The 117,375-nt window shown below is 38.5% G+C and overlaps 4 protein-coding genes across 6 annotated transcripts; 2 read left to right on the top strand and 2 right to left on the bottom strand.

Annotated features, from left to right (window-relative positions):
- Nucleotides 1-1,561: 1,561 nt before the first annotated feature.
- On the bottom strand, nucleotides 1,562-52,660 carry ppip5k1a (diphosphoinositol pentakisphosphate kinase 1a). 3 transcript variants are annotated; one of them, XM_088334125.1, is made up of 31 exons: nucleotides 52,503-52,660; nucleotides 49,133-49,623; nucleotides 46,752-46,947; nucleotides 44,991-45,081; nucleotides 44,766-44,851; nucleotides 43,000-43,154; nucleotides 41,047-41,148; nucleotides 40,552-40,713; nucleotides 40,343-40,464; nucleotides 40,149-40,250; nucleotides 38,916-39,002; nucleotides 38,760-38,835; nucleotides 38,553-38,662; nucleotides 37,511-37,596; nucleotides 37,297-37,422; nucleotides 35,819-35,940; nucleotides 33,107-33,289; nucleotides 32,181-32,322; nucleotides 31,630-31,853; nucleotides 29,998-30,125; nucleotides 29,780-29,894; nucleotides 29,594-29,701; nucleotides 29,203-29,331; nucleotides 28,981-29,121; nucleotides 26,419-26,512; nucleotides 25,002-25,127; nucleotides 17,197-17,259; nucleotides 10,451-10,630; nucleotides 6,531-6,668; nucleotides 6,328-6,444; nucleotides 1,562-3,805 (listed from the first exon to the last, which is right to left on the bottom strand). In XM_088334125.1, exons 2-31 carry the CDS (start codon nucleotides 49,274-49,276, stop codon nucleotides 3,174-3,176), a joined length of 4,287 nt encoding a protein of 1,428 aa, XP_088190251.1. In that variant the 5' UTR covers nucleotides 49,277-49,623; nucleotides 52,503-52,660; the 3' UTR covers nucleotides 1,562-3,173. The 3 variants fall into 3 exon arrangements, with proteins under 3 accessions (XP_088190251.1, XP_088190252.1, XP_088190253.1); XM_088334126.1 differs by lacking the exon at nucleotides 10,451-10,630; XM_088334127.1 differs by lacking the exons at nucleotides 10,451-10,630; nucleotides 17,197-17,259.
- Nucleotides 52,661-57,671: 5,011 nt separating this feature from the next.
- LOC148367268 (alpha-2Db adrenergic receptor-like) lies at nucleotides 57,672-62,366 on the top strand. Its single transcript, XM_088333227.1, has 2 exons — nucleotides 57,672-57,983; nucleotides 61,055-62,366. The coding sequence occupies exons 1-2, from the start codon at nucleotides 57,672-57,674 to the stop codon at nucleotides 62,219-62,221; spliced, it is 1,479 nt and encodes a 492-aa protein (XP_088189353.1). The 3' UTR covers nucleotides 62,222-62,366.
- Nucleotides 62,367-71,045: 8,679 nt separating this feature from the next.
- ctsd (cathepsin D) lies at nucleotides 71,046-90,758 on the top strand. Its single transcript, XM_088334129.1, has 9 exons — nucleotides 71,046-71,213; nucleotides 73,159-73,315; nucleotides 76,477-76,600; nucleotides 80,207-80,325; nucleotides 80,403-80,602; nucleotides 82,517-82,639; nucleotides 85,248-85,392; nucleotides 87,297-87,395; nucleotides 90,297-90,758. The coding sequence occupies exons 1-9, from the start codon at nucleotides 71,053-71,055 to the stop codon at nucleotides 90,456-90,458; spliced, it is 1,290 nt and encodes a 429-aa protein (XP_088190255.1). The 5' UTR covers nucleotides 71,046-71,052; the 3' UTR covers nucleotides 90,459-90,758.
- Nucleotides 90,759-91,033: 275 nt separating this feature from the next.
- Nucleotides 91,034-113,591, bottom strand: cdhr5a (cadherin-related family member 5a). The gene is made up of 14 exons (XM_088334128.1): nucleotides 113,435-113,591; nucleotides 108,824-108,996; nucleotides 107,119-107,181; nucleotides 106,957-107,046; nucleotides 106,780-106,866; nucleotides 105,659-105,763; nucleotides 105,399-105,584; nucleotides 103,115-103,205; nucleotides 102,700-102,797; nucleotides 102,421-102,627; nucleotides 100,732-100,845; nucleotides 100,560-100,626; nucleotides 96,278-96,432; nucleotides 91,034-93,859 (listed from the first exon to the last, which is right to left on the bottom strand). The coding sequence occupies exons 1-14, from the start codon at nucleotides 113,550-113,552 to the stop codon at nucleotides 93,278-93,280; spliced, it is 2,136 nt and encodes a 711-aa protein (XP_088190254.1). The 5' UTR covers nucleotides 113,553-113,591; the 3' UTR covers nucleotides 91,034-93,277.
- Between the last annotated feature and the right edge of the window lie 3,784 nt (nucleotides 113,592-117,375).

Genomic DNA, 117,375 nt, shown 5'->3' on the forward strand with positions numbered 1-117,375 from the left:
ATGCAAATTATCAAGTGATATTGGGGCCCCAAATCTAACTTTGCTTAGGGCCCCATGAAGGCTTGGGCCGGTCCTGATAATACTTATAATATTTGATATTATTATTTTAATGATTATATTAACTTAATATGTAGGTACTTAAGATGTATGTGTTTATAAACAAAACGTAAAAAAGAGCTTTGTTGGTAAAACGTTTGTTAGTAAATGGCAGGGTAGTAAACATTCAGAGACACTGTTTAAGAACAAGCTAAAATTATAATTGTATCTGTCCCTGAGCTTGACCACTATGTATTTCTTAGTGTTAAACATATTATCCATCCATCCATTATCTGCACCGCTTATCCTCAGTAGGGTCTTGGGGGTGCTGGAGCCCATCCCAGTTATATTCGGGCAGTGGGCAGGGGACACCCCGAACTGGTTGCCAGCCAGTCGCAGGGCACATAGGAAAGCATTCACCCGCTGACTCATACCTAGGGACAATTTAGACCGGCCAATTAACCTGACATGCATGTTTTTGGAATGTGGGGGGAAACCGGAGTGCTTGTAGAAAACCCATGCAAGCACAGGGAGATCATGCAAATTCCACACAGGAGGTTCGATCTCATGACCTCAGAACTGTGCCGCACACGTGCTAACCACTGCCCCGCCGTGCTGCCCTTGTCAAACATATTAGTGCTGTATTAAAACATAGGATGTTTTTTCCAAAATCATGACACCAAAATGTTCCCGCAAACAAAGAATCACACATACAATTAGGAACGTTTTTTCTTTTGTTGTCAGCGTTTACTTTCTAAGAACAACACATTTATTCACAAACAGTGGAAAAAAATAATTTTCATGTTTGGCATTGAATGCCTTACAATTTATTTTAACAGTTGAGTAAATGCAGATTTACATCTGAACCAACTCACCACAAACAAACTCAAGTGGTAGCTATGAAGGAAAATATGCTTGCCTCAATCAAAAATTAAAAAATAATCTACGTTTTAGCAGTGAACAGAGAATACAATATCATATCAAACTACTAGGCTGGGCACACTGTTACTGAAAAAAAAAAACTTTAGCGTCCTCTAGCGGCGGGAAAGAGCATTTTATCTGAATTATCTATTCTAAAACAATTATAACTTTTGATCGAAATAAGCTAGTCTTGCTCTTTTTTGACATACCCCAAATTTTACGGCGGGTCAGATTAAACCTTCCAACAGGTCAGATCAGGCCCACGGGCTATATGTTTGACATGCCCGCTCTAAATCTTCCTGGCCTCTATTCCTCGAGGACTTGATTCCGATATCAAACTGTGAACAGTGCACTGGTATTTAATTTATGTGAAGTTGTGTACATCATTTCTACAACATTACTGGAGGAGCTGATTGTAGGTAGATAATTTTGAATGTTTTTAACTAGGTCTGGGGTCTGCAGCCTGGTGTCCCCCAAAGACTGCTGAGGTGCCTGCAGACCTGTTCTAAAAATAGCTCACCAGTGTTGGGTCAGTGATGTCCTAGAAATATATATATATATATATATTTGGTGGTTGACTGAGTTTATGTACCCCTACTTCCAGTAACATGTTAAGATATTTTAGAAATGGATATCAAACTGGGTACTCCTTGCGCTGATTAGGTCCAAAGAGTAGTTATAAGATTAAAAAATGTTGAAGACCGCTGCACTAGGGTCATCAAGGGGGTAGGAGATCATTACAGGATAAGAGTTGTCTTAAGCTGTATGCCACAATTAGCAATATGAAACAAATACAAAGCTTGCAAATATTTCAGTTCATTTTTAATTAATCTAAACGTTTTGATGTTTTCTTTTTGATTGAATTACAGAAGATAAAGAACTTTATAGCAATATTTCCATTTTCCGAGACAGTCCTGAATACATATTACTTCATAGGATAAACTCTCCTTATGACACAAAAGATTCGGGCCAGTCATGGACCTGATGAGGAGCCATTGATAGTACTCTTGGGAAGTACAAGCACATTAGACGAAATAATCATAATGAACAGTAACAGTTTAAAACCTATTTTATCAATACTCAAGATAAACCAAACAGTCTTGGAGGAATATCAAAGACAGTAACTCAAAGACAGTGGTACTTTGACCTAATAAATTGTTTTCATGAAGTCAAACCAAAGTGCCTTGTTTAGAAAAAAACATACCTTCAATTGATTCACAATGGAACACAAAAATGCAACATTGATTGTTGCTTCACTCTAAAATAGTGTTTCTAAACTGGTGGGTCAGGACCCAAAAGTGGGCTGTGGGCCATTTCCTTTTTCCAATATTGCAAAGAAGAAAAAAAACACTCCTCAACAGTAGGTGGCAATAACACCCTACTCTATCTCTTTGACCAATTCAGTCAATCAGCGCGTTTGAAAGAGGCCACATCTTATTTTCTTGTGATTTTGTTAGATTAATTTCATTTTTCTGCCCATAATACCGGGTCCCAAGAAAGTTAGTGGTAAGGGAAAGGAAAACTGGGTAACAGTGACAACAACAATGGAGTCGGAAAAGGAAACAATTGCAAAATTTGAAAATGGTGTGCGAGTGTCTTCTAATGGTTCTAAACAGTTTTAGTTTTTTTTACCAGTAGATTATTCTTTATCAATAGTTGTCAATGTTTAAGTACACACTTTGATATTTCAAATTTCGAATTAGAGGGTTGCTTATATGCGATGTAGGTTATACTTGAAGTTATTTTGGTTATGCTAGTCATTTTGTTTTTTTAAAAAGGTGAGTATAATTTTCTATCTCTGCCTCAAATTGCACAATCCTTTTCATGGATACATATGAGAAGTGGAATTTTTTCTTGATTTGGGTCGCGGCTCATCATTACGGTCCTCAAGTACGACAAGTTGAGAAACACTGCTTTAAAGGCAGGGTAACAAAGCATGATGGAAAATGTATGATATTGCCAGTGCTGGTACACTACAATGTTTTAACCACATAGTTGACATTGAAAAGCACATTGAAACAGAGATACTAGTTCACATGTAACAGTGTTAATTAAAGACATTTTATCAGTTCATCTCTGATGGACTGAACCTGTAGTTAGACCCACTGAACTCATGTCAACATCTCTTTTATGAATGAACAGCATACACAAAAGGCCAATAATTCTGCACTTGAGCAAGAAGTACATGATGAGAGATTAAAAGCATCATAGCGGGATTACGCTTCTTCAGGGAGATCATCCTTGATCTCAACTGATGTCTCCGAGTCCGGGGCATTCTCAGGACTGTCCATCCACAGGTCCACTGACTCCTGTGTGTCAAAGAATTCGTCATGTCCTTCAGGGGACATTGGTGTCTGTGTGCTGGAACCTGCCTCGCTGCTGCTCTCTCGGAGTTCTAGCAGCACAGGCAGAGAGCTCGGGAGGCAGAAGCCTTCCATCCGACCTAGAGTCAGCTCACCCAGCGGGGAGCAAGGTGGCCTCAAACCAGTGTCAAGAGGTCCACTACTGGAGAGATCTGTGGCTGAACACGTCTCTTGGTTTTCCTGTGTGACTTCAGAATTATGTGATAGGTGATCTGTAATGTTGCATTGCTCAATATTGTCATCAGGTGAGTTCTTAGGAGTCTGAGGTACTTCAGAAGGGTTTGAAACAGAGAAATTAGTGTCGAAAACTTGGGATGGCGTTGGAGGGGTTGGTTGGGAAGGATAATTTTGAGAGGAGTGAGTTTCCTCACTACTCTGTGGAGTAAGCGAGATCTTGTCACTGAAACTAAAACGTGGGGAGGTGTCAGCTGTCGTGGGAGAAGATGGCCCGGCACTGGATACAGTACTCGATGGACCGCTGCTGTCTGTAGACAAAGATATAAAACAAGACAAAACATTGACAGTTAAAATCAAGGGTCAGGAACCTAAGGCTTGCAAGTCAGTTATGGCTCTTATCACCTGGCTCAGAAATGAAATTTGACCCAAATTAATCTTCTGTGTTGTTCAATGATTATTATATGCAAAGCCAAATCAAGGCTAAAGGACAATAGATTCGGTCCAGGATATACTGTATATGGCAGTCTCAACTAGTTTACAGTCACGGTGTAAACTAACATACTCCATTTTTATTGTGCGTCTTTAAGGAATCCTTTATACGGACGTTAACTAAACAACAGATGTTCACTGTTGACACACTTTATAATGAAACCCACAGAACATACTGTAAACACCCGAAAATGCCAGCCAAGCACCCTTAGCAATTTGATTGGGTGAGTGGTAGGGATTGGCGGATCTCTGCACACATAACACGCTGCCCTCTCTCTCGCACACGCTCACTGCGCTGAAGGGAAATACATTTGTAAACTTTTCATTTGCAGTTTCTTTGTGACATTTTTACAAAAAAAAAATTTGTTTGCACTGTTTTGAAATTATTATTCATGAAAAAAAGGTGAAGATAATCAAAATAATTTGCTTGTATGGCTTTCTGGGTTGAAAAGGTTCTCGACCCCTGGTTTAGAAACAAGCGAAACCAACTGTGTAAACAAATGTTATGGGGTTGCGTTGGGTCAAACGGTGATAAAAGCTCGGCACACATTGCGCCAACCGGGGAGGGAATCTGGCGTCGAGGCCTTTGGCTGCAGAACGCCAACGGCACCATACCTTGAAACATGACACCTGTTTCAGCTGCCTCATTTTCAGCTCTGCGCCAAGTTGTTTACGTCACGTCTTTTTGGATCAATCTTACCATTCAAGATGGCAATTACTAAGACGAGCACATATTTACTTCAGAGCCGAAAGAAAACTTGAATGAGGGGAGTGTGCCGTAAAATCTAAGCTCTACATATTGATGCCAATGATTTGGAATGAGCACTACACTTGTGTTTTTGACAGATAACTTCTATTGCTGTTCAATTCGGCTGTGAGAATTGAGGACTTGATTTTTGGATAAAAACGTTGACTTATCGTGAATATGTTGAAAAATATTGAATAAAGTACCGTCAAACGTCTCGTTTAGCTCCTGTTATGCATATATATTATTAATGCTGGCAAAAACACAGACTAATTTCTCTTCCAAAGGGTCCGTACGTCACCGTGGTGTTTTGTATTTAGAGCACTTATGTTGTAGAAAAGAGCAGCTCGCCGTTTTCTTCTGACCCCGCACACTAAGTATTTGTCGACCGAGTGCCAAAATGCAAATTTAGATGTCAAAGTCTGAGCTGCATGTTTATCAAAAGTAGGGCTTATTGGGGTACACAGCAAGTTACTGATTCTGTTTATAATTTGAATACACATCCTTTCAAGGCACAACGAGGGCATTGAGGAAGTTCAGCTCGTTGTAGTTAAAAAGCTCCTTTGACTCGGCTCACTGAACAGCTCTTCAGATTTTTGTTGTTGCTTAAAATACTATTTATCACGATACACAAAATTACTTAATAATTCAACAATAGATCCATCCATTATCTCTACCGCTTATCCTCAGTAGGGTCGCGGGGGTGCTGGGGCCTAACCCAGCTATCTTCGGCCAGTGGGCAGGGGACACCCTGGTTGCCAGCCAGTCACAGGGCACACAGAGACAGACAATTAATTCGCTCATTCGCACCTAGGGACATTTTGGACCGGCCTATTAACCCGACATGCATGTTTTTGGAATGTGGGAGGAAACCAGAGTGCCCAGAGGAAACCCACACAAGCAAGGGGATAACATGCAAACCCCGCAAAAGAAGGCAGGTAGCTGGATTTGGACCCATGACCTCCGAACTGTGCCACGGACGCGCTAACCACTCAGCTGCCGTGCCACCCTTTAATAATTAAAAATGTATTATACTAATAGATCATAATAGCATTTATTTTTTAATAGTTAACTCTTCTATGAAATACAAAAATAAACTTTGACATATGTGCCAAACTATTGACAGTTGCAAATGTTATCGCACACTGTGCGAAACAATGAATGTCCACGATATTAAAAACAAACACGAGCTTATTTAAAACAAGAAGAGGCAAACTTTTATCGTATAGGCGGTTTATTCATGCACGAAGACTGATAGTAGTCTTGCTTTAAAGTAAAGAAGCCGAAGACTAAAATACTAGTCTTGAGTCAGGATTTTCTTTGTTTTTACTATACTCAACAATTTTAAGGTCAACATTACAAAGTCCCTGAAAAAAAATGCATATTGACCAATCACGTGCACCTTTAAGAGAAAAAAAAGCGTTTGATTGCTGGAGAGCCGGCTCCTTCATATAGCGGTTACATTCTCGAAAGACACATCAATAGTTTGCTGGCCAAAGCTTTACAACTCTTAAAAGTACTTGTGGCAGGGGATTTTTTTTAAAATCATAAACTAACGCCTAAGTATGATGATATCAAGTTTTGTACAATACTCACACCACGGCGGTTTGTCAGAACGAGACCTGAGAGACATGGACGATGAGAGGACTCTGTGGGGGATGTATGAACCATCGCCTGATGGGTGGTTGTGTGCACCAAACATTGCAGACAGTGCTGTGGTGATTAAAAAAAAGCAACAATAATGAAGAGTGATTATTTGAGATATTTGACCATGATCATATTTTTGTTAAGTGCCTGACCTCTGGTGGTCCTTGTATGTGGATCTCCAGCACTCTCACACACATTTGTGAGGAACTCATTGACTTGTTTGAGTGACAATGAGTTGTGAAGTGTTTCCAGAGGATAAATTGAGGGGACCATGGAGCATCCCTCAAAGCCTGTGGTACAGAAGAGAGATAATACATACATCATTAGGTCATAGTTGGGCTGGACGGAAAATACAAGGCTAGATGAAACCACACGCAGCTGACGCATGACACACCAGTTTGAAATTTCTCCCAAAGCTAAATCAATATTTAGCTTTCTTTTCATCATACCTTAGTATACAGTGCACTACAACCAGATTTGACTGTTCATAACCAACGAATTTCTAATCCCATGCTGGATGTCAACATACTATTGCACTGAACTAAAACAACACAACTTTGAATCAGAGGCTGAACCTGACAGCTTATCATTAGTCAGCCAACCCACACCCATGCTTGCCTCGTGCAACACACAGCAGCTGCTAAATAAGGTCCATTCCGTGTTATCAAAGTTTAACTGCTGTTAGAGAAAAAGACACAACGCGTAATTGCTCAGTTACTAAACACCGATCTCTTTTGATTTATTGTCTTCAATGACGTTAAAAATGCAGAGTGACCAAGAAAACATTTTAAAATGAACTGTCATAGTAAGAAACTGCATTTATAATGTAATGATTCTTCGTAAGTCAAACAAAAAAGATATAACGTGATTTCACCATTTTTAATGGTCTCAACAGAAAAATCAAACAATAAAACATTGTTTGTCAGGGGCAAACCATTGGCACCTTGCAATCTGCTTTCATCAAAAGCAACAATGCACATAGCTGATATTGACAAAAGAAAGTAAGAATAGCTCTACAGTAACACAAACCCAAAAGTGTAATGACACAAATAACAAAAGTTATAATCAGCTTTTTCAAGAAATACCCAAAGTAATCTCAGGCATAACTTCAGCTTGATAAATCATGTCAATTTGATAAACGTTTAATGCAAATTAGAAATTTACATTTGAATAATGGGTCAACAAAATAATAGAAAAAGAGTGTAATACACTCATGGAGATGTTCACATGATTGGAGTTGTACAACATTTTCAGGCAAACTCTGTTACGGAACGATACTGGTCATTTTCACTGAGACTTCTAAAACTCTCACCAGCTACAAAAGAAAAAATAAAATCGATTTATTCAAGTAAGGTTTTCTTGTGAAATAAACAGCGCTGGTAATTAACATTAGCCACGCCGTACTAAATTAAAGAGTCCAAGAATTACGGCAAGTAAACCGTATGGAAAAAGGAGCATGTGGTAGAGGCAAATGAATGCCTCAGGTCTATGGAGGTATTCTGAATTCCTTTAGATGAACATGAATTCTGGTTTTGAAATGGGTAACCGAGGAGGCTTATTTGTGTTTCTCAGTGTATTTCCAAAATAAAATCCTAAAATATACCTTATGCATCCAGGTTTTAAGCCGCAAGGCCTGCAGTCCTAAGTATTTTAGTATTTTATTAACCCAGAGTGACACTCATTTGTCAAACACATTTGTTATGGCCGGTTACATGATACGTCTGCAACGCAGAGGCGCAAAGGAGCCACCAGGCTTTTTCTTGTGGTAATCAACACAAAAATGCAGTCTTCACGCCATGCCATTTGTACACTTGTCTTTGAAGTGCTCACTTCACGTATAATAAAGCTCTTTAAAATTTGCTTTAATAAATTAAGACTTATAGTCTGCAGCGATAAGTGTACGGCCATTTTGTCAGGAACAGTCTACTGTTTATACGGATGCTTTGCCCTACTGGTAGAACCCCATGACGTCCCGATTGTTTGCAAAAATGAAACTGGTTTATTGTCAAATCGTTTCGTTTTTTTTTTTTGTAGCACAATAGGTCATTAATCTTCCCCTAAGATTCTCGGGTTGGTTTTGATAGTAAGTATCTGCATAATAGACTCCGATTTAAAAGTGAAAGTTTGATTAACATGTGATACTTTTCATTTCCTAATATTATGGCAAACACTGTTTTACAGTGATTAGGGGTGTTAGCAGGAAACGGACAAGTTGGGCCAGCCACACAACACTTGTTAATTGGCAATTGTACCACTACATAAAGGTTCAACCCAAAGAATCGGAAGCAAGTGATAGAAGTAATAATGTCAATGCCTCCCCACGCATATAATTCAAAGTTTGACTCTCTGAGGGAAGCATTGTGGAAGCTTATTTGACTCTAAATTTAAGGAGAGCATGACCTCATTGATCTGGTTTTATTGTGCTAATGCATCGTGACGATACTTCCTAATTGTACCAGCAGACAACTAACGTGCACTCCTGACTAGAAGACTCACTGACGAAGCTGTTGTTGATTCTTGAAATAACCAACAATGGGATTAACAGTGATATTTTAACAGACCACTTTGAAGTCCAAAAAAACAAGTCGAAATCAATTATTTGCATCGTTGCAAAGCTTTAAACTGTATGTTCTCAGAGGAAAGTTCCCATTGAACTTAAAAGTAACACAGTATAGTGCAGGTTGCCGATTCAAAAACTGAGATTATACGTGGATGTCCTTAGTAACCATTGCCATACAAAAATGTAAAGGTCAAATAGAGTTTGCCTGTAAATATTGCTCTCCATTTGAGTTTTATACCTAAATTTAACTTGAAAACCATAGAGTAGTGGAACAGACAAATACGTTTGGGACCGTATTTGCATGCGGACTTACTCATTAAATAAGAATAGGTCAAGGTAAATACACATTAAGTTTGGACAAAAGTAAAGGGTGGTTTCAAAGGTCAGTTATAAATTGGAAAAAAAAGACAATAGCCATCACTAATGTGTTACAAAGAAGTTACAAGTTAGATGTTTATTTACAATCAATAGGAAGACCGCATGCTACCAACTATAGTACTATTACTGTTAAAACCTTTCCTGTCTTTCAACAATTACATTTTACGTTAGGTAGAACATGGGTGTTACAAAAGTCTTGGGAACATTTTGACATTGAATACCCCAGAAACTATTTAGAATATAAAAACACAATTGGTAAATTCTAAAAGCTAGTATATTCAATTTTTGAATGGAAAGTTCAAAGGTGTTTAATGTGAACACCATTATTTGCGAGACACACATCAAGCCAATAGTCAAATTCTTGCTAAATGCATCCTAGGATTGCATTGTCAATGGTTGCAACAGCTTTTGTTCTTCGAGCCTTCAGCTCATCCACGTCTCTTGGAATACGGGACACGTAAACCAATAGTTTACAAATCGCCACAAAAAGAAGATCTTACGGTGTGAGATATGGGTGGCCAGGCCATGAGATCATGATTATACACCAATAACAATGGTGAGTGGACAGCACAAAAAAGTAAAGCAAAGCTCAAACAGAAGCAGTTGCAAAGCAATGCTGGTACGCGTTAGGCAAGAATGTAACGATTGGTTTGAGTGTCCTGTGACCAAGGGTGCTCAGACTTAAGATATTTGAAAAGTCCATGTAAAATTGAGATTACAAGCTTTCTGAATTTACCAGAAATATTTTAAACTCTTAAAATTTCCCGAGATATTCAATGTAAGAATACCATGTATTTAAATGTAAAAATATGGGAACATTTAAATGGATATTTTACAATTCATAGTAAGTTACAAGGGCAAAAATCCCTAGAATAACAGCCTTTGTATGTACTCAATTAGTAAAGATACATGATTTTCTGCTTACTATGGGCAAGGTAGGGGAGAGGTAGTTTTCTGTGCACCAAGCCAGCTTGCAGTCTGCATAGCGACAGAAACAGGCAAGCATGCGTATTCAATGCAAAATTCAAGTAGCAAAACATGTGTCCACCACAGGCCAAGCACAGTCCATGACTACGCTGAGTGTAGTAATTGGGCAAGGCACGTGATTGGTTTAGGGCGGGCCAGAGGGCTAACCATGGAAGTACTCTATGGGGTCCTGGCCAGAGATAAGCCAGTTTCGGAACAGGCGGAGGTGGTAGGAGCACTGGTGGAGATGGTGGGTAAGTGCACCATCCAGACAGAGGTGCCAGCCCAGACTGAGTTCTGAGGAGAATTGACTCAACAACTGGGCCACATGGTGATCCTCCAATGGTTCTGGATAAGAATAGGGAGAGCAAGGATGGACACAGCAGAAAAGGAGAGACAGTACAAAAGACATAGAATGATAGAGGGTACGCTACAAAAATAAAATAGAGAAGGAACTGAAGTTTAGGGATGGAAAATAAGCTTGCTAAATTCACGAGGTGGGAGCCGAAAGTTTATTCAGTCACAGAACCAGAAACTGTGCAGTTGGTATCAAAAAATACATTTTCAGACACATTAGCTTTTCATGTCAGGGCAGTGCCTTATCAAAGTATTATTTCGTGAAATGGGTAAAATATGACTTCAACATGAACAGTATAGCGTGTGAAACTGCAGCATACTGAGCATTATCAAAAGATGTAGATTGTCAGATTTTTATATTTACAGCCGGATTCTGCATGGGACCATTTTTATACTGCATATATGAAACAACTACTGTGTAGTAACCTTACATCTTCACAATTTAATAATGATTAAAAAAAAACTTTAAAAAAAGTATGGACTTATAAGCAACATTTTAAGAATGCACATTGAAGTAAACTTTTTTTTAAGTGAAGGCAGCACATGAAACAATTAAACATCACTAGCTATTTAGGTGTGATTCTGAAGACTACACGCAAATAATTAAAAATATCAGACCATTACTTTATCTTCAATATGCAGTGTTGGTTGGAACTTCATAATTTATTCCAGAATGACACCTAAATATGGCTTCAAATATTGAAATTGAAGTGTCAAGTACTGTAATTTAAAAGAACTATGTAGGAAGTAAAAATTTACATTAATAAATAAAAACTACATCCAAACACTTCTTAGCAGAAAATCTTTTCAGTTTATAACATGTATTTAAAGTAAAGTCAAACCAAAGGTTTAGATTGTATGAGCTCCTATTGTTTGAAATACTACATTTTGAAAAATATGAAATGAATTGTCTTTATTGTCATTGATGTCAATGATGTAAAACATCGGATGCAACAAGATTAGACATTGTACTCCAGGGTCAAAGGGTGAGAATGCCTTTAAAGAGAAAAATAAGATAAAAAAAACAGTCAGGATGAGTAGGCAAAACAAATTCCAAATAGTGGTTAATTACTGGCCTAAGTTCTAATAAAAGTGCAATGAAAGAATAGTGATATAAAACATTTTTGCAATGAAAAGTGTTGCAATTGCATTTGGCAGCAACAACAACAAATCCCAAGTAAGTCGCAAAATACATATTTTCACTGTTTTGTGCGCTTGTTCAGGTCGGTGACCGTCTCTGAGCCAGTAAGGTCTTGTTTTAAGGGACTTGTAGCGCCTGCCAGAGGGTTATTATATTTATTAAGGATTGACCAATATGGGTTTTTCATGGCAGGTACTGCTTTTTTTGTATTGAGAGGAGGCCAATAACCAATATTTGGAGCAGATATTAATTTGCTGTAAAAGCTTAACAATTGACATAAGACATTTTAATGACGCAAAAAGAATCAAAGAATGCTGTTATAAATTCCAATAAAAATTGAATAGCTGTCTGAAACCTTTTAGAGTAAAAAAAGTTGAATTTGAAGACAACTAACATGACTAATATTTCACTGAAACCAAAAACTAACAGTGCAGGAAATAAAATGAGGCTTAGCAGCAACTCGTATAAAGGTATATCAAAATTTAAAGGGCTCCATGAAAATTATAACAGGAATTCAAAATTTAAACATAACTATATATATATTCAGTGGGCCTGTCGTATAAATAAAAATGCCAATACAGATATCTGTCAAACTCCGAAAAATCGGCGCCAATTATCGGACTACCTGGTAATCGTTTAAACTCCAATATTCAAAACATATTATAGAACTTATAGAATATTAAGACACAATATCCATTATAATAAATCCTGTACAGTATAATATTAACGACCTCAGGGGGTGACCATTGTGAGACTTACAGTAGAGGGAAGATCATAGTCCCTCAGACTTCAGCTAGTGACCGATCAAAGTGAAATGATATTGGTCAATAGCCAGGGCCTTGTCAAGTTTGACATCATCTAGAGTCAAACAGAAAGTCTTAAAATGGCTGCCCTCAGAGATGGACTAAAAGAGGTGAATTCTGTCTCAACTCATTTTACTAAATCATGATACTCAGTATATACTAATGAGATCCCATTAACCATATTACTGTTAGGAAATCCTTTGTGGTGACTTCCACTTTGAGGACTTAGAAAAATAGGGATAGGAAATATACCGTCTAGTTTCCATGACGAGAATACATTTCGTTAAATTTTCTTGAAAAAAATGCAGGTTGCATTTAATTCATTTAAAAATTCAGAGGAAACACCAGAGATAACTCAAATCAATCCATTAAATACAATGTTGCATAGCTAGCATTACATACAGTAGTAAAAACATTGAACTGTCATAAGCCACAGAAAGTGTCTTCTTTTTTGCCTAACACGGGCGATAAAATGTTTCTATTCATTTTCAATTTTTTTGAATTATGTGATTAATGAATATATAAATTCCTTAAATATCTGAAAAGAAAATGATATAGCCATATCAAGGTTTATTTCTGACGTTTGCAACAAAATACAGAAATTTCAGCTCCTACTACATAAATTGTATTTAAATTGTACCAGTAGATGTAACTTGAAATGTGTGACTTATTTTCATCAAATAGTGTTAAGTCTGTATGGCAGCGGTCTGTCTACAATATAAACAGTACATCAGTTACATTCTGATCATGACTCAACCAGAAAGCACAAGTATTTATTTTATTTGACTTTAAATTTAAACTTTTCCTTTTACTCTTGATATAGGAATGAATACATCCATATATTTGCCCTCAATACTTGTACTGAATAGGGTCATAGGTCAACAGGGTCAACAATAGCTTAATATGGGTGTGAGGAATACGATATTTTGCACCGGTAACCAGGGTAAAGAATATGTCTCAAGTTGGCTTTGTCATGTATGCTGTACATATGGGAAACATCAACACAAGCTTAGGAAAACCATGCAAAATTTTGTTATACGCAGTGTAAAGGGACTTGATTTCTCTCAGAATGCTGGTAATTATCTTCAGACTAGCATTAAAGTTAAGTTCACGAGGCAAGATTTTTGTCATCCAACTCCCAAACTCACACATAAGTAGGAGAATCATGGGAATAACAGTTATGAACATGCATTGAGTGGTGTGTGACCACAAGGAACCATGAATACATTACACACAAACGGATCAATTCCTAAATACTGTTAATACAGTTAGAAGGATATCTCTGTAAACTTCCAGACGTAGTTTGGGACTTATGATTAAAAATGACTTTTCTGCATAATTGTTATTAGAAGGAAGCACAACAAAAATAAAATACATTGTTCCATAACGGCTTCTAGCCCACCGGCTCCTACTCATTTTATTTCATGCAATATGCCCAGGTTGGGATAGGATAATCCAGCATGTTGAATATCCCTCATTTATGATTGGGGCATCCTGAACAACATCCATAGAGACCAACTTTGGTATGAGCACAAAACACACGAGAATAATCAGTAACTATTTTCGAGTCCAGCACATTCTGCTTCCTTTACATTCTTGGGAGGGGCCCAGTTTCACTCAGACAAGAAGGTATAACATCTCATACAACATGGCAGCTTATCAAGTCCAGAGAGAAAGAAATGCACCTGATTTACAAATACTATTGAGTTTGTTCCTTATAATCTGGATGATATAATTCTGTATTGAATGATGAAAATGTTATCTAATCTTGAGCAAAACTTAACAATTTATTGTCACCTATTGAATCATGGACAATACAGTTTTCAGACACACAGAAGGAATACATATGACAATCTATACTGGGTTTCTCGAGACAGATACACTAATGAGACAAAAGAGAAGAGATGAGGAATATTCCTGGTTAATTATGCAGCGCTTATCTGAACAAAAGTCAGAATTATTAGAGAAGTTATTTTAAACTCAAAAACGTAAACTCAAACTCGTTTACTATTAGCCTAGTCAAATGGAAAATGGAGGTTTGATGTCTCCATTTATTAATGGCGCAGAATTTGTTATACTGCAGGGAATAGAGACAATCGAGTTAAAATCTTTGAATTTAAATGAATGCAACCTAAGCAGAAAAATAATGATGTTAGTATGGTTTCAAACATTGAACATCATTAAAACCCCTCAATCATTGCAAAAGCCTCTTTTTAAGTTGTTACCACAGAAACATGCACATGCATAAAAACACAAACACATTCAAACGCACAGGTCAAGAGAATGAAATGAATGCAATATTAAACCGGGTTCCCACACTTCGGAGCCAAGCTAAATTTCATCATGGGTCGCTAACACCCGGCAAAAACAAAAAGGGATGTAATATAACTACCATAAATATTTATTACAGTGAACTATATACTGTTATACAATGTCCATCAATTAGCCAAGGCGCTTTTCCTTACTACAGAGTGAAACTAGAGCATATCCTGGGGGTCTTCGAACAAGTGGCCGAGAACACTCTGAGCTGGGTGCCAGCATAGTGCATGGCAGTAATACAGTACAAGCTTATGAAAATGTAGATACCACTGGGATAATAGAGGCAATAACGAAGGAGTTGTGGATCGGGTTAGAACTGTGTGTAGCATCATTTGCTAGTTGTACACATCGACAATTTTTTTTAAAATTTTAGACGACATTACAGGACGTTAAAATCAATACCACCATTTTGAAGAGTTAGCCCAACGCTACATTAAAACAGCTCTGCCTCTCAGTGGAAAACTAAGAGTCAAATGCTCATTGAATGTCCTCAAGTTTGCTTTCATTGTGCTGTTCTATGTATACATTGAAAAAAACATAACAAGTAGTCTGTCTCTCCTTGTGTTCCATAAACAATATTTGAGAGGACTTTCTACCGGCTAGTTCTAAAGTGCAGCTGGGGCTGATGGAAATGTGAGGAATCTGCATAGCAACAGTTCAAACCCTCCTGAATTTTTTCTTTCGTAAAATATGTTTTACCAAATATTTTCTTAATCTTGCCTTGAATTGATAAAAGACGGATAAAATAACCTCCCCTAAGCCTTAGGAGAGAAAGTCATAACGAGAGAACAGCCCATGTCAATCAAAGCAGTAACCCGAAAATAATTTTACAAAAAGCATTTTCTTAAACTGAAAAATCAAAATATAAGAATGAGCCATTTTAACGATTTGCATCTTATCTCAAATGATTTGTTAATTTTTGCAAATTGCACACAAGACAAAATTTTAGTGAAAAACAAAAAAAAACAAATACAAAAGCAAATGCAGCCTCGCAATGAAATGCTTCTGATAAATGATGGCAAGTTGATTATGGATATTATATTGCTTATTTGGTGAAGAAACTCCTAATTGGCAGAAAACATATCAGATTTAGTCTAAATGTGTCTCATCAAACTAATAAGAAAATATTTTTTCAATATAAAGTTAAGTGAACTTACAGTTTTAGTACAGATTCATTTGACTTAAATACATTCGGCAGTCTACAGCAAAGTGACATTTCAAACAATATTCTACGGTGAAATAGTTAGTCAATGAAGGCAAAATAAGCTAGCTATTGTAAATGCGATGAACCATAAAAGTATTTTCATTGCTGAGTAAGAAATATATAATTGTGCAGTACCTGAGAATAAAACATTCACACCTGAAATCTCTCACCTTATAGTTGTAAGTTCAAAAACATCCATACATGAAAAAAGTTGTAATTTATTTAGACAAGCATTAAAATACTAGGCAAAGACAACATCATGGAGAGTGTGTGTAAGTCAAACACAAACTAACATTCGATAACTGCATAAAAAATATTTAACTTATTCATGTAAGAAAAATTACAATTTAAAACACCCCCCACGCACAAATAAACACAAACATTGCTTTAATAATAATTATAAATCAGTTATATTTTCAGAAAAGCGTATTAAACAGAACTGAGCAGGATTGGGCAGAATTTCTATTAAAAATAAACATTTTGACATATTTGAAGCGGTGCCAATAGAAAGCAAGAAGTTTGCTGAACTGTTCATGTACTTTTTGTAATCCTATCATATTTGGAGGGTCATCAATTATTGAAAACCGAACGAGGAACTTGTAGCGACACCATAAAAGAAATAAAGAACTGAACTTCAAGACAACTTCAGCTCAAACTTCCCAAAAATAAATGTCCCTCACTCCATGCCAATATGCTAAAAAAAAAAAAAACCTTGCCAAACAGACATCTCTGAATTGTGTGTATTTATTTAGTCACTCTTTCAACTGGATTTTTTAGCAGGGAATGTTTTCTGCAGATATAATGTAGCCAGTTCAAAAATTACAAAAAACACACGATCAGAGACACTTTTCAAAACTGCAATTCATTATCATAACATAATCAATGAAATAGTGGGAACCCTGGTTAGAAAGTGGATGTCAACGTTAGAAATGTGAGAACGATATGAGTAGATATTTTAATGATTAAAATAAAAAAATGAAATTCTGGATAGTGGATACCTATGTAGAAAAAAAATGTAAAAAATAAGTCTGAAAACATGCAAAACTAAAGGAAGGTGAGGTGATAATATACTTGAAAAAAGAAGACGTACCATTAGTCGGATGCTTTGCAAACGACACAGAAAATCGTTTTACAGCCGGCATAGACAACAACTCTGAGGAAACAAAAATTAACTAATGTTACTAAGATCCACAGTACGTTGCTGATCATATATTACCAAACTCTGTTTGTAAAAATACTCATAAATAAATTTTAAAAAGTATTTAAAAAGTAATGTCTACAGTCCTTCCTTCAAATTTGCATGCTGCTTTATTACTCAATAAAACCTAAGCTGTTGTAACCATGAACAATGACGGTACATGGATTGGAAAATGAAATTTACTGAGTACATTTAGGGGCCATGCTCTGAATTCAGTAGGTTTAAACACCAAAACATGACAACAACGATGGGTCAAGACCAAAATGTGTCCAGTTATACTCAAAATGAGATGTGACAAGGTGGATGACAAACACCAACAAGTGCTACACGTGTGTCAGCATGGAAGAGGAAAAACAACGACCATGACTCCTTCTGAAACGAACGACGAACAAACTATGCAACTGTCGGTGCACAGCAGCCGGATGGATCTCCGAGCACTTACGCACAATGATCATTACAACATAGCACTTATTTAAAAACAAAATGTCAAGTTTGACCTGTGAGACCAAGTATAGAAAGTCAAATGTAAAATACAGTGCCTTGCAAAATATTTGGCCTCCTTAACTTTTCAACCTTTTGCCAAATTTCATACAAAGATGTACTTTTTTGTCCAATATCAACAGTTGGAACAAAATCTATTGGATATTTACTACTATTTTCCAATAATAAAATGAAAACTGTGTTGTGCAAAATTACTTGTACGCAATGCTCTTAGTGCAACACACCCATTTTCAGAGGATCTCTGAAGGATCCAAAGTTGTCCTTAATGACTGATGACAAATAGAACCTGTGTGTAAGCAGGTCTCTATAAACGCACATGCTCTGTGATAGTTTCAGGGATCTGTATAAAAGGCAGGGAGCATGATTATGACAAAAAAACACACCAAGCAGGTCTGAGATGTTGTGCAGAAGTTTGGATTCAAAGAGATTTTCAGAGATATAAAGATGTGAGAGAACACTGTGTCAGAGCTTCAAATGGAAGGAGTATCAGACCACTACAAATCTGCCAATATATTATATATATACAGGGTTGGGTAGGGTTACTTTAACTTGATTACTTTCAATTACTTTTGGATTACTCCAATACCAAATATGCTAATAAAAGACAAAAGAAACTAAATATGAATACAATTATGACTCACAACACGTGGTAAGCTCTTTCTCCTGGCTTTGATCTCTTTGATCTCCGGCAAAACGAACATAAAATGCGACAGAAACAAAAGGAAAATAAATCCAAACAGCTTGCCAACATCATTTTTGCCATTCCATGTGCTCCGTTACTCCCCAAGCCTGCACAAAATTTTGTAATTTTATTCTTATTTAGTTTCTTTTGTCTTGTATAGCATATTTGGTATTGGAGTAATCCAAAAGTAATTGAAAATAATCAAGTTAAAGTAACCCTACCCAACCCTGTATGTAGATATATATATTATATATATATATATATATATATATATATATATATATATAGTGGATTCAATTCAAAACAAAGTGCAAGCAGTTATTTTTGTAAAAATGTCCCCAAAAAATGCAAATGAAAAGTTAACTGTGTATTTCCATTCAGCGCAGAGGGCTCATGCATGAGAGACGAGAGCATGCTGTATGTAAAGAGACCCGCCCACCCCTACCACTACCCCAATTAAATTGCTTTATGTGCTTGGTTGGCGTTTTTACCATTTGTTTGGTGTTTTTTATCATAAAGTGTCTCAAATACATTATTTAAAGAGCTTCAATAGAAAGGATTTCTTAGGGACGAACAGCCAAAACGGGGTCTGTTGTTGCAAATTTTAGTTGAAACTGTGCCCTTTATATACTGGACCAAACCTACCGTAAAAACAGCGTTGCTTTGGCTATGCACGCACCAAACTCGGCTCTGTGCCTAGTAGAATAAGAGCGTAACAAAGCACATTTTTATCTCTGAGCCATATGTACTCATGAAAAGAGCCAAAGATTCCCAACCCATGCTCTAAATAGTGCTGACCTAGGGAAACCCGGACCAGAATCTGACAAGTGTTCTATTTTTTTTCCTCTAACAGGCAGAAGACTGATCCAAGATGCAGCCAAGAGAACTATGATCATCCTGGATGAACTCCAGAGATCTATAGCTGAAGAGGCAGGGTCTGTTTATAGGACAACCAACAGTCATACACTGCATAGATCTGGCAAGAATAAAGCCAGAGATGTACCAAACATGTGGAAGAAAGAGCTTGGATCAGATTCAACCAAAATCAACCTTTTTAGCAAAATGAAAAACTGAAAATGAAACACTGAAGAAAAAACAAAAAGAATAACTTATCAATTTAAAACGATAACTGACAGGCTTATGACAAAATGCAAATTTTAAACATTTTACTCATTTAATTCTCTTAAAACCGCCAAAGCAACCATTTAAGCGGTTAAAAACACAGAAGTAATACTGTTGAGAAATTTTAAATCCAAAGAACACAAGCAAGTTCATTACAACTTAGCTTGTAGCTGCTGCACTGAAAAGCTTTTTTCCAAGTACATATTGTTGAAATATTTTGGCTTTTTATGGACAGGATAGTGAATAGTGACAATAAAACTGGAGTTGGAAAGAATTAATGACTAGGTCGACGCACTCTAATGCAGCGTGTAAATACCACTTGCATAGTCTCATCTCATCTCATCTCATTAGCCGTACCGCTTATCCTCATTAGGGTCGCGGGGGGGCTGGAGCCCATCCCAGCCATCTTCGGGCAGTGGGCAGGGGACACCCTGAACTGGTTGCCAGCCAATCGCAGGGCACACAGGGACAGACAACTCATTCGCTCATTCACACCTAGGGACAATTTGGACCGGCCAATTCACCTGAAATGCATGTTTTTGGAATGTGGGAGGAAACCGGAGTGCCCGGAGGAAACCCACGCAAGCACGGGGAGAACATACAAACTCCGCACAGAAAGTCTGGAGCTGGATTTGAACCCACGACAGGTTCCCATGACATGAACTGTGCCCACTGCCCGGAGATGGCTGGGATGGGCTCCACCCCCCCCCCGCGACCCTAATGAGGATAAGCGGTACGGCTGATGAGATGAGATGAGACTCGCATAGTCACCATAGTAAAATAATAATAAATATCAAACTCTTGGCGCATTAAGTACTAACATACCGTCATTGGGATGAACAGACTGAATGTCACAATGCGTGCTACGAAATAAAACTTTCTCCTTTGCTGCAAGCTAGCTCTGCATTGTTAGCATGTAAACATGAACCAAATTTTCGCAAGCGGTTAACAAAAACTTGAAGGCAGATGGACAAAAAATGGCTTGCTGATAAAACTTGGTAGGGCTCTCAGTTGGAACAAATCTTAAATTAAAAAATCTGCTAGCGGTTGTTCTCAGCCAATCAGAAAGTGAGGATGACGACAGCCGGTGGCTGCCGATTTATGTCGTCCATATTTGAGCTCAACGTTAAGATGATTGATGGAAAACCGAACAAAGTTATTTGTTCTACAGTAAGTTTTTTTTTTTAATTAAACTGAAGTATACGCTGCTGTTGGTTCGGTTATAACACGACTCTCAGCCTCACAGCATGACGTGTACCTTCTCCCACCCCACGTTAATTTGGTTTATTACCATGAAATACAAACCCGGACAGACCTTAAATAATTCCGCAATTGGTTCGTTCTGTCATGGGGTTATGAACTTATGAAGTTATCTGCAAAGACAGGCTAAAGAGTATAGCATAAGACGCGCCAAGAAATAAGAGAGAGGTGAAATATTTAAAACTCATTAGGTCTTTTGGAAGGAAAACTAATAAAGCGTGCATACCCTGCTTTACATTTTCAGAAAAGTACGCCAGAGTTGACACATCTCAATACATTTCTATGCCAAGTTGGTACATAGATGGCCAACATTTGTAGCTCAGGAGGTAAAGTGCTTGTCTAGGGATCAAGAGGTCGCAGGGCCAATTCCCGGCTCCTGCGAGTTATATGTCAAAGTGTCCTTGGGCCAAGACACTGAATCCCTAATGCCCCCGATGAGCAGGTCGTTGACTTGCATGGCTGACGCTGCTATCTGTTAGTTAGTCTGTGTAAAGCGCTTTGGGAGGGCTTCATTGACTTGAAAAATGCTTTATAAAATGCAGAAAATTTACATTGTTGTCTCGGAAGCCTTATTTCAGTTATACCTGTTTTGCTCCAAACCAAAAGTAAAATTTTGTTCATTTTCTCTGCCGAAATTTTGGTACATCCCTAGTGGCCAAATGTTGAAAAGTTCAAGGGGCCAAAATACGAACCATTGTATATCTATGATTTTTCAAACAGAGAAAATAAGGTATTGATGATTGCGACACATCTTTGATTGCAATGACCTGATTTTCAACTGATCCTGAAGTTAAGTGCCAGTAATAACTGAACAGACAAGAAAGAGTGGCGTCAAGACCAAGAGAAAAAGTAAAAAAAATACGTATATGATTTCTTGTGTTCAGCCATAAAAAAAAAGATGGTCAAAATATTTTGCCCATGCAGGCCCAATTTGTTCTACCAATTGTGATGCAAATACAAATCCTAATGACAGATCACCAAAAACAGCAATTATAGAGCACTACAAAAAAACACTATTCATTCGATTTATATATAAAATGATTGCAGGATACTAAAGTCACTGCAAAAGTTGTTTTACAGTCAAACCCGAAATCTCCAGTATAGCAGGAAACTATTGTTTCACAATTCTGAATGGGGGCGGAAGTAGAGTGTATACAAACTTTTTAAATTAAAAATCCCAAATAAAGTGGTATGTAAAAAAAATGATGGGGAAACATGTTGGGGAATGGATATGGGGTCTCGAATGAATTGACTAGAACAGGACTGTAAAATTTGTTACAAGACATATGGGCATGACTAATACTCATTCACTTACTTAAAATGTACTTTATTAGGGATGCACAATAATTATTGAGTGTATAGATTTTGGAACGATAACGGAAAAATATGATGTCAAGTTACTGTCCCGATAGCAAAAACCAAAATAGGCCCTGAAAATTGGTCACCAGAAGCCACGCTAAGACATTCAATCAGCTGACACTGCTTGTTAGAAAGATTTCAAGTACTTATTTTCCTCGTTATATTATTTTGATTTTCTTTATGAGTACAGAGTAGTAGTACAACTCGGTAGTGTCTCCTCTCTATAGCCCCTAATGTGGTCAAAGTATCGGTAAGCTCAGCCAAGCTCAGGGTGTGTACAGGGAGTGCAGAATTATTAGGCAAGTTGTATTTTTGAGGATTAATTTTATTATTGAACAACAACCATGTTCTTAATGAACCCAAAAGTCTCATTAATATCAAAGCTGAATATTTTGGAAGTTGGAGTGGGGCTTTTTTAGTTTTAGCTATTTTAGGAGGATATCTGTGTGTCCAGGTGACTATTACTGTGCATAATTATTAGGCAACTTAACAAAAAACAAATGTATACCCATTTCAATTATTTATTTTCATCAGGGAAACCAATATAACAGCTCAACATTCACAAATATACATTTCTGACATTCAAAAACAAAACAAAAACAAATCAGTGACCAATATAGCCACCTTTCTTTGCAAGGACACTCAAAAGCCTGCCATCCATGGATTCTGTCAGTGCTTTGATCTGTTCACGATCAACATTGCGTGCAGCAGCAACCACAGCCTCTCAGACACTGTTCAGAGAGGTGTACTGTTTTCCCTCCTTGTAAATCTCACATTTGATGAGGGACCACAGGTTCTCTATGGGTTTCAGATCAGGTGAACAAGGAGGCCATGTCATTAGTTTTTCTTCTTTTAGACCCTTTCTTGCCAGCCACGCTGTGGAGTACTTGGATGCGTGTGATGGAGCGTTGTCCTGCATGAAAATCATGTTTTTCTTGAAGGATGCGGACTTCTTCCTGTACCACTGCTTGAAGAAGGTGTCTTCCAGAAACTGGCAGTAGGACTGGGAGTTGAGCTTGAGTCCATCCTAAACCCGAAAAGGCCCCACAAGCTCATCTTTGATGATACCAGCCCATACCAGTACCCCACCTCCACCTTGCTGGCGTCTGAGGCGGACTGGAGCTCTCTGCCCTTTACCGATCCAGCCACGGGCCCATCCATCTGGCCCATCAAGACTCACTCTCATTTCATCAGTCCATAAAACCTTAGAAAAATCCGTCTTGAGATTTATCTTGGCCCAGTCTTGACGTTTCAGCTTGTGTGTCTTGTTCAGTGGTGGTCGTTTTTCAGCCTTTCTTACCTTGGCCATGTCTTTGAGTATTGCACACCTTGTGCTTTTGGGCACTCCAGTGATGTTGCAGCTCTGAAATATGGCAAAACTGGTGGAAAGTGGCATCTTGGCAGCTGTACGCTTGACTTTTCTCAGTTCACGGGCAGTTATTTTGCGCCTTGGTTTTTCTACACGCTTTTTGCGACCCTGTTGACTATTTTGAATGTAACGCTTGATTGTTCGATGATCACGCTTCAGAAGCTTGGCAATTTTAAGAGTGCTGCATCCCTCTGCAAGATATCTCACTATTTTTGACTTTTCAGAGCCTGTCAAGTCCCTCTTCTGACCCATTTTGCCAAAGGAAAGGAAGTTGCCTAATAATTATGCACACCTGATATAGGGTGTTGATGTCATTAGACCACACCACTTCTCATTACAGAGATGCACATCACCTGATATGCTTAATTGGTAGTAGGCTTTCGAGCCTATACAGCTTGGAGTAAGACAACATGCATAAAGAGGATGATGTGGTCAAAATACTCATTTGCCTAATAATTCTGCACTCCCTGTATAGCACTTTTGTGATAGGATGGGATCCGAATTTCAGTGTATACACTGAGTTTTGTAATTCTTTGTAGTATTTGTATTTATTGTGTCGCACTCCTGAGTGTCTTTGTGCCTCAAAATCTTGAATTTAAGATTGACTGCTCTGGCATTAAGATTGACAGCTACATGCACAGTCTGTAAATAAGTAAATCTTGACAAAATGTGTTACCTTTCTGTCCTAGACATACAAAAAGTGTGGTCCATATATCTTAATGTTTAGTACTACTTTAGCCTCTATTACATAAACGTACTTTCTGTGCATCGCAATGAGAGAACTCCACAGTCGTAATCGGCCAAACATTTTGTTTGCTTGAAGTTTCCCCTCAAAGCATCAGCATTTGTATGTATGTATTTTGATACATTTGAGCAACTAATATGTACATCCAATATAATGCCACATGGTAAGAATGAGTGACTCATTTTTTAGCCAGGGTACGTCTGTCATTAAATTTTGGAGAACTTGTACAATGTTTAGAAGATATCTCTTGTAGTAGCTTTAACTGACAAAGTATTGATAGATGACTGACACTTATGTTCAGGTCTCTCCAACACTACTCTTTGCAGACATTTTAACAGGTGATATATATAATATTTTAGTAATTTTAAATACATATAAAGACAAACATACAAATATTTTAAATAGTGTTTTCTTTTTTTTTCTGAATGGAGCATACAGTACAATAAAAGTCCTCAGTTATTGGTATTTGTCTCGATAAACAAGTTTTATTGGTTATCAGGATCTGTAGGAAAGAACAAAGCAGTTATTGTGCATCCCTTTTAATATCCTTACAGCTTTAGAGTTTTAAGATTGTAAGGACTGTTTTTTTTATAACTTGTATAGTGAATGTTTATATGCCCACATTTATTTTCCTGCTGTGCCGTGTCTCAAACACATACCGTCTTTGTAGGATAGACTGCTGGAGGAGAATTTTTTGCGGTGTGTGCGTGCGTAGTCCTGCAGGTTAGGGGCACTAGAGGACCCACCTAGGACAGTGGTGCTGAACAGCCCGGCACATTGAGAGCCTGCGAGGGGGGGTCGGGGGGGTTAGTCACCACTACACATAACATGCGGTTACTCCATTATAATCCAAAAGGCCATGGAGAGAAAAGACACGAAAGTACTACAGAAAAAAAACATGCTTACAGAACCAGAGTAACCCATGCAAACTTGAGTAATTTCCTCCCCTCATATTTCTGCAGTATTTGCCCAAGACAATCACCAGAGCAAGAACGGACTATTTGAAAGAAGGAATCTGATTAAATAGAAAATACAGGTTTGTCCTAAATATCAGTGGGTACTGACGATTCACGAAGAGTAACTAGAGTTTATCAAAATGTTTTTTTTCTTGAATCACCACAAGCTCCGCCCCAACAACATCATGACATTACATTTGATTGCATGAGTGAATTTAAGAGTTTAAAGACACAGTGTCCTTCCACTGAAAATAGAAAATCTAGAGATTTGCAAAGTATGGTGCGTCAGAAGAAATTTATGGTGAACTCACACTAGGACCATTTCTTCTGTACTTTGTTAACGCCTGATTAACCCCAAATCACCTGTGCCCCTGCCCTGGCCTGTACGTACATTAGTCTACCAAACCGTGTAAGGACACAGTCGCCTACAAAATATACAGAGTGTTGATTAATTCAAGAATAAGAAGACGTCAGTATTAGAGAGCAGTTGTTTGGTTTTTTTTCTCCCCCAGTTCTGGTCAAATCACACGAACGTACGTAGTGTCATACTCCCGTCGGTGTGCACATGAGCCAGCAATATTATGGCCCACCTTCCACAAGTGTGATCAGCTGGGGATCCATGCTGTGTTCGGAACGTTTGCGTTCACACTTAATGTTTGCGCTCACACTTCCTGTAAAATCAGAAACTTAGCAGCAAGCATAGTATTATGGCCCTGGTGTAAGTGGGCCCTTAGAAGATTGGAAAATAATAGAAACCTTTTTAAATCCTTAGATTGAGGGATTTACAGAGACTGCAATATAAAAAAGAACACTGCGCATAGGTGCAAGACTTTAATGCACAACCTGATGTAATAGGAACATAAAATGGCCTTGCAAGAATGGTGTGTACATTTAATAATTTTAGTATGGCCATTATCTCAGTTTGTTTGGGAAGCAGGGCAGGTGTTATTTCAGGCAATTAGAATTAGTGTGGGCCATTTCATATGTTGATTCACAACTAATATTTTTAATTAGTCACTGAAGGACAATAAACATCAGATGAGTTCAACTCTCCTGCAGCCCAATGGCACATCATAGATATCTAAGTTTATGCACCTTTAAAGAATGCTGTAATACTTACCTAACCCACTTTGTTTGATGTCAGGAGACTGACGAGAGCAGAATGAGAAAAGGCGGTAGCTGCCGACTTTGGAGGATGAAGTCTCTGACAGAACCTGGAGGGATATTCATTTGCAGCCTTAGAGAATTCTAGTATGACAACAGCGGGTACTTGCTTCAAAATTGAGCAGAAGTGGCCGTCAACACATTTTGAGGTTAAATATACACCCAATTATGCACCACATGTGGATATGTACGGATATAAAAACATTGAAAAAAAAATACATGAATTGAATAGTATGTTTCTCCATTTATTCATTCATCTCAGCCGTACCGCTTATCCTCATTAGGGTCGCGAGGGGGCTGGAGCCCATCCCAGCCATCTCCGGGCAGTGGGCAGGGGACACCCTGAACTGGTTGCCAGCCAATCGCAGGGCACACAGGGACAGACAACTCATTCGCTCATTCACACCTAGGGACAATTTGGACAGGCCAATTCACCTGAGATGCATGTTTTTGGAACGTGGGAGGAAACCGGAGTGCCCGGAGGAAACCCACGCAAGCACGGGGAGAACATACAAACTCTGCACAGGAAGTCCGGAGCTGGATTTGAACCCACGACAGGTTCCCATGACATGAACAGTGCCGCACAAGCGCTAACCACTGCGCCGCCGTGCTGCCCCATTTATTCATTTTTTTTAAGATAAATCAAAAAAAATGTTAAAACATTGTTCAAGATAAAACACAAACAAGAAGTTGCAAAATCAATAACATTCAAAACATCAAAAACTTCAAATACAATTTCGAAAAAACACGTTAAGAAGAAATCATAGAATTAAATGTTTCAAAGTTAAAAAAAAGAAAGAGCATGACATGTGAGTGATGTTTTGTGTGTGTGTGTGCATTTTCTTTAAAGTTTTAATTGCGTTCAAAGCTGCTCAAATCCATGTGCGTGAGCCCCATCGCAGACACATAAAGACTCAGCAACAGATTAAACAAATAGTTTTTTGAGAGTGTTGTTGCGATGCTTCAATTCGATCATAATCATTTGTAGTTTTTAAAAGGCTATCAAGAAATAGCATGTTTGTCTGGAAATTGACTTTTAAAAACTGATAAGCATAATGGCCTTGGATTGCCGGGCATTCTACTTGAGCAAGGTTGTTGCGGTAGTGGTTTGTTAAAGTGCCAGGGACCCACACTTGCGGAAGCCTAAAGAACAACTGTGTAAGTTTTCACAAAAATTGGTTGCACCGGCGCGTGCAAATGCACACACACAGACACGCATCGGTATTTATATGGTACTTTAGATAGATCTAGACTAGATAAGATGAATTGCTCATTTAAATTTCTTCCTTTTAATACAGGTGATTTATTTCTCCTATTTTGGTCAGCATACAGGTAGCATCTATTCCTCACTGGAACAAATGGTCATAGTAGAGTGTAATGTAAATGAACAAAAAGACTAAAAAAAAGTCCAAAACTGAGTATTAAGAACTTCAGAGTGAATGTAGCTTATACTCGTTTTAATGGGAAAGAAAATACAATAATTTCAACACTTTTCTATTCGTACCTAACATAGTTCTCACGTCTCAATGGAATAACTAATTCAATGTGACTTGAGCACAGTTTATCAGCACAAATAGGGTAGATCTCTTACACAAGGAATACAGTACACCCCTTGTATGCAACAAGAAATGTTATGAGGTGCGGATCACAAACTGAAATTGCTGTATAATGGGGGATTAAAACCTATGGTAATAAGTTAATGTCTTCCAAACCCCTGGTAGCCCAGATAAAAACCTTAGATTAATAGTATATTGTAAGTACTTAGTTATGTTTGATATATGTGCACATGATTATGTAACAAAAACGATATAGTTTCCACCTCTGGTGTGACGTGACATATTCAAGATGAAACCGATTCCTAACCTTCCAGTTGTGAAAAATGTCATGCCGCTAAAACATTTCCTTGCTTTGTCGCTTTCTTATTTTTAATAATTGTCCCGATGCTTGATTGCTTATGGCCATGCAACTTAGTGAGGGTAGGGCTTGTTGTGACCTCTTCATATTTTTGATATTTCTAAGTTTGTTGGCAAGGTTATCCTGTTTTTGCTTCTCCCTTTAGCATCACAGTAACCCTTGAACACATAAATAATACAAACAGCAGAAACAATACTCTGTTTTATCACCAAGTCTTTACAAAACACAAGTGATTCCGAAATTAAGAAAGAGAGGTATTATGGGAGACAGTTCAGCCAGTACTAGATCTATAGTTTCATTAAGCTGTGACGCAAATCAATGGCAGATCTGTATTTTATATGACATCAACCATCAGCAGAAAGGCATCTTATGACAAATCGTCATATGCAGGAAAAACGCCAAGTTTGAATCTTTGGGAGTACAAAATATTTTTTGTCGATGTTGAAAATTCCATAAAGAAGGGCTAAAAACATCTTATTCCACATTGTAAACTAAAAATGTCGTAAAGCGGGACAACATTTCCCAAGGATGCAGTTTTATCGAGTTTTAACCGAATATGAGTGGGCAATATGGTGATCATATATAAACTGTGAGAACAACAAACCTCCATAGATCCCGTTTTATGATTACGTATAAGTGGCGATCTCCTTTGTATGGTGATTGGTTCAGACAAGGGTACAGCTCTGTCCGCCTCATCCCGTGAGAGATCCTCCAAGCTTCCTTGGTCTGTCTGTTTTCGCCCATGCTAAAGGAGATGCAGAAATGTTACATGCCATTTCCTTCAAATGACCAAATCTGTTGTCATTGAACGCTTGATGCGCTATACCTGTCGTGCTACCTCTGCAGAGGCTGGCCTGAAACCAAAGCCTGTGGGTGCATTCTCTTCTTCTTCAACACCTTTTACTCCAGGGCTAAAGTGAAGCTCCACATGGAAGCGTTCCTCTGAGGATAGATCCTTTGACAAAAGAATCAGCAGTGTAATCAGACTATTGTAACATGGATTATATTTCCGCTAATGTTTTAATGCAAAATACAAATTCTAGGTATAATATATTTTATCGGTATGAAAAATTCATGCAGAAATCTCCAGAGTTAAAACAAATTCACACACTTGTTATTGGATCTCCTGCATAGAGCGTCTCCTTCTTGATTTTAAATTATGATTGGAATTAATTCCTAAATTAAATGAATCAAAGACTATCAACACATAATATCACCTTGTTGTTATCTTCATAAAGCATAATGACAATCTGAGTCATGTAGTTTAGCTCGGAAACGGCACTAAGGTAATCCATTGCACGATTCCACTGCTGGTCTTTCTCCTCCTTTTACAGAAAAAAAAACAGTTTTAGCCATTACCTTCTAGAACATTGCTTCAACTATGAAGTACAACCAAACCTTACGTCAAGTAAGCCTCCATAGCGGAAAAGACTCAGCAAGGAATGGACATGACTTTCACTGGTGAAATATAGACGTGTCCTCACATGGCGTCCAGGTGACATTACTCCACGTGAATATCTGCAAATATGATCTTCCATTTACTCAAAAACATTTTCAGCTGTTAACCAAAGCTTTCTGCTCATCATTTTGTCCATCAAAGGACACTTTTGTCTATACTTACAGAGGGTGTAGTTTGTTGACGGACTCATCCTCATGAGTCCTCTGGAGGTCAAGCTGGATTTTTCTGACCAGTGGAAGGCAATATGCATAAGCAATGTCCAACTTCTCCACTTTATTTATGCCGTATTCCTAAAATACCAAACAAAATGGAAAGAGCCAGCTTCTGTATTACAAATAGAGGAATGTTTTAGAAAATTAAAGTATTGTGGTAATCACTTATTTTCGTTAACGCAATTACAAACATGTAATATATCCTGGATTTATGGGGTTTATTTTTTAATGATTTTTTTATTATTTGAGATGGGATATTTGAGTTTTCACCATAATCGGCAATATTAAAACAATACAACACTAGCACTTTTTATTTCAATTATAATGAATGCAGAATGTTTGATTTCTTGTTTTAATTGAATTACAGAGGATAAAAAACTATCACACTAGTCTAGTTTTCTCAGACAGTCCTGAATGTGGTACCTTATAAAGTATCTTGAGGCAAAAATCGCAAATCATTAAATCTTGTTCTATGACTAAAATTTTGATGGGGGGGAAAAAGATCCTGAATTGTTTTCGTACTTCTCTGGCAAAAATTCAAGGTAAGAGTGGGAAATATGACAATATATTAGATTGATCAGAAAACAAGATCATACACAATTGTTAGATCATTTATAACTTATTGATTTGTTTTTATTCTGCTGAGTTTCTGTCTGAGAAATTCATGTATTTGGGTTTTATTGTATACTTTATTTTATTTAATCTCTGAACTGAAAATAGCTTTGACAGCGGTTTTGTATGACATACACAGCGCATGCTCATGCGTTACACTTTTACACTCATTCTGTAATTTTCACAACAATCAAGTCAACAGAGAAGACACCAAATCAAAAAGTCCATATGAGGCAAAGCCTACAGATCGCTAAATGCCTCTTTGCAAAAGTAAGGTACCTGCAACTTAGGTGTTTTGTAAAAAGCATGGCTTTTAAAATTATTAATAGAAAATGTAAACCATATGGTGAGAAAATAGTATTGTATTATGAAAAAGCTTTGTTAAATACACATCATACAGGAGCCTATAAACATTATGCATTATCATTATACTATTATTGTCATCATTAATTGTGACTTGATGTTTTAGGGAGGGAGTTAAGCATATAAAACGAGCATTCTTGACAGATTTAAAGCGGTGTGCACTACAGTGCAGTGAGCAGAAATAGTCTGCTTTCATTTAATTTAGAGATTGTTGTTGAAGTCCATGCACCATTCAGATTAAAACCTGTTTATAGGGGCATAGTTGGCTTAATATGTAATTTTATTTTAGTTCATCGTGATAGAAATGGTCAGAAATGAACAAACCAGTAAAAAAAAAACGACCTTAAAATAAAAATTGTGATGAAATTAAAAAATCCGATTTTATATTTGAAAAAAAGGATATTTTATATATATATATATATATAAATATTTCCATATTGCAAACCCAATTCAAAGCTCTAATAATAAATGTACTCTACATTTGTCTTATTTGAAATGTTTGTGGTTTTACTTCATGGTGCAGATTTTTAGAATTCTTTAAAAAAAAAACAAAAAAACATTTCATTCTACTATTTCTTTGAGAGCCATTGCATATCCTCAGAGTTACCTGTGGGATCACGATGTCAGCTAAAGCCCGAGAAAGTCTAAACAACTCCAGTGTGTCCTCCAATCCCAAAGTAGCATTATGAATTACATCATATTTGACACAGTCATATATGTCAGGTATTTTACTGATGTCGTAGCGGCCATTTTTCATGCGAAAGTCTCTCTCAAGTTTGGACCAGCGCTGCAACATCAGCTCCAGTGTTTCACTGTGATACAATTGCAGATCTGAAGAAGGTAAGCAAAAAAAAAACAAACAAAAAAACAATACTTGTTGTTAGTTTGGAGAGTGACACTATACATGATGCAGTGGTGCCATCTTGGCTGCAAATCAAACAAACAGGTGTTATATTTTCAAAATGTCACCCCAAAAAAGGTGAACTATTTAAAGTTCAAATTTCCATTAATCGGATGATGGCTTGTCAAGTTCCGTAGCTCAAGTCAATGTTAAACCCAGTCTTTTTGGATAACAATTCACAAACCAAAAAATCGATTTTGTACCTAATTAATATCAGGTTCAACTGAAATTTTTAAATAAATAAGTGAGTGACTCACCAGCTGACTTAGGATCTTCCATTCTTTTACGGATCTGTGTGGTCAGGCTTTGTATGAGGGCATACACCTGGTCACATGTGGCCACTGGATTCTGGACAATTTTCATAGAATTCACCAATGATGCGCTACATGTTGGAGCCAGCTGTGACAAACAGGTCCAGACACGTTAGACTATGTTTAAGGGAGGGGGGCTGTATCTGGCTATCTGATAATCTAATGCCTATTTTCCACAATACCAGTTCTTTTGGAATATCTAGGTCGGTGACTTTGACAGGCAAACCTTTTCCAGAACACAACAGGCTACCTACAAAAATTGGACTATTGTTTGGGTTGTACAACTTTCATCAAAATAATGTAAACACAAGCCATGTGTAACACGTTTCTGTTTACAGTGTAAATGTTTGCTTGTTCACATTGGATGAGATAAAAATATTTTAATGACTATTTTCCATGTTTTAGCACAATAAAAAAACCTGAGCACTGCTCGTCAGGTAAAGGAGTCTCGTCCTGCCTTGTCAGTTATTTTGATTTAGCCTCTCTTTCAACAGTTTGGGATTGAACTGTTGTAAGAGAGAACAAAGAACTAGCATGATGCTGAATTACACGCAGTTATGAAGATGTGCGCAGAAGAGTAGTGGGGCGACCCCCACAGTTAGCAAGGAGGCAGTTTTTGTGTTTGGATTAAAAAACACAACTAAATGCAATAGCTTAGTCAATTACAGAGAAAAAAATAAACCTTACAATCAAACGGCAGGGATGCTACAGAGCAGAACAAATCAAGCACTTTTTCTGACAGGTCACAAGACCCCAGACAGCAGAAGAAAGTGCGCTGGACTCTTCAGCCCTGAAAAAGCTAACATCTGGGTCGTACAATGTGCGCCAAGCAATTGAACCAGTATGGTGGAAAAAAATAGCAAACAACTCACTCTGTCATAGTCCTCCTCAATGAAGTCCCTGTCCTTTTGCAAAATTTCATGGAGTCTAGCTTTGACTCTGTGCTGACAGCCACTTAACGAATCACTGTCACTATCCAGCAATCCATTCATATTCGCACTCTTCACCATTTGTACCAGAATGGGAGTCAGCTCACCTTCCAAAGCCAACAAACCCTGATCACAGAAACAGAGTATTGTACAGGTGATCAATACTAGTCAAAATAAAATATTGTAAGAATGTCCAATGAAAAAATAAAATAACAAAACAATGTTGATCTGTGGGGGTACAGTGCACAGGTTACAGTGTATAATTTAAGATATGTGCTCCAATTAGAAGCAAGTATGACTGAATCCATCAAGTACTCACCTGCTGACAACTAAATAAAAAGCAAAGATACAGTGGGGAAAAAAAAACATTTAATCCACCACCAAGTGTGGTACCAGCTCCGTAGCCTAGATGGTAGAGGTTAAAATAAGTATTTGATCAGCTACAAACAAGCTGTCCGAGACTGGGAGGTCGCTGGTTCAAGCCTCGGCCGAGTCATACCCAAAATACAACATTGGTACTCATTGCCTCCCTGATTGGCGCTCGGCATTAAGGGTTGGAATTGGGGGGTTTGGTCACCTAAAGACTCCCAACACAGCAGTTGGGTCTAAAATGGCGGCGTCCTGTTTGGCTGCGGCAGCATCGGCTCGCTACAGTTTACCTGTATGGGTCAGGTGTATCGACATTTCCTTCTGTGTGCATGGTTACAAAGAATGACAATAAAAAAATTCTATTCTATTCTCTATTCTATTCTAAGTTGTCGTACTTGAAAAGATTAACGAGGCCTGTAATTGACAACATGTGTAAACCTCAACCAAGAGAGACAGAATGTGGAAAAAAATAGAAAATCACATTGTTTGATGTTTAAAATTTTATTTCCAAATTAAAGTGGAAAATGAGTATTTGATCAGCTACAAACAAGCTGTCAAAGGAGTCTAACTTCTTCTAACGAGGTCTAACTAGGATCCACTCGTTACCTGTATTAATGGCACCCGTTTTAACGCATTATCGGTATAAAAGACCCCTGTCAACAAACTCAGTCAGTCACACTCCAAACTCCACTATGGCCGAGACCAGAGTGACTAATCGGGAAGAACGGGAGATTTCCTCAAGGGCCGGCTCATATCAAGGTCGAGCTTGGACTGGCTGGATGAAAAAAATAATTTGAACATGTACATATCATGTGTCACTTGCACTATCTAACCTTACTCGTGCATTAATTCTCTAATCAGTTATTTGGCTAAATACAGCGCAACCCCAACATCATAGCGGAGGAGCTGAGTTTTATAGTCTGGGGGAATTCTCTAGTACCAAATTTTAAGCTGGTGTTGTCCACCACCATTCTTCCTTTCTTTAGCAGTAAAAGTACACAGAACGGCGCAAATAATATGAGTCAGGTATAATGGAGGGCAAAAAAGTGTGAATAAGGAAAAGAAAAAGAAACGTGTTTCAAGAAGGACTTATCATTCATTTCTTTCAACTTGCCTTTTTTGCTTGTCATCTGTAAATCCCTGGTTGCATGATGTGCTACTTGTTTGCAGAATTTAGCGGTTCACTGCATATACCAGGTAGCTCCTCTCACTCAAATAATCACGTAGTGATGGAAATTACGTCTCCTTTTGAGAAGCGGCTCTTTCGGCTCGGCTCATTAAAAGAGCTCTTTCGGTTCCTAAAGGCATCTTTACATTATTTTTGTTGCTTTTATCTTTGTATTAAAAATGACAATGTAACATTATGCCCAACATTACTTTTTGGGGACATATAAAGCTAAACAAAAAAATAGACAACATAAAAAAGTAAACAAATGGGGAAAAAAGAAAAAAAAAAGGAAAAAAAGGAGGAGAGTTTCCAAATAACAGCCCAAAAACATCATAGCAGGAGATCTGCATAGAAGAATGGGCCAAAATACAAGCAACAGCGTGTGACAGCCGGGGCAAAAAAGGAGTGGCGCTGTAAGAAGCATTTTGAAGGCGCGGGAGTGGCCCAACCAGCCTCCAGATCTCAACCCAAAACATTACAGCAGGAGATTTGCATAGAGGAATGGTCCATAATACAAGTAACAGAGTGTGAAAATGTTGTGAAGTGTTACAAAAACATTTGGCATCCGTTATTGTCAACAAAGGCTATATAAAAAAATATTAAGATGAACGTTCGGTATTAACCAAATATTTATTTTCCACCATTATTTGCAAATAAATTATTTAAAAATCAAACAATGTGATTTTCTGTTCCTCCCCCACACACATTTTGTTTCGAATGGTTGAAATTGACCCACGTTGACAGTTACAGACCTCTCTAATATTTTAACTACTGGTTGACTAAATACTTATTTGCCCCACAATATATGCATGGTATGCCATGTGTTGGCCATATAAGAGCCAGAATCCAGTGTGACTTACAATAACACTGCAATGTGGAAAAAAACTACATGGGCAAAGGAGTTAAAGTACATGATGGGCTACATCCAACCCTCATCCTTTAAAATTACAGGGTTCAACATGTCATCCCTTTTCATTCAAATGATTTGTTCATTTTGTGTTATGATGTTTGTTGCAAAATTATTCAAAAAATTAGAAATACAAACACATAGCATGTTCGTCATTACTATCAATCCTTAAAGGATTAGTTTAAAACACAAATAGTACAGATCCAGGTACCTTTGCAAAAGCCGCAGCAGTCATCTGCACTCTGCCTTCATCTGATGCATATATCTTTAGGTCATGTCTGTAGGTGCTATGCAACCGTAGTAACCCGCAGCCTGGAAAGCCAGCGTAGTCTCCTAAAAGAAGTTGGGATTTAAATAATCTGTGGCATTAGGATTGATTTGCTTTGTGATTGCTACTGCCAAACATTTGCACATGACACAGTACAGATCTAATTCAAATATTTATTATGTGTTGTATGAGTAAAGTTTTATGAGTAGAAAAATGTAACTACATTTATTTCTAAGAAGTACCTGCTTTTTCAAGAGCATAATCAAATTCAGAAATGAAAATGAGCCGGGGGTTAAAAGGTGAGAAGGGTATTGAGGTAACATATTCCGATACACTCTACAACTCAACAAAATATTGAGGTCTGTCGACCCACACTTTTCAGTAATCTGCAGGAGGCACCACACACACATACTCCTTGGGCATATAGCACAAAACCAAGATAAGGGATCAAGCCTTAATATGTTTCTTATTTTGGCTGAATTTAGCTTCAGGTTGGTTGCATGAAAGATGAAAGCAGGTGAAATTTAGCTAGGCTCCGTTACTACGGTGAAATATTCACTGCAGATAGCCTTCTTCAGAACAGGCCATCAACCAGGCGCAGATTATCTACAGAGATACATCTGGCAATTCTGTGAAGCGTGAGGAGAATGAATTTTCATGGGCTTACTTAACATACTTCATTATTTTACTATCCTGCATTAAAATCTTTATATACAGTGATACCTCTTCTTACGAGCTTGAATTGATCCAGGATCACGCTTGCTGCTCGAATTGAGCGTGAAATTAGCAAATTTTACCGATTTGAAACTGTTCAAAACCAATTGGTCCTCTCCGGTCTTCCTCAAAGCATCCAAGCGAAAAGCTATAAAACACATCTTGCTTATCACTAAAAACACATTTAAATAGTAAATAGACATAAAATATAATAAAATAAATAAGATTATATCATTTCCACCTTGGATCTATACAACTCACAGAGGTCACCCGTTTTGACATCACAACAGTGAATTTCTCCTAAAAGGTAAGAGCTTTTCATGCCTGATATTTGCAACTGTCATTTTATTGTCATTAATGCGGAAAATGTATTTCTATAAGATCACGTTTTATTACTATGTCACTTAACCATGCTTGGCAAACTGCGCTCATAGCTTCAATGAATATGTATAGTGTTGCTATTTTGATACACTAAAACTGATGCTTAACCTTCAAAGGTTCCATGAATCAATTATTTGAAAAGGGTATACTGTAAGTCCATTTCCCATTCATGTGTTCCCTCGTGAAAGAAAGAATGGTTATTTTTTTAATTAAGGAGCATGAAATAAATACATTTTGAAAAATCACTAAATGAAAGGTGAGAGATTTTCATGCCTGCCATTTCCAGTTATCAAATGAAAGTGTGAAATGACAATTTTGTATTTTACCTTGTCCTCCGGGGTACATACAACGGAAAGCCCTTCCAAGCTCTTCGGCCTGCACTCTACCAGCAGGTGTAAGCTCTCCTCCCCACTTGAGCACGAGCAGTAAAGAAGGACCTTCCTTTCTCGTGTCTGTCACAAGACAAGAACCAAAAATAAAATATGCAACCCTTTTTCTATCAATTTTGTTTCTTTAAAAAAAAAGTGTTTTAGTACATACCTTCTTCTTCACTTGAGGTTTTGGGCTGCCCATGGGGCAAGTAGGTCAGCTGTACTTTCCTATTAATCCCAGAGAAGTGCCCATACCTTTATTCGTAGAAAAATGACAAATGTGAAATCATTAAAAATCATTATTTTCAATATAATTCCTGAAAATATAGGAATCAAAAATATACACACAGTTTAGGCATCAGTTTTTAGGTTCAACTAATATTAGACACAACAGTTTAGATCTACGTACTGTTTTATTTGACAGAATCAAAATATTTTACTGACGGTTGGTCTTTTAATTTTTCTGACTATTTGAAGCAAGAAAAGCTTATTATACTGTTGTATGGCAAGGGTTGGGCAGCTAGGATCATTTCAATCAAATCTAACTCTGAGGAAAGTCAGAAGAGCGCAAACAAATGGTGATCACCAGCAGGTGCTCCGTGGATTATGTTAGGGGAGAGACTGAGGCAGCGTGGGGAGAGAGTGCAATACCAGTGCTGCAGATCCCACCTACTGCAGCTAGACTATTAAGCAAATCTCACAAGCTACCCCTGTCGAGCCTGTAACTCAACAATGCCAGATCTGTAATCATGAAACTGATGACCTGGAGCTACAACTTGTGGGAACATTCGGGGTGGTTGTATTTTACACATCGTGGAGACCTGTCCAATCTGACGATACCCGATACCGATCTAAATTACTTTCTAACACTGAAAGGAGAAGACCTCCAATTTGGTTTTACTTTTGTATAATGACAATAAACAACATTCATTTAACTGCAATTCTGTGCTCTGCCATCAACGGCACCCCTACTCTGAGCAGTAAACATTTTTGTAATAGGAAAAAGTGGATTATAAATCTGAATAGGAACATAAAACAACGTAAATATGAATTGCAGAAAAAACCTGCCTTGGGAAAAGGATATTGATATTTTTAAAATGATTAAAATGTACAGCGGAGCTGCCAACAATTAAAAAAAAAGAGATACACTCATAAAATAGTTAAAGGAAGATAATTAAGGAAAAAATACACTCAATTAAAGGATTTCTTACATTTCTAGAACCGTTTTTAGCTGCTCAAGTTTTGACTTTTTCTCTTCTATCTCGCAGTCATTGTCCTGGCCCAGTTCTGCGAGCAATTGTCGTGTGATGTCCAAGACTTCCTGTAGCAGTTTGAAAACCAAAATTAATCAATTAAAACAAAGTTTAACATAGTAGGATGATGTGTCCATTTTGTTCGAACGAATACAACAATGTTACCTGGAGTTGCTTTGGTTTTTTCAGTTTTAGTTTTCCCGTTTTATAACCACCATATTTTTCAAAGAGATCAAAAAACCTGTACAGATAAAGACAGAGTTATTCTGATGAAATGAAAAAAAAAATGTGGTTACATCTATTGAAGGGGTACCAGCTTACATTTGGTTCCGGACTTCCATCTTCATCTTCTGCTTTGGTGTTCTGTCCCCATGTCTGATTACAGCTATTACACAGCGCAATTCCATCCTGAGAGTGAAAGTTTAATATTAATTCTTAATGTAATCAAAATAAAAAAAGAAATGTTGCTGAAAGTGGCCAGCTAAAAAGACAATTGTTACACATTATTTTTGCAAAGTGAGGCCCTGGTTGCCAAGACTTTACCAGCAGAGCTGGTTACTGTGTTGGACGACGTAGTGCGCAAAGTGAACTTTGTAAAGACACGACCTCTGGAAAAGCCTTATATTCGCATTTCTGTGTGAGAATATGGAACAGCGCATAAGGCCTTATTGCTTCATACGGAGGTCCAATGTTTGTCGCGTGGTAAGGTGCTGGCCCGTTTAAATCATCTGCGAGAGGAACTTAAAAGGTTTCTGACAAATGAGAAGTCTGATTACTCAAATTTGTTTTCAAGTGATGAGTGGTGCGCAAAGCTGGCATACCTGACTGATATATTTCATCATCTGAATGAACTAAACACAAGAATGCAGGACTGTAATGAAAACCTGCTTACAAGCACAGATAAAGTAAATTGATTCCGTTCAAAGGTCCATCTCTGGCACCAGCATGTGCAACGTGCAAACTTGGAGATGTTCCCACTCACAGAGAAACAGCAAAGTTCCAGTGCAGTTTGTGAGGTAATATGTAAACATTGTCATTTTTTTTCTCTACGGCCTCCACTGAATGCTTTTACAGGGTTAGGGACCCATAAAGCTCAACATCAGTTGTTGGAAAGTACATGACTTTACAAGCGCAAGAGGAACCAACAGAACTGAAACCGGATCAGGGTTTAAAACCAAGATTTGCTGATCTTCCTTTAGACAGTTTTTGATTGACTGCTGCCAAGGAGCTCCCCTTTCTAGCCAACAGAGCTGTTCAAACATTGCTCCTATTTTCCAAAACAGATCTGTGTGAACTGAGCTTTTCAAGCCTAACTTATATAAAAACAGAGAGAGACTGAGAGCTGTTGAAGAAGAGCTTTGTGTGTGTCTTTCTTCTATTCGTGCCAGGATATCGGTTTTGTGTTCATCTAAACAGGCCCAAGTTTCACACTTGTGGCAATCAACATGATTATTATTTATTTATCCTAGTCGAATACTTTCGTTCGTTGGTTAAAAAACGAGCCCTGGCTTAAAAAAGGTTGAAAAACACTGCGCTATATGAACTACTACTCACATGGTGCCTGAAGTAGTGGGAACAATTGGAATGTCTTCTGCCTCAGTAGGAATGGACCAAGGAATCTGAAACTGAGGTGCGAGCTCACGCATCACAATATTCCTTAAAGAAAAAAATAAATAAATAAAGGCAAACTTAGTACAAAAAATACAAAATACAGTCAACAATTTTAACAACAAATGACAAACTGTTACCCGAGGATCTTAGCGCAGTCATCGTAGTATTTCATAGAGTTCTTCACGAAACTGAAACCGTTTACATCACACACATATGAGTGCCCATTGGCTCGAAGAAGGTCAAAGCCACAAACAGTTTGCTGGAGATGAATCGCATAAGAAAAGAGCATTGACATTTTTCGCTCATCAACTGTCAAGAGAGAAAACATTAGCAAGGATTTGCTTACCTTGAATGCTAAACAGACTTTCCGAGCAACCAATTTCTCCATTGCAGACAGCATGACTGGGTAACGGACCTCCTTGCCTTCACTATCTCGCTCTACCTTCCCGTCCAGGGCAGGAGACTTTCGAGCTTCAGCATGAGCATAGTCAGGTCCTACTGTGTATACCTGGACAAGACAAATTGGTGACATCATCCCACTTCAAATATTAATCTAGAGTACAATATTTTTGAGGAAACAGTAAAAACTAGCAACCCAAAGCATTGTATTCAATTAAAAATGAATATAAATAAAGTACATTCTAGAAAAGTGGTGGCACCCGGGCTTTTTTTTTTCCCTGCTGAAGGACTATCCACTCAAACAACTGACAAGTTTTTTTTTTTTTTTTGCAAAAGGACAGCTAAAACCACTTTAAATATACATGTCTATTAGTTGTTAAGAGCTCTTTCACCATAGTAGCACTGACATTTTCTATGCACATTATAACTAAAAAAAACTTACCTTCACGTCTGTACCATCTGTTGGCATGAACTCTTCATAGATGTAAGATCCAGTCTTTCTTACATTACTCTCTGGTGAATACACACTGCTTCTGCTCCCAATCTAAAAAGGTCAAAGAGTTGCTTTTAAACAGTGGCGACATTCATTTTTATTTTTATTTATTTATTTGGATTATCACTGATCATAACTTGGTTTAGTTCAATTTTACAGGTAAACTGCAAAACTGGGTGTAATATCAATTTAAATTTAAGTTGTCTGATGAGTAACAAGTTTCAATGGAAATATTTGAAATAGTTTACGACAGTAGGAGTCTTGTTTCCCATATCTTCATAAAATATTATTATGAAGTTATTATTACCAATATCTCTTACTTTCATGTTGGCCATCTGGTTAATTAGTAGCCTGGCAAGAACAGACTTCATTGTTGAATCAGCAATAACTACAGTGCCACAAATAACTTGTCATATTGCCACGTTTCAGGTTCCAAACTTAGAGCTAAAAAGGTGTCGGTCTGTCTGGCATGACTATATTGCAAAAAAGCAGTGCATTTATTGCCAGAATGTACACACCAAACAGTTACATCTAAAACAAATTCACTCTGGGCAAATAAATTGCTTCATCCCACATGGATATATATACAGTGCTGTAAAAATGATTTACCCCCTTCCTGATTTGCGTTTTTTGCATATTTATCACTCACTAAAGGTTTTAGATCATCAAACCAATTTTAATATCATACAGAGACAACCCAAGGATATATAAAATGCACTTTTGAAAGGTTGATTCCATTTATTAAGGCACAAAAAGAATCAAAACCTATCTGGCCCTATGTGAAAAAGCAATTGCCCCCTAGACATAATAGCAAGTTGGGCCACCTTTGGCAGCACAAACAGAAATCAAACATTTACAATAAATGGTAATGAAGCTTTCACAACGCTGTGGAGGAATATTGGCCCACTCTTCTTTGGAAAATAGTTTAGAATCCGCCATATTGGAGGGTTTTCTAGCACGATTTGCCCGTTTAAGGTCACACCACAGGATCTCAGTTGGATTTAAATCCGGACATTGACTTGGCCATTTCAATACCTTCACTTTGTTTTTCCCGCCTTTCTGAAGTGGACTTGCTGGTGTGTTTCGGATCGTTGTCCTGCTGTATTATCCAAGAGCGCCTGAGTTTGAGCGCACAAACTAATGGCTTTACATTCTCCTTCAGGATCTTCTGGTAAACACTGCTATTCCTTAATTCTGTCAAACAGAACTCTCCCATAGATACCATTTTGGTTTTTATAGTGTAGTCATGGATCTTAACTGGGCTTCTTTGGTGCCTCAGGACCAGACCAACTTGCTCTAGTTGACAAAATAATGGTGTCTTGTGTTTAGCAGAAGATACTGTAGGAGAACAGCCAGCCATCACTTTGAGCCTTCAAACTCAAGCTTTCCTGAATCATGCAGCAGGAGAACCATCTGGAAAACACCAACAAGTCCACCTCTGAAAGGCTCAGAAAAAAACAAAAAGAAGGTTCTGAAAGGGTTCAAGTCAAGTCCGGATTTAAATCCAATCAAGATGCAGTGAAGTGACCTCATGCAAAAGAAAAACCTCCAATACGGCAGTTTTGAAACAATTTTGCAAAGGAGAGTGGGCCAATATTCCTCCACAGCGTTGCGAAAGACCTATTACCAATTATCATAAAAGTTTGATTTCTGTTATAGCTGTCAAAAGTAGGCCAACTCGCTAAAAGGTTGAGTACCTGGCAACTATTTTTTTCACCAAGGGCAAGATGGGTTTTGATTTCAAAACTGCGTTTTGTATTTCCTTGGGTTGTCTCTGTGTGATACATTTAAATTGGTTTGATGATCTAAAACTTTTTGTGAGTGACAAAATTGCAAAAAATCAGGAAGGTGTCAAATATTTTTTCATGGCACGACACAAATTATCAATAGGCTAGGCAGGACCTTTCTGAAGAGCCGCTGGCTGCCTCCACCGGCAGAAGTAGGGTAGTAGATGTAGACGTTGTGGTCCTCAGCACAAACAGGCTTTTCAACGAAAGGCTTCTGAAACATTTCTCCATTCACTTCAACATGGTCTTCTCCCTCCACCAGGTTACACTCTGAAGCATTGAAAATTATTTTGTTTGAAAGCAATTCAATGCTAAGAAAATTGAGACCTCAGAAGCAAATCTGCTTTTTTGAACATTTAAGGTAAAGACAACTAATACAGTGGTGGTATGAAAAATATGCGAAACTCGAGAAATTTGTCAGATTTCTGCATCAGATCCCCATCAAATGGAATAATGTATGGCAAAATTAAACAAAATTTTAATTTAACTAAAACCACCCAAACATTTACAGGTTTGTATTTTTTACCAAAAGCGGAACAATGACTGGAGGGAGAGGAATAATTACCTGAACCATCACATTATATGTTACTTATTCCTGTCACCTAAGTAACATTGCCTTATTCAAGTCAAGTCAAGTCACATTTATTTATATAGCCCTTAATCACAATAATGTCTCAAAGGACTGCACAGGATTACAATTACAAAATTACACAATTACCTGATCTTAAACCAGCATTCCTCCCCAAACTGTCATTGTTTGCATGCTAACTTCATTAAAACATGGAAATCTACAACTGTTTGGGTGGTTTTAGTAGAAACCCTGATTTAATCTATGTAATTCTGACAAAGATCTCATCATATTTGATGGGAGAGTTTATGCAGAAATGTGAGAAATTCCAAAAGGTTCAGATACTTTTTATATAACTGCAATTTTCCTAAACTGCGACATCGTCACTAATCACGTCCTAACCTCGACCACAGGAAGGCCAGAGGGGGCTGCTGATTCCCCTACACCAAGTTCTTATTTGTCTTTATATAGCTCTTTTCAAATCAATGAAGACCTCCCAAAGCACACACCCTCACACACCAATAGCTTATTGGGATTCAGTGTCTGGCCCAAGGACAATTCGACATATAACACGGAGCCGGGAATCGAACCTGCGATCTCTACCTCCTGAGCTAATGCCGCCCCCAACTCTCAGTGTTGCTTCCCTAGAGTCATACACAAAGCTCCAAAAAATTGAAGTGCTTCCAATTTAAAACCTTTTAATTTATGAATTGATGACTTAACTTTTTGCAATTGTGTCCCCAAGGTTTCTGATTTGAGGTGCATAGATTAAAACTAGCTCAGCATGCAAATTTGGTAAGGTCAACATATTTCATCATTTGCAAATAACAGAATTTCAATTCCTGAGAATAACAGAAGACCATCAAGTCTTCAAATTTATTAAAAAAGATTTTTTTAAATCCTCTTCAGTCCGATTTAGTTTAACCGAATACAAGCTTAAAGCCCCAGTGTGTAATATTTGACCACTAGATGCTACTGTATTGTCAAATGCCAATGGAAACCATCACCAAAAGCACAGAGTAGAGCAAGATGCCAGACAAACATGGATGCAATTTCCAGCTAGGGATTCCACTATGTAAAAATCGAAAAATTTATTGACCCATTTTTTTTTTAAATTAAGAGTAATATTTGATGAAAGTTCATGTATTTTCGCATGGTATCGAAATCAATGTTTTTTTTACTGAATGAAAGTTTCTTGTACCACTAGATGGCACTAAATATTACACACAATTGCTTTAAACTTGAAAAAAACAAAGTTGTATCTAAATTAATTCTAATTTTCTTGTGTGTGACAGTGTAAGCCCATGACTAACCATCGGGTTTATCTGGGTCCCGATTCAGCACAGCATAGCGTGGCAGATCTATTCCTTCCTCTTGCAGGATGCGATAAACTTCTCGTCTGGCAAACATTTGACGGAAACAGACTTTTTTTAAAAGCATTCCTTTTCTAAATAAATTCTGTATTAATTAATTTATGACTTTTTAAAATTTAATCAAGACGCTAACATTAACAAAGGAAATGATTAGAAAATCGGTACCTGTCCTGTATGAAGTATTGCATGTTGAGGTCATTGATGAGCAGAGGATTTCTCAGTTTGGCATAGCTCACTGCTTTATCAAGTGGGAATCCTGTTTTACAAAAAGAGATACGAACATTTAATTTTACAAATAAAAACAGTGACATTTGGCTACAGTAGTCTAAACATATACTCATGTTTCAGATGTTTTAACTAAAAAGCCTGATAATATTTGGAAGTTGCATTACATAACTCGATTGTCTCTATTCCCTGCAGTATAACAAATTCTGCGCCATTAATAAATGGAGACATCAAACCTCCATTTTCCATTTGACTAGGCTACCTGGTTATTTCAGTATGAGAAATTATTTCCCCCCCATTTTCCACTTATTGAAACATAAATATTTTGTTTGTTTGTTTGTACATGATTCAAATTGAATCGTTTCTTCCGGCGCCGTCACGAATGGCAGCCACTCCAGCAGCTCCCGTGTTATTTTCGATTGTTCTCGATTGTTTGTTCTCAGCTCAGGGATGCTGCTGGAAATGTGAATTTCCCTTCGGGGATGAACAAAGTATCTATCTATCTATCTATCTATCTATCTACATAAGAATACTTTCATACTTTAAATTGTAAATATTTCAGTTCTAATATAAGACCTAAACCCTACAGCCACCATATTTGTATTCTCCGATATCATGAAATTACATTATAAGATTAGATGCTGTTATTTTCTTGAACTAAGTTGAAGCTTCTATGGGTCTTTGTGTGGCTTGGGTTGGGTGTGTCATGGATAATTCCCAAAAATAAATAGACATTAAGATGCTTATGATTAGAGGTGTGTATCTTTGCGAACCTGTCGATATATACAATTACATTTAGGTATCTCCAGGTGATTCAATACTATTTTACACAAATACTGTACAAAAATATACTGTAAGCCTTAGTGCTCATTTATTTCTGTTAAACACATTCAAGTTGCGACAGAGTACAAATGCGCTTGTATCCCAAAGGTAACAGAATAAAAGTGAAAAAGTATCAGGTTTGCTTAAAGATTGCGACATTTCTATGATAATTGCCCAACCTATTTTTTGCAGGGCTGCCTACAGAAAGAGTTAGGAATACAAGAGACACTTATTTTCTTGATTGTCATTTACAAAGCACAACATACGTTTTTGCTCTCTTTTGAATTGTAATGAGCATTGATATAATTGTTGAATCTAAATTGGTCTCACTCCAATTCTGGCATTAATCGAGATTAATCGAGCAGGCATGCGCGCTGTTTGGCTTACTCCTCGTCCGCTCAACTAGATGCATGCATTAAAATTTGTTTTTGATTCATTGGTCAAAATGTCTGTGACAGGGTTAACTTGCAACAGGCGTGCCACTTCAGTGAATGCCCTTTTTGCACACTCATCGTCAGACCAGACTTGACATTAAATTAAAGACATCTCCTCTGTCGTGTGACAGTCTCCTGATAATGAAGTGTTATAACTGCCTAACTTTAGTTTTAAAACCAACCTATTTAAATGTTTATACGATTAATTTAGAATTTTATAAAAATGATCAGTTGTTACGAGTAATTTCGTAATAATTAAACCGGATCAGAGGTTATGAGGATGTGAACAGTATCAAAATTCTTCTAGGAGCAAGCATCTTTTTCAATACATGCAGCAGGCAGCTGATTTTTGAGTCACCGGTAAATGTTTACATTTTCAAAACTTTTATTTGCCTGACCAGCTTGAGTGCCGTAGCGAAATTGCATTCATTAATTGGAGACGCACCCTTAGAATGGAAAGAGATAAGACAGTCGCATAGTGGCCAGTTTTCCACGGGCTCGTTGAGGATCACATCCTCTGGAAAGATGACCACAGTGATGTACTCAAACCGGCATAGCCTCTCCAGGATCTGGGTCATTGGCTTGGACTTGGACTTCTTCATCATGCAGCATATCCCCACCACAATCTGTTGCTCAGGTGGCTGAACACAAAATGAGTGAAATGAGAACAATGCAGAATTATAATATCGATTTTTCTAGTTGTGGTGCTTAGCTGTGAACAGAAATTCAAAATAGAGGTATTGAATCAAAACTTTTTTTAAAGGCATTTTGAGAAAAGGGAAGCTAGTGTACAAACTAATTCAAGATTAAATTGGCTCGTCAGATAACACCAGAATTAAGAGCATGGCTAATTTTTAGGGATGCACAAAAATTAAGTAACGCTTGGCCAAAATACAGAAAAAAAATTCAAAATTTAAAAAATGAAATAGAATAATTTAAATATATATATATTTTGTCCTGTATTGCTTAAAAGGTATTGTATAAAATGATTTATAACATAATAGTAATAGTAGTAGTAGTTCTGATTTAAAGTACCTTTAACTGGTCAAAAAGGCATTTGAGTGCTTTAAAACAATTCCAGTTGGACAACAAAGTGTAAACGATAAAGCAAAACTTCCAAGATATTTAAAAAGGTAGTAACATAAGTAACATAAGCAGTCAAATTAAATTATCCTCACACATAGAGCTTAATGCTGATCAATTGACTTTGGGGATGAAAAAGAGACTATTACACACTACGTACGTGTTTGCGAATTATAAATGCTCAAATGTATATAGTCAGCTCTGTAGTGATAGCATGTAAAAATTAGCCAAAGATCAGCTAGCAGCTCACAAAAACGTTGAAGCAAAGAAACACACGAATTTTTGAGAAATTCTCTTCTCAGTAAAAGCTTGGCAGAGTTTCTTTTCTGACAACAGTCTCTGTCGCCTTCTGTCTAGTATGCAAAATAAAAATAAGCAGTTGCGCAGCACAAATACTCCCCTTCAGACGTGTCATCACAACATCATTCTTTTGGGACCCTTATTTTGGTTTCAGTTTTTCTTAAATGCCAAAGATTCAGTGCATCCCCCAAAAATTTTCAAAGAAACCTAGCTGAAACACTGACACAGCAGAGAACATCCAACTCTAAAAAGCAAAATTGCAGTCAAACAACACAATTTCACAATACCACTGTGTATACAGTAAGACCTCGGTTATCGCGGTTAATGGGGACCAAAACCACCCGCGATAAGTGAAAATCCGCGAAGTAGCGGCGCACCTAAAAAAAAAACAATAATAATAAAATAAAAAATTTTTTTTTTTAGACCCGGTTAATGGGGAACAAAACCACCTGCAAAAAGTGAAAATATGCGAAGTAGCGACGACCCTTCAAAAGAAAGAAAAAAAAAAATCTCATCTCATTATCCGCTTATCCTTATTAGGGTGACGCCGCGTCCGCCGAACTCGCTCCGTTGCGCGGCCCGGGAGTGACCTCCGCCGAAAAAACCCGCAAATAGTGAAAATCTGCCCCTTTTTAACCATTACAGACCGCGAAGCTCTAAAGCCCCGAACGTCGAACCGCGAAGTAGAGGTCCCACTGTATAAAAAAGCTACCGCATTTGACTATGTAATACTGTTCTCACTATTCAATTAACGATGGTGTCATCTAAAAAATGAGATGCTACTCATAAATATGGGCATGAAAATGGGTCAGGGCTTCAAAAGGTGAAGGGTGTGGAGGCAATACTGTATTTATTTATGTATAATGTGCACCACTATTTTTTAATTAAAAACGGTATATAATTTTGTTTCACTTTGTCTCAACTCAGACTAACATTGTAAGAGGCAAAGGTTGTTGAATACATGCTGCGATGATTCAAATAATTTATTGACAACGGCGAACACGATACCGACATAAAATTTACCGTGTATTTATATCAAAGTCTGATTCATCATCGGATACACCAGATTTTTTTTGTCCTTGTTAAACTTTATTGCATTTTTTTATAACTTTCAGGATGACTTTTTGTTTCCTTCGTTCTTTAACATTCATCTTTGGTACAGTGAATAAAAATAGTGTGATAATGAGATCAAATCGAATGCGTGTTACACGTGAATAATTACAGTGCTCCTGCCCGCGCAGACCACGCCGATTTTATTTCAAATGCACCACCTTAAACGCCCAATTCACTCTGGGAAATCTCACAATACTCCCCTCCCCACTTCAAATATTTTCTCCTTGGATCTATACAATTCACATAGGTCACCTTTTTTGACTACAAGACGGTGAATTTTCACAGCAGGTTACAGATCTCCATGTTCAATATTAGTGTGTGGGTCCTTACAGAGTCTGTGTCTTCGTCGTCCTCATACAATTCCATGTCTGATCTTATGTTGTCCTCCAAGACCTCGCTCTCATCGTCTTCGCCGCCCACGAAGAATCTGGGAGCGCCACACCGGCTCTCGCCCGGGCTATTGGGCTCGGACATCACAATGTCCCACGGAAACCCACAGCATCCCACCGCGCCATCTTACACCACCACACCACCGGAGCGGGCTGCCAATGGAAGGGCACGAGACCAGAGGACACAAATCGTTCAACTCTGCCCGAGTTGGGAAAGCAGAGTAGGCGAGGAAGGTTGTGGAAGAGAAAAGTGGGCCTTAAAAGTTGGCAAAGTAGTGAAGAAACAAATAGTAACAAGTCTTTTGCAATAATGTTGTCACTTCATTCTGTCATCCTTCAGTTGACAAGGATTTGACTTGTTTAGGACTATAATCTTGGAAGGGGTCTTCTGTCGATCTTCCTTTTTTCCATGAAGGTGAAGAACTGAGATTTCTGTTCAGAAAAATAAAAAATAACAGATGTAAATAATTTGTGGAGACACCTTGGCATTGATAGGAATACTATGAAAGAGATTTTTTAACCATACAGCCATTACAGAAGTTGGCAGATCTCGTTTGTAAAGCTAACATCAAGGCATAGCTTTAGCAAAAGTATTTTTACAGCAATTCTAAAATGTAATTGAAGAACACTGCTGTAGATTAAAGTATACAAAGTGGTGCTTGACTTGACATGTTGGTATATAGTGATGTAAATTAGCATGTCTTATTACATTCTGTTACCGCGGGGCTAAAAGAGACAAAATACTTTATTGAACATGATTCTCATAATTATTTCAAGATTGAAGGCAAAACTACGAATTGGAGCAATACTATGAACCTTCAATGGCATTATTAAAATATCAAACTTGACCAGTGTTCCCTCTAAACTGCGCGCGTGCGCAATTGCACACTGCTCGCACATTCTCAGCGCACAAGAAAATCTAGCCAGCGCACAAAAATGAGGGCTCAAAATTACTTATTAAGAAGCGACTTAAGTCAAAGTTACAGTGCATGAAGGTAAAAATACACAGGTTCCCCTGACGTTCTGTCCTAAATGCTGTATTTTGAAGTCGAACGAAGTGGAGTAAAGTTAGTGGAGTATGTCGAGAACCGGCTTCTTCGGCTTGGCTCACTAAAAAGGAACTGGCTCTTTCGGGTCCTAAACGGCTCTTCAGGTTGTTTTTGCTTCTTTAATCCCAACATGACCAAATATTTAGTAAAATTATGCACAAAATGACTTAAAGGAAGGCGGGAATAGAACAAAAAAGAAAAAAATACCGAAATGAAAAAGTAATGAAAAGCTGAGAAAAAAAGAAACAAACGGAAGAGAAAAAAAGAAGGAAAAAATTAGAAAAAAGTCAGAAAAAAAGAAAAGAAAGAAATGTAGGAAAAAAGTAAATAGAGAACAAAAAGAAAAAAGTAACAGCTCGGAAATAATGAACACAATGAGATTTTTTAAAAGGAATTAAAAAAAAAGTAGAAAAAAACCCCCACCGAAAAAAAGAATAAAAAGTTTGTGTTGCATTCAAATAATTTCCAATTATATTAAGTGAATCTTGTTGCCAACATTGTACTTCCACTAAAAAATGTGATTAGGTACAGTTCTATATCTTGCAACCGACTAAATAAGCTCCCAAAAATGTTAATATTATGCGACAAAATATATCTGGAAATAAAAAGAAATTGATATCTTGTGAAAAAATTGTAAGAACATACGACATTTGTAGGCTGTACAACCTTGGCAATAGTACATGAGTCAATTCATTCAAAAGAGAAAAATAAGTTTGCATTGCCGGAAACTCAGCAAAATATAACTTGACGTCAAGTTTTGGACATGTTTGATAATTAATTATCTTGCCACACTTGGGATTATGGTGGCTCACTGTTGTTTCATGCGTTTCTCACCGACTTTGTGTGAACGCTCAGACCCGTGGAAAATTAGAGGGAACATTGAACTTGACTATGTAATACTGATTATGCTTGTTATAACTCAACTTGCAATATCAAGAGCAGCCCACCTGTTAAAAATTTAGGTTGGGGTCATTGTGAAAAGCTCCAGGAACCACATGCGAGTAGTGGATTTTAAATTTAAAGATTGTTTTGACACAACCCATGGTAGAGTAAATCATTTTACCAATCAGCAAAATAATCAACAAAATTTGCACCCAACATAACTTACATTGCAATTGACCTTATCAGTTTTGTTCACCAACATGAGAAGATGAAATTCAAATGACTGACCGAGCCTATTTTGTTGACACTGCTGTGTAATGTATAAAAACACGCTATGCTATTTATCCATTGGCTTTTTTTTGAAGGAACCATGTTTTTTTTTTTTAATATATCGCCAATATCTCCACAGTATTATGATCAAGTTATCTAAACTGTACAGTATGGATAAAGTAACATTCCGGAGTTGCGACCATATTTAAATATATATAGGCATCATAACAAATCAAAACAGATGTTATTACATTAGGTAGCTAGGGCCATGGCCACCCTTAACAAGTAGGCTGATAAAAAAATACATATATTTCAATTTAACTGGGATTTGTGTTGCTGGTAGATGTTATTGCACTACTTTTCATTGCACAATTGTCACAATGCACTATTTTTCATTGGACTCTTAGTCAAACTTGGGCCAGTCTCCAAGCTAATTATCCTGAAATTCTTTTATCCTATTTTTCTCTTGGTTTTTATCACGTGTTTATCATGGTGTGCTAACATTGTTCGCTACGTTGGTTTCAATCACAATATTCAATTACATTCAATAACAGATTAACTTTGATTATTGATTTTTCAAAATGACACTACTTTCTAAAGGTTGCAATCAAAGCCAACTTAGTTTTACACCAATACAAATTAAAAAAAAACACCCATGTTATTTTTTTTATTTAAGTGGGATTATACACTAAAACTTGCAAACACGTATCAACTCCATGGTTCTGAAACATGACACGTTACTTTACCATTTACATCAGTTTTGTAAACAATAGAAACATGTTTTTGTATAAAAGTTTGTTCTGCACTTCATGATGAAAACTGTCACCTTGAATGACGCGACAGAGTGACAGTTCTAACGTAGTCGTTATGATGTCTTGCAAAGAGAAAAGAACTGGGCAGTTCTATCCAATTGAGATACATACAGCACAAGCCAGTAATTCGTCTGTACCATCGAGGCAAAAGTCGCCATTTGATAGCAAGCGACTTCATTATTGGCCGTTTTAGAAAAACGCAATGCCAGTTACAATCGAGATTGACATATTGGGCCAAGGCTTAAGTTAGCATACAACTAGCATTCGGCAGTCAGGAATGTAAACACAAAATACAGACCTGTACTTTGTCCCCGCTTCCATGAGTCAAGATACTACCATTTAACAACAATACTGATATAAAGCTATCATATAAAAATATAAACTTACGATAAAGTTAGAGCGTCATGTAATAAAAGCTCTTCCTGTGCTGACACTTTGCGAGTGAAACCTACCTCGCTCACTGTTTGTGCTAAACAACTAGCCTAACTTCAAAGCAGCCAATAGGAACGGATAGAACGTCAAGGAAGGCGTTCCGCAAAATATCAGCAACCAATCAACAACGTTTTGAGTACAAGGGTGACGTCAAGAATGGACGATCTGGGCCTTTAACGTCGACAATGTATATATAACCAGTGCATTGATCCCTTAACCACATGGGTCTTAGGGGGACCATTTCCTGTGGTGTGTCTTGGGAAAGTGCAACCTGGTGGCACTCACCCCTCCCTAAACCAGCATATGTTTCCACTTGTTCTTGAACCGGGGACCTATTGTGTGATAGGCGAATGAGCTAACCACTGCACTACGGAAACAAGTCAAATCAAGTCGTCATGTTTATTTGTGACACCCTTACTAACTAAGAGTCTCAAAGGGCTGCATAGACCACAGATTATTGCAAACCACAGACTATTAAATGTAGGGTTCCAAAATAGGTTTGGAGCTGGGGTTACGGTTTGACACGGTTAGGGTCACAGATGCAGGGCCAATATCAAGAACCAGGGCCTGAGCTCCACAACAGGGCTCCCAACGAAATGCAGGGCCCAAAATAGGTTTAGGGCTAGGGCATAGCATGTGTAATATTAATACCCTGGCTCTCAGTTAAGACTCTGCCTTTAGAATATGCCTTGTAGAAGCATCCCAAACATTGATAAATCAATGAATAATGTTTTCCATATGAGTTACTTTCTTGTATCTGAAAAGACACAATATTACGCCTGTATCAGGTCTGGATCCAGGTTTACCCACCTTGGTGGGCAATAAGAACTCTTGAGGGGGCACCCCCAATGCTGCTGGGTTGCTTTATCCCCTCCCCCCATACATCGGGCCCTGATTGCAATTCCCTTTATTGAGTGATAATAAATCTTGCAGACACGACGTGGCATCTAATTGCTCACAGAAAGACAGAGCATGTAAAATGAAAACAAAGATAATTTGTGTAAACAAGTTTATTTTATATTCCAGATAAATAACACAAACAATTTTTCAGCATCTTTTAGTTCTTTCCCCAATTTCAGTAATTTTTGTCTGCAAAAGTAATGAATTGAATTGTCTTTATTGTCAATCATAACAACATAATAAAAAAGAATATGCACCAAGGGTTATCATGTAATAAAGAATTTACAGAGAAAAAAAAGATAAAAGATTATCAGAATAAAAGGCAGAGCCAAATGTAAATGGTCTGCATTTATATAGCGCTTCTCAAGTCAATGAAGCTCTCCCAAAGCACTTTACAATGTGCTTCACACTTTTCCCTTTTACATACTTACTAACCGATAGCAGTGTCAGCCACGCAAGGCAATTACCTGCTATCGGGGGCATTAGGGATTAAGTGTCTTGCGCACGAACGCTTCAACATATAACACGGAGGAGCCGGGAATGGAACCTGCCACCTCTTGATCCCAAGATGAGCACTCTACCTCCTGAGCTAATGCCGCCCAACACTAGTGTTCGAGAAAGCTGTCTTTAGCCGTTCTGTTCTAAGCCCTCGCTAGCAAGCATTGAGAAAAGTAATCGGTTTTACAAACTATAATTGGCGAGGGGGCGGTATTTTGACAAAACAATCGCGCAAAACAGCCCAACTTGAAGACACTGAGCTGCACAAGGAAGTATAATGTTGTGTTGATTTGATAGCGAAAGGTCGGACAACTCTGAAGCAAGTACGCCTTTAGCAAGCGAAAAAGGTTTTGTCCGCCACTTTTAGCCTAGAGCTAAGATCTTAGCCCGACCCAATCCGAATTTCGGGACGGTCGGGCCTAAAATGTCAATCATTAAATACGGGTTGGGCTGAGCTTATCTCTTGCTCACATTTTTTATTATTATCCACCCATCAATGTTCTTCTCTGTCTCTGTTTATACAGTCTTGTTTAGCTTGGATTTCGTTCATGTATTTTTTCTAAATATTTATATCAATATATGTTTGTTTAATAAATGACATTTTTTACCACTAGGAGGCACTGAATAATACACACTGTCCCTTTAAGTGCAGCTTTAGCTGATTACGGATTGATTTGATTGATTTATTTTATATTCCGTCAGACGTGCGCTCTACCTCCTGAACTAATGCCGCCCAGCTTCAATTGCTCGTTTTGCGGCAAAACCTTCACGATGAAGTCGCACATGGTTACGCACATGGGGGAGAAACCTTTCAGTTGCTTTTACAAAGTTTGTTTTTTAACAAAAAAACACAAAGGCCAATGATGCAATGCACATTGTAGAATGTGATACTTAAAAACCTCGGGAAAAAAATATTTTTTCCCCTGTGATTTAGCGTTTAGTATCAGTGTTGTAACACAAACTGTAAACAAACAATGAAGCTGCTGTGTCTGAGTCAGATCAGAAGCCTCCATTGCTACTTGTAACCATGGAAACCAGTACTATCTGTTTCATGTGTGGGAGTAAAGCCCTACAAAAAAAAAGGACTCGAGAGAGATGGGTGCCGCTGGGCTGTTTTTGCCCAAGACACACAACAGGAAGTGGTGCCTCTAGGACCCTGGTTGTTAAGGGATCCCAAGCTTTTCGTCACAATGTTTACAAACAAATTAACAAAAAAGTGTCAGTAAGACACGGGGAAGGTGACAGGCGTGCTACTCCTAAAATTATGTATAAGACATTTTTTTATGAGTCAGTTTTCGGCAAATCCGGTTTGTGATGATGTCTGTGGGTTTATATAAGGCACGGCCAATCCATCCCCACGCCTGCCTCTGGATCTGTCTCATCTGGTCACTGCCACAGTTCCCCTTTTTTCTGATATAACTCAGACAGCTGAGTGAGTGTCTTGATCTTAATCAAGGCCTTTATAAAAATAATATTCTGCATGTCTTTGAACCAGGAAGGTCGTTTAAGTGGAAGATGCACAGAGCTTGAGGCCACGATTTTTTATGCCGAATAATAAAGGCTGTTACTTTTGCATACCCAAACTAACAATGGCGACATTTTGAAAAGGTCGGTCATGGTTGGGGATAGGGATCGTGGTCATGGTTGTTGATCCTCATCAGATTTGTTTCTTTTTTTATTCTTGGGCCTACCCAAAGGGTCGCTGTGTACTCTTCTGTTGGGATCCTGGTTATGGTAAACACTGGCTTATTCTCAACAAAGTGAAGGAGTTGTTCCTCCCTTCATGTTCACATATTATCCAGTTGGTGAAGGGTGGCGGGAGTCCCGGCCAAAATGAAGTCCGGACATCATAACAAATTTAAAAAAAAACATTCTGACCTATGTTAAACTTTAAGTGGAAGTCAACCCAAAGGACTTCTTAACAACAATAAGTTATACTGGTGGCTGCTGGTTGAAGTCGAATGGCATCTTTATGTCTCGCGACGTGTTCTTTTCCAGGACCACACCAAGAATTCGGACTTTGAAAAAATAGAGCTGAAGAGAGGCAATGCAGTTTATTACAAAGTTTTAAAATAAAGATAAAAAAGAGCACTCTGGTCCAGAAACAGTTCTCGCAGTCAAAACACGTCATTCTTGTTCACTCCTGGTCAGTCTGTCTGCACTTTTGACTCTGACTCCCGTTTTTATCCCGACCTATTGATTACCGATCCAAGCTACGATCTCCTGTCCTAACTACCAGTATCCTGATTCTGTTTCCTATATCGATCCCCGACCCAAGCGCCGTCCTCCCGTCCCGGCTACCTGTATCCTGATTCTGTTTCTTTCCTTCCTTCCTTCCTTCCTTCCTTCCTTCCTTCCTTCCTTCCTTCCTTCCTTCCTTCCTTCCTTCCTTCCTTCCTTCCTTCCTTCCTTCCTTCCTTCCTTCCTTCCTTCCTTCCTTCCTTCCTTCCTTCCTTCTTTCCTTCCTTCCTTCCTTTCTTCCTTCCTTCCTTCCTTCCTTCCTTCCTTCCTTCCTTCCTTCCTTCATATGCGTAATAGTGCGTGTCAAATTTTTGCATGACCCGGAAACACACATGTACAACGCAATTTTAATAACAATGTGCATCGAGTCTGCTAGCTTTTAAGCCGCTCTGTAACTTTAATATGTACACATTAGTATGCAAAAAGCGTGCTACTCTCATTGCAATTCATAAAGGAGAGTTGTTCTCTGGTACAGTTTTTTTTGGGGTCCTCCTGGACGGCAAAATAACCAATACACTTAGAGGTATTTTAATTACACTGGTGATACTAAAAGTAATTTTCACCACCCTATTTTAAATCGAAAGCCAAAAAGGCATACGTTGTAATTTTAAAACATGATGTCTAACTGTCTGTTTTTCTATGGTGTTTTATTTTCTCCCCCATTTTGTTCCTGACTTGACTGGTGAATTTCCCATCAGTTTGTTGTCCCTGTTTTCAGCATGTCGTCCCTCCAATTTTTTACCTCCTCTACATGACCTGATCCTTGAATCCTTCCTTATTCCCTCGCGGCATGCGCACTCTGCTGTCAGATTCTTTTTATCTTTCATTCTACCCTGCTCTCCTCTCCTTTTGGTCCTTGCTCATTTTCTTGCTGTTGAAATAGTCTCCTCTAACATCTCTCACTCTCCTCTTGCATGCCTCTTTTATTTTGCACTCTCTCCTCATGCTTTATTCCAGCAGTGGAGCGTTGGAAAGCAGCAGCATTTGCACCTAGCTCTTCAACATATTTTCTTTTGCTTGCTTCTTCCAGTTTTTTAAGTACTTATTTCGATTTGTCCCCTCTTTCACCTCTTTTTCAAATATTTTGGGTGATTTCTTCACATTAGAAGCAAATTGAATGTGATTTGTGTCTTACATTGGAAAGAGGAAGTACAAATCTGTAAGTGAACATCTGGATTTTGCATTGCGTTACATTAATTTTTATCAATGTAACGCAAAGGCAAATTTTTGGGAGTCGTAACTAAATGGATGTCATGATTTAAATGATGTAGTAATGATTGCTCCACTGCCAGGATGGAACTCATCTGTATACAAAGACTTTTTGCGAGGATTATTTCTCATATTTCTCCTGCATTTTTTGGCAAAAAGCATTTTCTTTAAAAGAAATAGTGACAGAATGGACTCTGATGTGCTCTCATCTGTCATGGCTACTGTTCCTGCCAGCTATTCTTTGGAAAATATTAGTCAGGTATGTTCTTCCTCGTCAAAGTATGTTCCTGTGCCTCCACACTCCCAGGCAGCATCGGTGCTCATCATGCTGGTTGTCACAGTCATCATCCTGGTGACAGTTGTGGGAAACGTTCTGGTGGTGGTGGCCGTTTTCACGAGCCGTGCCTTGCGGGCACCTCAAAACCTTTTCCTGGTGTCTTTGGCTTCGGCGGACATACTGGTGGCAACTCTGGTGATACCCTTCTCTTTGGCCAATGAGGTGAGGATGAAAAAATAATTGAAAGGGAATTTTATTCACTATTAGTATTGGTACCTGTTATTGGTCTTGATGACCCCCTCTAAAAATGTGGCATCAAACATCCCTAGTTATTTGGGTTAATAAACTATCCGAGGAATTGTTCTATTGTACTTAGAAGCCTTCCGAAGGTGCAATATATGTCTTGACGGGTGTTGGAGAGGTCCAGAGATCCAAACAGGTCATTCCTGTCTTTGTCGAGCTTGAGTTAGTCTATGTATTGAACTTGACCTGTGGCACTGTATAGGTAGTCGAGAGTGGAGGATAATTGAAGTAAAACAGGAGGTAGCAGAAGATCAGAGAGACGTGCAGACTGTAGGTGTCACAGACAGTTTTGAAGTATGACTGAATAAATGAATGAATGAATAAATGAAACTTTATCCTGATCATAATAAAAATAAAAATAAAACAAAACATCAGGTCAGAAAACAAAAACAATGTGAACGTAACATGTCCGAAAAGGAATGGGAAGAGGCAAATGCTTATTTGATTCTAGCCCACTTCCTTGATAATTGTGTCTTATCACTAAATATCCTTTGTATTTACATATAACGAACACCTCAAGAATACACATATTTACATAAGTTTTGTGGACGCAGTCACTCTACCATCTTCATCATCATCATTATCATCGCCATCACCATCACCGTTTTCACCGTCACTATCCTTATCATTGCTGTCTCCATCCATTCTCAGCTTACTATATAAACAGAGTATCTGTTTTAATAACGTTAATTCTCATTGGTGATCATGGTGATAACTAACTGCTATGTGGTGTGTGTTTTCCGTCATACAAAGGGGTCTGCCCCAGGTAGCAGGACCACCATTCTTGAGTGTCCTGATCTTTACATTAAAAAGACAAGGTAAGGGAGCTCAAGCCAGATACTTTCAGCATCAAACTCCCACTTGTCTGCCCTAACTAAGAAATGTGTAGGAATGTCTGTTTTGTGTTCTTATTAAAAGTTATCTCTATGTGATTGCATCTCCATTTATTTATGTATTTTAGTTTTCACCATCATCACCAAAATATGTTTTCACCTCATTGGTTTGCTTATAAATATAGATCCAGATTGTAACGAATGTATATAATTTAACGATGACAGCAATATAATAAGTACAGGTAAAACAGCAACAGGAATCTTCTCTACTACCCCTTTTCTGTGCAATGGTGACAGATGGGCTAAGGGATGAGGTTAGCAATGAATCTAAATGGTCCATGAGGGTTATGGATAACATCATCAATTTACGATGCATGCTAGGGTGAAATCACAGATAAGATGCAAGAGTTTACAGGAGGAAATATGACACAGAGGTTTTAGTAACAGAAATTAAGATGATGAGGTTTCCTTTAAGATTTAACCACCTTAGATTGCTTTCCATATGAGCTCATTGAAGGAACATAAGAGCTACAAGAAAAGCGTCGGAGTTAGTAGCCTGAGATGATTTTGACACTGAAGAGGGAAGGCGAGAGGAGGCTAATGAAAGCTGGAAAGATGGAGCTGTCAAGAAAGGCAGATATAAGAAGAAGTTGATGGATGTAGTGAGGAAAGACCTGGGGCGGTGATTGTTAGAGGAGGTTGCACAAGAAGAATGACACGGTGTGTGGACATCTGATGTATACGCGAGAAGTACAAGAAAAGGAAAGAGACAAACCGCAAGGGCAGCTAGTCTATAGTGGTGGGCGATACTTGCAATTTTGGTGTCCCTCCGATCCAAGTAAAAACAGTGTAGTATCAATCAATACAAATACGAATACTTTTTGCTTGGAAAAGTCATGATCGCTGAAAACCTGTCAACCCTTTCTCAAGACAGTTTTTAATTACTAAAATAATAGCCCATAAAAAGCCCTTTTGGGCCTGTTGCCATAGTGACAAAGGATTTATAGGTTTTTGTTCAGGAACAGTAACATGTTTACATACTTGGTTGCAGCTTGTTGTTTTCAGTAGTATGAGCTTTTTTTTTCGAGTATCAATGTAAGTTTGATGTGTTGCCACAGAAGCTGAGCATGTTTAAAGTTCATACTGCCCTGCGCTTCCTGTTTGCTTTGCTTGCTACTGGTAGGGCTGGGCCGATCGATCAGGCTGCTCTCGGTACCCTCTCCTCTCTCTGGCAGGCAGGCCAGCTAGTGGCCAGATAAGGGAAGGGGAATTGTGCCTTTCACTCACTCACTAAGACATAGACTCCGAGAGTAGGAGAGGGTGTTGGGTCAACAAGAGAGTGTGTGCTATCTGCGCAGAGGAGTTGTGCTTAGAGGAAATTTGTGGAGAGGTGAAGTAGCGATCTTGGGCAATACTATCGATCTGATCCAAGTTCTTGCTTAAAATGATAATCAGAGTCGATTTTTTTTCACCAGGCAAACCAGACAGTTGCTTAGGGCCCCCACTAAGTGGCGACAGAGTGTCAAGATTTGTATTGGAGTTGACGGGGCAGTTAAGTGTAGAATTGAAAATTGCGTTTTGAGTTCTTCATTATAAAGAGAAACTATCCTTCCGGGAAAGAAAAAAGAAAGAAAACACAGAAGAGGAGTGAAGAAAGCAAGATGGTGGTAGCAATATAATAATAACCTAATAATATAATATAATATAATATAATACAATATAATATAATATAATATAGTATAATATAATATAATATAATATAATATAATATAATATAATATAATATAATATAATATAATATAATATAATATAATATAATATAATATAATATAATATAATATAATATAATATAATATAATATAATATAATATAATATAATATAATATAATATAATATAATATAATATAATATAATATAATATAATGTAATAAAATATAATATAATATAATAATGCCATTTTGGTTTTAATGTAAAAATACATTTAAAAATGGCTTTACATTTTTTGTGGCTGCAGACATATTTGTTTTCTTTTCTTTGGTCTGTTACGGCTCTCTCAACATTTTGTGTTGTAGATCCTTGTCCTAGACAATGAGTCATGGAACACTGATTGAAATTTCACTGCTTTTAACTGTCTAATTTGTTTTTTCATCTTTGTAGGTAATGGGCTACTGGTATTTTGGTTCCACCTGGTGCTCCTTGTACTTGGCTTTGGACGTTTTGTTTTGCACCTCGTCCATCGTCCATCTCTGCGCCATCAGCCTGGACCGTTACTGGTCGGTTACGAAAGCCGTCAGCTACAACCGCAAACGGACACCCAAGCGGATTAAATTGATGATCAGCGTTGTGTGGCTGATATCCATTGTCATATCCTCTCCACCTCTTCTCATGGCGCACACAGAGGAGAGTTGGGACTTCCTGAATGAGAATAAAGAGCCTCAGAGGCAGAAGTGTCTGCTCAACAACCAGACTTGGTACATCCTTTCCTCTTGCCTTGTCTCCTTCTTTGCACCGGGAGTCATCATGATCCTTGTCTACTGTAAAATATACCATGTCGCCAAACAGCGAGCATCCACTGTGTTTGTGGCTAAGAATGTAAAAGATCACCAACCTTCTCAATCCGATTCTTGCTTTGGCGGTGCCCATATAACTAGTCAAGGAGCCAAAGCCAAGAGTAGAATATCAAAGTACAAGCCAGACAACCAAAAACCACCTGAGAACAGACACAGCTCTTCCAACAGACACAGCTCTTCTGACATTGAAAGCAACATCAGCAACCATAATGGACAAGACTTGGACAATATTCACTTAAAAGAGAAGACCCTGGAAAAGGACATAAAAACATCTTGTTTGTTTTCTGCTTCACTCTGTCTCTCCAAGAGAGCTGGCAGGAAGATGAAAACAGAGGAGGCAAAGGATACAGAGGGAGCAGCAAGTAGGCTGAAACCTCCTCCTCCCTCCTGTGCATCAATATCGTGGGTATCATCAGATCACTGCTCCCATCACCTTTTTCTCCCTTCCCCTGCGCCACTCCGAAGCAGGCAGAGGTCTTTGTCAAAAAGCAAAGTGACCCAGATGAGGGAGAAGCGATTAACATTTGTACTGGCTGTGGTGATGGGCGTATTTGTGCTCTGTTGGTTCCCATTTTTCTTTACTTACAGTCTGCGAGCAGTCTGTCGAGAGAAATGCTGGATCCCCGACGGCCTCTTTAATCTTTTCTTCTGGATCGGCTACTGCAACAGTTGCCTGAACCCAATTATATACACGATTTTTAACCGGGACTTTAGGAGAGCCTTCAAGAAAGTTATATTTTGGACTCGTAAATGAACATAAACTATGACTATGAGAATGAGCTCAAAAACAGATGTGTGCAGAGTTTGAATCAATTGTTCTGTAATATGAGCATAAAAGGGCTTGTCGCTGAGGGTTAATTTACTATGTCAAAAAAGGATTTAATAACAAACTAGGGTAAAAAAAAAAAGCGAAAAGTTTATTGTCCGAAATAAGAATTAAACAATATCTGCAATATCATCGAAAAGGGGACAATTATTTCTTCCACTAATATTTGTGCAGCAATTAATTGTTTCAATGTTTGGCATCCACAGATTTTAATAATTTGATGCTCCTTACTCTTCCTTACTGACGACATTTCATCTGTCACGTTTGATTGTTATTGGCACTGAATGGGTTACAAAAAGCAAAATTGTTGAAATTGTCATAATATTTCACAGGTGGCAAGGTTATGACTGTTTAGCACATCTGCCTCTCTGGTCTGGGTCCCTGGGTTTTATTCCTGCTATAGTAGGAAGTTATAGTCGGTAGCCTGTGTGGAGTGTGCATGCTCTCCCAGACATTTTCCTCTTCCAGGGCAGAACAACATCCAATTTCAACACAATGTCTTCAAGACAGTTAGAAGTGTTGACCTATTTGTGGAAAAATGCCCCCAAAAAGTCCAATCACTACTCTTTTCAGAAATAAATTAGACTCTCCCAGAACAGAAGGACATTGAATATCAACACCAACAGGCAGCATAAAACACATGGCAATCATGAAGAGTGTTATGTAATGTTGATTCGGTTGGACAGCACATTTTAGATATTCATTGGTAATTTACTACCAGCATTCCCATAATAATGACAAATATGGAAATACATTAAAATATGGAAAAGATAGAAATCCTTCCTGGATTCCTACAATATTCATAACAACTTGACTTGTGTGTGAATGCCGGAAAGCTGAATGCCGCTGAATGCCGCTGAATGCCACTGAATGCAAGGGAAGTGCATGTTTTGGAATTTGGATATCCTTTAAGACCCATCAGGGCAGGAAAAAAAGACACACCTTTGTTTTTTTTTTTAACCATTTTTCTGTTCATTACCTAGGACTTATCAATAAAGAAAAAACAAAAAGAGTAGTGGAAAGGGGAATAAATGTAACAGTACAGAGCCCTTCCACACCAAATGGTGAGGCAAGTGCAAAAAGCAGTAAATTGGAAGTGATAACCTGAAGCAGGCTGTTGGTCAGAGATTCAAACACGAGCTTTAGTTAAAGTAACCCCAAATCCCCACTGAGCAGTCTTCTAAAAAACGCGGAAATTGAAATTCTGGCAGTTGCCAGGTACAAGAAGCCAGTTAGCCGTTTCATGATTTGCTTGTGATGCAAACTGTTTTTTCCCACCGTCCAAACGGAGCACTTTGGCGTTTGAATTAAAATGTCTGAAAGCGTGTTATGAGAGGGGGCAATAAGTCAAGTGAAATTAAATGAATTGTCTTTATTATAATTAATATCAACATTGTGAAACATTTTATGCAACAAGATTGGACAGGGCACTCCAGGGTAAGCATGTAAAGACTTTAATGAGAAATATTTACAACATATTGTTTAGAGACTGGCCTATCCATCCATCCATCATCTGCACCGCTTATCCTCAGTAGGGTCGCGGGGGTGCTAGAGCCCATCCCAGCTATCTTCGGGCAGTGGGCAGGGGACACCCAGAACTGCTTGCCAGCCAGTCGCAGGGCACACATGGACAGACAATTCGCTCGCTCATTCACACCGAGGGACAATTTGGACCGGCCAATTAACCTGACATTCATGTTTTTGGAATGTGGGAGGAAACCGGAATGCCCAGAGGAAACCCACGCAAGCACGGGGAGAACATGCAAACTCCACACAGGAGGTTCAATCTCATGACCTCAGAACTGTGCCGCACACGCGCTAACCACTGCGCCGCTGTGCCGCCCGAGACTGGCCCATGTTATAATAATATAATAATATAATAATATAATAGTGCAATGTATGTGAATGAAAAAAGAATTGTGCATCGTAAGAATAGTGCAACGAAAAGAAGAGCAAAAACGTTTGGCATGAACAAAAAAAAAAAAAAGTCACAAGATATTTTCTCACAGTTTTGCACACTCGATTAAGGTGGTGATGCCCCTGGGGAAGAAACTGTCTCTGAGCCCGTTGGTCCTTGTTTTGAGGGACATGTAGCACCTACCACAGGGCAACAGGACAAAGAAGTGTCTGTTATAATGTTAATGTGTCTGTTTTGGTATGTCAAGACTGGGCAGAGAGCAGCCGATGAACTACTGGGCTGTGTCATTCACTCGCATTGATCACTGAGCCATATTACAAGCCACTAATTTAACGAACGCATTTTTCAGACACATGTTTGAGATTTGACATTCATGATAAGAATAAGATTGTGGCCCTTATCAGAATGCATTGATCACAAAGGGTGAGGTTCAGATATTCGATTGCAAAGAAATGAGCACAGGTGCAATTTTTGCAGCTGTTTCAACAGTCTCGCTCGCTCTCTCTCTCTCTACTCCGTTATCTTCCTTTCCCGCCCAAAGAGAACGTGTCGGAATTTTGTAATTCAAAAATGTGCTGTGACCCGGCATACCACTTTAGCTTCTAATTTCACAAAATCAATCACCTTGCCTTTGAAGAGTTTGTCTTGTCCTTTTTCCTGTGAAATGAGAGAATGAAGCATTTCACAGACACTGTCAGATTATTCTTTAGAGCAGGGATGTCAAACTCAGTTTGGCTCTGGGGCCAGATCAAGACTTTCTGTTCTGAGTGGGCCCAGATATTTTTGTCGACCCAAATTTTGGAAACAGTAGGTAAGGGTGTAATCAAAAGGTTTGGTCTAACCTTGGAAGGTCCAGAGCCTCATGCAACACAAACCTGAATCAAAATAACAAATTTTATAGACATATTTTAAAACAACATTTTAAACAATTGGACAGCCTGTCATGATTGCCAATATGCAGACACCCGGAGCAATCGTTTGGCGCGCAGGAGCGCACTCTCTGATTGGCTGGCACTCCCCTCTTAAGCTGTCAGCACCCAGAGGGGAGTGGCAGACCGTACTTGTGTCTCTCTGTGTGTTTCGCCAGATTACCAGTACCAAAGACTTCTCCTGCTTGATTCCTGCCTGCCTCCTGTTTCGACCTGTTTCTGTCCCACGTTTACAATCTACTCTCCTGCCCTGGCCACCGACCTGCCCGCTAAGCTGTATCGATTCTGCCTACCTGTCACAGAAATGCCATTCCGTCCGACGCTGCTGATGACCGACAAACACTGGCGTCCAAAGCAAACTCTGACAATTCATTCCAATAAAGATTCCTTTAAAACTAAAGCAATTGGGTCCGAGATTCCGTCCTGGTTCCTCACATAGCCTACAAATAAGGAAATACAAGTAGAACTATTTGTTTGACAATTGTCATAATTTTTTGTTGGGAACGATTTGGCCCTCTTAAAAAAATGACCATGCTGGGTTCCCGTTAGTTGTAAACAACATCTTTCTACCCATTAACTGATATACTTGGTGGATATTACTTCCAAATATGTTCCTCTTCTACTATCAGCAAGTACTTTTTGGTTTTGAAAAATGTGTTTTCTAAAATATTTTGCTCAAGTTCCTTTTTGTCTTTTCACTCATTCAGTGTCATAACATATACATTTATTTTCAGAAGCATTGTCCCTGAGAGGCCAAAACATAAACATATGCTTCTTTGTTTTATTTAGAAAATAATATTCAGTAAGTATCAAGCATCTGGGATAGATTTCAGGATGATAAATCACCGCTAGTTGGCAGAAATGGTTTTGATCGATCATCGTTCACAAATCGAGGAGCCCCCACTTTCTCATGTTGCTTTGCTTCCTATATCCAGCAATTGAGAGTGTGTGGGCAACCCCCTGAATAATGGAAGTCGTGTGGTTCTTGCAAAGTTCATGCAACGTTCTTGCATAAGTTCAGTGTTCTTGCGATAAAATGTTAATTTGCGAGCAACGTGACCTCATGTTTATGTAAAGTATTGTTTCGTTGTTGGAGATATGACATATGCAACAAAAAGCACTGAAATGAAAGTTCTGCTTGAAAACATCCTTTCACAAAAAGTCGTTTTAATCAGAGGTTTTCATGGAAATAAGTGTTTAAGAAACTGAGTAATGTTCAATTGATGTTTAATTAAAAATTGTAAAAGGTAGAAACATAAATTATTCTAATGAAAATAAAGGTTCGAGCTTTCTTTTGATATGGCCTTGCCTTTATAGAACTAAATATTCTGTAAGCCTTGAAAAATGAGTCATAATGGCAAAAATTGGCTGGCCGCTGCACTTCCCATTTTAGAGATATGTCAGGCATTGAATGAGTTAATGTCGGCTGATGTTTGCCCTTTGTCCAGTTCGGGCCTGGCAGGTGTTAATTAGATTCAAGGCCTTTTCTCAACAGCAAACTAAAGCATCATTTGTAAGAATTGAAAAATAAATAAATGCATGTTATAGTTGAAAACTCATACAATCATGAGTGCTTTGCAAGGAAGAATGGGATCTCTTGATGTGCAAAATTGAGAAATACCCCAAATTAGGTGGTGCTACAAAGTATTATTGCAAGGGGCCCCACTAATATTGCATGCCCCACTTCTAAGGATTTTCGTTAAGTTTTGGGGGTGATGGACCTTTGTGGGAGAAGCAGGAACTTGAAGCCGGGGTGCTCAAAAAGAGGGATGACATTTAATAACAAAAATAGGTACAAAGTAACAAACAAACAAGGGTTCACAAAACAACAAAATGTCCAAACAAAATTAAACCTAACATAGTCCAAACCCGGAAATGGAAAATGTAAGGAATAAAGTAACAAACAAACGGGCACTTAATCACTTGTAAAATGTCCAGACAAGAAACCAGAAACTAAAGAAATCAGACCTGGCATGGAAGTGGAATAAAAAGGACCTGATGACATGTGCTGTTTAAAATATCTTCATAAAGGGTGGGGACAATTAGGGACAGGTGTGTGGCTATTGGATATACCCGTGCCCAGTTCAAAACCCATTTGACGCCCCCTGGTGGAAGGATGTGCACCAGACCCGAACAGTTTTTGTGAAAAAAAAAAAAGTATATAAAAAATTGTTACATTTAAAATTGTGTTACAGATTTTGTTGACAACTTTAAAATTGTATATCTTTATGTATACAATCTGAAATGTGGCAAAAAGTTAAAAAGGTTCATGGGATCAAAATACTTTTGCAAGGAACTGTATGCGTACTAAAAAGAAACCCTCAGAAAACAATATTAGATTTCCAAAGCCTTGCTCCTATACGAATGAAATGTTGTGGAGCAAAATGACTTCTTCAAAGCACACATAAGTGCTTCCTTGATATTGCGCCTGAGTGGAGCCTTCTAGTGCTCTTGCGTCTTGCTCCTTGGTGCACTTTTATGACAAGTGATATTGGATTTCGCTAAATTGGTTTGTGTACGATATGTAGGTCAATATCACTATGAAGCGCCTCTGGTGTTTTCATCAAAGTTATATTGTCGTGAAATTTTACATTGAAGTTTAATTTAAAAGGAACTCAATATCGGTGAGAAGTTCAGCTTTTATTTTACTCCCCTGTTGATTGTTCAGGGCGGCACAGTGGATGAGTGGTTAGCGCGGGGATGTCAGACGCAGTCTGGGTCGGAAATTTTTGTTTTCAGGTGAAAAAAAGTCCATGCCAAATATTTAGTTTTGTGTTTCAGTACAACGGTTTATAATTCTGACGCTTGTAGCCTACCTGTCAGGAGCAGAACGGAGACAGGACCCACTTGCAACCCGTTTCTCTCAAGTTTTATTGAAAGAAAGAGAAAGGGTTGCGCCCATGTTCCGGTTTGCTGGACAAGGAAAAGCAGGTTGCTCTGAACACGGAAGTGGATCTTCCGTGGCGAGTGTTGGTGGCCTCGGGAACGAAAAACAGGTCAGTAGCCGGGACTGGAGAGCAAAAATGTAGTTGGGTTGTAAACGAGTCGTAAGCCAGGAAAGGAGAGTAGAGGTGGTCGGAGACACAAAGAGGTCGGAAGCCGGGACGGGAGAGTAGACGTGGTCAGGATCAAAAAACGGGTCGAAGCCGGGGAACAGACAGGAGCAAAAACAGATGGGAGTCAGGGTCGAAAAAGGCTTGCCTAGTGTTAACTGAGGTTCGCAGACGGACTGACAAAAGGCGACAGACAGGAGTGGGTTTGAATAGGGACAGGGAGCCAATCAGAGTCTGAGGCAGTTGGCCCCAAAGGAGCGGACACGGGTGATTCGCATCAGAAATCATGACACTACCCTACAAATTATAATCATGATAAGGGATCGTTTCTAAGCACAAGACATGTATTCGCGTATAATGAAAAAAATATTTTCTTATTTTCAGCATAGAATTTGTTGATTATTCTAAGTTTAGAAAATTCAACTTTACATCTGAACCAACTCACCAGAAACTGAACACATAAACAAACTGAAGAGGGAGCTACAAATAAGAATACCCTTGCCCCAATTGTCATACCGTTTTGAGTAAAATAAAAATAGAAGAGAAACACAAAATAAGAGTGTTAGCAGTGAACAGCCAATAGCATCAGATCAATCTACTAGGCTGGGCCTACTAAGGCTGAAAACATACGGCACACTACTATCTGTATTGTATCTTTGACATCCCTGAGTTAGTTAGCGTTGGATGATTTAATACAGCTCGGCTCAGTATGTCAAAAAAGAAGCGTCTCTTGGTAATTTTTATCAAAAGTTGTGATTTAAAAAAAAAATCAAACCAAACGCTCTCTCTAGCTGCTATAGGGCAGTGTTAAAATAAACCATTAAAATAAACCAGTTAACACATTAAATACTATCCATCCATCTATTATCTGCACCGCTTATCCTCAGTAGGGTCATGGGGGGTGCTGAAGCCCATCCCAGCTGTTGTTCGGGCAGTGGGCAGGGGACACCCTGAACTGGTTGCCAGCCAGTCGCAGGGCACACAGAGACAGACAATTCACTCGCTCATTCAAACCTAGGGACAATTTGGACCAGACAATTAACCTGACATGCTATTTTTGGAATGTGGGAGGAAACCAGAGTACCGAAGGAAACCCAGCAAGCATGGGGAGAACATACAAACTCCAGACAAGAAGGTTTGAACTCATGACCTCCAAACTGTGCCGTACATGCGCTAACCACTGCGCTGAATTCAATACTAATCAGGAAAATATTTTTCCCCATTGTTTGTAAATAAATGTATTGTGTTCAGAAAGGATCCCTTGATATCCGTGATTATAATATGTAGGGTTGGTTACTAATGTAGGCTGAATGGGAAAGCATAATATAAATAAAACATAACTAATAATTTTGAGTTGCCATTCTTTTGATAATCTGGCCCGCAGCTGAACAAAAAGTCTGGATCCACCCAGACTCAGTTTGACATTCAGGATCTAAAACCGACAGTTGTATCAATTATTCAATGATCATGAAACTTCCAAGCACAAAAGTATCGATATTGAATCGTTATCGATCAATATTAGCATGTATTTACTTGGAACGGATTAAGACTAACATTCCCAGTCTCGCTCTCCCCTAGTGCAAATAAAGTAAAACCTCAATAGGAACAATCTTGAAAATTATAATGTATGTATAATCAAATGATATTCTAACAACAGTATTATCACGGTTCACGGATGCATTAAGACCTGTGTCGTTGGGGAATCACTTCCTGTGGTGTGTCTTGGGCAAGTACAGCCGGGCGGCGCCATCCCTCTCTAGGCCGTTTTTTTGTGATAAAAGTTTGCTCCCCATATTAAAGAGATAGTATTGGTTTCCATTGTTACCTGTAGCAGGAGAAACCTCCTGATCTGACTCAGATACAGCACCTTTAACAAAAGGTTGCCGTTGATTTTCAGAGTAACACATCATCCTGCTTTTCAGAGATGAATCTGACCTTGGCATTGCCGGGCGTGTGACAATACTGATTCTAGTTCCTAAATCACTGGAGGAAAAACTATCTTGTTCAGAAATTTTGAGTATCACATTGTACAATACGCGTTGCATTACTTGTGGATTTCGTATTTTCTATAAAAAATTGTGGCAAAGACCTCCTTTGCTTTTATCAAAGGCTTATTATCCAGTAACGGACTTTGTGTTTTGTATATTTTACGACTATTTCCATACCCGTCAACCTCCACGGCTCCATGCCCGTACAAACTGTCGTATTTTCCCGTGCAAAATACAAAATAATTGTACACCATATTTTTTTTTTCCTGAATGATGCATGATGTGAAATCCCCAGGCGGCAGACGCATGCGACTGAAAAATATGTGTTTTTCCGTACAGATTTCCTTGTACGTCGTACTTGTCTAAAATGCATAAAAACGTACTTTGTACGGCAAAATCGTACAGGTTGACAGGTATGTATTTCCAAAATATTTAATTATTTAAATGAATAAATAATTAGACGGATAAAAAAACGAAATGGTTCATTTAAAAATTAAAATAAACGATTTAAATAATTTACAAAAATAGTTCACAAAAATGGTTGCTATACAAATCACTACGTGTCCTCATATAATAATTTAATAACAACTAAGTAATAAAAAGATACGTTAATATTTTAGGAATGCCTATCAAGCTAGTTAATAGAGCCTGTTTTAACCATACTTACAAGTACAATCTAGTATAACATAATAACAACACTACCAAAAAAATGAACCGCTTCGTTTTGCTTATCGATTTTAGTGATAGGTAAACAAGAAAGACAGTATTGATTTTAAGACAATGGCGTCTATCCGACTCAAATATAATACTCACCCAGTATCGATAATCTCGATATTTGTATCGTTCTGCTCACGATGAGCGTAAACCTCACATGACTCGGTCACCTGATAAAAGTCGTTTGTTTCTCTCCGAGCCTCAAATCGCTCCGTCATTGTTGAGTTTGCCTCTTCGCTACTTTCGAAACGTCGCGATGAGGAGTTTACATTTGCTTGTTTTGCTGATTTCAGCCCTGGCAATCGACGCGATTATAAGGTAAGTAAAAACAAATATTCCCCCCACCACGCTACGGGATTAGAAGTGCAGCGGGATATAAAAACATTCGAGTTAGCCATGTTTGTGGTGTTTCTGTAAAACCTTCAAGGACAGACAAGCCGCACAGATTTTTTGCTCAGTGTGAATGGAGACATAAAAAAGAGGTTCTGATCTTCCAATCGACATTATTCAAACATTGTCTAATTTTGTCTTACTGCGAATCGAAGGGTCACAAAAGTATGTCAGTCTGATAAGTGATTGATCCATCTTTGGATAACGCTAACTGAATGCATTTCCATGCATTTAAAGCTTATTCAGGAGCCTCTCGCAATTGAATTGGGTGTTAATACATCAACCCAACTTAAGATGTTTAATTTAAGGACGAAATGATATGAAAAGTGTGTACAGTACTTCCTGACATGCATAGTGTTTTAGTGTGCTTGTTTGATCTGCGCATGCGCGCACTGGATATAAGTCATGTTTATTTGTATAGCCCTTAATCACAATAAGTCTCGAAGGGCTGTAAAAATAGAAAAAGAAAGAAAGAAAAAAAATCACAGAAGAGAAAAGGGAGACAAAGGGTGAGCATGAAAAAGTGAAAGGAAGCGGGGAGAAAGGGAGACATACATAAGGAGAGGGGAATATAAGAAATGAAAGAGCGAGAGGAAGAGAGAAAATGAGAAAAAATGACAGGAGAAAAGTCAAAGAAAAATGAGAGAAAAAGAAGAAAGGAACCCAGAAAGAGAGAAAGGAATGAATAAAGAAAGAGAGGAAGAGTGAGAAACAAAATTAGCAGAGAGGAGAATAGAAGAGAAAAAGATGGAGGGTGACAAAGAATAAAGCAGACAATGAAAGAAAAAAGATAAAGGAGTCAGAAGGAGAAAAGTAATGACAAGACAGAGACAGACAGACAGAGAAAGAAAAATGTGAGAGAGGGAAAAAAAGTAAAGTGAGAAAAAGAGTAGGAATAGAGTGAGAAAGAAATAAGGGGAGAGAGGGTAATGGAAAAAAAGAAAAAACGAGAGGGAGCGAGAAAGAAACACAGCTACAGTGTCTTTAGGAGTGTTGCCAGGGTTTAGCGACATCAAGTGGACACATCAATCAGGGCAGCTCGTTTATTTTGCGCTTCTCTCAGCGTTGACTCTTTTGCATACTTTAAGTATTGTTTATGTCAAATTATTAGATTTAAAAAAAAAAAAACTAATACGGGGTAAGTGCGTCCTTATGTAATATCTGTAGTATCAAAACAATTCCAATGTTTACGAAAACATCACACTTACCTATGTGTCATGTATTTTAGTCTTTATTTCCTCATTTATTTTGTCTGTCTCAAAATATTATTCAAACAAGGTAGTGGGTCAAACTGGCTGAGCTTTTCACCTATCTGTTGACTGGTGTAGTAGCCGACTCACTGATCAACCAATAGGAAAAAATCTTTGTCAAAATTCCCTGTTGTACTTCTGAAATAGGATTTTTTTGAATGTTTGATCGGTCTGCAAATGCAATGGAAAATCATTATCAACGTTTTTTTTTGTTATTGGTGATGTGCAACTCGACTACCCTCCTTTGCAGGCACTGTGACCAAATATTCTTAAAATTATTTACAGTAAGAACATGACACTAAGATTATACTAAACATTATAATAAAATGTATCAGTACAAATATATAAATATCTAAATTATAAACGAAAAACATTTCAAATGTTGACCAGCCTTTTCAACATAATGTAACGTGTGCCATGATCATAGACCAGTAAGACCCCGTGTGTTTTATCACTGTTTACTGTATTGAGTGACATGTTTTGTTGGGCGGGACTCAAGAGGTCTCTAACTTTATTACATATCTTGAAAGGTGGACTCATTTTCATAAAACAATGCATATAGATTCATGCTTGGACTTTTTTCCGCCACACTACAAATTAACTCTTTTCGTCCTCTTTCGCAGAATTCCTTTGAAAAAATTTCGCTCCGTCAGGCGTGAGATAACTGATTCCGGGAGAAATGTTGAAGAGCTCGTGGCCAACAAGAATTCGCTAAAGTACAGCCTTGGCTTCCCCTCAAGTATTGAACCCACTCCAGAGACCCTAAAGAACTACCTTGATGTATGTATGCATGTCTGTCACACTGAACAAAAACTGTTTACCCTCCGGCAGAAAATGTTGCTATTCTTTACTATACAGTTAGGCCCGGAATTATTTGAACAGTGAGACCATTTTTATTTTTATTTATTTGTTTATTTTTTAATCTCTTCACAACAAAATCGGAAATACTATAATATAATCAATATGGGCTTAAAGTTCACATTCTGACCTGACATTTAAGACTTTCCATATCCAAATCAGAATACGGATTTAGGAATTATAGCCCTTTACACTCTTTATATGCCTTTTTCATGGGATCCAAAATAATTGGACAATTGACTCAGAGGGCTGTTTTCGGCTCGGAAGGCTTCCCCCTTGTTAACCTGTCCATCAATGAAGTATTGAAAAGGTCTGGAGTTTGTTTGTTGGTGTGTGGTTTTGCATTTTGAAGCCGTTGTTGTGACCACACATCATGCATTTAAAGGAGCTCTTGATGGAGGTGAAGCAGAAGATCCCGAGACCAAAAATGCTAGGAGAAGCCAAATCAGTTTAGTACATTATAAGGAAAAATGAATGCACTGGTGAGGTTGGCAATTCCAAAATACCTGGATGCCCACGTAACACAACGGCTACGAATGATTGCTGAATACTCACTAGAAAAGAAAAGAAAAACATTTTCAACATCTACTGAAGTGAGGAACACTCTCCAGGAATTGATTGTATCTGTCTCCTAGTCTACAATAAAGAGAAGACTTAATGAAAGTAAATACACAGGGTTCACCACAAGGTGTAACTCATTTATTCATCAGTTCCAAAAATAGTTGGGCCAGACTTGACTTTGCCAAACAAGCCAGCCTAGTTCTAGAACAGTGTTCTATGAGCAGATAGGACACAGATAAACCTGTACCACAATGATGGGGGTGGGGGGGGGGGGGGAGGGAACAGCACATGTTCCAAAGCACACCATATCATCTGTGAAACATGGTGGTGCCATTATGGCTTCCGAGGGCATTTGGTCCCTTGTGTTCATTAATTACCTTATAACAAATATATGTAACTGTATGAATTCATGCAAGGATATACTTTTTGCTCAAATTCAGCCAAATGCTGTCAGTTGGATGGTGCTTTAAAGTGCAGATGGACAATGACCCAAAACATACAGAAATAGCAACCCAGGAGTTTATTAGGGCCAAGATGTGGAATATTCGGCAAAGGCCAAGTCAATATCCAGATGTCAACCCAATCGAGCGTTTCACTTGCGCAAGACGAGGTTTGAGGTAAAAAGACCCACAAACAAGTAACAACTCAAGGATGCTGCTGGAAAAGGCCTGGCAAAGCATCAAGGAGGAGGAAACCCAGCGTTTGGTGTTGTCCATGGGTTCCAGACTTCAGGCAGCCATTGCATCAAAATGCTTTACCACAAAATATTGACAATAAAACGTCTTGTTCAGATTACGCTTAATCTTCCAATTACTTGCCAGGCCCCTAAAACATGCTGTGTTTGGGGAAAAATTATACAATCCCTTCATTTTCATTCAGATGTTGTTGTTCAACCCTTTCAATTAAAATTACCGGTTCAGTTTGCTCTTCAATTCTGGTCAAGGTATTCATTTCAGCTTCATTGTAGTTGCATGTAGAGCCCAACTTGTAAAAAGTAATAATAATAATAATAATAATAATAATGCATTTTATTTAAAAGCGCCTTTCAGGCCACCCAAGGACACTGTACAGACAATGAAAAAAACACAATTTAAAAAGTTGTAAGCGAAATAATAAATAAAAACAAGACATAAAATCATAAAAACATAGGAAATGGAGAAGCTATGTGTTGTAGGCAGTCCTGAACAGGTGTGTTTTTAGACGGGACTTAAAAGTGGAGAGAGGTGTGCAGTTTTGGAGGTCCGGGGGTAGATTGTTCCAAAGCTTGGGAGCAGCGCAACTGAAGGCTCTGGCTCCCATGGTGCTCAGATGGGCAGGGGGCACTGACAGTCGGAGGGAGGACGAGGATCTGAGTGTGTGTCTTCCCAAATCCTCTTAGGCCTAACTGTATTTGTCATATAAGGTTTTATATTTTGTTTCTCTAGTAAAATAAAACTCTCAAAATATTGCAATTTTCTGACTAAGTCACACTTCGACTATAACCCATTCTAAATACATTATTAAAGGAAAAAATATTGTGTACAGCGATAGGTCGCATGCGCTCACATTGAAACATGACATTTAAATACAAATACAGTACACAGAAAAAGTTTTCGCCGATTTAATAACAAACAAACAAACCGAAAAGGCACCAAGACACAGTAACACAGCCCAAAAATCAGCATCAACACAAGTAAGGCAGCGCAAATGCTACTTCTTCTGTTTTTGTAAACGGTGGTTCTGACTTAAGTCTTCCCCAAAACCACCTGTGTCACTCTTACCTTTTCTGCTCGAGGGTCCCTGGCTGCCGTTAGAAAGATGATTACATCTCTGCATATGCTTGGAATTTTGTGACAAAAGTTGTGGTGTATAGTCCGCAAATTAGTTAGTAAAATAATTTTACATAGAAGATGATATATTTTGTCTCTTTAAGAAATTTCTTCTACAAGAATTTGGAAACAATTCTCAAAATTTGCAGAACAGTCCGACATAGTAGACCGTTTACAGTATCTCAAAAATGACAGATGACACAAATTGGAGAATCTTAGTGTTAAGTAGTCCATATTAAAAGAGGATCTTCAGTATTGCCAAACATTAAGTCACACATGGTGAAAACCCTTTTTTTTGTATGTGTTATGTCAGTCATTTATTACTTTTTGATTGTACTGTTTTCTTCATTAACAAAAAATATAAAGAAGAGGAACTTATTTGTTTGGCTAGCATACAGTACAAACAATAGCAGCATTTTGCATTGGAATTTTGAAGTAACTGTATTTTCAAAACAAACATTTGCGGCAACTGAGGAGTGAACAGATTAAACATGATTTGGATTTTTCACGCGCATAGTTTTAACAGCCATCCAAGCCAGGCCCTTCAGGATCTCGTATTACTGATGAGAATAGAACAGGCTGACCTACATCAAGTGTTGGATTTGTTGGTAATCTTTCCAAGCATATTTTTCGCCTGATTCGGTCCATAATGATTTCTGTTTATTATGCCTCATAACAGGCTTAAAGATTAATGTCCAATAATGTGTTCACCAGGCCCAGTATTATGGAGAGATTGGCCTGGGCACACCCCCTCAGACTTTCACTGTGGTCTTCGACACTGGTTCCTCGAATTTGTGGGTTCCCTCCATTCACTGCTCGCTTCTTGACATCGCTTGCTGTAAGTCACACAATCTGATGAAAGCAGTGGAGTATTGCACAAAACAAAGGGAAGGGATTCAAATGTGTTTATTATCTTGGCTAAATCAAGCTTTAAGTCGTTGGTTGCATAAAATCAGGTTAAATTCATCTCTGTTATTTATTCTCTACGGCTAGCCTGCTCCAGACCAGCCTAACTACCAGATCATCCCCAGAAATACATCTGGCACACACTTGTACTAACCATCGTGTAAAAAGGTCTTTTAGCATTCCCAAAGAGTTTCTTGAAATGCTGCATTATTTTAATTATCTTGCATTTAAACTTTAAATATTGAGAAGATCGTCATTTTATTAAACTCTGTTGACTGCGTAATCCATCCATTATCTGCACCGCTTATCCTCAGTAGGGTCGCGGGGGCGCTCGAGCCCATCCCAGCTATCTTCGGGCAGTAGGCAGGGGAAGCCCTGCACTGGTTTCCAGCCAGTCGCAGGGCACACAGAGACACACAACCATTCACTTGTTCATTCACACTTAAGGCCAATTAACTTGAAAAGCATGTTTTTGGAATGTCGGAGGGAACCGGAGTGCCCTGAGGAAACTTACCCAAGCACAGGGAGAACATGCAAACTCCACACAAAAAGGTTTGAACGCAGGACCTCAGAAGTGTGCCGCACACGCGCTAAGTACTGCGCTGCCTTGCTGCCCTGACTGTGTAATTGTAAGTTATTTTATAGTCTAGTCAGCTCAGTAGCCTAGATGGTAAGGCGCCCGCTTTGAGACTGGGAGGTCGGTGGTTCGCGCCCCGGCCGAGTCATTCCTAAGACTTAAAAAGTGGTCGGCGGCGCCCTCTGTTGGCTGCGGCTGCATCGGCTCGCTACAACGGGTCAGGTGCAATCGACATTTCGTTCTGTGTACATTGTTACACAGAATGACAATACAAGGAAATTATTATTATTATTATTATATAGTCATTCATGCATTAAATGAATTGCTGTCAGACCACGTGTTCTATCACAATGCCAAAATGTCAAATTGACATCAGAACTTAAAGGAATATGTATTTTTTTTGCTGTTATTGAGATTTTAATGTGATTCTAAAACTAACAAAGATGGTATCAATGAAGTACTTGACAATGGTACTATAGTATACAAAGGTCCAATTCCCATTCATCTGTTCCCTCGTCAAAAAGAGAGAGAACTTTGTTTTTTTATGAAGAGTCATGCCAAAAAGTAATTTTATAATGTAAGTGTTTTTAGCTTTAAAATGAAGTTTGTGGGGTAATGGAAATGAATCTTAGTTATTCAGATTAACCAATAGAGGACACCAGAGGTCCACCACAAGAATTCGTTTTTTGGTTTCAAATGTTTAATACGTTAGATCACTCTTTTTGTCTTGAAGGGAAAAATCCAGCATCTCATCTCATTAGCTGCACCGCTTATCCTCAGTATGGTCGCGGGGGGGCTGGAGCCCATCCCAGCAATCATTGGGCAGTGGGCAGGGGACACCCTGAACTGGTTGCCAGCCAATCGCAGGGCACACAGGGACAGACAACTCGCTCGCCTATTCACACCTAGGGACAATTTGGACCGGCCAATCCACCTGAAAAGCATGTCTTTTTTATTTTATCTTAAATATTATCAATTCCAATTAATTTTGACAAATGGTTATTAATCTAAGGAAAACCAAAAAGTACACAAATTGGTTGATATACAACACTACAGGATCTATTCACACAAAAAGTCAAACAAACGTTTCAACAAGTGGGAATGGGGCAGAGGGGTGTATTTGAAGTAGTTAAAAAAAGTGATGGATCTACTGTGAAGTGAAAATAGCAAATTAAGCGAATGGGTAGAGATTTTCCATGGCTTGATCGAAGCATATGACCCCCGCACAGGCAGTTTGGTTTCTTTCTTTGCTGTTACAAGTACCTTGAGAGGCTGTACATCATGCCTGCAGCAGGCTGGAACTCTTGCTTTTGTAGCAAGCGAAGTTGGCTTCAGCGTGGTTAGTCAAGAGGCAATGGACGAACAACCTCAGTTTTTCCTTTTTAGAAGAGCTTGCGCACATAGCATGGACGTCTTCGAGACGGCTTTTAGGTCACGGCACAAGTGTAGCGCTCAGGGTTCTCGAGTCCCAGAAAGAGGGCAAGGCGGACTTTGCCTCTTTCGCTTAAATGCCTCGTGACGTCATCGACCGCAGCAAGCGTGACATCTGAACCTGTTATGCGTGTTCCTCCCAAGGTATTAGAAGCTTTATTTAAATAAAGATCTCTGGATGCCAAATGGGGCAGATTTCATCAAACATGCCATAAAATACTCAGGTGTAAATTGTGAATCGGCATACAGTACAAACACAAATCAGCAATCTTTTGATTACAAGTCATCACTTTAGCGATATAACCCTAATTTTAAATCAATAGCAGCAAATTATATCCTGGAACCGGAAACATTATTGTCCGGAGCACACTTGTAGATGTCTGGTGTGCACTTTTTGAAGCTGTCTATCACGAGCGTGGTTCTGTCCGTCATTGGGTGTAGCAAGACTGCAAAAGTAGACTGGTGCGGTTCAGATCATCACAGACGCAGGGTGACTGGGCCGGTTGGTGGGTGTGGTGCTATCCATCATGGTCAGTTTTATATATATCATAATCCAAGAAAAGGTGTGTCTTGGGGGATAAATGGTGAATCTTTCGGGGTTCCCTTTTCTATTGACAGTCGTAGAAAAGGGCATCACCCTTGAATAAAAATTTTAAATTCTCTATATTGTCATTGATAACAACGTAGTGAACATGGTTTACAATGACATTCGACATGGCACTCCAGGATAAACGTTATAAAATACTTTAAAGAATGTTAGAATAATCATGTAAACTTGTCTTGGTTGCACGAGTCGGGAATTGAACCTGGGCCTCCCACGTAGGAGCCCAAAAAATGATAGTTTTGAATACACACCATGATCACCTATAAATAGCATTCAGTTTCATTGAGCCTGTGTACAATTGCAGGGTTTCACCCCTTTGCTTAAAGCCCCAGCGTGTAATATTTGACTACTAGACGGCACTGTATTCTATTTCACGAACAAAAACCAGTCCCACTGAGTACAGCTTGGCAGCAAGTTGCCAGACAAACATTGGCGGCAACTTTAGGGATTTCACGGTGCAAAAGAATACAAATTTCTTGACCTATGATTTTTCATAGAAATTAACATTGGTATGGTAGTTCAGGCATTTTTTTCCTTTTATTCAAATCAATGATCTTGTTTTTTACTGAATGAAAGCTGTGTAACACTGAGGCAATACATATTTCACACTGTCCCTTTAATGCTCTTTTTTCTTAGTTTCTCTCACATCTTTATAAAACTCCATAAGGAGCTGTTGTTCAGCGGTCGTATTCTTGGAGTGTATTTGAAGATGTCGTGGACGCGCGTTTATTCCAAATATTTACAGCTGGCTTAACATAGCCGCGCAATTTCATCCTGGTTAGGCAAACTCGCAACCCATTTAGCCTAAATGTGTCGACCTAGTTCAAACCAGTCTTAATCAGTTAGCGTGAATATCCAAATTCCACTTTCGTGCAATACCCTGCAGTTTTTCAAGCCAGGGTATTGATTTAATGATGTGTATGCAGTGCTTCACCACAAATATAACTCCGCCAAGTCCAGCACGTACGTAAAGAACGGCACCTCCTTCGCGATCCAGTACGGAAGCGGAAGTTTGTCAGGTTACCTCAGCCAGGACACGTGCACAGTAAGCCTCACACATACAGCTGATTTGATAGCAAAATAGAACAATATCCATCCTTGACCTTGTCTCCTCACGCCTAGATTGGAGACCTCTCTGTGTCCGATCAACTATTTGGGGAAGCTATAAAGCAGCCTGGGCTGGCTTTTATTGCGGCCAAGTTCGACGGTATCCTCGGCATGGCCTACCCACGCATCTCCGTGGACGCCGCAGTGCCAGTCTTTGATAACATTATGAGCCAGAAGAAGGTGGAGCAGAATGTGTTTTCCTTTTACCTCAACAGGTGAGTAACTTTCCTGGTGGCATTTTAGCCATCAAACTTTTTCAAAAAGCCACAAAATGTTTTGATAACAAAAGATTTCCCACCAAAGAAAAAAGAGAAACTACTCAAACGAGATCAGGAATAGAAAACGGCAATTTGTTTCAAAATTCCCAATATTAAAAAATCAATGACCTTTTTGGGAAAATGCCTTTACATCACCTTTATCATTGCTGCATCTCCACAATTAATTTTTTTTTTTTTTGGTTTATTCCTGGACGCTGGCTATTTCAGCTGAAAATGAAAATCTCCATTCTGATCCCTGAATACAAACTACCACCAAAACTGAAATCATAAGTATACTTTTAGTCAACATAGTGACAAACTGTCCGTCTCCCACTCATGTGAGCTTTGGGGTATACTCGTTTGGCTGTTTTTCCTGTATTTCTGCCCAAAAATAGAACAAAGATTTGTGAAGATATGTAAAGCCAATTCGTTATAGAGCTGGTAATTTTTGGGCAACAATGTCACTTTAGACCAGGGGTGTCTAACAGGCGGTCCGCGGGCCTGATCTGGCCCGCTAAGGGATTGAATCCGGCCCGTGAGGCAACGCTGAGAGAAGCAAAAGACAAAAATGAGCTGCAGGTCGAAATATGTCCAGTTGATGTTGCCAAAGACTGGTGCCTTTTACAAAAAAAATGTACTTGTATTTATTTTTCTCTCTCTCTCTTCTCCCCTTTTTTTCTCATTCTCTGTCTCTCTCTCTCTTTCACTCTGTCTCTCTTTTTCTTTCTTTGTTCTTCTTTGTCTCTTTCTCACTCTTTTTACCTTATTTTGCTCTCTTTCCATTTTATTGTTCTCTGTCTCTCATCCCTCCGCTGTCTCTTTCTATTTCTCTTTGGTTTTCTTTTTCTCTTTCTTCCCCCTCTCTCACTACTTGTTTTATTTCTTTTGTTTCTATCGTTCTCTCTTTTATCTCTTTCCCTGTTCCCTATTTTTCTTTCTCTCTAATCTACTCGACTGTTTTGTCTATCGTGTGGTTCCGGAGTTAAAATATGTTTGACACCCCTGCTTTAGACATTTCAGATGAAAGGAAGTCAGGGGAGTATAGCATCAAAATCTGGTTAGCCTGTTTTGCCGAAACCAACATTATCTAGAATTTATAGATTTTCACAAGTAAATGTATATTTTTACAATTGTTTTTATGTATAGTGAATATTAGGGCTAAATGATTATTCAAATCTAATCGATATTGCGTAGTGTTCAAGGATTGATACTTCCATGCTTTTGAGTGATGGAGTGTTTGGCCAAGTTTTAACAGCGCCGGCCAATCAGAGGCAAGTTTTACTGGCACTACCCAATAAAGGCAAGGCAAAGTTTTCAAGCAGACAGCAACCATAACAAAGCTTATCAGAAGAGGGCACTTTTTTTTAAGATTAAAGCATTTCAATACGATTTTAAGTACTAACAAAAAAAACAAAAAATGCACCTTTCTTTTTAAAATCGAAAATTGCATCGAAATTGCAATAATGGTCTGAAAAAAAATTGCAACTTGGCTTTTTTCCCAAAATTGTGCAGCCCTAGTTAATATTGTTAAAATGAGAAAAATATCGTAATACCGGATGTTTAAAATACTCCTCAATATTAGTTTGGTAACCGCTAACCATTTTATTTATGTAATTATTTTGAGGTTCAACTCTTTTTAAAATCGATTTACTGAGGGAATACTGGCAGAAAAAAGGAAAATGCCATATATTTATGGTTAAGGGAGCCTAACAAGATAACAAAGAGATGAGTAAAAAAATTGGGTGATGAATTACTGTTTTTACCATTTTTGGCAGCTGATTTAAGTTACGCTATCATTGGACGTGTTTCCTAAGAACTAACACAAGAAGAGTGTTAATGACAAGAGTTGATCTACATTTCAATGTGCTCCAGGAATCCTGACACTCAGCCGGGTGGCGAACTGCTGCTCGGAGGGACGGATCCCAAATACTACACTGGCGAATTCACCTATGCCAACATCACTCGCCAAGCTTATTGGCAAATCCACATGGAATCGTGAGTTTTCAGTTTTTGTTGACACACAAAAAACGGAACTGGCGTTTTGCCTTCCCGTGAGCTTTTTACAAGCGCTAATTTTCTACTGTCACTCATCATCGCACATTGAAGTTTTTGCTTTGCATCGCTTTTTCTGGCACCTTCCATGTTTTTTTTTTCAGCAGCCAACCTGAAAGAGAAACAAGTTTCAACATAGTCAAGTATCTGTTATTGTATGATTGCCATAATTGTTTTATAGGTCTCTACAAACCACTCTTAACAAAACAAGAAAAGGATTTTAGCTAAATTCATTTGACTGTATATTAATCACAATGCGCTTGCTTATTTGGATGCAGTGTTTAGCATGTTTCTGATAAACCGCATTTGGTTACAGTTACCCATTATTTCATTTAAAAAGTAATTCAGTTACCACCCGGGATTACTGACACCAAAAGGTAGTGCCTTATTCTGAAAGTAACTCGTTAAAAATGAGTGTTCTGTATACTCCTATTGAATTGGAGCCCCTTATACTGCTTTAAAATTGCTTTTTGATAAAAGAAATGGAAGAAAATGTATGTACACCAACCTGTGAAAGCAGTGAAGCCTACCTGTTTCTTGGCTTGTGGAATCTTGAGAGCTTGCGAACAGACATTAAGCTTAGACACTCTATATCCATTTTGTGTCTGGGCTTCAAAACACTCTAAATCACATTTGTGGGTATTGCCCAACACAATTTTTTTTTTACTCTGTGCATAGTATAATGCAAAAAAAAAAATTTCTAAAACAAATTGGCACACTTCTACCTTAAATTTTGTGATCACGTTACCCAATTTATTAACCATAGGTTTCTTGTTCGTATATAAGCCATGCCCCCCCCTGCCAACACACTGACTACCATTCGCTTCTGGTGACATAAGGCTGACCCCGTAATTTTAGTATTTTGTTTTTATTGTAAATCCAGCTTTGACATGAGTCTATACACAGTAGAGAGAATATCTCAATGAAGAGAAATTTAACGTCCTCATTCTTTGTGCTTGAGACGGCGCCGCCAGAACTGTATTAAGTGGTACATTGTAGGTAAAACTAGGTAAATTTAATGTTGGTGCATCGAGGATTATATGTGAAAACATTGGTGATGCAGTATTATTCAGCGATCTGCATTTAATACATAACGGAATAACACACTACGCAGTAACAGACCACACAGTAACACACGCCATACAGTAATCGCTACTGAGAAAAATATTGGGGCCCTTTGTAACGTGTTAGTCCCATCACTGTTTGAATGAATAAAAAATAACGGCACATCTTTAACGATATTTTTGCTTTGTAACATCCTTGTACAATAATTTCTTGCAGTATCAGTTTACTACCTTGCGGATTTTCATTGTGTCTTGAGTTCAGCAGTTAGACCTCTCTACCCGCTAAACTTTCTCAGGTCTCTGGTGCTCCCTAGTGGCTCCCTGCCGCATTTTGATAGAAAGTTATAACTGGGAAAATATATTTTCTGTAAGACCGAACCGGAAGTATTCCATAACAGCCACGTGATGGCAGCAAAGTATGCTGTAAAGTGGATAGGGTTGTTAATTTATCATGTGTTCAATAAAACAGAAGCTTATTTGGAAAATTATAATTTTACCGTACAGAAGATATTTGTAATAAAAATTACAGTACTTTTGATTGTTAAAAAGTACTTGAGCCTGTAAATTGGGTTTGCTCTTGAGTATTAAAAAAAAAAAAAAGGTTTCCACTTCATGGGTTTCGACTATCAAGGGCCATTTTTAGAACGCAAACTTGGTGAAAAACGAGGGATTGCTGCAGTACAGAGCAAGTCAAGTCAAGTCAAGTCATTTTTATTTGTATAGCCCTAAATCACGAAGAGTCTCAAAGGGCTTCACAGATTATTACACTATATTACACAGACTATTTTTCAGCCGACGAGAAGAGTAGGTTATTCATATGCTATGGAGTAGAAGTGAGTTTTAAGCTTAGATTTAAACATTTCCACTGAGGTTGCAGATCGGATTTCAGGGGGAAGAGCATTCCACAGCACCGGTGCCCGGATGGAGAACGCTCTCGAACCAGCGGAACACTTCTTTGCTCTTGGGATCACCAGAAGACCGGCAGTCTCAGATCGTAGGCTTCGGACCGGGACATAGGGGCAAATCAGATCTGAAAGATAAGAGGGAGCAAGTCCATGTATGATTTTGTATAATACTAAGAGAATCTTGAAATCACATCTAAGGCTAACTGGGAGCCAATGCAGGTTAGCCAAAATCGGTGTTATGTGATCTTACTTTTTTGTCCTAGTTAAAAGCCTCGCTGCAGCATTTTGTACAAGCTGAAGAGACTTGATTCTAGACTTCGGGAGACCAGAGAGTAGTGCATTACAGTAATCGAGACGGGAGGTAACAAACGCATGAATTATAATTTCCGCATCCGACTGAGACAGTATTGAACGGATTTTAGCAATGTTACGAAGATGGAAGAAAGCGGTTCTAGTAATTTTCTTTACATGCATTTCAAAGGATAGATCAGGCAAAAATATTGTTGGATTTGACTTTGCTTCCTTTTGTGTCTGGTTCAATTAAAGATGATTGGATGTTACTTTTCAATGCCTGCATTTCAGGTTGCAAGTGGGCAGCCAGCTGAGCCTGTGCAAAGGCGGCTGCGAAGCCATCGTGGACACGGGGACCTCCCTGATCACCGGCCCGGCTGCGGAAATTAAAGCTCTGCAGAAAGCCATTGGAGCCATTCCACTCATCCAGGGAGAGGTAGGAGCAAACTACTGGTCTTACCAGCCGCAAAACTGCAGCCCGCCAACGAATTTAATCCGGCCCGTGAGATAAGACAAAAAAATGAGCCGCCTCTCCTCAAACATTGAACTGCCGTTTTAAATGTGTCCACTGGATGTCACCAAAGGCACACGCCACCTCAAACCACCTATTGTAGCTGTATATGCTCCCGGGTTCTTAGAGGTACTTAAAATCCTTGAAAATGCTTGGATTTCAATGTCTCATTTTCAAAGATTGGAATCTGATTCAATTTTTGGGTGAAATTCTTGTAAATGCTTGGAACTGTTGCTATGTTTCACAACAAGTCTGCTTAAAAATGAGGCCGACACTGCTCTCTGTTGGCTTCTTTTTGCAATTGCATTTATTCTTTCCTTGTGATTAATGGCAACTGGCATTAGTTTGCACTGCATAATCATATAATGCGTCATCGCCCCATACGGGTCATGCCCAAGGGGACAGGTGTATGCTACACCTAAACAGGGCACTATGAAATGTGTTTTAGTGCAAAGAGTATGTATCAATTATGGACATTTAGTATGAGCCAAGCAAAGAAATGAAGGTAGCGTTTCCCAGTGGTAAATAGGATATTTTAGTCCCGTGTTCCTTTGTATACCAGCAGAAAAACTATATTTGTCATTGTGGTCATGGCCAACATGCAAATAGCTGTCTACATTCTATTGTAAATGTATTTTTAAAACCAATTTTTATTTACCAAGATAATAAATGTAATTTAAAAAAACCCACATCTGAAGTAAAGACTCTGGCCTTCTTACGAACGAGATAGGTTCCGAACAATTGTTCGTAAGTTGAATTTGTTTTTAAGTTGCTTTAGTCCTATATTTTGAATGTTTAAGGTTTGTATAAGTATATTTAAGGCTTGTTTAAGTAACCTGTATTGTTTTGTACTAAAAAACATTTCATCAAATACAATGCTCTATAAAGATAAATTAAGTGTAACTTACTTTTGGAAGATTAGCTTCAAGAGGTCCTCATTCGTGGTAAAAAGTGGCCGAAAAAAAAGCGATCCAACCATTTTCTCAACTGCATCAAGCTTTCTTATTTCACTTTCGTTTCAAAAGAAATGGCTTGTCTCTTCTTTATACTTTACACCAACCCTATTGAATGGATGGACGAGATATTTAACAATAAAAATGTCAAAGTTCTTCGCGCGCTAGATACAGTACACGTAGTACTGTATGTTTACACACGAACCAGAAAGTAGAAGCTAGGTTTCTTTTTCGGGGTGGATCCTGGGTGACCTCACCTCTCACAGGGCCACCAGACGCCGGTAGCGGCGGAAAGAAGCACTACAGTAATGTCCTGTACTCGGAAAATGATGCACACAATACAAAATCTAACTGACAGCAATGTCAAGATCTTTTTTGACATCCCCAAAAAATGTTCGTATCTACCATTTTTCGTAAGTTCAATGGTCGTAATTAGGAGAGCGTCTGTGGCCCAATTGCATTGAGTTTTTAGTGCAAATTATCAAATTTAGTGCTTAAAGAGGGAGATATTACTTTATTGTTACTCCTTTATCCTTGAATCCCTTATCAGTAAATGATGTATTTTTTGTATATTTTGTATGTTTCAAAACTATTTGAATGAAATGGTCATTTTTATAAACAGACAATAAAACACAACTTGTGAAAGTAAATGAAAATGAGACGAAATGGATTGGCTTATGATATCCATCAGACTCTCCATCAGCATATACAAAAATAAAATAAATCAATCAGCTTTTCTTCCCCTCCAGCTTGGCCCTTTTGCAAATGTTTCAAACCATTGCTGTGCGCAACTGGTTTCCTCCCCCTGTATCAAATCATCTTGTGTATTAATATCTACCGTGGAATGATGTTAGGTTTTCACATTTCTGATTTCAGTACATGGTCAACTGTGACAAGATCCCTTCCCTTCCAGTCATCAGTTTTAATGTAGGCGGCAAGTCTTTCAAGCTGACTGGAGACCAGTATGTCCTCAAGGTGAGAATATGTGTGTTCCTTAATTGTACAGCAGGGTGCTCAGCAACACAGACTGTATGGGGGGACTAATTATGCCACATGTAGAAATATATTTTATAAATGAATACTTAAGTACATTCCATCGTTAAAAGACCACACATGAATAAATCGAGTAATAACTGTACCTAAATATGACATAAATTCTATGTATTCATTTGTTTCTGTATTTTGTCACAACAAAATCTTAATTCAAACGAGGAGGCGCTCCAGTTGCCTGAGCCTTTTTAAACATTGGTCGATCAGTTATGAACCAATCTGTTATTACACCAATCAAACCAGTACGTGAAAAGTTTTAATCAATTTGACCTGCTCCATCATTTTGTTGTGAGAAAATACACGACAAAAAAAATTATGTCTCCTATATTCATACAGGATTTGTACGGGGGCTTGAAATATTTGAAATGTGATAAAAAAATTTGTGAAGTGCTTGTTAATATTTGAAATTGTTGCCTTTTTCCTCAACACGTCTTCTTAAGAATGACGCCGACACTGCTCTCTGTTGGCTTCGCTTTGACATGGCATTTTTTCCCTCGTGATTAACAGCTGCTGGCATTAGTTTGAAAGGCATTTTTCTATGAAGCATCATCTATGGGTCGCTCCCAAAAGGAGTGGTGCATGCTACACCTTAACAGGACGCTATAAAATGTGTATTAGTACAAGATTTACGAATCAATTATGGCCATTTATCATAGGCCATGCAAAAGAATGCAGTTAAATTGTAATGGGAAGAACTTCCTGTAACTGAAAATTTGGGCTACGTATCACTGTCATTTCTATCCAAAAACAAATATATTTGCAACTCAAGATCTAAGAAATCTTGATAAATAATCACGCAAGATTAAGAATCCCACTTATGACATCTATCTGTTTAGCTCTGCAAAATACGCGATTCTCACTGGATTTCTTCTTGTAGTGGTCCTTGAGAAATTGGAAAATTGATTTTGAAAGTCCTGAAAAAGAGCTTGGATTTAAATAAAAGCATTCAAATCCTGTTTATAGGTTTTTATTTGACTATACATTTAATTCTACATATGGTCAGGATTATGCCTACTGCCGAACAACAAAACAACTACCGTATTTTCCGCACTATAAGGCGCACCGGGTTATAGGGCGCACCCCGAAAAAATAGTTTTTGGTCCCATTTTTGACATACATAAGACGCACCGGATTATAAGGCGCTACAATGGGAATGTCGATAAAACAGTCAGATAGTTCAGTCAAACTTATTACCCCCTTAACATTCCAAAAGCTTGCAAAGACGCAAATACGTGTCGAGAACACGTGCGGATGCGGTGTCCGTACGATGTCACTCAAATGCATCGTTCCATCATTCGGAAGGTTAAAGTCTTGGGATTCAAGAAATGCCAACCATTCCTTAGTTTCTATTTTCTTTTTCGCTCGCAACTTTACTGTATATATGACAATAAACACTTGGAATTGAGTTTAATTTAAAAATAGACACTCCATTCCATCCATTATCTGCACCGCTTATCACAAAAACATCGAGTTCAGTCTGAAACAAGATACAGGGATAATATATATAGCCAGAGTAGCTCACCGAAGTCGTTGTGTTCATAATAATGTGCAGCTGTGGTCCTCTTATATCCGTGAGTTTAGTAAATCCAGGAGAATAAAATATTTACAAATACAGAATAGAAAAAAATGCTTTCTGTATGCCGTCAGCCACGTGCAATACGCATTCATCTTTTTCGGCCAATTGCAGGCTTTGTTTTGCCGTTTAAGCCAATGCCAGTCTGTAAATGATAAAAAGGATCCGCCCCTTGACCTCCAAATAACTTTAGCCAATAGTGATCGATTCAATTGATGACTGACAGGTCTTTTTTGGCCAATTGCAAGCTTTGTTTTGCCGCTCAAGCCAATTCCAGCCTGTAAATGATAAAAAGGATCCTCCCCTTGACCTCCGAATAACTTTAGCCAATAGTGATCCATTCAAATGATGATTGACACATTGGTTAGCCAATGAAACGCCGGTAAATAAATCCCAGCATACACCGCGGACTACCTGGCGTTCGGGGAAAATCTAATCGGCGACTGTAAGTTAGTTGCAAGACTTTGCGAATTAATATTGATCCATAAATGAGGCGCACTGTATTAGAAGGCGCATGGTCCGCTTTTGAAAAAAATAAAGGCTTTTAGGTGCGCCTTATAGTGCAGAAAATACGGTATGTAAAACTATTATCTCCTGAAAAAACATACTTTTGTAACATTGTTTCATTTAACCAAGTAGTGATAGGGCAGCGCTGTGATTACACTGATTTTGTTTTTCTTGTTTCTGTTGCAAGCTTACTTAAATTTATTTTTAATTCATTGGTCCCTTTAAGGAAATTCACTTCCTCCGTCTGGGCGGGGGAAAATAACAGGCATTACATTACATTACATTACATTACACAAAAAAACAATAAAACCAAAACAACCGAATTACAAACATGCATGCCAGTGGGACAATGAAGGCAGACTGATTAGATGGGTCAGCGGGGCCTGTTGTTTAGAAGGGTAAATGCAGTGGGGATCAGGCTTTTCCCAAGGTGGCCCTCCTAAATCGTATTCCTATGTATCTGAGCACTGACTGTAGCTGGTTGGGGTATTCTTGTAGTGGGTGAGTGAAATCCCAGACTATTGTGTTCGCAAGTAAAAAGATGGGCCTGTTATTTAAGTCTGAGAGGTTGGTTGTGTGTATGCCGATGGTTTTAGCTGTGATCTGTGTGAGCTTGGTCTGTTTGGTGACTGAAAAAGTGTGGAGCAGTACAGGGGGATGGGTTGCAAATGTTTGAAATTGGTTAAGCTCCTTTACTAAAATGCCAGAACGACAGCACAGCCTTACTGTCATTTTCTACTCTTCAGGAAAGCCAAGCTGGAAAGACAATTTGTCTGAGCGGCTTCATGGGTCTGGACATCCCTCCCCCTGCTGGCCCCCTTTGGATTTTGGGAGACGTCTTCATCGGCCAATACTACACAGTCTTTGATCGTGAGAACAACAGGGTTGGCTTTGCCAAATCCAAATGAGTGCAAGTTCAAATACATGCACATAGTTTTGACAAGCGTGGCACAACCTATGTCGCTTTGCAATAAAACATTATTTAGCTATAGTTTTTGTGTAGAGCTGACATGAACTCCTGTAAAAATTTCCGACTGTGGTGATGTGCGCATGCCATAAGGAAATGAGTGAGTTGTGTTCTTAATTATCAGGGATTTTTAAACATGCCATACTTTAATTTTAGGCTTAAGTGACATCTGCTACTGATCGGGGCAAATATCTTATTGTGATTGGCCTTATTAAGTGAATAAACGCCATTGATATTTTAATGTGTGTGCATTATTTCCTTTTACAATGTTTGAAAGAGTTTGCAAATACAGTCCATGTTTTGTCTGCTTCAAACCTGCATTCAATTGCAGAGAAGTGGAAAGCTGACCTAACTATAAATAGGGCTGCAACAACTAATTGATTAAAAAAAGCATTGACAACTAATTTCATCATTGATTTTTTTTTTTGTGTTGTGCAATTTATGACCCACTAAACATGTTAAATCAATGCAATTTAGAGCACATTGAAGTTTGTTGTGACGTTGGGGGTTGTAGAGCCAGTTTTGTCTGCAAGTGTGCCTCGAGACTGTTTTTGTATTAAAAGGAAGAATCTTACATTTTTTTGGAAATCATTTTTTATTGAATATTGCATAATTACGAACAAAATTGGCATGAAACGGTAAAGCACAACAAAGTTAACAATTTTCAAGGGAACAGAAAGTGCTGCAGAAAAAAAATCAGAAAAGGATAAATAAAAAAAGTAAATGTGAGCTTTTTAACTCAACACAGAGGGCAGGTTCTTAAGCATTTTATATATGCATTACATTGCGTATTGGGAATGTTTATCATATTCAAAGATTTAAGCCTAAAAACAGTCTTGGATAAAAATGTTAAAAAATGGGTTTACATTTTTTGTGTATAAAAAAATTTAAACATGGGCAACTCGGTCAATGTATTTGTTTTTGCTTTTGTTTTGTATGATGCGTCCAAATGTAGTAAGATCTTTGGATAAGGGAGTAGCAAAAGAGTATTTTGCGTATTTGCAGGTGTATAACATACATGTGTATGTATTTTTGTTTATTAGGTTACTTGACAAACCCTTCGATTTTGTATTGTTTATATTATAGAATATTATGTGCACTGTTTTTCTATTAGTTCATCAATATTTAAATCAAGGAAATTAAAAATGTGTTCGTTAAAAATGCGATTCATTGATTGATCGAAAAAATAATCGACCTATTCATCCATTATTAAAATAACCGTTATTTGCAGCCCTAGTAATAAGCAATTGTGTACTACTGTAGGTAAAATCATTGATTACATATTTAACCAAGGTGATCTCCTGTCTTTAAAAAGCATCAGTGTGTTTTATTCTTGACTAATATTGAATTCAACTCTGCGTATATTCATATTCTCAGAGATTGACATGTTCTTAAGACGTAATGTACAAAATCTGAGGAACATGGTGTTAGCAGGTAACAGATCTTCCCATATTTCTTTAATTTTATCTGTGTTGAATGTAGTTTAAAAAAAAAAAATTGCGTCTAAATATGGCTTTGGTCCAATTTTCCAGCTACTGATGATTTATATTATGTAGTCGATTAATAAACACACAATGTGAACGCAATGTGCATTGTATCTCTCGAATTCGAACGAATAGCTGGCATTTCGAAAACCTTGATCGAAATTGCCTAAATTTAATTTCTTTTTCTTTTTTGCGTATTTGTACAACTATATATTTTGAATTAGGTACTTTTTGCAGTTTTAACTCCTTTTATTTGGAAAGCAAAGCACTTAAGCCTTAAAAAAATGAAACTACTTTTGCCATTCAAATTTCATGAAAAAATGAAGAGAAAAATGCAGAGTATTTGCATGTCAAACTTTCTTGTTTTGTTGCCAAATAAATTATTTTAGGTATTGTCTTTAACTCTCTTTTTTTCCCCTTATTGGAACTCTGACACAAAAAGCCAATACTGTAAAATTACAATAATATACCTAAAATGAACTAAATTATCCCCTATCAAACCAAACAATCAAAGAACTGTTACGTAGTTTCCTTCTTAAGACTTTAAGGTAGCATAAACTATTATCATTTTAATCATACCTAATGTGTTAATTACAAACACTACGTATGAACACATTTTTATAATCTGTTTCATCTATCGGAACTATCCAAATCTAAGTGGAGTAATATAAGAGATGACTTTTTAGAATGAATATTATTGCTGATTGTCTGTTGTTCTTACTGTATTTGCCCCTTCTTGTGTCACATATCCCTCCACTTCCCTTAGCCAACGTAAAAAGAAATTGTGAACACAGAGTTCTTCAAAGGTGGAGAGCATTCGAGGTGTCCGTAAAAGCTTGTACCTAGAGCACTTTCTTAATTATGTGTTAACAATGCCCAACTGTGTTCAAAGAACCTTTATCATTTTTTCCCACCGCACCTATCTGCTTTTATCTTTCATCTTAGCAGTTCCGGGACGTGCAACACATTAGGAAGGGGCAAAGGGAGAGGAAGATTGGAGAGTAATTTCAAGCTCATCACCTTGTTTTGTTAGTGTAGCATAAAAATGGTAAAAGTAAGAAAAGGCCTGCTTCAAATACAGTCCCAAAAATAACCCAAACCTCAAAAAGATAACGCTGCAATCATGACTTTAAGCCAGGTGATAGCGGCAGAGACTAACAAATCTTCAAATTCTGCACAGCACCTTCAAACTCAAGCGCATACTTTTTGAAACTTGAAATTTGAGTTGAAGGCCAATGCCCAACTATGGAGTCTTTTTTGCATAACAGTAACCTTATCAGCCCTCTCCCTGGTTCCCTTCCGTTTGCTCTTCCAAGGTGCTGCTACCAAGGTCCTGCTCAGCCCCAGGCTTTGTATTTTGACTTTCCTGTCCATCATGAGATTCTCTACACGGGGCAAGAGGGTCATTGACCATTCCCTCCATCACCAACTCGCTTTCCAGTTCCTCCTGCGTCTCCTCCGCCACACGGCCCACAGTGTCCGGGATAATCTCCACCTCAATGTCCGAGGAGTCCTCGATCTCCTTGAACCAGACGGTCTTTTGCCCTTCCTTCCTCCTTTGCTTGGCCACAGCGGACCTTGAGCTGCAATCGTCACCGTCTCCTCTACCCCTCCTGAACGGTCTGAGCGAGGGGCTCCCTTTGGGGGCATGGTTAGTGATGACCCCACAGGAGTAGCATTTGCGGCTTCGTCTATCTTCGGGCAGGACCCGCCCTCCCGGAAAGGTGCTCCGTCTGGGGAGGACGTTCTTCCAGCGGCCTCGGCTCCCGTCTGCCTCTTTCTGGAAGCCGTCATTGCTGTATTGCAGGGAGTCTCGGTGGTCCCGATTTGGCTGATCGGACATTAGGCAGTCCAAGCACTAGAACCAGACCAGAGATTGCATAATTTGAAAAAGAGTTGAGAAAAAAACAACCTCAATAATGGTTTTTATTATCAAATCTTACACCCCTTAACATGGTTGTAGTTTTTGCACAGACACGGGACGTGTCCTTAACCAAAATGGAGCAATTATTCTTTCGTCCACACCAATATTATCTCATCTCATCTCATCAGCTACACCGCTTATCTTCAGTAGGGTCGCAGGGGTGCTGGAGCCCATCCCAACAATCGTCGGGCAGTGGGCAGGGGACACCCTGAACTGGTTGCCAGCCAATCGCAGGGCACACGGGGACAGACAACTCACTTGCTCATTTACACCTAGGGACAATTTGGACCGACCAATTCACCTGAAATGCATGTTTTTGGAATGTGGGAGGAAACCGGAGTGCCCGGAGGAAACCCACACAAGCACGGGGAGAACATACAAACTCCGCACAGGAAGTCTGGAGCTGGATTTGAACCCACGCAGGAGGTTCCCAAGACATGAACTGTGCCGCACATGCGCTAACCACTGCGCTGCCAAATGCACTGTCCCCACTAATGCAAAAACCAAACCCACACCCTTCATAGTAATCGTCCCAAGTTTAAAGACTTTTGGATTATTCCCATTTCTTCACAAATGAGTAAATGGCACAACATCATATATAATAATAATAAGAATGGAAAATGTATAAATTCATATATTATTTTATATAAACCTTCAGTAAAAAAATTCTCACAACTGTTTTAATGAATCCCATTGTGATTTGGTGATGATGAAATCTAATTGATGTAAATGTATAATTAACAAATGAGTGTGATGATGAAATGCAATTGATGCAAATGTAAAATTAATGAATATTCTTCACAATTAATATCCAAGTCATAATGAACCTCACTTGTGCCTGACTGTTCCAAGGATTTATCCTAGTTTTGTCTTACAAGATAGCTTCTTTACAAAGACGAATAAACGCTGTACAGAAGTATGTAAACAAAATTGAGGACAATTGTGAAAAAGCTTTTTTGTTATTGTTCCCTATGTGTTGGGATCAAAATGTGATACTAGGTTTTGTGAGTGTGCTGGGTCTGGTGGGTCTCTGTGCTGAGTGCTGTTAAACTGGTCTCCCAAGAAGACACAGACGTCCAACTTGACTTTGGCCAATGCTGCGAATAAAGTTTGCTCATCCTGAGCGACACTGGTTGGCATGAGAAAGTGGACTTTAGCTTCCACGTCAAGATGCCATCTTTGTCAACAGCCTCACCAAACAGACAAGACACAGAGAACGCCTTGATATATAGTTTTTTTTTCTTGCCAGAATATGCTTATTTGTCTCAGGTTTTACACATTATCTTGTTGTTAGATAGTAAGAAGGTGAAGGATGGGAATAGAAGTCATCAGAAAAAAATTATATATTGTGATTCAAAAATGTGATCATTTAAAACGGAATCACAAATTATTGTTATAATGATGTGTAGAGCAAATAAGCTAGCTTATTCTTGCAATTTCAAACACCGTTTTCTGATACTCATGATATCAGATATCTGAGAAGACGCCCAATGAGGCATTATCCCATCGAGTGTCACTGGTCCATATAAGAAGAATTGTCTGAGCGATAGCCGCTCTCATTCTTTGCCTGCCTGACTCATGGCACTCCACAGGCGTAGACGTGGCCGTGCGGGCCTGCCCTGCGATCATCCAAAAACGAGACCAAATCTCTCCACAACGACAAGTAAGGTAACGGATTCCAATTTAACTCCATGTTTGCTGGTTCTTGGGAACTAGTGATTCTTTTCTGTACAAGGGAATTTCCCCAAATCGACTAGCATTACAGTGGGAAATTTCCTTTTTGTGCTAGTTACTTCCAGACTTTCAGCAGTCGAAAACTACCATAATCTCCAGTGTTCTGCCACTCCCCCCCTTTTTTGTTTTATTATTGATTCTCTGTGTTGAAAAATTGTGTGTTCGATTTCAGTCATTCATTTAAATTCATTGATTCCATTATTTTTGGGATTAGTAATTCATATCAGAACTCAAAGAATTCAAAGTCATACGTAATCTAATTTCTATCAGTGTAGGAATTTCCAGCATCCTTCAGAGAAATGAAAGGTTTATCATGGAGCACAAGCAACACCTAGAGGCAAATTAATAAAATGATTGCAGTAAAGAATCATTTGTTTCAATCCTAACGATTTTCAAAATTAAAGCTAGAAAAATCCCTACAGATGTAAGATATGATAAATGTTTATATGATTGATAGAAGAAGCATCCAAAGTTATTTTGGAGATGGGTCTCTTATACGCATTTGGCTTCCACCTGTTATTCCTTTTTCTTTTCACGTTATTTGTTGAATTTGTGATGTGATGTTCGTTGCGACATGATTGAAAGGAAAAATAAACCAAAAAACACACATAAACTGACCGCACACATTTTGTTGGAGTTGCCCTTCCAAAAGAGGGAAATCAAGAAGCCAATCACAATGAGACAGAGGACCAGCAAAGCCGCCATGACCAGCCCGAGAAGCGCCATATCACCCGCACGGTAGCCGACGTTGGAAGGTGATGTCAGGTCATCGGCTGCAGACATCGAGACAGTTATTATCAGTTACTCAGAATATACTTCCTGTGTAATTTGTCTTTAAAGTACACTTTTCTTTTTGGATGAAACTAAGTAGGGTCCAGTCATATGCTAAAATGCGGATCACGTGTGAGAGTCACTGCTTTTGCTATTGTCCAATTTCATCGTCTACAATTTTGCAATATAAAGTCCTATAAACAGATAGAACTCCAAGTGGTTCTCAAGCACCTGCCCCTTTGCCCCTCTCTGAAAAAGTGGCCTTCAGAAGGTGTTTTAGTCACAGGCAAAAACAATGAAATATGTTGTATGCTGTTTTTTCACTGAGTACAGGAATCCTCAATTGAACCAGTAAAAAAAACATTGCTATTTTTGTAATGAAAACTAGGAGTGGGAATTTTGGCATTTTGGGATCGATACGATCTAAGTAAATACAGTAAGGTATCAATCAATACTGATCTGACACATTTTGCCTGGAAATGTAATGATCATTGAATAATTGAACCCTTACCCACTTGAGTTAGTTTAGAATTACGAAACTAGGTACAAAGATTTTAAGCACTAAATATGTTTTATATTTTATTAAATGACTGCGATGCAAAATTTAACAGTATAAAGAATATATCGAAATACTTCTATTACAACTGTTTCGGAACAAAAGTCAAACGAGTCGAACCCTAAAAAGGAGCAATGTAACGAAAATACAAATATATCATAGTCAACATGGCAACTATAATACATTCTATTGCACAATTTTTTTAAATATGAAGTCAGTAGCCCAATAAAGTGTAAACACAATTGGATCAAAAATAATTCATTAAGGGCAGCACGGCGGCACAATGGTTAGCGCGTGTGCGGCACAGTTCTGAGGTCGTGAGATGAAACCCCCTGTGTGGAGTTTACATGTTCTCTCCGTGCTTGCATGGGTTTCCTCCGGGCACTCCGGTTTCCTCCCACATTCCAAAAACATGCATGTCAGGTGAATTGGCCGGTCCAAATTGTCCCTTAGGTGTGGATGAGCGAGTGAATTGTCTGTCCCTGTGTGCCCAGCGATTGGCTGGCAACCAGTTCAGGGTGTCCCCTGCCCACTGCCTGAAGATAGCTGAGATGGGCTCCAGCACCCCCGCGACCCTCCTGAGGATAAGCGGTGCAGTTATTGGATGGATGGATGGATGGATGGAGAATTCATTAAAAAAAAAGTTTGATTTAAATGAAAAGCTCAAGAAATTAGCATTTTCTCGACATAACATGAGCCTCACTTAGAGGGCTGACATACAGTGCATCCGGAAAGTATTCACAGCGCTTCACTTTTTCCACATTTTGTTATGTTACAGCCTCATTCCAAATTGTATTAAAATTCAAAATTCTAGACAAAATACTCCATTATGACAATGTGAAAAAGTTTGTTTTTTTTACTTTTTTGAATTTATGAAATATAGAAAACTAAGAAATCACATTTACATAAGTATTCACAGCCTTTGCCATGAAGCTCAAAATTGAGCTCAGGTGCATCCTTTTTTCCACTGATCATCCTTGAGATCTTTCTACAGCTTAATTGGAGTCCACCTGCAGTAAATTCAGTTGATTGGACATGATTTGGAAAGGCACACACCTGTCTATATAAGGTCCCACAGTTGAGTGTGCATGTCAGAGCACAAACACCAAGCATGAAGGCAAAAGAACTGTCTGTAGACCTGCGAGACAGGATTGTCTTGAGGCACAAATCTGGGGAAGGATACAGAAAATTTTTTGCTGCTTTGAAGGTCCCAATGAGCACAGTGACCTCCATTATTCGTAAATGGAAGACATTTGGAACCACCGGGACTCTTCCTAGAGCTGGCCGGCCTTCTAAACTGAGCAATCGGGGAAGAAGGGCCTTAGTCGGGGAGGTGACCAAGAACCCGATGGTCACTCTGTCAGAGCTCCAGCGTTCCTCTGTGGAGAGAGGAGAGCCTTCTAGAAGGACAACCATCTCTGCAGCAATCCACCAATAAGGCCTGTATGGTAGAGTTGCCAGACGAAAGCCACTCCTTAGTAAAAGGAACATGGAAGCCCGTCTGGAATTTGCCAAAAAGCACCTGAATGACTCTCAGACCATGAGAAACAAAATTCTCTGGTCTGATGAGACAAAGATTGAACTCTTTGGTGTGAATGCCAGGCGCCATATTTGGAGGAAACCAGGTACCGCTCATCACCAGGCCAATACCAGTGAAGCATGGTGGTGGCAGCATCATGCTGTGGGTATGTTTTTCAGCAGCAGGAACTGGCAGACTAGTCAGGATAGAAGGAAAAATGAATGCAGCAATATATAGAGATATCCTGGATGAAAACCTGCTCCAGAGCGCTCTTGACCTCAGGCTGGGGCGATGGTTCATTTTTCAGCGGGACAACGACCCAAAGCACTCAGCCAAGATCTCAAAAGATTGGCTTCAGAACCACTCCGTGAATGTCCTGGAGTGGCCCAGCCAGAGTCCAGGCTTGAATCCGATTGAACATCTCTGGAGAGATCTGAAAATGGCTGTGCACAAACATCTCCCATCCAACCTGATTGAGTTTGAGACTTATTGCAAAGAAGAATGGGCAAAACTGCCTAAAGATAGGTGTGCTAAACTTGTGGGATCATATTCAAAAAGACTTGAGGCTGTATTTCCTGCCAAAGGTGGATCAACAAAGTATAAAGCAAAGGCTGTGAATACTTATGTAAATGTGATTTCTTAGTTTTCCATTTTTAATAAGTTCAAAAAAAGTAAAAAAAAAAAAAAACTTTTTCACATTGTCATAATGGAGTATCTTGTGCAGAATTTTGAGATAAGAGATTAAATTAATACAATTTGGAATGAGGCTGTAACATAACTAAATGTGGAAAAAGTGAAGCGCTGTGAATACTTTCCGGATGCTCTGTAACTTTCTGCCATCTTGCTGCAACGGGTAACCCCAAAAACTCAAAAAGGCTTTGCACAAAAATGAAAAGTACAATAGTGTGTTTTGCTCACTTTGAGTCTGTGTAGTTCTTTTTGTCTTTCTTGTGCTTTGAAGCACTTGTTTACAGTCGCACTGTACAATAGAGCAACATCTAGTGATTAAATATTACACATTGTCCCTTTAATGACAGCTGTAGATGTCTTTTCATTACCCTCAATTTTTGCGCAAAATAAGATTTGTGATAAAGCAAACTGGTTTTGGAATATCTTGTCTATCGCAAGAAGTTTGTGATAGTGTTGGGATCCAGCACACCACTCTCCTCCAGAGGGTGCCAACAGGCAGACAGACTGGAGGAACCTGTTGATCACTACACTCACATGACTCTAATCAGAAGAGGGGGATTTAAGGACTGTGTCGACAGCAGATGCTGTTGAATTGTCGGTTGCCTTTTTGATTGTTCTGCTTGCGTATGTTTTTCGACCCAATGTTTCCGTCTGTCTAACAGATCCTGGATGTCCTGAACTAGCCAGCCATGAGTTTTTGTTTTTGTAACTTTTTGTAACTGTTTTTTTTTTGTTGTTTATCGTTTTCTCCATTCCTTCCAGGTGCAGAGCAGTTTTTGTTACCTTTGCCTAACATGTTAAAAAACTTTTTTATTATTATTGGAAATAGTTTTTTTGCAATTCCAGCCATCATGTGACCCAATCCAGTGACGGGTATGTGTTACGATTAGCAGTCATATAAATATTTAATTGAATATTGATGGGATAACAACACCTAAAATGTGGCAATACCTGAATAAATACATATCCATTCATAACCTGCAGTCCTCTTGCTTTTGGGAACATGCTCGAGGCGTCACTGTGCCGAAATAAGATATCTTCTGCTTTTTTCTTTTTTTTTAAGTCTCAATGTCATACCATCCTGTACCTTCAGAGAACCATTAATATTGCCAAACTTCCCTTTTAAGGACTGTCTGACTCAATTTTAAAACCCTTCATTGCCTTTGAACGCTTGACTCTGTGCTAGTAGTTAAAATAGAATTGTCTTCATTGTTGTTGATGACATTGTAGTGAATAATGTTTGCAGTGACAATAGACATGGCAGTCCAGGATAAAGACAGAATAAAAACTTAAGAGAGAAAAATAGCATAAAAGAATGCTAGGATAAATACTCAAAGCAATAAACCAGGCGGTGAAGTTCCTACCGTCTATAACCTGAACAGAGAGGGCAGCAGTACCGAACTCTCCTGTCGTTGAGTCCACAGCTCTGAGCTTATTCCCCAAAAAAGGAGGGTGGGGAAGAGAACACATTCACAGCACAGAAGACATTTGAAAATATGTTTGGAAGTCTTTAAACTTGTCAAGAATAATAATCACTTGTAAAGCAAATGACTCGGTCTTGACGAGTCTCTTCAGGATGACAAAACCGTCTGAAGTCACGTTGACATAACTGCTGTACTGGACTTCATATTTGATATCTGGATTCACACCCTGGAACAATAATAAAAACAAAAATTGAAGAGAAAGTCGATACAATAAAATACAACCCCAAAACGTTACTATATAATCATACAAAGTTCTATAGCTTACATCCCAAATGGCTTCAGTGTTGGAAGTAACAGGTTACAAAGGAACGTATCACTGGTTACTTTTCTGGATAACGTACTGGAATGCGTATTTAAAAAATTGTTGTAACTCCACTGATGTTACAATGAAAGTTAGGAACTATGTTACAGATGATATAGAACATGGTGCCTACTCTCCTACTTTTTAAAAGCAGATCGTGAATAACAATTACTTTTGTTCTCTGATGTTTCATGCTTTGCTCACGCATTGGAATAAAACCTTCACTCTGCCAGCGACAAAATGCTATATATAACGTCCGAGAAGATTGGGCAGTTTTATATCAAACTATGAAATACAACTGATTACAGTTAAAGTATAACAAATACGTTGTTCAATTTTTTAGGCAATATTAGATAGTATTTTTCTTGATTTTTTTTTTTATTCAGTTTTCTTGTTTCACTATTTCTATTTGATTCTTGCAGCTCTTCACTTGAAGAAGTCTACCTAATATATTGAGCAAAAAAAAAAGAAGATAAATACTGGTAAATAGAGTGAAACCTCAAAAATAAATTCAAAACCATTGTAAAAAGAAAAGTAATATATATATTTTTTTAATATTGGACCCTTGCAAAGGAGATTGCATAGGATGCCAGTTTGTTATCTTGATTATTATGCCTCACTATTCTTCGTTATTTGGGTAATCATGCACTTTTTACGCCATTGTCACTATTGACCAATAAAGTTGCTGTTTGTTGATCCTTTAGGAACTGCTTTTTGTAACCTAGGTGATTTGATAAAAAGAAAGGGCTCAGGGGGGTGGGGCTTTTAGAACAGGTTGGGATTTCTTATCTGAGGGTTTTCTTAGACACAACTCCTGTTGTTCTGGAATGCCAGTTCGGTATTTTGACTGTTATTGCACACTGTTGTTCATTGATTTGACTATTATGAACTGTTTACATCATTTTCACTTAGGGCCAATAACACCCTTAATATTTGTTAGAAATCAAGGTCTCAGTGTAGGACATTTAAAACATTTGTTATCTTATCGGAGGTTTGAGCTCCGCTGTTCTTCTCTGCTTATTTTGAGTATCTATTAAACTGTAAACTTAACAATGATATACCAACACAAGATTGTATTATTATTATCATGTATTATAATTTTTAAATGGATTATTAGAATTAAATACCATCATCATTTTTATCGTTATTGTTATTATCAAGATCCTATTCAGGTTATTGACTGGAAGGGTTGAAAATACTAATCGGTATAAACCAGGCGTGGCCAACACTGTCTTTGAGAGCTGCATGTACTACATGTTTTGGAGGTTTCTCTTCTCCAACTCAGGTGATGCAAATTTTTTTGGGGAGCTTAACATCATTGGAATAATCTGTATTGCAGCAGAGGAACTTCAAAAACATGCAGGACATGCAGCTCTGAAGGACCGGGTTGGCCACTACCGGTTTTAAATTAAACCCACAATTTAGAAGTAAAGACCTTACACTGGCAAAGTCGTCGTCTCTGGCTCGGACCCGAAAGGGTCTATTGCTGCCACGGTCTCGGAGGATCATGCTTTCAGGGACAGAATTGCTGTAGATGAAGCCGTCGTAACGCTCTTTCTCGAATTGAGGAGGGTTTCTACTCTTCTTTGTCACATCGAACATAACCTGAGTGATGGCAAACTGATCCCTGTTGGTCACTTGTGATGCCTGCGGGAATTGGAATTGAATACTAGAACTACTATCAACAGCAAGAAGGAAAATCAAACATGGTCATTTTACCAGAACAGTGAGTGTTATCGGGCCCACAATGTCTGCAGCTTTAGTCATGCTGATGTTGCCTGTATCTTCATCTATCTGGAATAGATTTCCGTCGTTCCCTGAAATTAGCCGCAAGCAACATGGATAGTATCAATGTAAACATTTACCAAACTAAATCACTGCATACTAGCCCCATGTGAAAATTAAATACGGCCATATATTATCTTTGTTTTCCCCATGTATAGCCAGGTTATCGGATTGCAGACTGAATTGGTAAATACAATAAAAATCAAATTGATTTCTTTTTCAGGCCAATAATCAAAAAGGTTGGCCACCCCTGTCATATAGCCCTAACGAGAATCAAGTCAAAATGTTAGATATCAGTGTTTCTCCTATTTACAGAAACAAAAATCTGAAATAAAAAGCCAATATCCACCTCTTAAAATCCGGTAGCTGATCTGTTCACTCCTGTTTTTGTCTCCGTCTTTTGCAAAAACCGGACCAGGTTCCAGCATCAGAGGGCCTTCCTGCGGATCCAAACCATATTGTCCTTGGATTTCTTAAGATAAATATTGTAGATGTGTTCAGGGTTGGGAGGTTACTTTTTAAACGCAATCCTATACAGTTACTAGTTACCTCTTAAAAAAATGTAACATACCGGTAATCCCAATACCATAATTTGACAGTAATTTATTTATTTAAATATGCTGATAAAATAGACAATAAAAGTAATATTAAAAAATTACTAAATTCTGCTTTAGGTAAATGATCAAGGTAACCTTAAAAAATAATTGGAGGAAACCAAGGACAGGTAGTTGCTTGGAGTCCGACAAAAAGAATCTAATCAACGCTGTATAGTTTATCAATCAAAAATAAAACCTTCTCTTTCACATGGCCGACAAGATATGCTCTGTTCTAGATCACAATAAAAGCTAATCAATACAGTGATCGTGTAGTGGATTTTGAACAACAATTGACTGCAAATTTCAAAAAGAAGATAATCAATCAAATTTACTAAATGTCCCTGCTATGATAAAGACAAATGACCATTTTCGTGTGATGTCATGCGCATACCCAGTAATAGACAGTCGGCCCTACTGGTTGGGTTTGATTTTATCACGGGTCCGCAGTAATTTTGTTGGATGTCCAAATGAAAGAGGAATATGTAAGACATTGTTTTTTGTGACTTTACTGTTTACTTGTAAGTACTTATCAAAACTTTTTTGCGTACACAAAAGTTTGTCTTCGTACACAATCCAGGCATACATGTGCATTTCATCTCTACACTCAACAGGCGCTTGTGGACATCGGTTACCAACTTCGCGACAACATCAACGCCTAATTGGCAAAACCACCAGGTGACCCGTGGATTGTTATCAGGTCTGGGAAAGATATGGAGGCAGTGTCGGTAGAGGAAGCAAAAGCTAAAAACTCTCTCAACTACAAGCATTGTTAAGCCTGTATCTCACCACCAGCAGATCCATTAACTTATGAAACGGTTAATGACAATAAAAACGATTTATTCAGTACTTCATTTATTCGTACTGTTACCTGATGAGTGGAGGCCAGAGCGAGATCCTCACTTGCAATGCGCCCTTTGGGTGATAGTGGACGCACGTCATAAACCCTGAGCGAAAATATTGGGCCCTTTCTCGGACCAAATTAGCTCCAAAGAAGGCCCCGATAGTTAATGAAGGCCTCATTATAAGGAGTGCACCCTTATCCAGTGAGTGGAGCCTCCAATGGAGGCAATGCAATAGCCCGGACCGGCTAAAACCCCTTGTCCATGATAATGCTCCGTTCACCAGCTGAAATTAGTCTCAGAGATCGCATTATTTTAGCCCCAACTCCACACGCTTTTTCTAGCGTGCATGAATCTTGTTTGCACATAAGTAAACATTCGTTGTCAGAATTTAGCCTAGAATGTTTAATGACAGCCAAACTAGACCCCTGATTTCCATATTTTTAATGTCAATTAAAATTATATTGAGGTAAACATACCGGTTTACACCCAACCAGTGTCGCAGCCACTACTTGGGTTGCCCAGATATTGTCGCGTGACTAGGAACAAGCAATTAAATTCAATTAAATACGCACACGCATAAACAGCCTCACGAAACTGCACGCTCAAGCAAATTCAACAAAATTACTGCAAAATTAATAAAATACAGGCAAAAGGAAAAGCGCTTTCCTGCAACACAGTGTGACAAACATGCAATCTGTAGAATCTGTGCAACAGATAGGCAACTAGGATCCGCTCACACGTCGTGTCTAATCTCATCTCTTCGAGTCTCAAGTGTTAATAATTGAAATTCTGATAGACACAATTCGTTTATCGGCACATTCTGCATATGTAGATCTACTTTTAAATACAATTGTAACCTGCTAAGCAATCCTTATTTTAAAGAAATACTAAATACCTGTTATCCGACGAGGTATTTTCTTCTGTAACTGTAATGGAATACGGTTACTTTTTTTTGTATCCTAATTATATAACGCCGTTACATGTATTTTGTTATTCCCCAAGCTTGGATGTGATGTCAGTAAAACCAACATATTGGTGACATACGGGTTTAATTAAAGTTGAAATGTTTCTTCAGCATGTGGGTGTGAAAACAAGGTGATAGGGGAAGATGCATGTGTGAAGTTACCTTGGCACGTTTTATATTTGGAAAGGAAAATGAGCAGTTTGAAAATATGTCGTCATGGCGAGGACTCACTTCCTTTTCAGTCAGGTTGACTTTGCCTCGATAGCCGGTGCTCACACACAGTTTAGCAAGGCCCAGATTAGTTCTTAAGCAAGGCTGGAACCAGGGCGGCCGGTTGTCCACGTCTTTGATGTGCACTGTGATGGTCGCCACGGATGTGAAAAATGGTTCATTGGAGGCTGAGCCATTGAAGGTGTCCTGTCGTGTTTTGGAAATAAAATTCACCAAAAAGGTAGACATCATGGCAATGTTTTTGACGTACTACTCTTTACCTGTACATGTAGAACCAGTGAGATTTTCTGAACAACATCATAGTCGATAACACTTTTAATGAGCAGCTTGGGTGTGTTGATGTTCTCCAGACGAAAGTATTTATCCTAAGTAAAAAGAAATAGAAAATAGCATTGGGTGATGACCAGAGAAACATACATATAAGATAAAGCTAGGGTTTTAAAACCCTTTAGCTGACGAGGAACAGAATAGAATAGAATAGAATAGAATAGTTTTGTTGTCATTGATATAAACATTGAGAATCATTGTGTGCTATGAGATTAGACACGGCACTCCAGGGTAAACGTGTAATAAAGACGTCAATGAGAAAATAAGCTAAAAGACTGTCGGGATAAATATCTATTTATCTATCTATCTATCTATCTATCTATCTATCTATCTATCTATCTATCTATCTATCTATCTATCTATCTATCTATCTATCTATCTATCTATCTCTTGAGATAGATAGATAGATGGATAGAGAGAGAGAGAGAGAGAGAGAGAGAGAGAGAGAGAGAGAGAGAGAGAGAGAGAGAGAGAGAGAGAGAGAGAGAGAGAGAGAGAGAGAGAGAGAGAGAGAGAGAGAGAGAGAGAGAGTTGACATTCTTTTACTGATTTGGGCCGCCTGTGAACGGAAAATCTGGATCCGGCCCCAGAACCAAACTGAGTTTACATCCCTGCTATATTGAGCTGACTGCTTAGCATTTGCCTCTCTGTTTTGGAGGTCCTAGGTTCAATTCCAGTTACTGGCCCACCTGAGCAAGGTTTAAATGTTGAGTGGTGACTCCTTATTGTCCATAAGTATGAATTTTATTTGTGATTGTGTGTGTAGATGATTGTTTGCCTGTGATTGGCCGGCAATCAGTTCAGGGGTGCCCCCTGCCCAATGCTTGATGTCAGCTAGGATGGGCTCAAGCAATCCCATGACCCTAGTGAGGATAAGCGGTTTGGAAAATGAATAAATAAGTTAATCAAGTTTTGCTTTAAATTTAAATTTTTACTTTTTATTGAAATGGCAAGAGCTATAGCACCACCTAATGATGATTTTATATCGATACAGCACGACTGTTAGCACTTCTTGAGACAGGAAAGCACACAATATATTTCATTACAGTCTTACCATGGCAGATTCTAGGCGATAAAATAGTGGTTCTGAGTCAACATCTGATGCCTCTATATGTCCAACACTGGAATTGACGGGAGTCAGCTGTGAAGTCCAAAAAGTCAAAAATTGACAATCTTATTTAATATTAGAGGAATGGTAAATGAAATATGGTAAAAGAGCTGCACAGCTCACCTCATTTACTTCCAGAATGTAGTTTGCCTGAGCAAAGTTTGGGGGATTGTCATTGATATTTTCCACCAATACTTCGACGGATTCATTGACCTTATTGAGTGCAAAATAAGGATTAATTCCTAAAGTATAGGAGTCATTTGTATGAGGCAACTTTGTACTCACCGATTTGGAGCCTGGTTTGCTGCATTGTATCCAAACCACCAGAGCTGCTTTGCTGGGTGAAGCCTACCAAACATTTGTCATATGATGTAATAATTCAAAGTGAATATCTACAGGACAGTCTCAGAAAAGTAGAATTTTGTTATGACGTTCGTTATTTTCTCTAAAAATTTCATACATCCTGGAAATCATGACATATCAACTAAAATATTGCAAGTCTTTTGTTGTTTTGTTTTGCTGATTATGGCAAAAACTTAAAGTCACCATCTCAAAATATTAAAATTTCATGAAAATAATTGAAGGCTGTAAGTCATCATAAGCATTAATACAATAATAAAATGCTTGCAATAGTTTAGTTGATTTGTAATGAATCCAGTACGTAGGAGTTTCTGTTTTTTTCATTGCATTAAAGAACATGAATAACTTCATCATCATATTCTAATTTTCTGACACAGTCCTGTATTGAGGTCTAAAACGCATCAAAGGGACAGTGTGTATTATTTAGCACATCCTAGTGTTAAAAAACCCCACTTTATTTAAATGATTACTGATTTAAATAATAGGCCAAAATACATAAACTATCGGGCACCACGGCGGCGCAGTGGTTAGCGCATGTACGTGTAGTTTGTATGTTCTCCCCATGCTTGCGTGGGCTTCCTCCGGGCACTCCGGTTTCCTCCCACATTCCAAAAACATGCATTTCAGGCTGAATTGGCCGGTCCAAATTGTCCCTAGGTGTGAATGAGCGAGTGAGTTGTCTGTCCCTGTGTGCCCTGCGATTGGCTGGCAACCATTTCAGGGTGTCCCCTGCCCACTGCCCGAAGATTTCTGGGATGGGCTCCAGCACCCCCGCGACCCTCCTGAGGATAAGCGGTGTTGCTAACGAGACGAGAGACATTAACTATCATATTAACCTGACTTAAAAAATGTTTGTAAGTAAAGAAATGATGGTATTTGTTTTACATAAATCGAGCCTCACCTAAAGGGTGCTGACATAATTGTCTGCCATTTTGCTGCTAGGGATACCCAAAAACCTCAAAACGGCTGGGCAAAAAACGAAAAGTAAAATGGTGTGTTTTTATCACTTTGAGTCTCTTTAGTTGTATTGATAATTGTGTTTGTTAGCACTCTTTATGGTTGCACTACACCTAAAGCAACATCTAGTGGTCAAGTAATATACAGTACACTGTTTATTTGAGCTAAAACAAAATAAAACATAAAACTAATGCCAGGAATAAATTCTTAAAGGGACATTATAAAATATTTTTAATTTATTAAAAAAATATATTCATTTAAGTAATAAGCCAAAATACATGAACTATCATATAAACTAGCTTTTTTTTAATACTCGAAGGTCAAATAGTAGTAACTGACATGATTGTCTGCCATCTTGGTGCTAAGGGTACCCACAAAATTGAAAACCTTGTGAAAAGCTGGGCAAAGAAATTATACGAAAAATTATACGGTTTGGTCACTTTGAGTCTCCACAGATTGTACTCTACCTTGTGCTTTTTAGCATTCATTTTTGGCTGAACTACACTATGTAGTGGACAAATATTACACACTGTTCCTTTAAGTCAAGTTACAATCTTCAGTATGTCTATGAAAATCACAAGCCATGTTGATAAACAACAATAATAGGTGGAAAAAGACAACATATCTGCATACAACTACAACATATAATCCTAAATTAATTTTGTTTAATTACCTCGTAGTCCAGTTCCTTCTTTACCATCAGTGTTTTGCCTTTCAAGTAAAACATTTCTTCGGGGTTCACCACTACAATCAAAGTTACGTCATTACCAGAGTTTATTTTCACCACTTGGAGGTCAGCAGTGCTGTTCTCTGGGATAGGCACAGGCCCTGCTGGCACCGTGCAAACTGTAAAAAGTGTGAAGTCAAGTTAAGTCATGTTGAGGAGCAGTTTCGTCCATTGGCAGATGCAGTAGAGTGTCCTCTGCATAGCCATGGAAACTAATATTATAATTGCAAAAGATATCCATTGACAAATGTAATATCACCCAGAATAACTAAATCTAATAAATGAATCTAAGTGTCAAATTGGAGGACCAAGTATTGAGCCCTGCGGAACACCAACGGTAACACTGAAAGGCTCAGAGGTCACATCACCGTATCTAAACCAATGCGTTCTATCCGAGAGGTTGGATCTGAACCATGACAGGATACTTCCTGAGAGACCCTTTCATATTCCCAGCTGATCCAGTAAGATACTGAGGACCACAGTTTCAACCAGCGACAGTGAAGATTTAATTTTATGCACAAGAGCTGCAAAGTGTGGATACCATTCGACCATTTTTCAGCATACCGGTGAATTATTTCATACACTGCGCAGCTTTCGAAGTCCGTTTTAGTTCACAGAATTTATCATTTTTGTAAAATGGTAAACCTGTTATTAAGCTTTTTTTGCTGACATGGATTTGAATGTTGGGTATATAACATTTTTTTTTAAATCTTTCTACTTATTTGATATTTGGCCCTCAAAAACATCCTGATAATTTGGGTTTAGAGAGACCTCGCGACTTCGTGCTTCCATTATTGCTGGTTCACTGATTTGTAGATTTTCATTGTTCTGCATTCTGATTAGGTAAATAGAGGAAGATGTTTCCTACCGCCAACAAAAGTGGACCTCTCCACCTGCTAAACCTGCTCAGGAGCCACATGTGGTTCTTTGACACTTTTTCCAAATTGTTTGATTCCACTATGACGGAACCAAAAGGTAAATGCAGGTTTCCATAGCTGCCACCTAACAGCGGCAAAGTATCATATAAAATTAAGTGGATCGGGTCCTTAATTCATGAAATGCAATAAAACAGCAAACTTCCATCCATCCATCCGCTATCTGCACCCTTTATCCTGAGCAGGGTCGCGACTTTGGGCAGTGGGCAGGGGACACCCTGAACTGGTTGCCGGCCAATCGCAGGGCACACAGGGACAGACAATTCGCTCGCTCATTCACACCTAGGGACAATTTGGACCGGCCAATTTACCTGACATTCATATTTTTGGAATGTAGAAGGAAACCGGAGTGCCCGGAGGAAACCCACGCAAGCACAGGGAGAACATACAAACTCCACACAGTAAGGTTCGATCTCATGACCTCAGAACTGTGCCGCAGATGCGCTAAACACTCAGCTGCTTATTTTTGAAATTGTAATTTGACAGTACAGAAGTTATTTGTAAAAAGAAAAAAAAAGAAAAAAAACTTCATCTAGTATAGTCTGTAAATTGGGTTCGTTTTCGAGAAATAAATGAAAATATATGAAGGTTTCTACTTTGCTGATTTTCACGTTTTGTGAGGGGTTATGCCCCCATTAACCGCCATAACCGAGGGATTGCACGAAATTAGTGAACATTTTGAACAAAATTTAAATATTTTGAATGGGCGGCAGTGAAACTAATACGTTTGTTCTGCTCTGCTAATTGCACGTCCGCCTCACATTTCAGAGGTCTCAGGTTCAATTCAAGCTACAGGGCTCTTTGTCTGGAGTTTGCATCTTCTCCCTATGGCCTCGGGAGCTCCGGTTGTCTCCCACATTCCCAAAAAAACATGGGTAGGATGTGTCCCTCGTTAAGATAAGCAATTTGGAAAATGAATGAATGTGATTTTGGTGTGATGTTAGGACATTTAAATGTATACATGTCCCCACAGTCGATGTATGCTCTTTTTTATTATCAATGTTGGTATTGTTGTTGATATTATTATACATTTTATAATTGTTGTTATCCATTGATCCATTTTCTGAACCGCTTATCCTTGTAGGGTTTTGGGGAGATGTAGCCCATCCAAGCCCACTTTGGGCAGTGGGCTGGGGACACCCTGAACTGGTTGCCAGCCAGTCACGAGCCACACAGAGACAGACAATCATTCACTCGCTCGTTCACACCTAAGGATAATTTGGAGTCACCAATAACCTGACATGCATGTTTTTGGAATTCGGAAGGAAACTGGAGTGCCCAGAGGAAACCCACGCAGGCACGGGGACAACATGCAAACTCCGCACAGAAAGGCTGGTAGCTGGATTTGATCCCATGACCACAGAACTGTGCCGAGGACATGCTAACCACTCAGCCGCCATGCCGCCTTGTTGTTATTATTGTTATTCTTTTTAATGTTTATTATTATTTTAGAAAGGCAGCACGGTGCCGTAGTGGTTAGCACGTGTGCGGCACAGTTCTGAGGTCATGGGTTCAAATCCAGCTTCGAACCTTCCTGTGCAGAGTTTGCATGTTCTCCCAGTGCTTGCGTGGGTTTCCTCTGGGCGCTCCAGTTTCCTTCCAAAAACATGCATGTCAGGTTAATTGGCCGGTCCAAATTGTCCCTAAGTGTGAATGAGCGAGCGAATTGTCTGTCCCCTGTGTGCCCCGCGACTGGCTGGCAACCAGTTCAGGATGTCCCCTGCCCACTGCCCGAAGATAGCTGAGATGGGCTCCAGCACCCCCGCGACCCTACTGAGGATAAGTGGTGCAGATAATGGATGGATAGATGGATTATTTTAGAATGAGTAAAAACATGTTTAATGCCGCACTGAGGTAGGAAAGTTAAAATTTTTAGGGTGGATCTGCTTTGTAATCCAGGATATTTATTTTAAAAAAAAGGCACAGGGAAGGGTCTTTTTAGACAGATTAAGGTTTCTTATCTGAGGTTTGGGCTCTCCTCTGTTCTCTTTGCAAGTTCAAAATTCATTGATGTATTCTCCCTTTATTTTAAGTCTCTACTAAACTATAATCCGATCAGAATTGTTGTATGAAATAAAATACTTTTTAGACAACTTATACCAGGCATAGGGCAGCAAGGCAGCGCAGTGGTTAGTGCGTGTACGGCACAGTTCTGAGGTCATGAGATCGAACCTCCTGTGTGGAGTTTGCATGTTCTCCCCGTGCTTGCGTGGGTTTCCTCCGGGCCCTCCAGCTTCATCCCACATTCCAAAAAAATGCATGTCAGGTTAATTGGCCGGTCCAAATTGTACCTATGTGTGAATGAGCGAGCAAACTCTGTCCCTGTGTGCCCTGCGATTGGGTGGCAACCAGTTCAGGGTGTCCCCTGCCCACTGCCCGATGACAGCTGAGATGGGCTCCAGCACCCCTGCGACCATAGTGAGGATAAGCGGTGCAGATAATGGATGCATACCAGGCATGTCAAACTCAGTTTGGCTCGGGGCCGGATCCAGACCTAATGTTCTCAGGCTGGCCGGATCAGTAAAAAGATGTCGACAGAAAATGTTAAGCTTCGTTTATCAGTCAGCTACATGAACAATTAGAACCACGGATGATGAGGGATGCTTTTTGAGCACATTCATTTACAATCAATGAAATGTATATATATATATATATATATATATATATATATATATATATATATATATATATATATATATATATATATATATATATATATATATGATTGGCATTAATTGTGTTAAGAATGTGTTTGTTTTGACCGTTTAGTAAATGCAGCGTTACATCTGAACCAACTCACCATAAACTTCACAAACATAAACAAACTTAAGTGGGAGCATCAGATGAAACTACGAGGCTGGGCCTAATGAACCTGAGAAAATACTGCACCTTTACTCCCCTCTATTGGTGGGGAGGAGCGTTTGGTTTTTATTTATTGAAAAAAATCAAAACTTTGGATATAAATAAGCCATAGACTTGCTTTTTGACATACACAGAAATTATCCAATGGGACAGATGTTTCACATACCTGACTAAAACCAATAAGGGGATAGTCCATCACATGTGTCATGTTTTTTTAAACAGTTGCTTTCAAGACATAAGATTATTCCATGTACAATCTTATTAGAAAAAACACATCATTTAAGGGGATTTAAATGTTTTCATTTAAGATGGTTGGTCTTAAAATGTAATATCGCACGTACCCTCCACAGTGCTTTCATTTATTCTTACTCGTAATGCGTAATGGTCACTCTATAGCCTGCAAAACACAGATTTTTTTGACAGTGACAGAAATAATCTGCTTCAAATTGTGCAATTGTTTTTAAATTGGGTATCCACAAGATTTAACGATAAAAGCTAAAAATTCAAATGGCTGTATTCTTAAAAGAATCAAACTCCAATCATGTGAAGATGTCTGATAATCTACAATAAAACTCTGCTGGAGAATGTGATGGCTTTTTCCATTAACTGTCCTATACTCTATCTTATTTATTTTCAGATGCCCACAAATCTGAAGAGAATTGTCAGGATGCATGAGCAGCAAACCCTGACTATCTGTGTCAGCAATGTCCTCCTGGAGCAACAGATTAAGTCCTCAATCGTGAAAAAAAACGACACTTACGTCTTTGAGCCATGCTGAACGTACAAAAGAAGAAAGCGACGAAATATCCAAAGATGCCAAGCGCGGGTCCGCGCTTCCATTTTTGATCCATGTCCTGATTTGTGGCACAACAACACATGAAGACCTGAGGAGGATGAGGAGTCCCTGGTACCAGCTGGTACTCCACATAATGCCCTTTCTGTGCTGCCTGACGAGTGGGAGTCCACTACACTTGCTACGTTTGTGACTTCATCTTATGGGCATGGATGGCGTGAAGCGGCTGCCAACAGAGGCCTCGGAGCCTCCCACAAAATACTTGCATCTATTTTACATGCCCGCGCGACTGTAATGCAGTGGCATTCTTGTGGCAGAGAACAAGAGGAATGTGAATGGTGAGAAGTGTTTCTTCAAGATTGTAAGCATTATAGTCACATTCTGTAGTACTGCACCATGCCACACAATGGCGACTCTTTGTTGTGTCGTGACTCAGGGACACTTCTCCCGGCACCTTCTCAGTTCCTATTCCGCTTTTGACCATTAGACTGCAAGAACATAAAGGTGGGGTGCCTCGTTTGAATTGTCTTTAAAAAGTTAAAGGTAGAATATTTTCTCCATTAGATAAACATGCCCAAATAAGTTCAAAGAATTTTAATAATCTTTTTTCCACAGCACCTATCTGTTTTTATGTTACTCTCAGCGCCGCTGTTTCGGGACTAGCAACACATTAAGAATCATGAAAGATGGGAGGAGGAAAACGGGTGGATTGTGATTTATTTTTTGTTAGTGTAGCCTGAAAATGGTAAAAGAAAAAGCCCTGTTTCAAATGTAGTCCAAACACCAACCTAAACCCCAGAAAAGATGAAAAAAGAAGAGTTTATTAGTGTTTGCAACAATCTTTGGTCTGTGCAGCCCTTTGAGACTCCTTGTGATCAAGGGCTATACAAATAAACATGACTTGACTTGACTTGAGGAATGAGCTGACTGAGACTGCGATCATGACTTTAAGCCAGAAGATGGGGGAAGAGAGAAGCAAAATCTGAAGTTGCAGACAACACCTTTAAAATATGTATTTGCTCGGCCTCGTAAGTGTGTGTGTAGACTTCGATAGTGCCACTTTACAAGAATGATCGGATGTACTCGGTCCGGTAAGGGGTAAGATAGCTGTCGATGAGGCCTATCCACAAAAGGATCATTCGTACCTAAAATCAAAGCTGGAAGGATTGTATCAAAGTAGCAGGACATCTGTGGTGCATTCAATTAGTTTCAACTTCATTCTTTCAATACATTCATTATTTTAACAAGTTATCTCAAGCTTTAAAGCTATTAAAGAATTGTCAGCTATTTTTTTATATTGACTGAATCAAATAAGGTCAAATGTGAAGTCTCAAAGTCAGAACCAGCATGCTCAAGGACAGCTTCTTCCATCAGGCTGTAAGGACTCTCAACTCTCACGCTGCCCTACCCCTCCCACCCCTTTACCTTTTGCTAAATAAATGAAAAACTGCTTTATTTACACTTTGGCTTTTTAACTCAAAACGTTATATAATTTTATATTTCATACGCATCCTTTTTTGACCTTGTTGTTATTTGTATTTGTGTCTTATTTGTCCATAAACAATAATATGCATATTTGAAAATGTTGAACTGAATGAAATTATTTCTGTAGCACCTTCTATAGTTTAAAATGCCGTGCTGTAGAAAATAAAAACCTCCACTCAACAATTATTCACACAACGTACTTTTTCGTTCACACCATTACTGACATCATTGTAACAATTTCTTTTTTTTAGTCTCGTCATTTTTGCACCCAATTCACACTTACAGTACAGGCGGAAGAATAGCGCACAGTTGGGTTAAATTAACAAGTTAACAGCCATCGACACCTTGTAACTCATCAAGGCCAAATCTTAAAAAAAAAATAAACGGATAAATGAAAAAAGATCAGGATTGTCACTTATCAATTTTTTTTCCAGATTGATATTATTCGGTGCTTGGTTATCTTTACATAAAATAACTAAGAATTTTGAAACAACTCATCTACTGAGTGAACAAAATAAGTGTTTTTAGAGTGTACATTCTATCTCCAGCTGGAATGTAATACAATTACTTGCATTTGTATTGTAATTTGAAACATTGAGACAATATTTTTAATCACACTAAACACAAAATCCGCACTTCACCAGTATTGGATTTTGTACGCAATCATTTGTGACAACAAAATAATAACTGGCCACATATTTGCTGTTGACCTGAGAACTAGCTGCGGTCATAACATAAATGCGGTCAATCATGGACAATTCATTACATCCACTACACGGCATCATCTCCATACAGAAGAGCAGCTTCAGCGACAGACTGCTGTCACAGTCTTGTTCCACGGACAGAACGAGGAGATAATTTCTTCCTCATGTCATGAGGCTCTTTAACTCTACCTGGGGAGTAAAAGCCCACATTAAACCCTACCCCCACATTTGCATATTACCCTATTTTAATTACAGTGGGAATTTCTGTAGCACTATTTAAATACTCTATATCAACACGTTATATTGTGTATTTTTGTATTCTATATCTTTTATTTTATTATTTTATTTTTCAACACAATGATACTGCTGGAGGTGTGAATTTCCCTTCGGGGATGAATACAGTATCTATCTATCTATCTATCTATCTCTATTTAATTCGAGGAACAGTAAGCTGCATCCTGACGCTCAAAGGTGTGATTGACCCTTCTAACAAAATGAGCAACTGTACCGGTAATATGATTCCAACTAGATTTCAATTAAGCTAAATAAACATTACACAATGTTTGGCATCGATTAGATAATTGAATGGACAAGTTAAAGTACATTTAAAAATACATAATGGAACTAATTAGCTTTTCTAATAAAGTACAAATTTATGAGGACAGTATTACAGTTTCAAGGGGGCTTTCTTCCAACAAACAAAATATCCTTGGATAACTGTACATCAGGGTAAGAAACCAAAATTCATGTTTTGTTTTTTTCCTAATGAAAATGTTTAAGAACATTGTAAATAATCAGTCTAGACTACCCTTTTTAATCATTAGATTAAATAATCTAATGATTAAAAATCATTGTCATTTATCTGAGTACATAGCTACTGTATCCGGACGCATGTGTTGTTCAGCTGCTTCTCCTATCGTGACAAACACCTTTGTTCATGAAACTAATGTATTAGTTCAGGGAAGAATAGAAAGAGGAAAATCCAATGCATTGATTTCACATTAGGTCATTCTCTGCCACAGTTTTTTATTCACGTGCATTTATGTTGCCTTAGTTAAGAGAAAAAAAATGCAAAATCCTTCCTAAAGGTCAAATGGTAATCCATTCCAAAGTCCATTAATCGACCATTTTCTTTTTCGTCAAACAAGGGTTGTTGGCACAGTAATGGTTGTCACCACGTCCGCCTAGTAGTTTGATCCCATCACTGTCCTCCCTGTAGGTTTTCTCTGGGTACGTCGGTTACCTCCCCATTCTAAAACCATCCGTGCTAAGTCGATTGACGAGTTCAGATTGTCCCTAAGTATGAGTGCATGTAAATGGTTTTCTGTCTAGGTGTTCCCTGAGATAGGCTGTTGTGATTGATGTTTCCTACTTGTTGCCTTAAGTCCGTTAGGATGGGCTCCAGTACCCTAGCAACCCTTGTGACCTCCACAACAAGGACCGGATACCAGATGGCCCCTAAAAAAAGAAGCAGGACGACTGAAAGTCCTTGCCCCTCACTGTCGAGACAGGAACCAAGTGCGGCCGAGGGGCATTCCCCTTGGCCCCGAGATTGGAACCAGCCGCGGTCAAGGAACTTTCTCCTTGCTGCCGAGACAGGAACCAAGCGCGGCCGGGGGGCTTTCTCTTCGCCGCCGAGACAGGAAGAAGGCAAGGCCGGGGTGCTTTTGAATATTACATATGGCCTATTTACAACCAGACCATCACACTGCTACCACA

Source organism: Urocampus carinirostris, chromosome 4 (genome assembly GCF_059441175.1).
Source record: "Urocampus carinirostris isolate Australia breed hairy pipefish chromosome 4, RoL_Ucar_1.0, whole genome shotgun sequence".
Classification (NCBI taxonomy): Eukaryota; Metazoa; Chordata; class Actinopteri; order Syngnathiformes; family Syngnathidae; genus Urocampus; species Urocampus carinirostris.

Excerpts from the sequence above, each read along its gene's own strand:
- LOC148367268 (XM_088333227.1), top strand. The coding sequence starts at position 57,672 with ATGGACTCTGATGTGCTCTCATCTGTCATGGCTACTGTTCCTGCCAGC. Across the intron at positions 57,984-61,054 it reads CCTTCTCTTTGGCCAATGAG|GTAATGGGCTACTGGTATTT; the intron begins GTGAGGATGAAA and ends TCATCTTTGTAG.
- cdhr5a (XM_088334128.1), bottom strand. The coding sequence starts at position 113,552 with ATGTGTTGTTGTGCCACAAATCAGGACATGGATCAAAAATGGAAGCGC. Across the intron at positions 100,627-100,731 it reads CCGAGTCATTTGCTTTACAA|CTCAGAGCTGTGGACTCAAC; the intron begins GTGATTATTATT and ends TTGGGGAATAAG. Across the intron at positions 93,860-96,277 it reads ACTCCAACAAAATGTGTGCG|TGCTTGGACTGCCTAATGTC; the intron begins GTCAGTTTATGT and ends GTCTGGTTCTAG.
- ppip5k1a (XM_088334125.1), bottom strand. The coding sequence starts at position 49,276 with ATGTCCGAGCCCAATAGCCCGGGCGAGAGCCGGTGTGGCGCTCCCAGA. Across the intron at positions 40,714-41,046 it reads CAGATGGTACAGACGTGAAG|GTATACACAGTAGGACCTGA; the intron begins GTAAGTTTTTTT and ends TGTCTTGTCCAG. Across the intron at positions 32,323-33,106 it reads TTGAGGAGGACTATGACAGA|CTGGCTCCAACATGTAGCGC; the intron begins GTGAGTTGTTTG and ends TGTTTGTCACAG.
- ctsd (XM_088334129.1), top strand. The coding sequence starts at position 71,053 with ATGACTCGGTCACCTGATAAAAGTCGTTTGTTTCTCTCCGAGCCTCAA. Across the intron at positions 73,316-76,476 it reads CCCTAAAGAACTACCTTGAT|GCCCAGTATTATGGAGAGAT; the intron begins GTATGTATGCAT and ends TGTGTTCACCAG. Across the intron at positions 85,393-87,296 it reads TTCCACTCATCCAGGGAGAG|TACATGGTCAACTGTGACAA; the intron begins GTAGGAGCAAAC and ends TTCTGATTTCAG.